This window comes from Triticum aestivum, chromosome 3B (genome assembly GCF_018294505.1).
Source record: "Triticum aestivum cultivar Chinese Spring chromosome 3B, IWGSC CS RefSeq v2.1, whole genome shotgun sequence".
NCBI classification, from domain to species: domain Eukaryota; kingdom Viridiplantae; phylum Streptophyta; class Magnoliopsida; order Poales; family Poaceae; genus Triticum; species Triticum aestivum.
In genome coordinates this window covers 842,800,994-842,944,236 of record NC_057801.1, presented here as the reverse complement: position 1 = coordinate 842,944,236, position 143,243 = coordinate 842,800,994, and the positions used below count along the sequence as shown (strand labels likewise).

General features: G+C 44.0%; 3 protein-coding genes, 1 long non-coding RNA gene, 20 other non-coding genes and 1 pseudogene across 25 annotated transcripts; 16 read left to right on the top strand and 9 right to left on the bottom strand.

Moving 5' to 3' along the window:
- Positions 1–1,048: 1,048 nt before the first annotated feature.
- Positions 1,049–1,718, bottom strand: LOC123068116 (uncharacterized; annotated as a pseudogene).
- Positions 1,719–26,803: 25,085 nt separating this feature from the next.
- On the top strand, positions 26,804–29,065 carry LOC123067032 (11S globulin seed storage protein 2). The gene is made up of 2 exons (XM_044489992.1): positions 26,804–27,809; positions 28,707–29,065. Exons 1-2 carry the CDS (start codon positions 26,848–26,850, stop codon positions 28,855–28,857), a joined length of 1,113 nt encoding a protein of 370 aa, XP_044345927.1. The 5' UTR covers positions 26,804–26,847; the 3' UTR covers positions 28,858–29,065.
- A 3,366-nt stretch (positions 29,066–32,431) lies between these two features.
- TRNAI-AAU (transfer RNA isoleucine (anticodon AAU)) lies at positions 32,432–32,505 on the top strand. The gene has a single exon. It is a non-coding gene; the product is annotated as a tRNA-Ile (tRNA).
- A 641-nt stretch (positions 32,506–33,146) lies between these two features.
- LOC123067031 (vacuolar protein sorting-associated protein 25) lies at positions 33,147–37,032 on the bottom strand. Its single transcript, XM_044489991.1, has 7 exons — positions 36,793–37,032; positions 36,236–36,469; positions 35,077–35,216; positions 34,772–34,825; positions 34,538–34,626; positions 34,373–34,442; positions 33,147–33,413 (listed from the first exon to the last, which is right to left on the bottom strand). The coding sequence occupies exons 2-7, from the start codon at positions 36,292–36,294 to the stop codon at positions 33,292–33,294; spliced, it is 534 nt and encodes a 177-aa protein (XP_044345926.1). The 5' UTR covers positions 36,295–36,469; positions 36,793–37,032; the 3' UTR covers positions 33,147–33,291.
- Positions 37,033–44,648: 7,616 nt separating this feature from the next.
- Positions 44,649–44,722, top strand: TRNAI-AAU (transfer RNA isoleucine (anticodon AAU)). The gene has a single exon. It is a non-coding gene; the product is annotated as a tRNA-Ile (tRNA).
- A 56-nt stretch (positions 44,723–44,778) lies between these two features.
- On the bottom strand, positions 44,779–44,852 carry TRNAV-AAC (transfer RNA valine (anticodon AAC)). Its single transcript has one exon. It is a non-coding gene; the product is annotated as a tRNA-Val (tRNA).
- A 2,281-nt stretch (positions 44,853–47,133) lies between these two features.
- On the bottom strand, positions 47,134–47,782 carry LOC123072858 (metallothionein-like protein 2C). Its single transcript, XM_044496524.1, has 2 exons — positions 47,522–47,782; positions 47,134–47,428 (listed from the first exon to the last, which is right to left on the bottom strand). The coding sequence occupies exons 1-2, from the start codon at positions 47,752–47,754 to the stop codon at positions 47,329–47,331; spliced, it is 333 nt and encodes a 110-aa protein (XP_044352459.1). The 5' UTR covers positions 47,755–47,782; the 3' UTR covers positions 47,134–47,328.
- Positions 47,783–59,325: 11,543 nt separating this feature from the next.
- LOC123067030 (uncharacterized) lies at positions 59,326–62,029 on the bottom strand. 2 transcript variants are annotated; one of them, XR_006431501.1, is made up of 4 exons: positions 61,388–62,029; positions 60,359–60,474; positions 59,970–60,031; positions 59,326–59,679 (listed from the first exon to the last, which is right to left on the bottom strand). It is a non-coding gene; the product is annotated as an uncharacterized lncRNA (long non-coding RNA). The 2 variants fall into 2 exon arrangements; XR_006431500.1 differs by having other exon boundaries at positions 61,756–62,029.
- A 746-nt stretch (positions 62,030–62,775) lies between these two features.
- On the top strand, positions 62,776–62,849 carry TRNAI-AAU (transfer RNA isoleucine (anticodon AAU)). Its single transcript has one exon. It is a non-coding gene; the product is annotated as a tRNA-Ile (tRNA).
- Positions 62,850–64,115: 1,266 nt separating this feature from the next.
- TRNAI-AAU (transfer RNA isoleucine (anticodon AAU)) lies at positions 64,116–64,189 on the top strand. The gene has a single exon. It is a non-coding gene; the product is annotated as a tRNA-Ile (tRNA).
- A 1,064-nt stretch (positions 64,190–65,253) lies between these two features.
- Positions 65,254–65,327, top strand: TRNAI-AAU (transfer RNA isoleucine (anticodon AAU)). Its single transcript has one exon. It is a non-coding gene; the product is annotated as a tRNA-Ile (tRNA).
- Positions 65,328–66,594: 1,267 nt separating this feature from the next.
- TRNAI-AAU (transfer RNA isoleucine (anticodon AAU)) lies at positions 66,595–66,668 on the top strand. The gene has a single exon. It is a non-coding gene; the product is annotated as a tRNA-Ile (tRNA).
- Positions 66,669–67,936: 1,268 nt separating this feature from the next.
- Positions 67,937–68,010, top strand: TRNAI-AAU (transfer RNA isoleucine (anticodon AAU)). The gene has a single exon. It is a non-coding gene; the product is annotated as a tRNA-Ile (tRNA).
- A 1,266-nt stretch (positions 68,011–69,276) lies between these two features.
- Positions 69,277–69,350, top strand: TRNAI-AAU (transfer RNA isoleucine (anticodon AAU)). Its single transcript has one exon. It is a non-coding gene; the product is annotated as a tRNA-Ile (tRNA).
- Positions 69,351–73,832: 4,482 nt separating this feature from the next.
- TRNAI-AAU (transfer RNA isoleucine (anticodon AAU)) lies at positions 73,833–73,906 on the top strand. Its single transcript has one exon. It is a non-coding gene; the product is annotated as a tRNA-Ile (tRNA).
- A 66-nt stretch (positions 73,907–73,972) lies between these two features.
- TRNAV-AAC (transfer RNA valine (anticodon AAC)) lies at positions 73,973–74,046 on the bottom strand. The gene has a single exon. It is a non-coding gene; the product is annotated as a tRNA-Val (tRNA).
- Positions 74,047–93,888: 19,842 nt separating this feature from the next.
- TRNAM-CAU (transfer RNA methionine (anticodon CAU)) lies at positions 93,889–93,979 on the top strand. The gene is given in 2 exon segments: positions 93,889–93,926; positions 93,944–93,979. It is a non-coding gene; the product is annotated as a tRNA-Met (tRNA).
- A 1,043-nt stretch (positions 93,980–95,022) lies between these two features.
- TRNAI-AAU (transfer RNA isoleucine (anticodon AAU)) lies at positions 95,023–95,096 on the top strand. Its single transcript has one exon. It is a non-coding gene; the product is annotated as a tRNA-Ile (tRNA).
- An 85-nt stretch (positions 95,097–95,181) lies between these two features.
- TRNAV-AAC (transfer RNA valine (anticodon AAC)) lies at positions 95,182–95,255 on the bottom strand. Its single transcript has one exon. It is a non-coding gene; the product is annotated as a tRNA-Val (tRNA).
- Positions 95,256–111,057: 15,802 nt separating this feature from the next.
- Positions 111,058–111,131, top strand: TRNAI-AAU (transfer RNA isoleucine (anticodon AAU)). Its single transcript has one exon. It is a non-coding gene; the product is annotated as a tRNA-Ile (tRNA).
- A 59-nt stretch (positions 111,132–111,190) lies between these two features.
- On the bottom strand, positions 111,191–111,264 carry TRNAV-AAC (transfer RNA valine (anticodon AAC)). The gene has a single exon. It is a non-coding gene; the product is annotated as a tRNA-Val (tRNA).
- A 13,994-nt stretch (positions 111,265–125,258) lies between these two features.
- Positions 125,259–125,349, top strand: TRNAM-CAU (transfer RNA methionine (anticodon CAU)). Its single transcript is given in 2 exon segments — positions 125,259–125,296; positions 125,314–125,349. It is a non-coding gene; the product is annotated as a tRNA-Met (tRNA).
- A 1,044-nt stretch (positions 125,350–126,393) lies between these two features.
- Positions 126,394–126,467, top strand: TRNAI-AAU (transfer RNA isoleucine (anticodon AAU)). Its single transcript has one exon. It is a non-coding gene; the product is annotated as a tRNA-Ile (tRNA).
- Positions 126,468–126,552: 85 nt separating this feature from the next.
- TRNAV-AAC (transfer RNA valine (anticodon AAC)) lies at positions 126,553–126,626 on the bottom strand. Its single transcript has one exon. It is a non-coding gene; the product is annotated as a tRNA-Val (tRNA).
- A 4,300-nt stretch (positions 126,627–130,926) lies between these two features.
- On the top strand, positions 130,927–131,017 carry TRNAM-CAU (transfer RNA methionine (anticodon CAU)). The gene is given in 2 exon segments: positions 130,927–130,964; positions 130,982–131,017. It is a non-coding gene; the product is annotated as a tRNA-Met (tRNA).
- The last annotated feature ends 12,226 nt before the right edge of the window (positions 131,018–143,243 follow it).

Here is a 143,243-nt window from a genome sequence, read left to right as displayed (position 1 = left end):
CTGAAACTGAAAGCAACCGGCCAGGAATGAAACAAGATCTTTTCCCTTTTTTGCACGGCTCTCATGCATTACACACACATGAGGTGAGGTCATGGTCCTCTTCTCCTTTCAATGGTTTATGCTTCTAGAAGAAGCCACGCGTGCCATTCGCTAATATTTCTTGAAGTTCGGCAATCTTCTTTGTTTCTTTCTTTCACAGTGGCTGGAATCTTCTAAAATTTCCTCTTATAAAATCAATTGACTACAATTATTGAGGAGCTGCATGGAGAGTGCTAGTAGAAAAATCGGGCTTGCAATATAGGCTCGATCAAAACTGAAACTGAAATCGGCCTTGCAATCTAGGCTCCTCCACCTTTCACAGCGGTGGAGCAGACTGAAACTGAAATCGGCCTTGCAATCTACTACAAACCCTCTACAAAATTTGTATTGAAACTTTTTTTAAACAGCCTCTATAAGACCGTAAACTGGCATACGAAAACAATGCGCTCAGGATACTAACTTTCGGGACAACAAACTAAAACGATGGCTGCTCTCAAACCATACATCCAAACGACGCAAATAAATACTCTACCGAAAGCTTGGAACTTGCTTTACAAATTTCATATAGAGGCAACTCGAAATTCTGAGAATAACTAACTCGTTTTTCACCTAGAAGCTGGCTGTCCAGATTTGACAGTGCAGTTTTTAACTGAACCAGATTCTTATCTGACAGAAGTAGCACCCAACAAAATGCAGATAGACATGTAACTAAATTATGCAACTGAACTTTTAGCAGGAAGCAAGCACTCACCAAAATTCAGACAGGCATGTAACTAACTTCTGTAATAACTGAATTTAGCAGCAGGCGAGCACCCAACAAAATTCAGATAGGCATGTAACTAAATTCTGCAACTGAATTTCTAGCAACAAGGAAGCACCCAACATAATTCAGATAGGCATTATATTAGATTCTGCAATGCAATGTTTATCTTACTCAGAAGCAGAGCAGGTATCCACCAAAATTTAGTCTGACAGCTACAGTAAGCAAGCAACCAAATCAATTGGGTCATCAGTGAGTCACCTGCAGCATGACGGAGTTGATGACATCGGCGTATCTGACAGCGAGGTTGAGCGACATACAGCGGGCGGGGGCCATGGCGTAGCACCTGGTGCGGCCCCTCTCGGCCTTGCCGAGCTTGTCGAGGTTGAGCACGACGACCATGGTGAGCATGGCGGCCACGCCGGCGCCGAGGGAGTGGCCCGTGAAGGTGAGCGTGTAGGCGTGGTACCGGTCGAGGAGGTCCCGGAGCAGGTCGCACTCCCTGTCGAGCACCCAGCCGGCGGCGTGGAGGAGGCCGTTGTGGACGTAGCCGTCGTCGAAGCAGCGCTTGCCGAGGCGGTTGTCGAGGAGCGTGCGCGTGGTCGAGGTAGACGAGATAGGGCGTGACCCGGCCCCCTGTGTCGGCGTAGGTGCGGCGGCGCATGACGTTTGAGGGGTCGAGGAGGAGGGGCGCCGCGGCGAGGAGGTCGGGCGGGGCGTAGTTGGCCATGACGAGGCGGCACATCCTGGGCACGGGCGCGAAGTCGGCGGCGGCGGCGTGGCCCCAGGTGGCGCTGTCATGGTGGCCGGAGTGGACGCACCGCTTCCACGTCCTGCGGCGGGGCGTTGAGGAGAGGAGGTAGGAGCGGAGACGGGATTGGGGATCTGGATCAGGCGCTGAGTGTTTTTTTTGAGACATGGCGTGGGATGGTTGGTGGGGTGGGAGCAGATGCAGGTGGTAGCGTGGGGTTTATAACCCGCGCTACAACTATCGACTTAGTAGTAGCGTGGGTTTATAACCCACGCTACTACTACGGCTGGTCCCGGGAGGCACAGTGGAAATAACTTAGTAGTAGCGAGGGGTAAAAACCCGCGCTACTACTATCATGTTATTAGTAGCGCAGTTTTCTCAAGCTCGCTACTGCTAATTAGCAGTAGCGTTTGTTTTTAAACCGCACTGCTGCTAAGATTCTGTGTATAAGGTTTTCCCTAGTAGTGACGGAGGGGATCTTGCTATGGGTTTGGCCCAGATGTTGCTCCAAAGTGTTCCTATGGGCTAACCTAACACAACCGGGTGGAGAGGTCCACTGGTCAAAGCCCGCCCGTGCAAAGTCAAAGGGCTAGATCCCGTGGTCAAACGCTACAGGGTTAGGCGGGACAGGGGCCTTGGGGGGTAGCAATGCCACCGGAGCGTCGCATCGGGACCTCATACATGCGGGGTGTTGTGTTGGCATGTCCAAAGAGGCGGCACGAGTCTCCGGGGTGTGCCCCCCCTCACGGATGGCGCCGCCACTGGCACCTAGAGGGGGGAAACAGACGCATCGGGTCTACACGGAGGGGATCTTGCTGTGGGTTTGGCCCGGATGTTGCTCCAAAGTGTTCCTATGGGCTGACCTAACACTGAAGGAAATATGCCCTAGAGGCAATAATAAAGTTATTATTTATTTCCTCATATCATGATAAATGTTTATTATTCATGCTAGAATTGTATTAACCGGAAACATGATACATGTGTGAATACATAGACAAACATATAGTCACTAGTATGCCTCTACTTGACTAGCTCATTAATCAAAGATGGTTATGTTTCCTAACCATTGACATGTGTTGTCATTTGATTAATGGTATCACATCATTAGGAGAATGAGGTGATTGACATGACCCATCCCGTTAGCTTAGCACTTGATCGTTTAGTATTCTGCTATTGCTTCCTTCATGACTTATACATGTTCTTGTAACTATGAGAATTGTGTAACTCCCGTTTACCGGAGGAACACTTTGGGTACTACCAAACGTCACAACGTAACTGGGTGATTATAAAGGAGTACTACAGGTGTCTCCGAAGGTACATGTTGAGTTAGCATAATTCGAGATTAGGTTTTGTCACTCCGATTGTCGGAGAGGTATCTCTGGGCCCTCTTGGCAATGCTCATCACCTAAGCCTTGCAAGCATGTAACTAATGAGTTAGTTATAAGATGAAGTATTACAGAACGAGTAAAGAGACTTGTCGATAACGAGATTGAACTAGGTATTGGATACAGACGATCGAATCTCGGACAAGTAACATACCGATGACAAAGGGAACAACGTATGTTGTTATGCGGTTTGACCGATAAAGATCTTCGTAGAATATGTAGGAACCAATATGGGCATCCAGGTCCCGCTATTGGTTATTGACCAGAGATGTGTCTCAGTCATGTCTACATCGTTCTCGAACCGTAGGGTCCGCACGCTTAAGGTTTTGATGACAGTTATATTATGACTTTATGTATTTTGATGTACCGAAGGTTGTTCGGAGTCCCGGATATGATTACGGACATGACGAGGAGTCTCGAAATGGTCGAGACATAAAGATTGATATATTGGACGGATATATTTGGACACCGGAAAGGTTCCGGAGAAGTTTGGAGCCCCGGGAGGTTACCGGAACCCCCCGGGAGGTATATGGGCCTTATTGGGCCCATGTAGGAGGAAGAGAGAAGGAGCAAGGGAAGGGGGCGCGCCCCCCCAAGCCCAATCCGAATTGGGGAGGGGGGCCGGCCCCCCCTTTCCTTTCTCCTTCCCCCTCTTCCTATTACTACTACTAGTACTACTTCCTAATACTAGTACTCTTTCCTTCCCCCTCCAAATAAGATAAGGAAAAGAGAGGGAAACCTACTTGGAGTAGGTTTCCCCCTCCTCATGGCGCGCCCCCCTAGGGCCGGCCACCTCCTCCCTCCCTCCTTTATATACGGGGGTAGGGGGGCACCCTAGAACACACAAGTTGATCATTGATCGTTCCTTAGCCGTGTGCGGTGCCCCCCTCCACGATATTACACCTCGGTCATATTGTAGCGGTGCTTAGGCGAAGCCCTGCTACAGGAGAACATCAAGATCGTCACCACGCCGTCGTGCTGACGGAACTCCCCCTCGGCGCCTCTGCTGGATCGGAGATCGAGGGTGCGTCATCGAGCTGTACGCGTGTCAAGAACTCGGAGGTGCCGGAGTAACGGTACTTGGATCGGTTGAACCGGAGGACGTACGACTACTTCCTCTACGTTGCATCAACGCTTCCGCTTCGGTCTACGAGGGTACGTAGACAACACTCTCCCCTCGTTGCTATATCATCACCATGATCTTGCGTGTGCGTAGGAAATTTTTGAAATTACTACGTTCCCCAACAGTGGCATCCGAGCCTAGGTTTTATGCGTTGATGTTATATGCACGAGTAGAACACAAGTGAGTTGTGGACGATATAAGTCATACTGCCTACCAGCATGTCATACTTTGGTTCAGCGGTATTGTGAGATGAAGCGGCCCGGACCGACATTACGCGTACGCTTACGCGAGACTGGTTTCACCGTTACGAGCACTCGTGCTTAAAGGTGACTGGCGGGTGTCTGTCTCTCTCACTTTAGTTGAACCGAGTGTGGCTACGCCCGGTCCTTGTGAAGGTTAAAACGGAGTCTATTTGACAAACTATCGTTGTGGTTTTGATGCGTAGGTGAGATTGGTTCTTGCTTAAGCCCGTAGCAGCCACGTAAAATTTGCAACAACAAAGTAGAGGACGTCTAACTTGTTTTTGCAGGGCATGTTGTGATGTGATATGGCCAAGACATGATGCTATATTTTATTGTATGAGATGATCATGTTTTGTAACCGAAGTTATCGGCAACTGGCAGGAGCCATATGGTTGTCGCTTTATTGTATGAAATGCAAACGCCCTGTAATTGCTTTACTTTATCACTAAGCGGTAGCGATAGTCGTAGAAGCAATAGATGGCGTAACGACAACGATGCTACGATGGAGATCAAGGTGTCGCGCCGGTGACGATGGTGATCACGACGGTGCTTCGAAGATGGAGATCACAAGCACAAGATGATGATGGCCATATCATATCACTTATATTGATTGCATGTGATGTTTATCCTTTATGCATCTTATCTTGCTTTGATTGACGGTAGCATTTTAAGATGATCTCTCACTAATTATCAAGAAGTGTTCTCCCTGAGTATGCACCGTTGCGAAAGTTCTTCGTGCTGAGACACCACGTGATGATCGGGTGTGATAGGCTCTACGTTCAAATACAACGGGTGCAAAACAGTTGCACACGCGGAATACTCAGGTTATACTTGACGAGCCTAGCATATACAGATATGGCCTCGGAACACGGGGACCGAAAGGTCGAGCGTGAATCATATAGTAGATATGATCAACATAGAGATGTTCACCATTGAAACTACTCCATCTCACGTGATGATCGGACATGGTTTAGTTGATTTGGATCACGTAATCACTTAGATGACTAGAGAGATGTCTGTCTAAGTGGGAGTTCTTTAGTAATATGATTAATTGAACTTAAATTTATCATGAACTTAGTACCTGATAGTATTTTGCTTGTCTATGTTTGTTTGTAGATAGATGGCTCGTGCTGTTGTTCCGTTGAATTTTAATGCGTTCCTTGAGAAAGCAAAGTTGAAAGATGATGGTAGCAATTACACGGACTGGGTCCGTAACCTGAGGATTATCCTCATTGCTGCACAGAAGAGTTACATCCTGGAAGCACCGCTGGGTGCCAGGCCTGCTGCTGATGCAACTGACGATGTTAAGAACGTCTGGCAGAGCAAAGCTGATGACTACTCTATAGTTCAGTGTGCCATGCTTTACGGCTTAGAACCGGGTCTTCAACGACGTTTTGAACGTCATGGGGCATATGAGATGTTCCAGGAGTTGAAGTTAATATTTCAAGCAAATGCCCGGATTGAGAGATATGAAGTCTCCAATAAGTTCTACAGCTGCAAGATGGAGGAGAACAGTTCTGTCAGTGAGCATATACTCAAAATGTCTGGGTATAATAATCACTTGATTCAACTGGGAGTTAATCTTCCGGATGATAGCGTCATTGACAGAATTCTCCAATCACTGCCACCAAGCTACAAGAGCTTTGTGATGAACTATAATATGCAAGGGATGAACAAGACTATTCCCGAGCTCTTCGCGATGCTGAAAGCCGCGGAGGTAGAAATCAAAAAGGAGCATCAAGTGTTGATGGTCAACAAGACCACTGGTTTCAAGAAAAGGGGCAAAGGGAAGAAGAAGGGGAACTTCAAAAGGAACGGCAAACAAGTTGCTGCTCAAGTGAAGAAACCCAAGTCTGGACCTAAGCCTGAAACTGAGTGCTTCTACTGCAAGCAGACTGGACACTGGAAGCGGAACTGCCCCAAGTATTTGGCGGATAAGAAGGATGGCAAAGTGAACAAAGGTATATGTGATATACATGTTATTGATGTGTACCTTACTAATGCTCGCAGTAGCACCTGGGTATTTGATACTGGTTCTGTTGCTAACATTTGCAACTCGAAACAGGGACTACGGATTAAGCAAAGATTAGCTAAGGACGAGGTGACGATGCGCGTGGGAAATGGTTCCAAAGTCGATGTGATCGCGGTCGGCACGCTACCTCTACATCTACCATCGGGATTAGTTTTAGACCTGAATAATTGTTATTTGGTGCCTGCGTTGAGCATGAACATTATATCTGGATCTTGTTTGATGCGAGACGGTTATTCATTTAAATCAGAGAATAATGGTTGTTCTATTTATATGAGTAATATCTTTTATGGTCATGCACCCTTGAAGAGTGGTCTATTTTTATTAAATCTCGATAGTAGTGATACACATATTCATAATGTTGAAGCCAAAAGATGCAGAGTTGATAATGATAGTGCAACATATTTGTGGCACTGCCGTTTAGGTCATATCGGTGTAAAACGCATGAAGAAACTCCATACTGATGGACTTCTGGAATCACTTGATTATGAATCACTTGGTACTTGCGAACCGTGCCTCATGGGCAAGATGACCAAAACACCGTTCTCCGGATCTATGGAGAGAGCAACAGATTTGTTGGAAATCATACATACAGATGTATGTGGTCCGATGAATGTTGAGGCTCGTGGCGGATATCGTTATTTCCTCACCTTCACAGATGATTTGAGCAGATATGGGTATATCTACTTGATGAAGCACAAGTCTGAAACATTTGAAAAGTTCAAAGAATTTCAGAGTGAAGTAGAAAATCATCGTAACAAGAAAATAAAGTTTCTACGATCTGATCGTGGAGGAGAATATTTGAGTTACGAGTTTGGTTTACATTTGAAACAATGTGGAATAGTTTCGCAACTCACGCCACCTGGAACACCACAGCGAAATGGTGTGTCCGAACGTCGTAATCGTACTTTACTTGATATGGTGCGATCTATGATGTCTCTTACCGATTTACCGCTATCGTTTTGGGGTTATGCTTTAGAGACGGCCGCATTCACGTTAAATAGGGCACCATCAAAATCCGTTGAGACGACGCCTTATGAACTGTGGTTTGGCAAGAAACCAAAGTTGTCGTTTCTCAAAGTTTGGGGCTGCGATGCTTATGTGAAGAAACTTCAACCAGATAAGCTCGAACCCAAATCGGAGAAATGTGTCTTCATAGGATACCCAAAGGAGACAATTGGGTACACCTTCTATCACAGATCTGAAGGCAAGATTTTCGTTGCTAAAATCGGATCCTTTCTAGAGAAGGAGTTTCTCTCGAAAGAAGTGAGTGGGAGGAAAGTAGAACTTGATGAGATAACTGTATCTACTCCCTTATTGGAAAGTAGTTCATCACAAGAACCGGTTCCTGTGACAACTACACCAATTAGTGAGGAAGCTAATGATATTGATCATGAAACTTCAGATCAAGTTTCTACTGAACCTCGTAGGTCTACCAGAGTAAGATCCGCACCAGAGTGGTACGGAAATCCTATTCTGGAAGTCATGTTACTAGACCATGATGAACCTACGAACTATGAGGAAGCGATGATGAGCCCAGATTCCGCAAAATGGCTAGAGGCCATGAAATCTGAGATAGGATCCATGTATGAAAACAAAGTATGGACTTTGGTTGACTTGCCCGATGATCGGCAAGCCATTGAGAATAAATGGATCTTTAAGAAGAAGACTGACGCTGATGGTAATGTTACTGTCTACAAAGCTCGACTTGTTGCAAAAGGTTTTCGACAAGTTCAAGGGGTTGACTACGATGAGACTTTCTCACCCGTAGCGATGCTTAAGTCTGTCCGAATCATGTTGGCTATTGCTGCATTTCATGATTATGAAATTTGGCAAATGGATGTCAAGACTGCATTCTTGAATAGATTTCTAGAAGAAGAGTTGTATATGATGCAACCTGAAGGTTTTGTTGATCCAAAAGGTGCTGACAAAGTGTGCAAGCTCCAACGTTCCATTTATGGACTGGTGCAAGCATCTCGGAGTTGGAATAAACGTTTTGATAGTGTGATCAAAGCATATGGCTTTATACAGACTTTTGGAGAAGACTGTATTTACAAGAAAGTGAGTGGGAGCTCTGTAGCATTTCTAGTTTTATATGTTGATGACATATTATTAATTGGAAATGATATAGAATTTCTGGATAGCATAAAGGGATACTTGAATAAAAGTTTTTCTATGAAAGACCTCGGTGAAGCTGCTTACATATTGGGCATTAAGATCTATAGAGATAGATCAAGACACTTAATAGGACTTTCACAAAGTACATACCTTGACAAAATTTTGAAAAAGTTCAAAATGGATCAGGCAAAGAAAGGATTCCTGCCTGTGCTACAAGGTGTGAAGTTGAGTCAAACTCAATGCCCGACCACAGCAGAAGATAGAGAGAAAATGAAAGATGTTCCCTATGCTTCAGCCATAGGCTCTATCATGTATGCAATGCTGTGTACCAGACCTGACGTATGCTTAGCAATAAGCTTGGCAGGTAGGTACCAAAGTAATCCAGGAGTGGATCACTGGACAGCGGTCAAGAACATCCTGAAATACCTGAAAAGGACTAAGGATATGTTTCTCGTATATGGAGGTGACAAAGAGCTAGTCGTAAATGGTTACGTCGATGCAAGCTTTGACACTGATCCGGGCGATTCTAAATCGCAGACCGGATACGTGTTTTTATTAAACGGTGGAGCTGTAAGTTGGTGCAGTTCTAAACAAAGCGTCGTGGCGGGATCTACATGTGAAGCGGAGTACATAGCTGCTTCTGAAGCAGCAAATGAAGGAGTCTGGATGAAGGAGTTCATTTCCGATCTAGGTGTCATACCTAGTGCATCGGGACCAATGAAGATCTTCTGTGACAATACTGGTGCAATTGCCTTGGCAAAGGAATCCAGATTTCACAAGAGGACCAAGCACATCAAGAGACGCTTCAATTCCATTCGGGACCAAGTCCAAGTGGGAGACATAGAGATTTGCAAGATACATACGGATCTGAATGTTGCAGACCCGTTGACTAAGCCTCTCTCACGAGCAAAACATGATCAGCACCAAGACTCCATGGGTGTTAGAATCATTACTATGTAATCTAGATTATTGACTCTAGTGCAAGTGGGAGACTGAAGGAAATATGCCCTAGAGGCAATAATAAAGTTATTATTTATTTCCTCATATCATGATAAATGTTTATTATTCATGCTAGAATTGTATTAACCGGAAACATGATACATGTGTGAATACATAGACAAACATATAGTCACTAGTATGTCTCTACTTGACTAGCTCATTAATCAAAGATGGTTATGTTTCCTAACCATTGATATGTGTTGTCATTTGATTAATGGGATCACATCATTAGGAGAATGAGGTGATTGACATGACCCATCCCGTTAGCTTAGCACTTGATCGTTTAGTATTCTGCTATTGCTTCCTTCATGACTTATACATGTTCCTGTAACTATGAGAATTGTGTAACTCCCGTTTACCGGAGGAACACTTTGGGTACTACCAAACGTCACAATGTAACTGGGTGATTATAAAGGAGTACTACAGGTGTCTCCAAAGGTACATGTTGAGTTAGCATAATTCGAGATTAGGTTTTGTCACTCCGATTGTCGGAGAGGTATCTCTGGGCCCTCTCGGCAATGCTCATCACCTAAGCCTTGCAAGCATGTAACTAATGAGTTAGTTATAAGATGAAGTATTACAGAACGAGTAAAGAGACTTGTCGATAACGAGATTGAACTAGGTATTGGATACCGACGATCGAATCTCGGACAAGTAACATACCGATGACAAAGGGAACAACGTATGTTGTTATGCGGTTTGACCGATAAAGATCTTCATAGAATATGTAGGAACCAATATGGGCATCCAGGTCCCGCTATTGGTTATTGACCAGAGATGTGTCTCAGTCCTGTCTACATCGTTCTCGAACCGTAGGGTCCGCACGCTTAAGGTTTCGATGACAGTTATATTATGAGTTTATGTATTTTGATGTACCGAAGGTTGTTCGGAGTCCCGGATATGATTACGGACATGACGAGGAGTCTCGAAATGGTCGAGACATAAAGATTGATATATTGGACGGATATATTTGGACACCGAAAAGGTTCCGGAGAAGTATGGAGCCCCGGGAGGTTACCGGAACCCCCCGGGAGGTATATGGGCCTTATTGGGCCCATGTAGGAGGAAGAGAGAAGGAGCAAGGGAAGGGGGCGCGCCCCCCAAGCCCAATCCGAATTGGGGAGGGGGGCCGGCCCCCCCTTTCCTTTCTCCTTCCCCCTCTTCCTATTACTACTACTAGTACTACTTCCTAATACTAGTACTCTTTCCTTCCCCCTCCAAATAGGATAAGGAAAAGAGAGGGAAACCTACTTGGAGTAGGTTTCCCCCTCCTCATGACGCGCCCCCCTAGGGCCGGCCACCTCCTCCCTCCCTCCTTTATATACGGGGGTAGGGGGGCACCCTAGAACACACAAGTTGATCATTGATCGTTCCTTAGCCATGTGCGGTGCCCCCCTCCACGATATTACACCTCGGTCATATTGTAGCGGTGCTTAGGCGAAGCCCTGCAACAGGAGAACATCAAGATAGTCACCACGCCGTCGTGCTGACGGAACTCCCCCTCGGCGCCTCTGCTGGATCGGAGATCGAGGGTGCGTCATCGAGCTGTACGCGTGTCAAGAACTCGGAGGTGCCGGAGTAACGGTACTTGGATCGGTTGAACCGGAGGACGTACGACTACTTCATCTACGTTGCGTCAACGCTTCCGCTTCGGTCTACGAGGGTACGTAGACAACACTCTCCCCTCGTTGCTATATCATCACCATGACCTTGCGTGTGCGTAGGAAAATTTTTGAAATTACTACGTTCCCCAACAAACACAACCGGGTGGAGAGGTCCACTCCTCAAAGCCCGTCCGTGCAAAGTCAAAGGGCTAGATCCTGTGGTCAAACGCTACAAGGTTAGGCGGGACGGGGGCCCTGGGGGGTTAGCAATGCCACTGGAGCGTCGCACCATGACCTCATACATGCGGGCTGTTGTGGTGGCATGTCCGAAGATGCGGCACGCATCTCCGGGGTGTGCCCCCCTCACGGACGGCTCCGCCGCCGGCACCTGGAGGGGGGAAACGGACACGTCGGGTCTACACGGAGGGGATCTTGCCGTGGGTCTGGCCTGAATGTTGCTCCAAAGTGTTCCTATGGGCTGACCTAACACAACCGGATGGAGAGGTCCACTGGTCAAAGCCCGTCCATGCAAAGTCAAAAGGCTAGATCCCATGGTCAAACGCTACAGGGTTAGGCGGGACGGGGCCCTTGGGGGTAGCAATGCCACCGGAGCGTCGCACCGGGACCTCATACATGCGGGGTGTTGTGGTGGCATGTCCGAAGAGGCGGCACGCGTCTCCGGGGTATGCCTCCCCTCATGGACGGCCCCACGGCCGGCACCTGGAGGGGGGAAACAGACACGTCGTGTATACACGGAGGGGATATTGCTGTGGGTTTGGCCCGGATGTTGCTCCAAAGTGTTCCTATGGGCTGACCTAACACAACCTGGTGGAGAGGTCCACTGGTCAAAGCCGTTCATGAAAAGTCAAAGGGCTAGATCTCGTGGTCAAACGCTACAGGGTTAGGCGGGACGGGGGCCCTGGGGAGGGGGGTAGCAATGCCACCGGAGCGTCGCACCGGGACCTCATACATGCGGGGTGTTGTGGTGGCATGTCCGAAGATGCGGCACGCGTCTCCGGGTGTGCCCCCCCCCCCTCCCCTCACAGACAGCGCCGCCGCCGGCACCTGGAGGGGGGAAACGGACGCGTCGGGTCTACACGGAGGGGATCTTGCTATGGGTCTGGCCCGGATGTTCCTCCAAAGTGTTCCTACGTGCTGACCTAACACAACCGGGTGGAGAGGTCCATTGGTGAAAGCCCGTCCGTGCAAAGTCAAAGGGCCAGATCATGTGGTCAAACGCTACAGGGTTAGGCGGGACGGGGGCCCTAGGGGGTAGCAATGCCACCGGAGCGTCGCACCGGGACCTCATACATGTCGTACGGTGTGGTGGCATGTCCGAAGAGGCGGCACGCGTCTCCGGGGTGTGGCCCCCCTCACGGACGGAGATGACACGGTAGTAGACGTTCTGTGGTAATGATGCAGCATGAATATTATTGAATACTCGGAGCGCGATAAAATCATGAGTTTTTTACACGACGTGGGCACATGTGATGTCGGACAGATGGTAACTTTTCATAATTTTTGGTGATGGAGAAGTATCTGAACACTTCCCTCTACGCGGATTCCTTTCTGCGTGTCTACGACTGTGGCCGGCGGCCTCCGGGGGCTCGCATGCCGCCAAAACTTGCGTAGGCGGCCTCTCACAAGTCTGGAAGTGTTGTGGCAGTTGCAAAAGCACGACACGCGTCCCTGGGGTGCGGCCCCCCTCATGGACGGCGCCGCCGCCGGCCGTGAGGGGGGAAACGGACGCGTCGGGTCTACACGGAGGGGATCTTGCTGTGGCTTTGGCCCGGATGTTGCTCTAAAGTGTTCTATGTGCTGACCTAACACAACCGGGTGGAGAGGTCCACTGGTCAAAGCCCGTCCGTGCAAAGTCAAAGGGCTAGATCCCGTGGTCAAACGCTACAGGGTTAGACGGGATGGGGGCTCTGGGGGGTTGGCAATGCCACCGGAGCGTCGCACCGAGACCTCATACATGCGGGGTGTTGTGGTGGCCTGTCCAAAGAGGCGGCACGCGTCTCCGGGGTGTGCCCACTATCAGTGTCAAAACCGGCGGATCTCGGGTAGGGGGTCCCGAACTGTGCGTCTAGGCGGATGGTAACAGGAGACGAGGGACACGATGTTTTACCCAGGTTCGGGCCCTCTTGATGGAGGTAAAACCCTACGTCCTGCTTGATTAATATTGATGATGTGTGTTACAAGAGTAGATCTACCACGAGATCAAGGAGGCTAAACCCTAGAAGCTAGCCTATGGTATGATTGTTGTTCTTCCTACGGACTAAAGCCATCCGGTTTATATAGACACAGGAGAGGGCTAGGGTTACACAGAGTCGGTTACAATGGTAGGAGATCTACATATCCGTATCGCCAAGCTTGCCTTCCACGCCAAGGAAAGTCCCATCCGGACACGGGACGAAGTCTTCAATCTTGTATCTTCATAGTCTTGGAGTCCGGGGTGTTATTATCTCCGGTGCCGGAATCTTCATTCTTGCTATGGCGGGATTTAGAGCGGCGCTGCTGGCGCCGGCGCTTGGGCTGTTTCTTGGAGGGGTCATCCTCCGCTGCCCCTTCGCCATTCCCATCCTTTGGGATATCCACCATGTATATATCATATGACGAGGTGGCTTTCCAGTGCCCGGTAGGCGCTGGTTCTTGGTCGTTTCCGGCATCGTCGTCCATACCGTCGATGTCTTCGGAGTTGTAGTCTAGCATGTCAGTTAGATCATCGACAGTGGCTACCAAGTGGCTAGTGGGTGGGTTTTGAATTTCTTCGTCATCCGCATCCCAACCATCCTGGCTATAGTCCGGCCAGGGCTCTCCTGATAATGAGAGATACCTTAGCGAACTCAGGATGTCGCCAAAAGGTGAGTGTTGAAGGATGTCCGAGACAGTAAACTCCATGATCGGCGCCCAACCGGATTCGATTGGTGGGGGCGCGGGAGGTTCGGAGTTCGGCACCTCGGAGTCACGAGCCTCGTGAGGGTCAAGATCAGTGTCCGGCTCTATCGCCGTAGAGGTTGCAGCCACCGAGGCGGTGTCTAGCCATCCGTCCTCGATCTGCGCAGCCGGCTCCGAATTGAAGATCGGAGCAGGCTCGAGTGCGGCCTCCAGGGTACTGTCCGGCTGCAGAGCTAAATCATGCCTGTCGTGACAGTGCGGCGCGCTTGTCTGTGGCTCGAATCCATCAAAGATCAAGTCCCCGCGGATGTCAGTCGTGAAGTTCAAACTTCCAAATCTGACCTGACGGCCAGGGGCGTAACTTTCGATCTGCTCTAGATGGCCAAGCGAATTGGCCCGCAGTGCAAAGCCGCCGAATACGAAGATCTGTCCGGGGAGGAAGGTCTCACCCTAGACTACGTCGTTGATGATGATCGGAGAAGCCATCGAGCCTATCGGTGACGGCGCAGAGGAACTCTCTATGAAAGCACCAATGTCGGTGTCAAAACCGGCGGATCTCGGGTAGGGGGTCCCGAACTGTGTGTCTAGGCGGATGGTAACAGGAGACGAGGGACACGATGTTTTACCCAGGTTCGGGCCCTCTTGATGGAGGTAAAACCCTATGTCCTGCTTGATTAATATTGATGATGTGTGTTACAAGAGTAGATCTACCACGAGATCAAGGAGGCTAAACCCTAGAAGCTAGCCTATGGTATGATTGTTGTTCGTCCTACGGACTAAAGCCATCCGGTTTATATAGACACCGGAGAGGGCTAGGGTTACACAGAGTCGGTTACAATGGTAGGAGATCTACATATCCGTATCGCCAAGCTTGCCTTCCACGCCAAGGAAAGTCCCATCCGGACACGGGACGAAGTCTTCAATCTTGTATCTTCATAGTCTTGGAGTCCGGCCGATGATGATAGTTCGGCTATCCGGACACCCCCTAGTCCGGGACTCCCTCAGTAGCCCCTGAACCAGGCTTCAATGACGACGAGTCCGGCGCGCATATTGTCTTCGGCATTGCAAGGAGGGTTCCTCCTCCGAATAATTTATAGAATATTGTGAACACCAGGATAGTGTCCGGCTCTGCAAAAATAATTTCCACATACCACCGTAGAGAGAATAATATTTACACAAGTTCAATCTGCTGACGTATTTCGTGGCATGACGTCACACCACTACTAAGCCTTCACTCGAATTGTTTTTATTATACCACCTCAGCGCATTTAGTGAAGCGGTTTCCTTGGAACGTCTTGTAGAAGCAGAGATTGTGTTCCCCTTATTCCGGGATTCCCATCAATACGGACGTGGGTAACCCAACCGTGCCATTGATTGCGGCGCTTGGGAGATAAGCGAGTTTTATCGGTCCGGTGGGGACGCATGTTTTTGTCCGCCCATATAAGGGGATAGAGATCCAACCCTATTACCTGCGCCTTCTTCCTCCTTGGCTTATCCATCTCTGCGAACCCGAGCTCCAACGCCCAAGCCCGCACATCTCACCTCCACCTTCTCCAACCATGTCCGGAGCAGGAGGCAAGTGGATGGCCTCCTCCGTCACGGAGGGGCAGATCCAGAAGCTGCGCAGCGCCGGATACCTGTCCAGCGACATCGTGCACCGGCTCCCCATCGAGGGAGAGCTCGTTCCCACCCCCAAGCCCCATGAGAGGGTAGTATTCCTTCCCCATTTCCTCCGCGGACTGGGCTTCCCACTTCATCCCTTTGTCCGGGGGCTCATGTTCTACTACGGCCTGGATTTCCATGATTTGGCCCCGAATTTCATCCTCAACATCTCGGCGTTTATCGTCATGTGCAAGGCCTTCCTCTGCATCCAGCCCCACTTCGGCTTATGGCTTAAGACCTTCAGTGTCAAACCGAAGGTTGTGAAGGGCGGTCAAGCGGAGTGCGGAGGCGCCATGGTGGGCAGGATGTCCCATGTTACCTGGCTCGAGGGCACTTTCGTGGAAACCATCAAGGGGTGGCAATCGGGGTGGTTCTATATCACCGAGCCGTGTGACCCTGAATGGGCAGCGGCCCCCGAATTCAGATCCGGCATCCCCACACGGCTCACCTCCTGGAAAGAGAGCGGCTGGACATGGGGTGATTCGGAGGAGCTGACCGGACTCCAAGCTTGCATCCAAAAGCTAGTGGACAAGAAGCTCAAGCTTGTCAACATAATCCAGGTCATGCTCATCCGCCAGATTCTCCCGTGCCAACGACGGGGCTTCAACATGTGGGAGTTCGATCCGGCGCAGCACCAGACTTTGAATGGGCTCTTCGACACTACGTACGAAGATGTCTGGAAGGTGCTGTTCAAAGGCGCCGAGGCTCCCGCATCCGCTACCGAAGATCGCGGATTCAGCTCGGAGCGTCCAGCTGACTAGGTAAGTGATTTTGCCCTTTAAGGAATGCTTGTTTTCCATAGTTTGACTCTATGCGGGATCTAAACTCCCTTTCCTTTGATAGGACTGGCTGAAGAAGGCCGCACAGGCTATCTGTCTGGCCCCATTGCCAGAGGACCTAGCGGACGCCCGTTTGACGGGGCTGCTGGCTCCGGCGCCCATGTGGTGCGGGAGAAGAAGGCCAAGAAGAAGGCCACGGGGACTCGGAAGAGTTCCCGTTTTCAGGTGCTATCGGATGACGACTCCGAAGCCGACTCCTCTCACCAAGGTGAGGAGGAGAAGAAGAAAGCCTCTCCCCCAGCGGGGGGAGAGAAGAAAAGGAAGGCCTCCCCAACGAGGGAGGCCGAAGGGTCCAAGAAGGGAAAAACTCTTCCCCCGGACTGCTCTGCCAACGCCAGTGACGACGACGAGGACTGGCATCCAAGGGCCAAGCCCCTGGCGAGATCGTGAGTATCCGGACTCCCGAATAGCTTCATGGTTTATCTTTTTTTGCCATGCAATGTCTTTCTAATGCCGCATACAAACCTGCAGTCCGCCCAAGGACGATCTCCCCGCTTCGTCGAGCGGGTCCTTAGGTGCGTAGGATATGGATTCTCTTCCGACCGCCTCCACCCCCCGTGACATGGACGATGCCGAGGTGGGATCCCGAGAAGGGGCCCGCCAGGAGGAGGAGGCCCCGGAGGTGTCACAGGGCAACCTCCCGGACTTTGCACCGGCGGCTCCAGATCCCATAGTGGCTCCGGAGTCCGGCGGGCGGCCCCTTCGTAAGAAGGGCAAGACCATGACACCGGCAGCCCCCGTCCAACCGGAGACGCCGGATAGCTTGCTGGAGGCGCTCAATGGCGCCTCCATTGAAGAGGAACACCGCACTGTTATGAGTGCGGTGATTCAAAAGGTGCAGCTTGCCAAGAGCGGGCTGATCGAAGCCTACAGTAGCCTTCTAACAGGCTTTGAGGTAAGAATTTTGATATATGTAAAATAGTACCGCATAGACAGTAGCCCCTGATGCTCGGTTCGGTGTTCGGAAAGAAAAACCGGACTGAGGATCTATGAAGATATACGCAGGAGTCATAAAAAATATGTCGATATGGGATTGCAGGCTGCGCTGCTGACCTCTGCCGCACTGACTGCGGAGGTCAATGATTTGAAGAAAAACCTCGAGCGGTCCGAGAACGAGCTCGGCCGTGCCAAGAAGCAGCTCGAGGACAAGGAAGGTGAGTAACACCTTATTAAAATTGCACCTTACAGAAAAGGATTTTGGTTGCAAAAGGAATGACAAGGATAACGTGGATATTGCAGGGGCCACTAACGAGGTGGCGACCCTAAAAGAGGCGGTGGCCGCGGCCGAACGTGATGCGGCTGCGGAGCGCACCGAGCGAGAGAAGCAGGAGGCGCGGGTGGCGGAGGTACAGCAAGAGCTCCAGGATCTCGTGCAGAAACATGAGAGCCTGGAGCGTGACTCGAAGACTCGAGAGTCTGAGCTTCCAACGGCTCTTGAGAGTGCCAAAGCCGCTAAGGCCGAAGCCTACAAGGCCCTCCAGGAAATCGAGGCGTTGAAGAAAATAGCAGCGGGTAAGGCATTTTTCATGCAAAGTAAGCATGTGAGTGTTATTTACCTGTTGCTTACCCGGATTCGGAGCTCTCCAGGAGCGTTTGCAGATCTTCCTCGCAGCGTGTCCGATGCTGCCGCGTTCTACCGGGCCGAGGAGGGGAGCTCGACGGAGAAGGTCTTCTGGTCTCAGTATGCTGAGGCCGGACATCTGGTGCCCCTTAGCGACTAGCTAAAGCAGTTGGTCGAGCTCCACAAGGCGGCCGAACAGGCCATGAAGGGCCTTATAGTTCGGATGTGGCCTAAGGAGGCCATGCCTGGGAGCTACTTCGGCCTGGTGCAGCGGCTGGTGGATGTGTGCCCGTGGGTTGAAGTCATCAAGCACTCCGCCTGTATTGAAGGTGGCCGTCGGGCCCTCGCCCGCGCAAAGGTGCACTGGGGCAAGATGGATGCCCAGAAGCTTGTGACGGACCCACCACCGGAAGGCAAGGAGCATCGCACGCCCGAGATGTATTATAAGAGTGTGCTGAAGGGTGCCCGCACTATTGCGGGTGAGTGCTCCAAAGATGTAATATTTGAGTAGACTCGCATTTTGTTATCTTGTGCGCTGAAAACTTAGTTCATTTGCGCTAAGCAACACATTTTAATTTAAAATTTTACCTTCTGTGCGGCTGTTATCAAATCTGAGAGATGGCAAGTCGTCGGCTTCAGCCCCCATGCCACGAGTGCTGGGGTGTTCGGGATAAATTTGAGCACTCTTGTTCCCATATTTGGGTCCATCTAGGGAGGCGCTCAACACAACGAACAAGGCAACCGGACTTATAATGCTTGAACACTCTCACTTAGCCATAGAATTCTATAATTTTAAATTTCGGCGAAGCCCCTAGTCTTCGGAAGGCCGAATTTGGGGCGCTATCCACGCCTGGGCCGGATAAAAACTGGCTCCTCGCTCTAAGCGGCATAAGTCTTTAGGGACTCGCAAAAACCTCTCGAACAGCGACCAGCTCTCGCCTCATCATGACGGTCAGTTTTAGCTTTCTCCACTGAGGCGTTAACCCAGCTCAACTGGGGCGCAATCACAGTGGTTCTCCCAGTGCTACCTTAGCCGATACAACGGAACGTAAGGTACCAAAACATGGGAGCCGGGCAAACCCAACTATTGACCCAAGACATGATTCGGAGCTGATGCATATAGTGCTATAAGTTCGGGGTGCCGCACTTGTGAAAGTGTTCGGACTTATCACACCATGATGCGGGAAACATAAGCCCCTGGTGTATTTAGCCGTACCGAAACGTACAGATGCGTAATGTCATAAATGATCATATGTATAAAAGAGAAATGCAATTAGAAGCAAAAAAGGTGTTGCATTACTTATTCAAGAAAAACTGCTATAAGTGCAGGACGATACAAATGGTGCGATAGGCAAGGGATGGGACTGTTAAACATGTCCCCTTCCAGGGGTAGGCTGCGGAATGGTGCATAAAACAGATTTAATGCTCATAATGGAGACCACCTGGATATTCGCTGTAGCCTTTCTTCTAAATAGAAAGGAAAAAAGAAGAAGAAAAAAGAACGACACACTTGAGATCCCCTGGTGTGGTTGATCCACAGTTTGGGCCTATCGTGGTCGTGCCCCTCTCCCCATGCCCATGGTATCTTCAGAGCGTAATGGTGTACGCGAAGGACCTGTCTTGATGTTTTACAGGGGCTGGGGTTGGGGCCGCACTGCTACGCGTGCTCGGCACGTGCCAGGTGGTCTTGTTGTAGGTTACTCCGGGCGCGCTTAGCTGTGTCCGGCCGCTTAACGGCCGGACTCGAGAATTGCCTTAAGAGGCTGCATTGTACTTCTGCCGCGAGAGCCGCTGTATGTTCCTCCGTGCGGAGAGAACATTCAGTGTTTCCATTGACCATGATGACTCCTCGAGGGCCTGGCATCTTGAGCTTGAGGTATGCATAGTGCGGCACCGCGTTGAACTTTGCGAACGCGTATGTCCAAGCAGAGCATGATAGCCGCTGCGGAACGAAACTATGTCGAAGATTAACTCCTCGCTCCGGAAGTTATCCGGGATCCGAAGACCACTTCCAGTGTAACTGAGCCTGTACAATTGGCTTCTACACCTGGTATGACGCCTTTAAAGGTCGTCTTGGTAGGTTTAATCCTTGAGGGGTCTATACCCATTTTGCGCACTGTGTCCTGATAAAGCAGGTTCAGGCTGCTGCCGCCGTCCATCAGGACTCTGGTGAGGTGAAATCCATCGACGATTGGGTCTAGAACCAATGCAGCGAATCCGCCATGGCGGATGCTGGTGGGGTGGTCCCTCCGGTCAAAAGTGATCGGGCAGGAGGACCATGGATTGAACTTCGGGGCAACTGGCTCCATGGCGTATACGTCCCTGAGTGCACACTTGCGCTCCCTTTTGGGTATGTGCGTTGCGTATATCATGTTCACCGTCCGCACCTGTGGGGGGAAACCCTTCTGTCCTCTATTGTTCGGCGGCCGGGTCTCTTCCTCGTCATCGCTATGCAGCCCCTTGTCATTGTTTTTGGCAATTAGCTTGCCTGCCTGTTTGAATACCCAACAGTCCCTGTTGGTGTGGTTAGCTGGCTTTTCGGGGGAGTCATGTATCTGGCACAAGCGGTCGAGTATTCGGTCCAAATTGGACGGACCCGGAGTAGTTCTTTTGAATGGCTTTTTCCGCTGACCGGGTTTAGAGCCTCTGAATCCGGCATTGACTGCCGTATCCTCACTGTTGTCGCCGTTAATGCGGCGTTTGTTTTTGTTACGACGCGACCTGCCATTACGGTCCTTGATATCCAGACTGCCAGAATTTTTGCTGAGGCTGTTGCTGCGCGCTAGCCAGCTGTCCTCACCTGCGCAGAAGCGGGTCATGAGTGATGTGAGGGCTGCCATGGATTTTGGCTTTTCCTGTCCCAGCTGCCGGGCAAGCCACTCGTCGCGGATATTGTGCTTGAAGGCCGCTAGGGCCTCCGCGTCCGGATAGTCAACGATTTGGTTTTTCTTGGTTAAGAACCATGTCCAGAATTGTCTGGCCGATTCGTCTGGCTGCTGAATTATGTGGCTGAGGTCATCAGCGTTTGGTGGTCGCACATACGTCCCTTGGAAGTTATCGGGGAATGCGGCTTCCAGGTCTTCCCAACTCCCAATTGACTCTGCTGGCAAGCTGTTAAGCCAATGCCAGGCTGGTCCTTTAAGCTTGAGGGGGAGATATTTGATGGCGTGAAGATCGTCACCGCGGGCCATGTGGATGTGAAGGAGATTGTCTTCGATCCAAACCGCGGGGTCTGTTGTGCCATCGTACGATTCAATATTCACGGGTTTAAACCCTTCGGGGATTTGATGATCCATTACTTCATCTGTGAAGCACAATGGGTGTGCGGCGCCTCTGTACTGGGCGATATCACGACGGAGCTCAAAAGAGCTTTGTCTGTTTTGTTCGGCCCGGCCGGACTTACTATGTCCGGTGCGACGGTTGTCGTCACGTATCATGGGGCGCCCACGCGATCCATAGATCGATCTTGATTGTCTTGCCCTATCCTCCAATATATCTCGCAAGTCCGAAGCGTTCCCCTGTGGCCCTGTGCTTTTCGAGCGATGCCGGGGTACGGGTCTAGTGAAGGGCCTAGAGGCCTCTCTGTCGCGACCACGGGGTGGTCCAGCCGTAGTGTCTCCTGGTGATGCGGGTTCATATGCCTCCTCCTCTAATCGGGGGAGCAGCTTACGTTTAGGGTAGCTTTTGGAGGGGCGTTCGAGCTCATGCTCTTCGGCCGCGAGGACTTCAGTCCACCTGTCGACTAGCAGATCTTGATTACCTCTAAGCTGTTGCTGCTTTTTCTTGAGGTTGTTCGATGTGTCCATAAGCCTGCGTTTGAAATACTCCTGTTCGGCGGGATCCTCTGGCACGACGAATTCATTGTCGTCGAGGCTTGCCTCGTCTTCGGAGGGAGGCATATAATCCTCTACCTCTTCTTCTGCCGCTCTCTCATGAGGGCTGGCGTCCCCGTCCTCCTGCGCTGGATCTTGCTGGAGTGGGTTGTCTTCGGCACTATCCGGGGTGTTATTATCTCCGGTGCCGGAATCTTCATTCTTGCTATGGCGGGATTTAAAGCGGCGCCGCTGACGCCGGCGCTTGGGCTGTTTCTTGGAGGGGTCATCCTCCGCAGCCCCTTCGCCATTCCCATCCTTTGGGATATCCACCATGTATATATCGTATGACGAGGTGGCTTTCCAGTGCCCGGTAGGCGCTGGTTCTTGGTCGTTTCCGGCATCGTCGTCCATACCGTCGATGTCTTCAGAGTCGTAGTCTAGCATGTCGGTTAGATCATCGATAGTGGCTACCAAGTGGGTGGTGGGTGGGTTTTGAATTTCTTCGTCGTCCGCATCCCAACCATCCTGGCCGCAGTCCGGCCAGGGCTCTCCTGATAATGAGAGATACCTTAGCGAACTCAGGATGTCGCCAAAAGGTGAGTGTTGAAAGATGTCCGAGGCAGTAAACTCCATGATCGGCGCCCAACCGGATTCGATTGGTGGGGGCGCGGGAGGTTCGGAGTCCGGCACCTCGGAGTCACGAGCCTCGTGAGGGTCAAGATCAGTGTTCGGCTCTATCGCCGTAGAGGTTGCAGCCACCGAGGCGGTGTCTAGCCATCCGTCCTCGATCTGCACAGCCGGCTCCGAATTGAAGATCGGAGCGGGCTCGAGTGCGGCCTCCAGGGTACTGTCCAGCTGCAGAGCTAAATCATGCCCGTCGTGACAGTGCGGCGCGCTTGGCTGTGGCTCGAATCCATCAAAGATCAAGTCCCCGCGGATGTCAGCCGTGAAGTTCAAACTTCCAAATCTGACCTGACGGCCAGGGGCGTAACATTCGATCTGCTCTAGATGGCCAAGCGAATTGGCCCGCGGTGCAAAGCCGCCGAATACGAAGATCTGTCCAGGGAGGAAGGTCTCACCCTGGACTGCGTTGTTGATGATGATCGGAGAAGCCATCGAGCCTATCGGTGACGGCGCAGAGGAACTCTCAATGAAAGCACCAATGTCGGTGTCAAAACCGGCGGATCTCGGGTAGGGGGTCCCAAACTGTGCGTCTAGGCGGATGGTAACAGGAGACGAGGGACACGATGTTTTATCCAGGTTCGGGCCCTCTTGATGGAGGTAAAACCCTACGTCCTGCTTGATTAATATTGATGATGTGTGTTACAAGAGTAGATCTACCACGAGATCAAGGAGGCTAAGCCCTAGAAGCTAGCCTATGGTATGATTGTTGTTCGTCCTAGGGACTAATGCCATCCGGTTTATATAGATACCGGAGAGGGCTAGGGTTACACAGAGTCGGTTACAATGGTAGGAGATCTACATATCCGTATCGCCAAGCTTGCCTTCCACGCCAAGGAAAGTCCCATCCGGACACGGGACGAAGTCTTAAATCTTGTATCTTCATAGCCTTGGAGTCCGGCCGATGATGATAGTTCGGCTATCCGGACACCCCCTAGTCCGGGACTCCCTCACCCACCCTCACGGACGGCGCCGCCGCCGGCACCTAGAGGGGGGAAACGGACGCTTCGGGTCTACACGGAGGGGATCTTGCTGTGGGTCTGACACGGATGTTGCTCCAAAGTGTTCCTATGGGCTGACCTAACACAACCGGGTGGAGAGGTCCACTCGTCAAAGCCAGTCCGTGCAAAGTCAAAGGGCTAGATCCCGTGGTCAAGCGCTACAGGGTTAGGCGGGACGTGGGGCCTTGGGGGGTAGCAATGGCACCGGAGCGTCGCACCGGGACCTCATACATGGGGGGTGTCGTGGTGGCATGTCCGAAGAGGCGGACGCGTCTCCGGGGTGTGCCCCCCCCCCCTCACGGACGGTGCCGCCGCCGGCACATGGAGGGGGGAAACCGAGTGTCGGGTCTACACAGAGGGGATCTTGCTGTGGGCCTAGCCCGGATGTTGCTCCAAAGTGTTTCTATGGGCTGACCTAACACAACCAGGTGGAGAGGTCCACTGGTCAAAGCCCGTCCATGCAAAGTCAAAGGGCTAGATCCCGTGGTCAAACGCTACAGGGTTAGGCGAGACGGGGGCCCTGGGAAGTAGCAATGCCACCAAAGCGTCGCACCGGGACCTCATACATGTCGTACGGTGTGGTGGCATGTCCGAAGAGGCGGCACGCGTCTCCGGGGTGTGGCCCCCCTCACGGACGGCGTTGACACGGTAGTAGACGTTCTGCGGTAACGATGCGGCGTGAATATTATTGAATACTCGGAGCGCGATAAGATCATGAGTTTTTTACACGATGTGGGCACATGTGATGTAGGACAGATGGTAATTTTTCATAATTTTTGGTGATGGAGAAGTATCTGAACACTTCCCTCTACGCGGATCGCTCTCCGCGTGTCTACGACTGTGGCCGGCGACCTCCGGGGGCTCGCATGCCGCCAAATCTTTCGTAGACGGCCTCTCACAAGTCTGGAAGTGTTGTGGCAGTTACAAACGGCCAGCACGCGTCTCCGGGGTGTGCCCCCCCTCACGGACGGCGCCGCCGCCGGCACACAGCGGCAGCGACGCCCGTGAGGGGGGCACTCCCTAGAGCAGCGTGTCGGGTGCCAACGCCTGCCACCATGCGCCCACAACCGTAGGAGGGCCCACCGCAACACCTGGCGGCATTGCTACCCCCAGGTACCTCGTCCCGTCTAACCCTGACACATACGACCGCCGGGTCTAGCCCTTTGACTTTCGCCAGACGGGGTTTGACTGGTGGACCTTTTCACCTGGTTGTCATAGCCCAGCCCATAGCTAGACCCACCAACACCGTCCCGGCCCAACCCACCCCAAGATTCCCTCCGTGTTGGCCCGACGTGGCCGTTTCCCCCCTCCGTGACACGGTGGCAGTGACGCCCGTGAGGGGGGCACACCCCGGATCCGCGTGTCGGATGCCTGAGCCTGCCACATGGCTTCCACAATCATAGGAGGGCCCACCGCGACACCTGGCGGCATTGCTACCCCCCCCCCCAGGCACACCGTCCCGTCTAACCCTGACACAGACGACCGCTGGGTCTAGCCCTTTGACTTTCGCCGGACGGGGTTTGACCGGTGGACCTTTTCACCTGGTTGTCATAGCCCAGCCCATAGCTACACCCCCAACACAGTCCCGGCCCAACCCACCCCAAGATTCCCTCCGTGTCGGCCCGACGTTGCCGTTTCCCCCCTCCGGGACACGGCGGCAACGACGCCCGTGAGGGGAGGGGTACACGCCGGAGCCGTGTGCCGGGTGCCTGCGCCTGCCACCACGCTTCCACAACCGTAGGAGGGCCCACCGCAACACCTGGCGGCATTGCTATCCCCAAGGTACCCCGTCCCATCTCCCCTCTCCGTAACACGACGGAAGCGACGCCCATGAGGGGGCAATCGAGATATGTTTTATGTACATAAGGCACATTTAAGTTAATCGAATTATTTTGGAAAAAATAAAAAGGAGAAAAGAGAAAATAAATAAAATATGAAAAAAATATTAGAAATCTATGCCTATGGCTATGTCGTCGGCATAGCTACAGCCACGGAAGGGTAGAGCCCTGGATCGATGATGTGGCGTATGGCGTGGATCGATGACGTAGCACCGTCCATGGGCCAGACCTATGCCGACGGCATAGATATGCCACCCCACGGACCGGTGAGCGTTTCAGATCGTTGACGTGGCGGATCACGCGGATCGATGACGTCGGCATAGCTATGCCGACGGCCTTGCTGTTGACATAGCTATGCCGACGGCCATCGTTAGGCCCCGTCGGCTTAGGCTTCATGCCGTCAAAGGATGTCGCCGCCCGGGTAGCCGGGCCCACAGATACGCCGACGACCGCCTCTATGCTGACGGCTGCCGTAGGCATATTGACTGGGATGCCGACGGCAGATCTATGCCGACGGCAGATCTATGCCGACGGCCCCCGTCGGCATAGGTTAGTGTATGCCGACGGCTTTTCTGCGCCAACGACCTGACCTGGGTCGTTGGGATACATCCATCTATGCCGAAGGGGGCCGTCGGCATAGATTTGGCCGTCGGCAATTGGGTAAATTCTGGTAGTGTAAAATAGGATAAAATCAGCCACATGATCTGTAGCGGCCGCCAATTTTAATTATTTTTGGTGTTCTTTGTACGACCATGGCAGTGGATGAATAGATTGGAAGTTTTCTGAAAAAACAATCAATTGGTTTCTAACTAAATTATTTAATTGACTTTCAGTTAAACCTGGGCAAACGTCGGGCCGGGCCGGATTTCGGGTCGGGCTTGTAAAAGCCCGAACTTCATTTCTTAAGCCCGAGCCCGGCCCGAAGCCCGAAATACTCCCTGATTTCAAGCCCGAGCCCAACCCGAAGCCAAGCCCGAAGCCCGAAAACCCGGCCCGAACGCTATTTTTTAATACGTGTACGTGCAAGCCCGGCCCGAAGCCCGAAAGCCCGGCCAGAAAAATAGAAAAAGAGAAGCCCGAGCCCAGCCCGAACTATCTTTCGGGCTGCAAAACAAAGCCCGAGCCCGGCCCGAGTGTCAAGCCCGGCCCGGCCCAGCCCGGGTTTTTCGGGCCGGGCTCGGGCCAGGCTGCCCATGCCCGGGTTTACTTTCAGTGGTGCAACGTGCATGCTCCAGCCCATTCATGCGCACCGACCGGGTCTGCAAAATGAAAACCACAGTAGATAATTCGTTCATCATCCGTTCCTGCATGCTTGCATATCCAGCCCGCAAGAAACTCATCGTTATCCATCAGGATCGATCGATCAGTTAGCTCCAACAACTAATCGTTATCAATCTAACCCTCGACTATAAATATGCACCATGCGGCGTCCACTTCCTCCATCCCATCCATATCATCGATCTCTCTCCTTCTCTCCCACGTAGTACAATCTCATCCTGACAATGGTGCAGCGCACTTCCAACGCCGAGGTCATGTCCATGGACCTGTCGCCCAAGAAGCCCGCCAAGGCCTACGCCAGCGACGGCGGCGCCTACTACGACTGGTCGCCCGCCGACCTGCCCATGCTCGGCGCGGCCTCCATCGGCGCAGCCAAGCTGCACCTCTCCGCCGGCGGCCTCGCGCTCCCCAGCTACTCCGACTCCGCCAAGATCGCCTACGTGCTCCAGGGCGCCGGCGCCTGCGGCCTCGTGCTCCCCGAGGCGGCCAAGGAAAAGGTAATCCCCGTCAAGGAGGGCGACACCCTCGCGCTCCCCTTCGGCGCCGTCACCTGGTGGCACAACGCCGCCGACAGCGCCTCCGCGGAGGAGCTGGTGGTGCTCTTCCTCGGCGACACCTCCAAGGGCCACACTCCCGGCCGCTTCACCAACTTCCAGCTCACCGGCGCCGCCGGCATCTTCACGGGCTTCTCCACCGAGTTCGTCGCGCGCGCCTGGGACCTCGACCACGACGCCGCCGCCAAGATCGTCTCCACCCAGCCTGGCTCAGGCATCGTCAAGATCGCCGCGGGGCACCGGATGCCGGAGCCTCGCGCAGAGGACCGCCAGGGCGTGGTGCTCAACTGCCTGGAGGCGCCGCTGGACGTGGACATCCCGGGCGGCGGCCGCGTCGTGGTGCTCAACACGGCCAACCTGCCGCCGGTGAAGGACGTTGGTCTGGGCTCTGACCTGGTGAGGATCGACGGTAAGTCCATGTGCTCGCCGGGATTCTCCTGCGACTCGGCCTACCAGGTCACCTACATAGTGCGCGGCGGCGGCCGCGTCCAGGTCGTCGGCATCGACGGCACCCGTGTGCTGGAGACCCGCGCCGAGGCGGGCTGCCTCTTCATCGTGCCCAGGTTCTTCGTCGTCTCCAAGATCGCCGACGACACCGGCATGGAATGGTTCTCCATCATCACCACCCCAAAGTACGTACCACTAGTTTTATTCTCCTTCAAATTTCAATCCGCTGTATATTTTCTTGTACGTACGTCAATCACTATTCTAGTAGTTAGACCAACTATTCAGAACTTTTGATATGCATGTGTATATCCGGATTTACTCTTTCGCGATCGGCGGCTCCAGCGCTCGATTCGAACCAGCGCACAAGGCAAAACCGACAGGATTTCTAGGTAGGGCCCACCACGTGTGACAACCAGCCAACAAGGGATGGTGTGGTGCGCATCCACACGAAGGCACCATCGTGAAGGCCCACCCAGAATCAACACTAATCCCCCCCCTGATTTTCGGGGGGTCCACCTTAATTAATCCCCTAATCTTCAAAGAAAACAACTGTCTACTTTCCAAATCGGGAGCTGTCCGAAACCGAGCGCTCCAACGAGCGCGCGCGAGTTAGACTCTCCCATATATATCAGATCTCATAGCATTATTTTTGTTCGGTATCATATGTTTCAATTTTGCAAAATTCAAGTATATATAGCCCTAATTAGTTGCACATTTTTTTGGCATTCTTTGCCTTTTCTGAAATTAAACTTTCCTGCTACGTATTAAACTTTCCTTTCTGCATTTTGGTAGTAAAAATATATAGCATGTGTATATTTTGTTCGGTATATTCTGTTTCAGTATTGCAACATTCAAGCATGAACTTATTTCTAGCTACAACTACGGAAGTTTCTTACAAACTGGATTACTCCCGTATGTTTAACATTCTTGTATATACCCTTATTAGCTGCACAATATTATGGCATGTTTTAAGTTTTCTCAAAATAAAAGTTGCCTACATATTCAAGTTTAATCAATAATTTTGCACTTATATAGTTATCCCTTTGACCAACTAATGTTTGTGTTGTGCAAAACAAATGCAGCCCGATCTTTAGCCACTTGGCTGGTAGGACGTCGGTGTGGAAGGCGATATCGCCGGAGGTGCTAGAGACGGCCTTCAACACCACGCCAGAGATGGAAAAGATGTTCCGCTCCAAGAGGCTTGACTCCGAGATCTTCTTTGCTCCCAACTAGATCATCCACGGATTGCCCATCTCTGGCTAGGCAACACCTTAGATTCTGTTTCAATTAGGGTCTCCAAGAGTTAGTTAAATTGAAGTTTGTCACATTCGATGGATTATGTAATAATAAGCCTGAAATGGATTTGTCACACTCGCTAGGTTTTTATTGAACTCTTTGAGATTAGTTAATGTTCGATCAATGCAAGTGGTGTATCGGTACATTCCTGCAGTGGCAATTTCTCATTGTTGTGTGCGCGTGTGCGCCCACCCCAGGGTGGGCACAGCTAACTATTAAAGATAATTCGATCAATAATTTTTCACAAAAAAATGGAAGTTTGATGAACTTTCACTCTTTCAAACAAACTTGAGCGTACAGAATATGGAATGTAATGCATGACATACTCATGAGTGTTGTTTGACTGTCCTGATCAGTGTGATTCAAGTATCTATCTGATTTCAAGTCTCATGAAAACTTTTCAAATGGAAGGGCTTTAAAGTCGGCCTACGAAAACATATGGTGGGATTTTCATAAATTTTATTTCACAGGTTGTATCAACTTGATTTAAGTTTATGCACCATTGCATTAGTTTTATGTCCTTGTCCAGTCAACTAAGAAAATGAGTAGTGACTTTTTGTTTCATACTGAATATATCCCATTGCATAAGTAAACACAATTATGCAAACAACTTTTGCTAAGCCACGCAAATAAAACCAATTCGAGTTACGTGTTGGGTGGTTACACCAATGCGCCGAGCTTATAAGATTGCTTAAATTTGAGTACACATCGACAAAATACAGGATAATCACACGCATGGTCAAACATTGTCTTAAATGTACCAAAATTCGCATGGAATCTGATAACGTTGAAGCAAGAAATTGTATGAAGGTAGCACACACATACAATGAACGAAGCAAAAGAATATTACACAAAAATATGGAAGAAATTAAAGGAGGAAGCGTAGCTTCATTTTTTCACACCATATATAAGACACACTGGAAGCACCCAAATTTGACTGCTAGCATGATTAGGACATACAGTTAATTAATATGTAAAACCTTAGCTAATATGAACATATGATATTGTGAATATAACCATAAACATGAACAAGAATAAACTATTTCTGAATTGAGGATAACCCATTCTTGCCACCAATATGTGAGTGCAAAAAGATCTAGCACAAAAATTCATGAAAACTAATTGTTGTTTTGGTAAGGCACACACGATTCAGTGTAAGACAACATCGTTGAACCAAAGTGCTGCATATCGACTCTTGAGTATACAATCGGTTTCAGCATGTTCATTGATGTGTGTCAAACTATGGGAATTGAAGGAATAAACTGAGGCATGAAGATGTTCGCTAAAAATAGGTGTACGGAAGCAAGGCATTGGAATTAAGTTGCTTATCCTATATACCTAAATAGTTTAGTAAACACAGTATGGCAATTCATAGGAAGCATGGAAATATGACAGCTCAACATTATTCGTCTTGGTAGGAAGCATAGAAATTGATAATGGAAACAACTTAGATTTCCGCCAATATGAGGATGCATGTTTTGCACTCCCTACATACAAATTTGATCAATGGACGTAATTTTCTTGCCCAACGAAGCTTGAGAAAGTGTGATGGTACGAATGTATTGTTACTTGGAAGCATTGAAAACTGAATAAAATGGCACAAATTCTAGTATTGATGTCAACCAAGGAGGCATATTTGTGTGATCCACCTACCTAATTCCAAAAAAATGTGGATGGTTTTGTGGTCCACTACATACTGGACAACTCAAATACATACCCACAAGCATGTCATAAACCAAGGTATTGGCATGTAGATGTATCAAAAAAATTCAGAAAAACATTAAGTTAGGAATCAACTAGCACTTCAGGATTAAAAAGAACCAAGAGGGAATGACTCAAACCCTAGGTCAGATGAAGATTAGGTAGGTCAATCCTACGATACTCCATTCTCTCTTGATTCCTTACTGTATGTTGGTGGTGATAAGGCCCTCAACTTGCTTCCCTATGAAGTGTAATTAGTGCTCTGATCCTTTGTGGCTTATAACCCTACTATTTTTCTCTTCTTCCCTTCTCTTAATAACTAGGCCACAATACTAAGATGCAAAAAAATACACAAAATAATTTAATTGGGGGGGGGGGGGGAGATAGTGGCGGAAGGAGACGTGCGGCAAGGGCACCGGCGAGGTCTGGCGGGGGCGGTTGGGTCAGGAGAAATTAGTTCGGGGTGATCAAAACTGATGACGAGAGATTACGGTGGCGTGTGCTTAAAATCCGGTCAGTTTGGAGACAGGGATCTCAGCCGTGAGATGAAAGAAAATCAACATATCACAAGCGGTCTGATGATGGGTCACCTTCAGAATATGGATAGGAAGTGTTTCCCAAGCAGGAAGGGGTATTGTATGCTTCCCTATGAAGTGTAATTAGTGCTCTTGATCCTTTGTGGCTTATAACCCTACTATTTTTCTCTTCTTTCTTTCTCTTAATAACTATGCCACAATACTAAGATGCAAAAAAATACCCAGACTAATTTAATGTAATGTAATTTATATACGACACTAAGAAACACTGCATTGAACTGGTTGTCTCTAAAAGACGGTTGCTACAATTGAGGACGCATTAAGACCCATGGAGGTGCAAAGGATCATGGCCCCACGCCGTCGGGAGGGAACCGTTCTCGTTCTTATTAGATTCGGCGTCTTGGTTGGGGTTACGTGGGGCAGCGATGGCCCTTAGTACGAATAATGTCTCCCACATTCTATCCTCGTCCCGATGGTGCATCTAGCATCGTCGAAGGGCGTGTGGAGGTGTGTCTCGGTCGGACCTCGTGAGATTCGGCCGGTGCTGGTCTTTGATCGGTGGATCTGTTTAGGTTCGGTCTTTGTTCGTATTTGTTTGAGAGGCTATAGGTTTGATCCTACTGATCTACGACCTTATTTATCGGCGATGGTTGCTGCTCTGGTGCGCTGGTCCTATGGGACCTTAGCACGACAACTTCCCGACTGTCTACTACAACAATGTTTGCTCGGCTCCAGTGAGGAAGAGGCAATGACGGTGGCGCGCCTTCGGCTCACTCCAGTGCTTGTAGTTGTCGCTAGGTGGTCCATAGACATGGTTATAATTTTTATTACCTCTGTTGGTCCTTGTACTGCCAGAATTAAATATGAATAGATTGGAAGTTCTCGCAAAAAAAACAATACATTGGGTGTGCGGTACTCGCATTTTATAACATTTACAACAAATATATGTAATGTGAAAATATAATCAATGACGAATCAAATAGTATTGGTTTGGTATTGCATATGTTAATAATTATCTTATAAACTCGATCTGCAAAGTTTAACCTTAGGCAAAACTAATACGTAAAGTAAACAAAAACGTAGGGGGTACTAGTAAAGATACGATTGACGGGTGTGAAATCCGCCATGATCAATTGCCCTAGTAATTATTGATGTTCAGTAGTATAAGTAATGACCAAAAAAAGCCTCCGGTGATCTTACTCTTTTCCTCTCACCACAAGGGACATACTCAGTTCTTTCTAACATATTATAAAAATAATGTCTTATTTAAACAAGGCCTATTAGCTCAGCTGGTTAGAGCGTCGTGCTAATAACGCGAAGGTCACAGGTTCGAGACCTGTATGGGCCATCATCATCTTTTTTTTCTTCTTCTTTTTTCTTTTTTTTTCTGCACAATGGACAAAAAAAAACAATTTAAATGGCTTCGCCCGGGTTCGAACCGGAGACCTTCAGTGTGTTAGAAGGTCTTGATAACCAACTACACCACGAAACCTTTGGTGTCAGAATAATTTCGTTTCCTTACAAGAGACATAAAGCTGATATATTACATAATAGCCCATCATGCATATGAACTCGGTTTCTGTCAGGCGGATACATATGAAGTAATTTTCAACGAATAGCTTCTTTTTCTTCAAAAGCCCACGCATAAATGCATGCAGAGAAGCCAAACTCTACATTCCACCGTCCACAACCAACAGATTTATTCATTGCAGCATCAATACAATGTGTTATTCTCAAGTTACGGAACGGTCAGATTGAAGTGAGATTCTTCCACATATGAATCATGCTTTCTTGATAAGTTTTGGTTTTTTGTTCAAATTCGAACAAGCCCTAATATATCAAACATCGCTTGGTTCTGAATACATCTGAAATTTGATTAGAATTGGCGGCACTAGTTGAGCCTCCTTATGGGACACAAAACATACGACTTTATAGGTATATATGCTGCTCAGCAGATGAATCAAATGCTGGCTAATAACCACAGTCCGGGACGGCAAATAAAATACTGACTGGCATTTGAACGATTCCGACCAGAAGGATGTCATCAGTGTATGTACATACGGGTAAGAGAGGATGTATCATGTTAAAAGGACACCCACCAAGATTATTATCCATCTGTCAGTTTGCACAACGTTTAAACAGAAAATTTGACGCCTTCATCGTCCGCTGAAGTGCCCTTAAAGATGACCGCCTTTCCCTTTTGTTCCAACAGCCTCAAAGCTCGCATCAGGACACCGCGATCAATTCCCGCAAGTTCTGAAACACATGCCAAAGGATAAAATGAGGATTCAAACTAGCCACAACTAATAATACCATAAGACACCTTTTATTTATTATTTATTATGAGCGAGGGGCATGCATGGCCCATGCTATGTACTCCCTCCGTTCCTAAATTTAAGTATTTGTAGAGATTTCATTATGAACCACATACGGATGTATATAGATGCATTTTAGAGTATAGATTCACTCATTTTGCTCCGTATGTAGACCATAGTGAAATCTCTATAAAGACTTATATTTAGGAACGGAGGGAGTATTACTTTTCTTTTTTGCAAGTTATGGTTGGCCTATACATTACTGATGAGGCGCTGCCGCCAACTTATGTCATGGCATATACTTCGGTTGCATTGTGGCGTGATACAAGCAGGAATATTATTTTCGGAGGATAACCTCTGGTTTATTCATTCTTTGTATAACAAAGATTATCCCTAGCTTTATAGAACAGTCATCCCTAAAAGTAAAAATGTAACTGCATAATTCAAATAGATTCTTGTCCAAATTACTAACCAGGAAATCAGAAAAAGTAACTTATCACTAAGACTAGGCTTAGCTAGACGGCTCCTTCTGAGGCTGGTGGCGGCTACAAATGGTTTTCGAGTCGCGCAACTAGTTGCGACTAGTCGTCGACTAGTCGATGAGTCGCAAAAAAATGTCGACTCGAGTCGCGAGTCACGTCGCAACTACAGGCTCGACTTTTTCCGAGTCGCTACCCCAGAGCGACTCGGATGAGTCGCGACTCGAAAACCCTACAACAATGCTCAATCCACATGACTAGTTCGGTAAACATGAAAATATTTATCCAACCGGTAAGTCTAAATTCTATATGTATATTACCATTTCTACCGCAAATTGCTTTCATCAAGCAAAAAAATAAGAATTACATAAATATTGAAATGGTAAATCTAATCTCATCGCCATCAAGTTTGTATACTTACCGGTCCCATGTGTTTCAATTCCAGAACGTATATCTTCAATAGTTGTTACTTCCAACCCAGTTTCCTTAACCTACAAGCATAACACAGAGACAAATATTAAGTCACCGCCACTATTCATTGATAAACTGATAGCTTCGAAAGGAACATGTTTAATAGAAGTCTTACAAAGTCTAATATGTAGTTAGCCCAATCTTGAATCCGCAGCCAAAGGATGAGACACTTCTTGTGACCTTTGTCAATCCACTCTGCACGACCTGCAGTTTGAACTTGGCTTTAAGTAGTTTCACAACACAAAACTAAACACAGGCCAGGGGTAATAAAAGCATCCATCATCTAGAAAAACAAAACTACACACAGGTAAAACAATAACCAAAAGATTTCATGTTGTGCAGAATAAACCTTCACTAACAAGAGCTGCAAGGAACGCTTCCTTTGCTTCATAGCTAAGAGATCCTGAATAATATAAGCATGAAGTTTCAGTGCAACATCAATAGAAATGTCCAAATGAATACTAGTCGAGTAAATAAAATTTTCATGTACACACTAGTCCGCCATGCTCAAAAGGCTCCATGGTAGGCCCTAGGAACACATTACCATCATACCAGATCACCATGACATAACATTTTCAACACAGTAAGACATATTTTTGCTGAACTGCAGAAGAGTAGTAGTCAAAACACAAGGTTCAGATAAATACGACTTACTCTCAATCTTTGGATTGGAGAACAACTGAAAATCTTCTTCCAGGGAGATTATATACATCTTTTGACTTCTACAGTAATCAAGTATCAGCTCTTTCCATAGCTGCACTTGCTTTTCACGTGTTTCTCTCACAGGCTGCAAGCTGGGAACAAATGTTGTCATGATATTATTATCAGTCCGTGTACATATCAAAATAAGTGTTTAACGGAAGTTTTCAGAGTTGGTTTTAAGATGACATACACAAAAGATTCCTTACATTACTCAACCAAATGTAAGAATTAGTAAAGCAAGGAAATGCTTCAACTGTTACCCATACTGTTGGGATATGAAAGAAAGATGCCAGGTTTCAGACACTCTGAACCAGATACTGTGTTATAATAGGATGCTTTAAAGTAGAGATTTGTGAAGAGAGACATTTGAGTTTTAAGAAAGGCAGATTTTGAAGAAACAAGTGCTTAAGCAGGGACGGAGCCAGTGTGGGGCGAGTTGGGGCCATGTCTCCCCCGTATGGTAACCTTTTTTTCTTCTTCTGAAAACAGCCTTAGATTGTTAGTTCAAAGTGCTTTAAATTTATATGTTTGGCCCCGCTCAACATTTTATATCTTCCATTGGCCCCCTTTAGTAAAATTGCTGGCTCCGTCCCTGTGCTTAAGCTTACTAGCATAATTCCTTTAGGGACCCTGATGTACAAATCCTTCATACATATTCAGTTCTTCACTTATAAAATAACATTAACCACCCCATGTTTTTCATTTTGAATCTATAAAATGCTATTTTATGCCTTATTGACAAGCTACCTCAGAATTAAACAAGGGAATAAGAGATTAAAGAAAATTTAAATGATTTAGGATGTACTCACATGATTATATTGATATATCCGAAGTAGTAATATATAAATTTAACTAACAAAAGGGCAAGAATATACCAAAACCACGAACCACTTTATTGTACAATTTGTCCAGTAAACTCAATGCCAAACAAACAATTCACTGAAAGTAATTTCATTACTAGCATAGTACTTGGAGCAGAAGTTAACTGCCCAACTTTGCCACTGGGCACTGATTAAGAATCTCCTACTCCTATATGGCTAGAGATACTGCAGAACCGCAAATCATGCAAAATGTTCAAACATGTGACACTACTTGGAGGAGGAGAGATTACGTAAAGTAGGGTGGGTAGTTGAAAAAGTGGGGGAGCTTGAAATCAGCCGGCCTCTGCATCTCCGCTGAAGCGCGGGCTTGCAGAGCTGTCGGATGGACGGCGATGCGAAGGAGAAGCTGTGAGTGCGTAGTGGAGCTGCCGGCCTGCCTGCCTCTGTGCCTCACTGCTGACTGCTGGCTCAACCTGCTGCTTGAGACAGCGGCGGATCTAGGAATTTAAAACAGGGTGGGTCACCTGAAAAAGATGACAACAAATATGACATGTGAAGGTTCTAATTAATTTACCAATAGCACATATAAATAAATCAATATGTTCTTATGGACACATTAAAATTCTCAGTTAAGTCACGGTTTTAAATAAAAGAAGTACATACTGATTCTTCAACAATTCCACAAGAAAAAAAATCTAGCAGTCACTGCGTTCTATCAAGTGTCAATCATAGTTGAACAACAGAAAATGAATCGATCGGTTGAATCAGAATTGGGAAAATTGGGGGATAGGGATAACCGTAAATGTGTGTACTGTGTTTGGTCGTGGGACGGTTGGAGCAGGGCTACCTGCTGTAGTGAAGGGCAGGGTCACCGACGGCCCCCGGGCTGGACTGGTCTGCGGACTGGGCGGCTGGCCGCGGTGGGCGGGGCGAGGCACGGATCCAGGCGGGAGGCGTCGACGGCGATTAACCGGCGAGGCACGGAGCACGGAGGCAGGCGGGAGGCGGCCGGCGGCGAGTTCAGATCGGGAGGGGTCGAGGAGCTAGGGGAATGGACTGGGACACGGCGAGTGCTTGTGGGCCAGGACGCCTTGGCAGCTTGCTTGTGGGCCGGGACGACATGCTGTTTTTTATTTTCACCTCCAGCCCATCTACTATTCTTCTTTTTTACGGGTGCATCTACTCTTCTAGTAGAGCGGTTGCAGCTCTATGCCGCGACAGCAACGGCATTTATCTGGGAGCTTCGGCGGTTGTTTACCAGGGCATCACCGATCCGATGGTTCTTTTTTGTTTAACATGATACAGACGCAAGCGCTCATATACACGATCCAATGATTCTTGAAACACGATCCGATGATTCTTGAAACATATGCTTGTAGAGAAGCACTTTCTTTGACGGACGACCTTGCTATTTGTAATATCATGGTGACCTCGGACTACCAAGGAGTCGTTAAGGACATCAACATGAGGACATGAGGGCCTCATGCAGCTATCATACATGAAATAATAGCTCGTAGCTTTAGTTTCTTTTTTGTAATTTTGTGCATGAGCATAGGAACTACAATTTCGAGCCTCACAATCCCGCCAAGTTTGCTTGTAACTTAGATATAGATAGACATGTTTGGTTGGGCATCCCTAATGACCCAAAGCTTGCACCTATGGATATCACTTTGAATCAATAAAGTCAGCGAGATTTCTCAAAAAAAAAAAGATCTACTCTTCTAGTAGACTATATAGAAGTGTCTTTCTGCTCCCGAGCTCATTTGAGCTTGGTGAATAGTAAAATCGAAAAAAATCAAAAAAAATCTCAGAGAAACATTGACAAAAGTTCAAAGTGCTTGCAAAAATTCATCATGAAATCACATTTCTGTAAGGTGTGGCAAAAAAAAGACAAATTCAGCCTCCAAAATGCTTTTGAAAGTAGCATTTTCAGAGTACCGAATTTTTTTTTTTTTTGCCACGCCTTCTAAAAATGTGATTTCATGACGAATTTTTGCAAGCACTTAAAACTTTTGTCAATGTTTCTACCAAAAAAAATTGGAATTTTTCGAAAAAATTTCAATTTTTTTTCGATTTTACTGTTCACCCGAGCTCATATGAGCTCGGGTGCAGAAACTCCACGTCCGAGCCGTAAGAGCTATATTCGCTCAAGCGCGATGCAAGCAAGCTTCGCCGAACGGATTTCCAGCGAGCTACACCAGCCAATATTCCTGCATTCCTTGCTCGCTTGCCAGTGGTATGCTTTTCGCCTCGGTTTACTCTTGCTATTGTTTTTTCTTTTTCGTTTCTTTTAGTTCCCTGTTTCTTTCTTGCTTTTCTGCTTTTTTTTCCTTTCTCTCCTTTTTCTTCACCTTCTTTGTTTCTTTCTCTATTTTCAATGGTTTTTTCTTTTGTTTCCCATTTTCTTTATTTTTCTACCATTTCCTTTGTTTCTTTCTTGGTTTCATTGGGTTCCTACATTTCTCTTTGTGTTTTTAGGGTTTTTGCAGTTTTCATTCTTTTGCAATGGTTTTCATTGGTTTTTATTTTGTTGATTATTATTGGTTTTTATTTGTATTTCTATTTAAAATAGGAAAATATTTTATACAAGTTAAAAAAACCAGTTACAGAAAAAAAATCATATACATCTGAAAAAGTTTTCCTGTACACGTTTAACTTTTTTGAAATACATGATTAGCCTTGTTTCAAACATATATTTTGAAAACATTTTAAACACACATTCAACATTTTTCGTACACATCACGAACATTTTTATATACAAGATTAACATTTTCCAAATAAATGTCCATCATTTTTGAAAAATTATAATTCTTTATGTCTGTCTTTTTCCATAAACATTGTACCATTTTTTGTATGTCAGGAACATTTTTTATATAAACCTACAGCATTTTCTAAATACATGATTAAGATTTTTGAAAACATGTATTTTTTATACTTTTTCCATACAGATTGTATATTTTTTATATGTCCAGAATATTTTTTTATACACATTTAATATTTCCAAATACATGATCAACATTTTCTATATTAATTTTTGACAGGAATATATTTTATATACCCATATAAATTTTCCAAATATAACATGTATTTTTTGATGTCTACTTTTTCCATGCACATTATGTTTTTAGTGTGCATCGGGAAAATATATACCCATTTAACATTTTTCAAATACATAATTATCAGCTTTTAACACATATATTTATTTATGTGAACTTTTTCCATAAATATTCTATATATTTTGTATAAATCATGAACATTTTTATACACATGTTTGTTATTTTCCAAATACATGATTAACATTGTTTTCATATATGTTTTTTTATGTCTATTATTTTTATAAACATACAATTTTCTTATATTTTAGAAACATTTTTCTATACCTGTTTACATTTTCTATGTGCGATTAACATTTTTTAACTTTTTCTATATGAAGTTATTTTATAATAGATGTATTTTGAATATTTTGAAATATAAACAAAAGTAACAAAATAAAAATACCAAAATGCAAAAGAAAAATGTAATTAAAAAAACATTGAAGGCCTGTCTGTGCTGGGCCGACCCAATCAGGTGCCTGCATGAAGTGGGACGTCCTACTTTCTCACGTCTGGCGGGACATAGGTGCGCCCATATAGAACTACCAAAAAGTCAAGGGTGGGTCGCGGCCTATCATGTCTACCCTGGAGATCTGCCCCTAGGTTGTCACAACCAGAGGGCTAAGAGTGGAGTCGGGGAATGAAGGAGGAACCGAGGAAGGAAAGGAGCAACCTAAGAAGCTCACTGCCGGCCTACTATCTCGGGTCAAAGGCGAGCTCGAGGAGCGGAGCAGAGGGAACAACGGTGGTCTGGTGGAGGCCGACGGAGGGGAGCGTCGCGATTGTGGTCTGATGGAGGCCGAAGGAGGAGAGTGGCGGTGCGGTGGTCTGGTGGAGGCTGGCAAAGGGGCGCACTGCGACGGTGGTCTGGTGGAGGTCAGAGTGAGTCTAGGAGATGGCTCATGGCGGCGCAGTCGAAGATGGAAGGACGACGGTGTTTTCTGCGTGGCGCGGTGGGATGGCTACAATTACTACTAGTAAGGGCGCTCGAAAACGGGCACCTCCGGGCGTACCCAAATGTCACATTCTAGTGGACACCGTGGAACACGGGTATCAGATGCTCGGTGCCTAGGGTTGCTTAGTAAAATGGGCTGGGCCATACAAAAAATGTATCAAAGAGGTATCCGTCATGCATCTCTAATAAAAAGAGTTCTTTTTTTCATTTGATCGCTGATACTATTTGTATATGTATTGAAGCGTGTCAGATCCAAATCAGTATCAAATACAGTATCCTATACGAACAAGCAGGGTTTGAGAGGGACATATCCATTTATTCAGATGATATATTCAAAGTAGAAATAAAAATAAGTTTAACTAACAAAAAGACAGGTATATACTATCCTGAACCACATTATTGTACAATTTGTCCAGTAAATCATTGTCAAACAAACAAATTACCAGAAAGTCATTTCTAACATAGTACCTGGAGAAGAAGTATACTACCCAACTTTGTCACATTAAGAATCTCCTACTACTCCTATACGGCTATACATATTGTAGAATCGCAAAATTATGCAAAATGTTCAAACATGTGACACTACTCTAGTAGCGCTGGCTAGTAGTGCAAAAAGTGGGGGAGGAGATACAACTCTTAGCTAATTTATCTATGCAGTATAACTAATACAATATTACTTAGCTACTCCCCCTCTTCCGTTTATAGGTCACGGACCTATCCCTAAATTGTTAATTTTAGTTCGGAAAATATAATATTTGAAGTTTCTATCGGTATATATTTTTGTGATATATAACTCATATTATGATGGTTACATTGTTGACTTAGGGATATGCGTGAGCCTTTTAAACCACAGAGGAGGTAGTGTGACACAAATAAACAATGTATTGGATTGACATAATAGTAATCCTATAGTAGTAAGCTAGAGAATCATACAAGTTTATAAGCTAAAATGTACTGACATAAGTTAATAGCCGACCGTGATAACCAATATAAGCATGGTGACCTACTTCTCCTCTACCGCCAACATCACCGCTCCAGCTCCCCCCCCCCCCCCCCCCCCCCCTCCTTTGCCAGCAAGGCCATCATCCTTTCTTGCCATCTTAGTACAATTTTAGTACAGACCAACTCACCCGTCCATGGGGCTTTGTTTAAATGGAACGCATCTTAACACGCATGATGTGATGATTCGTTTTGCGGCTTTTCTCGAAGCTGGAGAAGGCAGTTTTTGAATCTTGCAAAATATATAAAAAGTGCACTTTGCTCATGCATGTCCTATTCGTTGTGTATATATCGATTTGTTCATCAGTTGTTGTGCTACATAAAAAAGAATGCAAATCGCATAAAGAAGGGATGAGAGGGAACCAAGTTGTGATGCCAATATATCCTTTGTCACCCTGCCTATGGAAATCTCCATCTATAACTATGCACTTCTTGACTTGTTTTTTTTACAGAAGCGGACTATATGGTCGACTTGTTTCTTAAGTAGGTATATTTTAAATATCACCGATATTTTGTCTTGGGCCTCCGGTGCTCCACGTTAGCGGTATTGATTACATTATGCTATATTTTTTTGCATTTATGCAATAATTACATAATTAACATATCCTCGCTCAAAATAATAAATAATATTCTGTAGTGTTGAGACCAGGTTTTGATTGGCTTGGAGCTTCTTCTGCTTGTTGCTTGCTGGCTTGCGGAATAATGGCGAATGTCGAGGGCTATTTACAGGCAAGCAAGTAGGAGGAAGGAGCGATGAGATCACACACACTGGCAAAAGGATGGACACGAGCAACCAAGGGATCACTGTTTAGGGAAGAGGATAAGGATAGGTCCGCCTCCTCCATCATTTGATTTCCCTCTGTCTCTAGCTAGTTATCTTTTTTACAATAAGTAACTAAAGCCAATATTCATTTGTTGTTGGAATTTATTTATACTCGGTAATTACAATTACTGCTATCTCAGGCGAGGAAAAGGATCTTGGTGATTTGTTATGCTTAAAGAATTGTTGGCTAGCTGTTGGAAATAATGGTGTTAATTGGTTAAATTTTAATATATATGCATTAAGTTAAGTTCGAACTATTTTTTAAAACAAAACCTTAGAATTCTTTTAAGTAACTGCATTCTGTACATCAGTCGGTAACCCTCAACCTTTTATGAGGACAAAATGTATTACTCCCAGCCCGAGGTCACTGAAAGTCTCTTTGAGCACCTGCAATGTTTAAACTCGAGTCCCTCTCCCCTCGCCCCTCGCGTCGTCCCCGCGGGCGACCCAAGGGGAACCCTAGCCGCCGCCCCTCGCACTTCCCTCCGCCCCTCTCCCTCCTCGCCGCCGTCCGCAACGCCGCCGGGCGAAGCCTGGCCGGCTGGGCGGCGGCGGGGCTCCTTTCCCATCCATCTCGTTCTGGCTGGCGCGGGATAGTGGGGACGAGGGGAGCGCCGGGCTAACGTGGGGTTCGGCGGCGCGGCGGCGGGTCTCCCGGCGATGTCGTGTGGCGCCGTGGTGGCGGTCTGCGAGTTGCGAGGTGGTGGCTGCGTTGGTACTGCCCGGTGGTCGCGGGTGTCGCCGGATCCGGATCGGATCCATCTGGATCCTGGCTTCGGACTCCGTCGGCCGCCGCGGGGTGAGGTTGGTCGTCACTGGCAACGTCGGACTGCTGGTTTTGGCGTCTGGAGATCTACAACGGGGTCTTCTCGATCCTCCTTTCCGGTGGGTCGAGCACCATGGATCTTCCATCTTCGCAAGGTTTTGGATCATGGCTTGTCGCCGGATCCGGAGCAGGCGGAGGATTGGTGGCATAGGATGGGGACCGGAGGAAACTTTGGTCGGCTAGGCCGGCCCGGCATCGGCGACGTCGCTCAACGCCGCTATCCTCTGTGGAGGCGAAACCGAGGTCTCTCCTATCCACCGCCGAACACATCCCGGACGAAAGTCCAAAATTCATTCTGGATTGGGCGGCGGCGGCGTCCTACACGTCGTATCCTCCATGGAGGCGCCATCTTGGGAGGACCAGCTGTTCGGGGGAGAGATGATGTGGATGGTGGGCTCCGAGTACCTCCAGCAGTGGCGACGGTGCGGAGGTTGCCTGGTGGTGCGGCGTTGTATCTTCCGCGTCGATGACGATGATTTTGGCGGCATGGTGCGGCTACATATCGTTCATGTATGCGGCTGGATGGACGAGCGCAGGGCGGTGGAGCTGTCTGGTGCCATGGTGGCGTCGACGGCAGCGAGACCGGGCAAGGTGTATGCAGCAGTATAGCTCTGAAGATGGATTGGTGGCAGGTGGCTGTGGCGGCCTCATACCTGGCGGGCGGCCGGGTTGAGGAGCATGCCGGACTGGTGGGTGCCCATACCCGGCAGGCGTCCAGGTTGGGACCTCAGGTCTTAGATGTTAGGTTTGGCTGCGAGGTCTGTTTGGTATTAGGCCCAGACCATCAGCGCCCCTTCATCAGTTAGATAGGAGTAGCGACAGAGGTTGCGAAGATGGTGGCTTTGGTCTTACTGTTGTACGACTTTGTAAGGTTTTGTGCTAATAATTAATAAAGTGGCCGTATGCATCGACCAGATGCAGAGGCCGGGGGTTTTCCTCCTTTTCGAAAAAAAACCTCTTTGGTTAGAAGGTCTAGCAACTTTTTTTTTCTGTTTTAGTACTACATGCTGGATCTTGGAAACATTTTCTTCTCTGTTCTAGGTATTTCAATAACTATCACACTTTCACTATTTTTGAATAATTCGGGCTACTCATGTTTTTGAGTTTTCAAAAACACAGGAACCACAAAAATTAAAGTAAGTACCGATGTCATGGGGCGTTGAATACTTGAGAGTTGAAAATATAGGAATGTGTAATATAGATGTTGATTTGTTGCACCCCAAGAAAAACACAAGAATATTCTTAAGCATTAGGTAGAAGCACAAAGTTTCATCGAACCAATGACTTTTTTCCCACAAGATCTGATTCAATAGATTTGTTTTTTGAATTCATGCAAAGTAGGCCACATGAATCATTTTTGTGGTTTCTAGATCTATACGATCAAAGAAGTCCCATGTAATTTTTTTTGAATATGACGGGTCTGAATATGCGCCTTGAGCAAGCATATATACTTTGCTGTTACTCGCCCACTTGCATGTATGGCTTTATCACTATGAAGCTATTGCAAGATGATTTGCGTGCCCATCACATCACAGGAACAATGACAAAACGGCCCAAACAACCACGAATACATAGAAACGTGGATAGTGAAATGGAATTCTAGATAGCCACGGACCAAGAATTGTTGCTGCATTTTGCAGATGCCTCCAACGAGCAAAGATGAGGTTTTTATTGTGATTCATAATATCAGCTCAGCGGTCAAAAAGGCTCTAGTGATCTTCTTACTCTTTTCTTCTCACCACAAGGGAGGTGGTCTACAGGTCTTATTAAGTACTCCCTCCGTTCCTAAATATTTGTCTTTCTAGACATTTCAAATGACTACTATATACGGATGTATGTAGACATATTTTAGAGTATAGATTCACTCATTTTGCTCCGTATGTAGTCACTTATTGAAATGCCTAGAAAGACAAGTATTTAGGAACGGAGGGAGTAATATAATAGATATATTTCATCAAAAAACAGTTTTGATAAATATATAATGGCAAAAACAAATTACAAGCAACGATGTCTATTAGCTCAGCTGGTTAGAGCGTCGTGCTAATAACGCGAAGGTCACAGGTTCGAGACCTGTATGGGCCATCATCATCTTTTTTTTCTTTTTTTTCTGCACAATGGACAAAAAAAAACAATTTAAATGGCTTCGCCCGGGTTCGAACCGGAGACCTTCAGTGTGTTAGACTGACGTGATAACCAACTACACCACGAAACCTTATTGAAAACTTTGTCCCAAGTTTTTAGAAAAACAGATAGTTCCACTAATGTTGCAAAAAAGGAAAAGCTGTAGAAGCCGGAAAATTTTACCATCCTAGCTCTGCGAAGAATCTCAGCGACAATAATCCAATGCTTGTTCTTGCTCAACGGCCTAGAAGGATCCAGCCTAACCTGGAGAGACATTGATCCAGCCATTCTGAAAAAGGGTCTTTGGAGAAGAAAATGGTTGTACTCTATGTCATCTTACACCTTTCAATGATGAATGAAACACAGGACAAAACGACGCAAACTCGTTAATCTATTCGACTGTATGTTTGCAATACACTTTTTATATTCACAATCACACAAGCTTCTTTATAAAACTGCTCAAGTTGTTAGAATAATTCCGAGTGTCGCGGCGGAAAGGGAGAGGCGATGGAGACGGCTGTTGGCGGGCGCCCGCACGCGGGTTTTATAGACCGCGCTGGACACCGCGCGTCAAAATTGCCCCGCACATTGCTGCTTTTTCGCGCGCGCGCAGTTTTTTAACGTGCTGGACTTTCGCGCGCCTTCTGGAGCATGCAAACTGGGCTCGCGCGTGCAAAAACGACATTTTTTTCTCGCACGCGCCCGTTGGAGATGCTCTAATCTTTAATCGTGGCAGTACGACAAATATACGAAAAAATTTATATCTAGATCCATATACCACCTAGCGGCGACTACAAGCGCTGAAGCGAGCCGAAAACGGGCCGCCTTCATCGCCCCTCCCTCGCGGGAGACGGGCAAAACTTGTTGTAGTTGATAGCCGAGAAGTTGTCATGCTAAGACCCCATAGGACCAGCACACCTGAACATCAACCGCCGCCAATAAAGAGAGGTGTAGATCGGAAGGATCCAACCTGAAGACAACGAACATAGACGAACAAAGACCAGATATGAGCAGATCCACCAACGGCAACCACCGACCAAATCCTACGAAATCCATTGGAGACACACCTCCGCATGCTCTCTGATAATGTTAGACGCACCACTGGGACAATGGCGGGGAGAACCTTTTACATCTCTGGGGAGCCGCCAATGTCTCGTCTTCCTGAGTATGGCACAAACCCTACCAAAATTCAAAGAAACATTTAAACATGGAGCCTTCCTGTCGACAAGGGTCGGGATCCATCGCGCCTCCATGGTCCTAAAGACACAGGAGACGAGGCAGATCGACGGCGCCGCCGATGGGAGGCAGGAACCCTAGCCACATTTTCTCTTGGGATAAGAGATGGAGGAGAGAGACGTGCACATTCAAGTCTAAAATTCATTATTCATAAAGATTCATTGGTGCATAGTAAGGAGAATAAAGAGGACATACATGGTAGGGTCTGTCCTATACCTAGCTTCATCCAAGTCAAAATGAGCAAAAAAAAATGGTGCAGTTGCTCGAATTATGTTGCCTTCATACGAATAATACGTGGCAAAAGGGCAAGTGCGGGGATGGGAAAAGAAGAAAAGTGAGCCCCAAGATCATAGCAAGGTGATTGCAAGCTCTTGGACCTGTAGCGAACATCTGGATGGATATAATTCAGTGTCCCCAAGAAAATGACACCCCCCCCCCCCCACCCCCACCCCCAGACAGACACACACATGTTTTGTGCCATGAAGAAAAAGAAAAAGGAAGTAACAATTTTCTTATGTGGGAATATAAGTCGGGCATAGGAATTTAGGTCGTCAATTTAAACTTGCGAAACATGTAATTTTTTTAAGAAAGGGCATTTTTATTAACTCACTGGCCCCCTTTTGTTTTGCAGGTCTCGAGGGATTGTATGGCACGTGAGCACCCCCTTGTTGTTCAACTCAGTTTCTAGCTAATATGTGTTTTGGCGGTGGACAAAAAGGGAAATATCTTGCCAATATTGTTGTGCCAGATCTGGTGCAAACTGCAATATTATCGTGTGGGAACCTGTGCAAAGTGAAAAATTCTTGCAAAACCAACATGGTGTGCAGTTTAATCAATTCGAAGCTAGAAACTTGATCTTCTCGTAAGATTAAGTATGGTAAAGCGGCATCCTTTTTATTTTCCAGCATCAGCATGCATGGTAAGCTGCATCCACTGATATTTTCCGTTCAGGTACGTCTTCAACATTTACTAGATATTTATTTTCTTGAGCGAAAAGTCACAACATCCTTAAATCTTTTGCTTATGATCATTTCTAGTAATATACTCAGCGCTCTCAACTCTTAGGCAGTGTTTTTTGTGCCATGAGGAAGAAGAAAAAGAAGGTGATGATATATGCATACCACAGACGACACATGTATAGTTAATCAGGGGAGATTTTATTTAGGGGGGCCTGTTTACAATCATGGCATGGCACCTGACTGCTGATGCAGGTCAGGTGCGTACATAAAGGCCCTCGATCAGGTTGCGGTTACATGGTAAGGTAGTAGTAGATCGATATGATCGATGATGCACGCACGGCACGGTGCATGCATGCATGGTCGATGATCGATCTAACAGCTGCAGCAGGAGCAGCCGCAGCTGGTGCCGCACTTGCACTGGGTGCAGCCGCAGCCGCCGTTCTCGGCCGCCATCTCCATGCCGCCGGAGCTCCTGCACGTACCCCGTCCATACCAAGATCAACATACAGTCATATTGTTACGATCGATCAGGTGCATGATGTATGAGGAAAGAGAAGGGACATACGCCTTGTGGGTGGCGGTGGCGGAGACGAGGAGGGTGGTGCCGGCGGCCTCGGCCTCGGGGTACATGTTGCAGCCGCCGCAGCCGTTGCCGCACTTGCAGGCGGTGCCGCAGCCGCAGTTTCCTCCGCAGCAAGACATCCTGGGTTGGGTTGGAGCTTCGGAGATGGAGAGGCTTTGGATGGCTATGAGCTTCTTGTGTGCTTCTTGCTGGCTTGAGGAATAATGGAGGGGCATGGAGGCCTATTTATAGGCAGGAGCAAGGAGGAGAAGAGATGCTGCACGCACGTATGGGTGCAGGCACTTTGGCAAAGGATGGAGGCGAGCAACCGAGGGACCACCGCCTAGGGAAGAGGAATAAGGATAGGGCCGCCTCATCACCCAATTTGATTCCCTCTGTCCATATCTCTACTACACTACCTTATTTCTTTCTTTCTTTCTTTCTTTCTTTCTTACAAGGAACTGTAACCAGAATTCATCTGTGGGAGTATAGTTAGCTATTTCAATGTAATTTTAGTCGTTCATGTTGTCGGTGGATATATCGATCTTGGACGATAACCCATGATGGCTATGCTTCAAGATTTAGAGATTATTGCAGGAACAATCTCATCTCTTGGTGAAATGTTACCAGTATGTGAGTCAAATTTGAACCAAATTCCAAAACTTCAGGAAGAAAATACTGTTTTTGAAAGAAAAAAATGCGAACGAGGGGCAAAAGGGCGTGGTAGCTAGTATCTCCAGCAGACCGTCCAAAATACTATGTCATATGTACTATCTATGTATGGTTTATCATGTAAAAAGATTCCACTTCTTAGCAGTGTTTTAAATAGCGGGCTTTGCTAAATAGCGGCGGACCTTCAAATCAGCTATAACAGAGCTATAGCGGGCTATTTATACATGAGACCATTTAGCGGCACCGTGCTGAAAAGGCTATAGCGGGGCTATAGCCGGCTATTTAAAACTATGCTTCTTAGTCATTTCCATCTCCATCGAACCGTCCAAATTCTCTCTTATATTTTTGATAATATCATATAACTACCAATTCTTTTTTTTGTAGGGAATATAACTACCAATTTGACTATGATTTCTAACCCAACTAAAAAAACAGTGATTTCTAGCAGCTATAACCACAACAGTTTTTGGTTTCACGGAATTAGCAGAAGCATTTTGAGTTGGCGCCCACCATCTGTTGCTCCACCATTTACCATGCTCGGAAAACTATGATCCAATTCCAAGAGGCAGCTCGCAGCAAGAAAATCCAATAGAAACAACACCAAGAAGCCGCAAATATAGCAGCAAGCATCATATCTCTTCCATTTATCAACTTCTCACCTTGACGGTCCCACATTTATTCTCCTCACCGCACCGACGCCTCCAAAGGCCCCTCCTGATGCCCATTTCTTCTCACTGAGCCCACCATTTCCTTGTCGGCGCAGACTTTCTCTTCTCTCCCACAGCCGGAGTCAGCTCAGTATCATTGGGTTCAAGTGAACCCAATGAAATTTGCTATATCCCTTATAACATCACAGACTAAGCAAAGAACCGAACCCATTGTTTAGCAGAGCTGAACCTAATGGTTTATATTTCTACCTTGAGAATACAGTTTTTGAATCTTCCATAAAAAAAAGTGCGCGTGCCCATCCATGTCCCATTCGTTACGTGTATATATTTATTTGTTCACCAGCGTGTTCTACAAAAAAAAAAAAGCAAATCGCATAAAGGTGAGAAGGAACCGAGTAAGTGGTGCCAATATATCCTTGTCACCCTGCCTGTGGAAAGCTCCAGCTATGGCTATGCACTTCTCTTGACTTGTTTCTTACAGAAGTGGACTACATGATGACTTGTTTCTTATGTGGGGATATTTTAAATATCACTGATATTTTGCATAGGTCCTCCAGTGCTCCACGTCAGTGGTACTGATCACACTATGTTTTTTTTTCATTTTCATGCACAAATTACATAATTAACATGTTGTCGCTGAAAACAACAAATAATATTCGGTAGTGATGCAGATCAGGCTTTGATTGGCTAGGAGGTTCTTGTGCTTCTTGGTTAATGGTTTTAGGAAGAATGGTGAGGCAGCGAGGGCGAGGAAGCAGGAGGAAGAAGGAGAGATGAGATGAGAGATGCTGCACGTACACACACACCTTGGCAAAAGGATGGACGCGAGCAACCGAGGGATCGCCGTATAGGGAAGAGGAATAAGGATAGGGTCCTCCCATCATTAGATTCACTTTGTCTCTAGCTAGCTTCTTGCTTATAATAAGCTTCTAGAGCCAATATTCATTTGTTGTTGGAATTGATTTATACTCTGTAATTATTATTATTATTTGCTAATTGTAATTACAGTTCATGTTATTACAGGAGAGGAAGGAAATTAGCGATGTTGGAAATAACAGTATTAGTAAACCTTGAATATGCATTAAGTTAATTTTGAACTAATAATTTCCAAAACCTTAGCAAAAACTAAAAAACTCTATTCCATACATTGGCTGATGACCCTCGGCCTTTTTCGATTTTCATGAGGCAAAAAATGTTTTCCTCTTAGCCTGAGGTCACCGAAAGTCTTGCTATACCTCTTCGTTAGAATAAGTCTGGCATTTTTCTTCTTCAGTATTACATGATGAATTTTACAAACATTTTTCTCTATTCCATAGGTATATCTATAACTGTCACACTTCCACTATTTTTGAATAATCCGGTCCTCTTTCCTTCCGGGTTTCGAAGAACACATGCATAAACCGGAAATATTAATGTAGGAACTTGATGTCTTGGTGTATTGAATCCTATGAGAATTGAAAACATAGAACATACAGTATATAAATGTTTGTGTTGTTGCACCATGAGAAAATTACAAGAATCTCCCTAAGCATTAGGTGCAAACAAAGTTATCACTGAACCAAGGAACCCGAAGGTCTGACTCGGCGGAAATTATCTTCCAAGTTCATGCAAAGGAGGCCACATGAATATATTTTTATGTCTCGCACAAAAAAAGAATGTTTTTATGCTTTCCATCCCTACAAGATCAAACAAGTCGCATAGAAAAGATTTCTAAAAAATATAAACGCCCAAAATTTCTATATGATTCCTTTGAACTAAAACATCTTAACCGATAAATTATTCAAGGCTTCGGTACTGATAAATTGCAGCAGATCGCAGCCGATTAGCCTCGCTGTTTTTTTTCTATTTGCCATGCTTCTGGGAAAGCTCAAAACCAATCTTAATGTACATGAATGGGTATTTATGTATGCTTGTAGACATTTATGATTTTGTGTTAAAGAAATTTAGGATTTTCATGCCATGTGCAGTCAAATAGAAATAAATATGTTCATATTTTTTTAAAGGAGGATATACCCCTGGCCTCTGCATGAGATTGTGCACACAGTCAAATTATTAATTATTAAAATACTGTCAAGGAAAGCTAAGCACCTAGGCCCATCAAATCAAGGAACAAAATATAAATTACATAGACATGACGGGTCGATAGAGATGCGCCTTGAGCACTATTCGCCCGTCTGCATATATGGCTTTTTTTTAGGATCATATATGGCTTTATTATCATGTAGCTGTTGCAGGGTGATTTGCGCACACATCACATCAAAGGAAAGTCAGAAACAATGACAAAAAAGGATTCCAACAGCGACGATTACTTACTAGCATGGACAACGAGATGGGAACTAGCAAGATCTATTGATGGTTTTTTCTTTCTTTGATTCATTCTCTTATTACCTTTTTCTTCTAATAATCATTCACCCAGGCTCGCCGATCTAAGATTTATTGTGGCTAAGCTTAGTTAGGGCCAAAGTGGGTATGACTCCCCAGCGAAATTTATTGCCTTAAGATTATTACTAGCAAAAGAGCCCGTGCGTTGCAACGGGATAGAAAAAATACACGCTCTTTAACCCAATGACCATGACTCGAGACCCTGATAGCTAGACATTCTTTATTTAAAATGGCATCACATTTGTGTTCCCGGCGGTGGTCTCACTGCTCACACAACGAAAATGCATTTGAATATGGCCAGTCCTAAGGCGTCTCTCACACACACACGCGCGCGCTCGCACGCACATAATCGCTCAGAATAAGATGAAAAAGTGTTGTTTTTTTCCGCGAGGTTTTTCAGAGTTGTGTATGCGTGGTTATCAATGTTTTTTCCCGCTCAATCTAGTTTTAATATGTGTTTATTTGCAATTTGGATCGCCGCCGGTGCGAAAGAAAAATGGACCGTGCACTATAGATTAAGTTTGCACCCAAATTAATAGTTTATAAATATTTAACAGCTAAAAGTAACATCATATTTAGATTCTACACATTTTTCTAATCAAATTTCATATATAATATGTTAAAATCGGAGTTACGGTTTAAAAGGTATGAATAATTTTGTTTTAGATAAACTGCGGATTGATTAACCGAAAGGTTAGGGGGTTTTCTGTTGAAATACAAAAAAACGATTCGTATGACTTAAATATGGACGGCGGGTTGATTACCTGAAATCTCAGGGTCTTTTTTAAAAAAGTTAAAAAACGGTTCGTTATGACTTATAGATGGACCGCGGGTTGATTTCAACAAAATGTAGGGAGTTTTTTGCAAATAGGGATGACTGACGACGGAAATCCACCGCGCTTTATTAGTATTATATTATATATAATATGCCCGTGCGTTGCAACGGGAGAATACAGTAATGTGTAGCGCAACGTTACTGAGAAAATGTTAGAGTCCAAGTAAAACGTATAATTATATTCCATTTTCACTTGGTCATGTAATATCAAAAGAAAAGCCATCTGCTTAGGAAAAAAATCAGAAGTGTGTGCTTTTGTGGATATGCTTGAACAAAGTATCACATTTGATTACACTAATAGAATATCTCAAGTCGGTTCAAAGATGTAGCAAAAAGTATCATATTGAAACACGAAGTTTCTGAACATTGAACATTGAACAATAGTTGAACCTGAAGTTGCTGGACAGCAATTTGTGGCTCCAATTTAACCATCCGAGCTACTATATGAGAGATCATGAGTTTGTCTAATAGAAAATCTTTTCTGGCGTAACATTATTCCCTGATTGCTTTGGTTGTTGGAGGTTGCCTCTACCATCAACCAATCCAAAGAGACGCGAGGCTGGATTTTTTGGCAACACAATTGGTCAGGCAACTGGGATGTAGGCGTGTAGCACCATCTCTGGCTCTATAATTTCGCAAACGATAAAGATAATCTGAAAGGCAAGACTCTATCTGCGGCTTTGATGTTGGACACAAAGTTTGATGGTGCTGACTTAACAGAAGTTGTCATGTTCAAGGCCTATGCTGTTGGTGCAATTCAAAGGTAACAAAAACATAACTACAGACCTTGATTTGTTCTATACAGCACTTCTTTGTTCGTTGTCTCATTGCTTTCAAATACTGACCCTTTCATATATCCTTTGCAGTCCATGCGTTGCAACAGAAGAAAAGAAAATAATGTGCTTCACTGGGAAGCAAAATACCAATTATCATTAATCAAGCTGGCAGGTGCAGAATAAATTTAAAATAATGATTTGATTAACTACAAAATTCTTTCGGGTGCTAGTTTGAAATATGGGACATGAATCCTAGTCAGTTAACCGAGTGAACAATTTTATCTTTAGACAACGTACCGATAATAAAAATATTGCACACGCAATGCTTATTTTAAGCTACCATCAGACAATAAAAATGTGGTATACTTTGTTTGGATGTAGATCAACTAAAGACTCGTTTGCCATGACATGTAATTGTCTGTGTTTTGACACCAATAATGAGACAAGTTATTTTTTATTTACTTTCTAACACATGTGTGACGAATCCAGACCGCACCTTTATATTAATTCATAAAAAACAAAGAAACAACTGGCCATGTGTGCCACGCTATGACGCTAGCTACGTAACAACACGTCGGCTGGCTAGAAGAATCCAGCGCGCCTCGCTGGCGCTCGTATGGACTCGCTCGTAGGCTCGTAGCCTTCCTCCGTTTTCTCTACCACGAGGCTCTGCTCAGTTATCCGTATCCCCCGACCTCCTCCCACCAGCATACCAGGACCTTCCCTTGGTTGCGACGCCGCTGCCGTCTGCGCCCACCGCCGCCGGGATCCTGCCCCATCCCATCCCCTCCCCCACAAAGCTCCGCCACCCGCCGGGATCCCCCCTCCCCTCCCCGGCTCCCCCCGAACGGGAGGTTCTGGCCCGTGGTGGTGCCCCCCCCCCTCTCCTTCCTGGTGGGTGGCTGGTGGCGACGGCGGTTGCGGGGCGGGTGTTCAGTGGCTCCGTTGCTCGACAGATCTGGGGCCGGCCAGCACGCGCGGGGCTAGCTGGGCCTGTGGCGGAGGGAGGCGGTCTGGTGGTGCTGCTGCTTGCCTGCTTGTTTGCCGGTGACGCAAGCAAGGATTCTAGGGCGGCTTGGATCGTGGCCCATCATGGCTGCATGAATTTCTTCTGTATCTTAAGATTGGCTCCCACCGCCGGTGAGCTACCTCCTCCCTCATCCCCTTCTACCACCGGTGTACTACCTCTCCTCACCCTCTCTCTTACCTCTCGAACAGGAAGCAGCAGCTCCACCGCACAACAATGGCTCATGGTCCCCGCGCCCATCTACCTGTGCAGCGCGGCCGCTAACATGGGCAGCTCGATGAGGAACGCCGGCGGTGCCCGCGTGCACTCGTGGGTGGCCAGGCTCAGCCGGCCGCGGCGGTGCCCGAAGAGCGTCACCGCCGGTGCATGGTCCGCGAGGAGGGCCCTGCTGCCGTTGTGCTGCCCGAGCAGCGCGCCCATCTTGAGCGCCACGACGGCTCGCCCCATTCCTGGGCTCAGGCGGCGCGGACGCCCGCCGCGACGCATCACCCCTTCCTTGGCTCCTGCGGCGTGGACGCCGGCGGCAAGCCGCGACGCGTGCCCGGCGGTGGAGAACGCAAATGGATAAGCGGCGGTGGTTCCTGGTGGTGAATTAGTTTAATTAAGTATCGTGGGGTAGATTTCTAACTAATGGAAGGTTTTTTTTGCAAAACGAAGCGTTTCCTCATGTTAAAATAGGACTGCGGGTTGATTTCTTACAAACCGAGGGGCTCTTTTGCAAAATCGCTAGCGACGACGGACGAAGGAAACCCAATTTGCTTTATTATTAACTAGCAAAAGAGCTCGTGCGTTGCAACGGGAGAGAAAACATAACACACACTCTTAACTCAACAACCATCACTCAAGATCACAATAGGTCCATCTTCTTTATTTTTGTGAGGCATCATATTTGTGTTGCCGCTTATCCTCTTTCTCACCCTCGTCGGCGATGGCCTCGGTGTTCACACAAAACAACAAACAACGTGTGTTGAATATGGTTTATCCTAAGGCGTCTCTCTCTCCCTCTCTCCTCCCTCTCCCTCTCTCTCTCTCCGTCTCCCTCTCTCTCTCGCGCGATGAGAAATCTGTTGTTTTCCCTTGCGACATTTTTCAGAGGTATGCACGTGTAGTTATCGATGTTTTCTTTTCCGTATATGGTTATAGTGGAGTGTTTATTTGCAATCGGGATCGCCGCCGGTATGAAAAAACGGATCTTGCGCTATAAATTATAATTTTGCTTCCATAACAATATTTTAAAAATATTTAACAGGTAAAATTAACATCATATTTAGATTCCACACATTTTTCTAATAAAATTTCATATATAATATGTTAAAACCAAAGTTACGGTTTAAAAGATACAGATAATTTAGAAAATCATTTGATTTGACTCAAATATATTCCAAAATAATATTTAAAGATACTTAAAAGGTAAAAATAATCTCATATTCATATTCTACATATTTTTCTAATCAAATTTTATATATAACATGTTCAAATCGGAGTTACGGTTTAAAAGATATGGATGATTTTAAAAAACATTTGTTTGACTTAAATATGATCCCGGATGAATTATCTAAAACATCAGGGAGGTTTTCAAAAAATGTAAAATAACGCTTCGGGTGTGACTTAAATCCGGACGGCGGTTTGATTTCAAAAAAAGACAGGGACTTTTCTGTAAAATACGAAAATAATGATTCGTTTTAACTTAAAACAGGACTGCAGGTTGAATTCTCTGAAATAGAGGGACTTTTCTGAAAAATGGCATAACGGACGAAAGAAACCCAATTTGTTTTATTATTAGGTAAAGATATACAAATTATATTAGTTAAAACATTTCGATCATTCAACCAATAAATTGGATATATCATCTCTTTGTCTGAATGTCCATGCATCGTTACGGAGAAAACGTATGAAAAATACTGTTTTTTAGAACCGTATTAAAATTACTTGTGGTGTGAGACATATACTACATTTAAATTTTAGAAAATTGGGCACTTTCTCAAATTAAACAGAGAACAAAAAGTGTGGTTCAAAACGGGCTAAGAGAGTGCCTGATTTGTTTGTTTCACGACAATTCTCTGAGGCTGTCAATTGCAACAAGAGTAGTGGTGCATTGAAGTGTGATTGTTTATATATAACTTTTTATTAATGTTTGAAAAAAATAAGTTTTTACTATGTTGTTTTAGAAAATGTTGGTTGTTTGGCTTGCAAGATTAAATTTCTTTTCTTTCTTTTTGAACTGGGCCCAAACACAAGCATTTTACGCAGACGGTAGGCTCTTTTTCTAGAAAAACACGCGCACTTATTAAAAAAAAGCACGCACACTTTTGAGCGATGCACACGCATTCTTCCATTTGTTGGCCTAAAAAAATTATATTTGTGGGATAACCACATACGGAGAACGACAGAGGCAGTAGCCAGCGTGAACCAGCTCCTCCTCGTGCTCTCCGCCTGTCTCTCTCCAAGCTTTCCTCTTCCTCCGTTCCCCTCCCCTCTCCCTCTGGCCTCCCTTGTAGGTAGTCAGTAGTTAGCAAGAGGCGCTCGCCGGCTGGAGGCGCGTCTGCAGCCTAGATTCTCTCCCCGCTGCTCCATGCTTGTCCCGGTTCTTGGTGTCCTCTTTGGAGTTGCTGCATGGTTTGCTGGTGGATTTGTTTCTCTTCTTTTTTCTTAATAAATCCCTCTGTTTTTTCTGTGCTTGATCTATACTCACCTGTTTGCGTCTTCATCTTCTTCTTCTTATCTCCGTTGAATAGCAGAGTCTCCCCCGCCGCTCATGTTCCCTTTCCCTTGCAGGAGCTCACCGAGCAACCATGGCGCCACCCCGAACTCTGGATCCGGCGCCCCCAAACCTCGACGGCCTCCCCGCGCGCCTCCCTGACCCTCCTCCATCTGGATCCGTCCGGTGGCAGCCGGATTGTCGCCGTTCTCTGGAGTCAAACCCATGCCGCCGCGTCCCTCAGTCGTCTCGCGCAAGAGGACGACGAGTAGACCCCTGTCACGGGATCTCGCGGGCTCCTCAGCCTCGGCTGGATCCAACACGCGCTGATTATGCCGCTGCCCCGCCTCCCGCGCGTCCTCCTCCTCCCAGTCGTGGCCCATGGCGGCGAGGAGCGTGTTGAGCAGCCCGATCGTTGTCGGCGGCGTGCGCTGCAGCCGGCCGGCGCGGGCCTGGAGCGCTGCGGCCTGGGCCTCGCTGTCGGCGAACCGCGTGCGGCGAAGAGGAGGCAGGCCGTGGTGTGGGGAGGAGGGCGCGGCGGAGAGGAGGTAGGCCGGCGCGCGGGGATGGCATCGCGGATGATGCGGACCGGCGGCGGGGAGGCGGAGGATCCAGATCGGGGTGGGAGGCGTGGTCGCTCGACTCTGGTTTTTTATTTGGCAAACCGCACACGCGTCCACGGATGGATTAGAAATACGAAACATTTTTTTTCACATATTTACTGGACTGCGGGTTTATTTTCATAAAAGTCAAGGGGTTTTCTGTAAAAATGCCGATGACGGACGACCAGAAGCATTAGCTGGTTTATTAGTAGGTAAGTAAAGAGTAAAGATTAGGTAAAGACTAGGAAAAGAGCCCGTGCGTTGCAACGGGAGAAAAAATAACACATGCTCTTAACCCAATAATCATGATTCAAGACTCTAATAGGTCCATGTCCTTTATTTTCACATGGCATCACATTTGTGTTGGCGATGTGCTGACACAACAAAAACGTGTTTGAATGTGAAGAGTCCTAAGGTGTCTCTTTCTCGTGCGCACGCACACTCGCTCAGAATAAGATGAGAAATATATTGTTTTACCCGCGAGATTTTTCATAGGTGTGCATGCGTGGTTATCAATGTTTTCTTTTCTTTTAATCTGGTTTTCATGGGTGTTTACTTGCAAGTCGGATCATCGCTGGTACGAAAGAAAAACGGATCGTGCACTATATATTATATTTACATTAAAAATAGTATTTTAGAAATATTTAACAGCTAAACTAATATCATATTTAGATTCTATGCATTTTTCTAGCAAAAAGGCTTGTGCGTTGCAAAGGGAGAAAATAAATGACATCCCAATCCAATATGCATAGCGATGGGAATGTGTGTTCAGGAATAACATGAAGGAGAATTGTGATTTCAGCTAGCCAATCTTTGCAAAACGGCTTAGAAATGAATGTGTTCTTCGATTTGCCGATTAAGTTAAGATATAAGCATTTCTGATCAGATGGTTTTTGTAAAAATCAAGCATAAGAATAAAAATACATATAGAACATTAAAAAATAAAATCAAAACTGAAACATAATTTCTTCTGCCAAAGAAAGATGACATTCCTCACCTTCATTTCATTATCAGAAGAGTCAAATTTAGGATTTAATATAGCTTTCAATAGTAATAATGTGTGGTATAAACTTATAATCAAGCATGGGCTAGGTTTAGTACCTATAGTTAGGTCTATAGTGTACTTATATTTCAACAATCAAATGAAACCAAATATAAGAGCACAAAATATGGATTGACAACCATTAGCCTTCTATGAGAATATGGCACGCGTTTCACGTGCTCTAAAAAAACATTATAGAACCCTGAAGATTATAATTTTATTATACATTGAGGTTGAAGATATATAATTTTATTATACAATGAGAGTTACCCCGCAAAATAATTATACAGTGAGAGTTGAAGATTTATAATATATTATATACAATGAGGATTGAAGATTTTTTGAATGTCTGTAAGACAGAAATCGTTTAGCTTGGAAGGCAGTTCCTTCTCCAAGTAATGTACGCATTATGAGTAGAAATGAGTTTAAATGTGTAAGTAACTAATAGCAGTTTTGTGGCCATGACAATACAAAGGAAAAATAGGAAACCTTAATCCATGAACCCATCCGTGTGAAAATAACAAAGCTCGTAATAATTTTGTTCAAATCACGTTATTCGCTACATAACTGAGACATTCGTCGGAGCATGTGGCAGGCAATGTAGTAAGTGGCAGCATTGCACATCAAAAAACATGTTATAAAGTAGAGAAGCACAACTTCCAGCAAGATATGAATGTTTTTGTATGTTAAGTATAACTGTAGCACCAATCATGATGTATGAAAGTGACACTCTCAATAATTTAAGTCTTGGAAAAGCTAGTCTCAATGGGTTTGAATTTGCTTTACAGTATGATTCAGTCTTTGTTTGAATGGAGGCATGCACATCCACTTTTCTCACATACCAATAAAAAGGAAACAATGGACTTATATTCACTGAGAGTTATGACGCTAACAAAACCAGGATAACCCTACAAGGATGGAAAGAGAGAAACTTAGACTACAGAATCCTAGAGAATTGTCAATTGGAATATTTACATTACTTGCCAAACCATCAACAAATTGTACAGATCCTTACATTCATGTGTACAGATAAAGCAAGATCTACTGAAATTAACTATGAAAAGAAGCCTACTTAAAGAAATTCATCAAAACCTTTTGGGGGCAATTCATCAAACAACTGAATCCCATATGCTTAAGGAAATTCGGCAAACACATAATTGACATGGATGTTTCCTGATGATCAAGCCTTCATAATTACTCGCATAGCTTTAACCACATGAGACATGAGGTACTAAGGAAGCGAGCCAAATCTACAGCCTGAAGCACTCACCTACTATGCATTAATCTGCTACCAAGGATTGGAGAAGGCAGCGATGGCTACAGCGGTGCCGTTACAGCCTACATACCTATGTGAATTTGGAATTGCAAGGACTAATAAGTTGAACAGCTCGAGGAAATTGGTCGCGCTAGCCTCCCTCTTGCCGGTCGCCTCCACCTCGGTCACATCGGCGCCGGTGGCCTCAGACAGAGCAGAGATAGAATCAAGCACTAACAGATAAAGAAATAAGAAATGTTCCAAGCAAAAATTCATTTCAAAGGAGAGGGTAATGAATATTTTTATGAAGTTGGTTGCCGGTTATAATGTATTTGGCCCAAAATCTACCACTCCCCGATCCATACACACATACTCGTGGTCTCCATATCATCTCTCTTTCTCTCCAATAATCATCCAAACAGAGGAGCACAGTTCAGTAAAAAAACAGAGGGACACAGCTAGCAAAGAAGGCTAAACAGAAACATATTTCTCACCTTGGAGGTGTTGCTTCTGCACTGAATTGTCTGAACAACTCTTTCTCTACCTCTTCTGAAACCTGAAATATGCATATGTTAGAAGGCTTCTAATTTTTATGTGATGATATTAAGAGAAGGGAAAAGGAGTATCAAGAACAGATTCATATGTTTGGCCATTAGCCATTACAAACTTCAATATATCAATCTCTGTATGTCGCAAACAATCACAAATGAATAATAGCATCTTCATTTAACTTGTTCCATGGAACAATTTCTCTGAATATTTTTGTTTCAAAGTTGTCAGCAGTTCTAGCGTTGACAAGGACACGTACTAAAAGTTCTCACAAATAACCAAAAGTGAAAAGGCATATCAAGACTGGAAGATGTTTGTTTAACCAAGTAATTACCGCTCTCTGGACCATATTGCTAAAACTTGACAGTAACATGGTTATGAACTCGTCCCCAATGATCTCTCTTGAAATCAATCGCTCCCTGAACTATGGTCGTCGTCCTGCTCACCAGCCTGCCACTCAAGAAAATATGAGACCTTCAAATCAGCTCAGGATCACATATAAAGAAGATAAGTTGACCAGCTATTGTCTTGAAATATATCACTATGTCAAAAATTAGAAAATTAGATTGGCACAGACTTTAGAGATAATTGTGTCAGAAAATTTTAAGCTCTCTGAAGCAAAACTAAAAAGTGAAAGAATTAGTAAATGTGGTAGAAGAAAAACCAGTCCTCCTTTGGTTTATTATAGGTAGAAAGAATATCTTCATAGGCAAGTAAAACTTTTGAAATGTAGATTATTGAGGTTCTATTAAGAGAATAAAACGTTGAATTGCTAGAAAAAATATGCACGCGCATGGGTGCCTCCACAGCTCAACAAGTGTATGCGCTGCCACCACTCGTTTGTTGCAGCTTTCCGGCGTTGTTCAGTTTGTCGCTCGGCCATCTTGTTCTTTCTCCATCAAATGACACGACGGTCAAAGTTCTAGAGGGAACGGTCATGTGCTGGTGAGTGGTGACTTATGGTGTTTGCAGCAGATCATATCTGAACGGAAAATGCTGGATAATTTGCATAAGCTAGGTGAATAATTAGTATTGGCATGTGAAATTGACACTTTGTACTGCTTTCCACTAAAAGCAACACGAAGATGTCAGAGCACATAAATGCAATTTGCTTGTTTAGGGACCTTTGCTTTTGATGACAATCAGGATGATCTCATAAGACAAAGTGTATTTCTTCACGATCTGGAGTAAGACAACTGCAGTCAGTATTATTTTTGAACACTTATAAATCAAAATCATCTAGATAAAGCTCATGTTATGAATTTGATGTGTCGCTGAGCACATCCTTATACAAAAAGAAGTATAAAACACACATCTCTTTGAGGTGACTTAAGAAACAAAAGTTTTGACACCTTTTTTTTACCTAGCAGGAACTTGCTTGGCTTCACTCACAGCGCTCGCGCTTTTAGTGCCAATATTGTGTACCAGTTACAATAAACTTCCAAATTAATTTGCCTTTCAGCACATACATGTTGAAGTATCCTCTCTTCAGTTCATGCTAAGCTCCAATTTAAAATCTGGCAAGTAAACTGATACAAAGTGAAATACATAAGACATATGTTGTAGCATAAGATTGCAGTGAAGAAATTGTAAGGCATGTGTTGTAGCACGACAATTGCAGAATTTCTATTGTTCCAAGACAAAAAGGACTAAATATTTTTGCATGAAAGTGTTCTTGCTAGGTTGAGACTTGAGACTGTACGTCCAACCAATAATTCTGAAATAGCATACCTACTGTCAAGTAATCCAGCATCCTCAACAGCGACCACCATAGTAGTCCTCCATTCCTATTTCAGAATTGATCAGAACAAGATCATCATGCAGCCATCCCCTTTCGCCGTTGGGCCGTTGCCGCTGTTGTAGCCGATCTATACTGTCGCCATGCGCCGAGCTCTCGTGCTTTAGAATGGCGCCCTCCTCACTCCCCAGGCCACCGGAGGGCAGCTGCTCACCCCCACCACCACAGCTGGAGCCTGCGGGAGAAGGGGTGAGAAGGAACAGGGAGGAAGAGCGGTACGGGGAGAGAAGAGGGCGGCTATAGCCCTGGCTGTAGTAGGAGGGATGGGAGGGAACAGGGAGGAAGAGGGCGGCCAGAGCGCCGGCGTGCTCCAACTCCACCAGCAACAGCGTGCATCCGGGGGGGGGGGCTCGAGGAAGTCCCGTTCCGGCCATGGGGATGTGGATCCAGGCGGAGGAGATCCTCCAACGGTGGAGCTTCGCAGGGGCGGCGGCGCTGGGAGGTGCAGCCGAATGGGAAGGTGAGGGGCGGCCGGATCCGCGGGTGCTGGCGACGAACGGCGGCTCAGCGGCGCACGGTGAGGCGGGGCGGGGCAGGAGGTGGCAACGCGCGGAGGAGATGGGATTGGGAGGCAGGGTTGTGCGGGTGGCCGGGCTAGTTTTTTTTTCCGCCGTACCGGTTCGGGCTGAGTTATGATGAGGACTATGGATTTGTTTATCAAAAATCACAGGGGCTTTTCTGTAAAAACGCTAATGACGTACGACCAGAAACAGTAGCTGCTTTATTATTAGGGAAAGATAAGTCTAACATTTAACACTATTTAGGCCAAAACTGACATAATACACTATGTTAACCCCTTCATGCCTGGCCAAGGCTCATCTACCACCCTCTCAAATCTTGGTGGAGGGCCTGCACTGCACATGTATTGATCGATCGCGTTTCACTTTTTTTTTTGAAGAATCACGTTTCACGAGTTGCTATACTTCTGCGGCTAATAAAGTAATTACCCAAGAGGCCTATTAGCTCAGCTGGTTAGAGCGTCGTGCTAATAACGCGAAAGTAACAGGTTCGAGACCTGTATGGGCCACTATTTTTTTTCTACTTTGTGAAAAACCTCGTTAACAAGGCCCAGACCGCAGGCCGAGGGGTTCGCTCGTTCTGCTCGGGTTATCTTTTTCTTTTTTACCATTTTATTTTGTTTTTTCACCAGTATTCTTTGAATTTTATTTTCTCTTTCACTATAATTTTTTTGCTTTGTGTTTCCACTGGTTTTCTTTGTTTTTTTTCATTGTTTTTCCTACTTTTTTGTTCTCTTTCTTTCTTTCTTGGTTTTCTTCGTATTCTCCGGTTTTCTTTGCTTTTTAATTCTTTGTCTGTATTTATTGGTTTGTGTTTTCAACACATGTCTACATTTTCTGAATACATAATCTATATTCATAGCACACATGTGAACATTTTTCTGCTACACTTTGGACATTTTTCAAAGACCTGGTATACATTTTCTAAAACGCATGTTTTGAATACTTTTTTGAAAACATGTTAGCATTTTCTTTTCTTTCTTTCTTGGTTTTCTTCGTATTCTCCGGTTTTCTTTGCTTTTTAATTCTTTGTATGTATTTATTGGTTTGTGTTTTCAACACATGTCTACATTTTCTGAATACATAATCTATATTCATAGCACACATGTGAAACATTTTTCTGCTACACTTTGGACATTTTTCAAAGACCTGGTATACATTTTCTAAAACGCATGTTTTGAATACTTTTTTGAAAACATGTTAGCATTTTTTCAAATACACGTCGTACTTTTTTCATGAAATTGAACATTATTTTAAACTACAGGGACATTTGTTTTACACTGCATAAACATTTTTCAAATTTTCACTGGTTTTTTGACACTTCTGAATATGTCTTTACAATGTCATGTACATTTTGGTAATGGAAATAAACATTTTATTGACCTACGGGAACATATTTTGCCATTGTATCATCATTTTTAAAAATGTCATGAACATATTTTTGAACCTTTGATTTTTTTGCCACGTATATTTTTAATGGTATGAAACATTTTTTAGTATTGTAGAAACAATTTTTAGATTGCATATACTTTTTTCAAAAATTGTCTCGAACACATTTCGAAACTCGTGAACATTATTTACATGTATATATTGTAGTACCTAAGATTGTATATTTTTTGAATGTACGAAACATTTGTTTGATTTACATGGATAGCTTTTCTTACATTGTATAAACATTTCTTAAAGGTTAGGTACATTTTTTTAGACACGTGACATTTTGCAGATGTCATAATATTTTTTGTAAATATCACAACATTATCTTTTTTTACCCAAGAGGCCTATTAGCTCAGCTGGTTAGAGCGTCGTGCTAATAACGCGAAAGTAACAGGTTCGAGACCTGTATGGGCCACTATTTTTTTCTACTTTGTGAAAAACCTCGTTAACAAGGCCCAGACCGCAGGCCGAGGGGTTCGCTCGTTCTGCTCGGGTTATCTTTTTCTTTTTACCATTTTATTTTGTTTTTTCACCAGTATTCTTTGAATTTTATTTTCTCTTTCACTATAATTTTTTTGCTTTGTGTTTCCACTGGTTTTCTTTGTTTTTTTTCATTGTTTTTCCTACTTTTTTGTTCTCTTTTCTTTCTTTCTTGGTTTTCTTCGTATTCTCCGGTTTTCTTTGCTTTTTAATTCTTTGTCTGTATTTATTGGTTTGTGTTTTCAACACATTTCTACATTTTCTGAATACATAATCTATATTCATAGCACACATGTGAAACATTTTTCTGCTACACTTTGGACATTTTTCAAAGACCTGGTATACATTTTCTAAAACGCATGTTTTGAATACTTTTTTGAAAACATGTTAGCATTTTCTTTTCTTTCTTTCTTGGTTTTCTTTGTATTCTCCGGTTTTCTTTGCTTTTTAATTCTTTGTATGTATTTATTGGTTTGTGTTTTCAACACATGTCTACATTTTCTGAATACATAATCTATATTCATAGCACACATGTGAAACATTTTTCTGCTACACTTTGGACATTTTTCAAAGACCTGGTATACATTTTCTAAAACGCATGTTTTGAATACTTTTTTGAAAACATGTTAGCATTTTTTCAAATACACGTCGTACTTTTTTCATGAAATTGAACATTATTTTAAACTACAGGGACATTTGTTTTACACTGCATAAACATTTTTCAAATTTTCACTGGTTTTTTGACACTTCTGAATATGTCTTTACAATGTCATGTACATTTTGGTAATGGAAATAAACATTTTATTGACCTACGGGAACATATTTTGCCATTGTATCATCATTTTAAAAAATGTCATGAACATATTTTTGAACCGTTGATTTTTTTGCCACGTATATTTTTAATGGTATGAAACATTTTTTAGTATTGTAGAAACAATTTTTAGATTGCATATACTTTTTCAAAAATTATACTTTTTGAACGAGGTTTTTTACCCAAGAGGCCTATTAGCTCAGCTGGTTAGAGCGTCGTGCTAATAACGCGAAAGTAACAGGTTCGAGACCTGTATGGGCCACTATTTTTTTTCTACTTTGTGAAAAACCTCGTTAACAAGGCCCAGACCGCAGGCCGGGGGGTTCGCTCGTTCTGCTCGGGTTATCTTTTTCTTTTTTACCATTTTATTTTGTTTTTTCACCAGTATTCTTTGAATTTTATTTTCTCTTTCACTATAATTTTTTTGCTTTGTGTTTCCACTGGTTTTCTTTGTTTTTTTCATTGTTTTCCTACTTTTTTGTTCTCTTTTCTTTCTTTCTTGGTTTTCTTCGTATTCTCCGGTTTTCTTTGCTTTTTAATTCTTTGTCTGTATTTATTGGTTTGTGTTTTCAACACATGTCTACATTTTCTGAATACATAATCTATATTCATAGCACACATGTGAAACATTTTTCTGCTACACTTTGGACATTTTTCAAAGACCTGGTATACATTTTCTAAAAGGCATGTTTTGAATACTTTTTTGAAAACATGTTAGCATTTTCTTTTCTTTCTTTCTTGGTTTTCTTCGTATTCTCCGGTTTTCTTTGCTTTTTAATTCTTTGTATGTATTTATTGGTTTGTGTTTTCAACACATGTCTACATTTTCTGAATACATAATCTATATTCATAGCACACATGTGAAACATTTTTCTGCTACACTTTGGACATTTTTCAAAGACCTGGTATACATTTTCTAAAATGCATGTTTTGAATACTTTTTTGAAAACATGTTAGCATTTTTTCAAATACACGTCGTACTTTTTTCATGAAATTGAACATTATTTTAAACTACAGGGACATTTGTTTTACACTGCATAAACATTTTTCAAATTTTCACTGGTTTTTTGACACTTCTGAATATGTCTTTACAATGTCATGTACATTTTGGTAATGGAAATAAACATTTTATTGACGTACGGGAACATATTTTGCCATTGTATCATCATTTTTAAAAATGTCATGAACATATTTTTGAACCGTTGATTTTTTTGCCACGTATATTTTTAATGGTATGAAACATTTTTTAGTATTGTAGAAACAATTTTTAGATTGCATATACTTTTTCAAAAATTGTCTCGAACACATTTTGAAACTCGTGAACATTATTTACATGTATATATTGTAGTACCTAAGATTGTATATTTTTTGAATGTACGAAACATTTGTTTGATTTACATGGATAGCTTTTCTTACATTGTATAAACATTTCTTAAAGGTTAGGTACATTTTTTTAGACACGTGACATTTTGCAGATGTCATAATATTTTTTTGTAAATGTCACAACATTATCTTTTTTTTACCCAAGAGGCCTATTAGCTCAGCTGGTTAGAGCGTCGTGCTAATAACGCGAAAGTAACAGGTTCGAGACCTGTATGGGCCACTATTTTTTTTCTACTTTGTGAAAAACCTCGTTAACAAGGCCCAGACCGCAGGCCGAGGGGTTCGCTCGTTCTGCTCGGGTTATCTTTTTCTTTTTTACCATTTTATTTTGTTTTTTCACCAGTATTCTTTGAATTTTATTTTCTCTTTCACTATAATTTTTTTGCTTTGTGTTTCCACTGGTTTTCTTTGTTTTTTTTCATTGTTTTTCCTACTTTTTGTTCTCTTTTCTTTCTTTCTTGGTTTTCTTCGTATTCTCCGGTTTTCTTTGCTTTTTAATTCTTTGTCTGTATTTATTGGTTTGTGTTTTCAACACATGTCTACATTTTCTGAATACATAATCTATATTCATAGCACACATGTGAAACATTTTTCTGCTACACTTTGGACATTTTTCAAAGACCTGGTATACATTTTCTAAAACGCATGTTTTGAATACTTTTTTGAAGACATGTTAGCATTTTCTTTTCTTTCTTTCTTGGTTTTCTTCGTATTCTCCGGTTTTCTTTGCTTTTTAATTCTTTGTATGTATTTATTGGTTTGTGTTTTCAACACATGTCTACATTTTCTGAATACATAATCTATATTCATAGCACACATGTGAAACATTTTTCTGCTACACTTTGGACATTTTTCAAAGACCTGGTATACATTTTCTAAAACGCATGTTTTGAATACTTTTTTGAAAACATGTTAGCATTTTTTCAAATACACGTCGTACTTTTTTCATGAAATTGAACATTATTTTAAACTACAGGGACATTTGTTTTACACTGCATAAACATTTTTCAAATTTTCACTGGTTTTTTGACACTTCTGAATATGTCTTTACAATGTCATGTACATTTTGGTAATGGAAATAAACATTTTATTGACGTACGGGAACATATTTTGCCATTGTATCATCATTTTTAAAAATGTCATGAACATATTTTTGAACCGTTGATTTTTTTGCCACGTATATTTTTAATGGTATGAAACATTTTTTAGTATTGTAGAAACAATTTTTAGATTGCATATACTTTTTCAAAAATTGTCTCGAACACATTTCGAAACTCGTGAACATTATTTACATGTATATATTGTAGTACCTAAGATTGTATATTTTTTGAATGTACGAAACATTTGTTTGATTTACATGGATAGCTTTTCTTACATTGTATAAACATTTCTTAAAGGTTAGGTACATTTTTTTAGACACGTGACATTTTGCAGATGTCATAATATTTTTTTGTAAATGTCACAACATTATCTTTTTTTTACCCAAGAGGCCTATTAGCTCAGCTGGTTAGAGCGTCGTGCTAATAACGCGAAAGTAACAGGTTCGAGACCTGTATGGGCCACTATTTTTTTCTACTTTGTGAAAAACCTCGTTAACAAGGCCCAGACCGCAGGCCGAGGGGTTCGCTCGTTCTGCTCGGGTTATCTTTTTCTTTTTTACCATTTTATTTTGTTTTTTCACCAGTATTCTTTGAATTTTATTTTCTCTTTCACTATAATTTTTTGCTTTGTGTTTCCACTGGTTTTCTTTGTTTTTTTTCATTGTTTTTCCTACTTTTTGTTCTCTTTTCTTTCTTTCTTGGTTTTCTTCGTATTCTCCGGTTTTCTTTGCTTTTTAATTCTTTGTCTGTATTTATTGGTTTGTGTTTTCAACACATGTCTACATTTTCTGAATACATAATCTATATTCATAGCACACATGTGAAACATTTTTCTGCTACACTTTGGACATTTTTCAAAGACCTGGTATACATTTTCTAAAACGCATGTTTTGAATACTTTTTTGAAGACATGTTAGCATTTTCTTTTCTTTCTTTCTTGGTTTTCTTCGTATTCTCCGGTTTTCTTTGCTTTTTAATTCTTTGTATGTATTTATTGGTTTGTGTTTTCAACACATGTCTACATTTTCTGAATACATAATCTATATTCATAGCACACATGTGAAACATTTTTCTGCTACACTTTGGACATTTTTCAAAGACCTGGTATACATTTTCTAAAACGCATGTTTTGAATACTTTTTTGAAAACATGTTAGCATTTTTTCAAATACACGTCGTACTTTTTTCATGAAATTGAACATTATTTTAAACTACAGGGACATTTGTTTTACACTGCATAAACATTTTTCAAATTTTCACTGGTTTTTTGACACTTCTGAATATGTCTTTACAATGTCATGTACATTTTGGTAATGGAAATAAACATTTTATTGACGTACGGGAACATATTTTGCCATTGTATCATCATTTTTAAAAATGTCATGAACATATTTTTGAACCGTTGATTTTTTTGCCACGTATATTTTTAATGGTATGAAACATTTTTTAGTATTGTAGAAACAATTTTTAGATTGCATATACTTTTTCAAAAATTGTCTCGAACACATTTCGAAACTCGTGAACATTATTTACATGTATATATTGTAGTACCTAAGATTGTATATTTTTTGAATGTACGAAACATTTGTTTGATTTACATGGATAGCTTTTCTTACATTGTATAAACATTTCTTAAAGGTTAGGTACATTTTTTTAGACACGTGACATTTTGCAGATGTCATAATATTTTTTTGTAAATGTCACAACATTATCTTTTTTTTACCCAAGAGGCCTATTAGCTCAGCTGGTTAGAGCGTCGTGCTAATAACGCGAAAGTAACAGGTTCGAGACCTGTATGGGCCACTATTTTTTTTCTACTTTGTGAAAAACCTCGTTAACAAGGCCCAGACCGCAGGCCGAGGGGTTCGCTCGTTCTGCTCGGGTTATCTTTTTCTTTTTTACCATTTTATTTTGTTTTTTCACCAGTATTCTTTGAATTTTATTTTCTCTTTCACTATAATTTTTTTGCTTTGTGTTTCCACTGGTTTTCTTTGTTTTTTTCCATTGTTTTTCCTACTTTTTTGTTCTCTTTTCTTTCTTTCTTGGTTTTCTTCGTATTCTCCGGTTTTCTTTGCTTTTTAATTCTTTGTCTGTATTTATTGGTTTGTGTTTTCAACACATGTCTACATTTTCTGAATACATAATCTATATTCATAGCACACATGTGAAACATTTTTCTGCTACACTTTGGACATTTTTCAAAGACCTGGTATACATTTTCTAAAACGCATGTTTTGAATACTTTTTTGAAAACATGTTAGCATTTTCTTTTCTTTCTTTCTTGGTTTTCTTCGTATTCTCCGGTTTTCTTTGCTATTTAATTCTTTGTATGTATTTATTGGTTTGTGTTTTCAACACATGTCTACATTTTCTGAATACATAATCTATATTCATAGCACACATGTGAAACATTTTTCTGCTACACTTTGGACATTTTTCAAAGACCTGGTATACATTTTCTAAAACGCATGTTTTGAATACTTTTTTGAAAACATGTTAGCATTTTTTCAAATACACGTCGTACTTTTTTCATGAAATTGAACATTATTTTAAACTACAGGGACATTTGTTTTACACTGCATAAACAATTTCAAATTTTCACTGGTTTTTTGACACTTCTGAATATGTCTTTACAATGTCATGTACATTTTGGTAATGGAAATAAACATTTTATTGACCTACGGGAACATATTTTGCCATTGTATCATCATTTTTAAAAATGTCATGAACATATTTTGAACCGTTGATTTTTTTGCCACGTATATTTTTAATGGTATGAAACATTTTTTAGTATTGTAGAAACAATTTTTAGATTGCATATACTTTTTCAAAAATTGTCTCGAACACATTTCGAAACTCGTGAAAATTATTTACATGTATATATTGTAGTACCTAAGATTGTATATTTTTTGAATGTACGAAACATTTGTTTGATTTACATGGATAGCTTTTCTTACATTGTATAAACATTTCTTAAAGGTTAGGTACATTTTTTTAGACACGTGACATTTTGCAGATGTCATAATATTTTTTTGTAAATGTCACAACATTATCTTTTTTTTTGTTCACATTTAAAATTTTCAAATGCCTGATTAACATTTTTTTAAATGTCACAAGCATTAATGTTTAATTCATTGAGGCCATGCAGATGGGAGGGGCTACGTATTTGGTAGCAATTGTTCACAACTGCAGAATTTTATCAATGGAGTTTGTAGGGATATCTTATGAAATCTACCAAAGAGATGCCAACCAAGTTGTTCGCGAGCTTGCTAAAACATTATTCTTTTGCCGTAAAAAACTTTTGAGCTATTCATCAACTCTAAATGCAATACAGAGAACACCACAAGTAACAGAAATTATGTCCATCTTCACAACAATATTTCATGTAACTAGGGCAATGATCCCTCAAATGAGATACATCATTTTCTTTGTAAACGATGTGATTATTTTGTATAAGCAATACGGCTAACCGATGACATTCGTTGAGAAAAGCATTAAACATGGCCATATGTTTTTTTGGAAGGAAACATAGAATATCATTTTCTTTTATCAATAATCAAAGTGGATCACAAGTTTTTCGTCTAAGCTACCGGCCTCGAGCTACTTAGCATGAGATTGCTACTGGCCGTCGGATTAGTTCGATATGATAAAACCCTTTAGCGCAAGCTCTATTAACTAATCTTTTGATTTGAGAGAAAGCATAATGGGGCGGTGGCGTTGGCTAGCGCGTAGGTCTCATAGCTAAATTATGCGAGCGATCCTGAGGTCCAGAGTTCGAGCCTCTCTCGCCCCATATTTTTGTTTTGCTTCAATTTTTCTACTACTAAAAAGAAAGTGTAACAGGTCTGAACTTGACCTTCAGGTCTCGAGGATCAGGCACGCATGAAAACCGAACCAAGCAGCATCCGTTTCTCCAATTGTTAACTTTTTTTAAAGGAGGATATATCCCCCGCCTCTGCATCTGGACGCAGATAGGCGTACAACGTATGGCACAAACGCAACAGGCGTGAACATGATGCCGGGAGCAGAGAGAGATATTTTTGTTTTGCTTCAATTTTTCTACTACTAAAAAGAAAGTGTAACAGGTCTGAACTTGACCTTTAGGTCTCGAGGATCAGGCAGGCATGAAAACCGAACCAAGCAGCATCCGTTTCTCCAATTGTTAACTTTTTTTTAAAGGAGGATATATCCCCCGCCTCTCGCCCCATATTTTTGTTTTGCTTCAATTTTTCTACTACTAAAAAGAAAGTGTAACAGGTCTGAACTTGACCTTCAGGTCTCGAGGATCAGGCAGGCATGAAAACCGAACCAAGCAGCATCCGTTTCTCCAATTGTTAACTTTTTTTAAAGGAGGATATATCCCCCGCCTCTGCATCTGGACGCAGATAGGCGTACAACGTATGGCACAAACGCAACAGGCGTGAACATGATGCCGGGAGCAGAGAGAGATATTTTTGTTTTGCTTCAATTTTTCTACTACTAAAAAGAAAGTGTAACAGGTCTGAACTTGACCTTTAGGTCTCGAGGATCAGGCAGGCATGAAAACCGAACCAAGCAGCATCCGTTTCTCCAATTGTTAACTTTTTTTTAAAGGAGGATATATCCCCCGCCTCTGCATCTGGACGCAGATAGGCGTACAACGTATGGCACAAACGCAAACAGGCGTGAACATGATGCCGGGAGCAGAGAGACAAGGGATGATCGGCCTGAATGAAAAATACAACACAACTAAACCAACCAAGCCCGAACCAAGGGCGGCAATGTCGAACCAACAAGAGCAGCAACATCTCCAGAACAAAAATAGGGGACACCGCGAGCGAACAAAGATAGCGCCTTCAAGAAGGAGGATGCCGCCGAGACGCTGTCGCCATCCGGTCCGGAGGAACCGGACTTAGGGTTTCCCCTGAGCTCGAAGAGGGGCGGACCGTGAGCCTTGACAATGCCTCCAAGAAGGAAACACCATCCGCAGACGTCGTCGCTGCCAGCATCGGCAAGCCGAGCATGGATTTGTCCCTGGCCTGAGACTGAGCAATCCCATAGCCATCGTCTCTGGAAACGAAGATGAGGAAGCCAATGCTGGTTGAAGCCACCATGTCAGAGAGGGGTTGGCGGGCTGCATCTACCGTCAGAGGGTTGCACCTCCTCTGAACCCACGAGCGTTGGATCTGGCAAAAGGGGGGTTTTGAGGCATACAAGGCAGGGCAGGTGGAGGCAAACCACGAGGGGGTTGGGCGATCGTGAATAGTAATGCCAGCAAGCTAGGACTGGAGGGACACATATCCTAGTTGTCGTGGCCATAGCCGTCGGGGAGCCACACGAGCTGGAAGGAACACAATTGCTGGGTCACTGAGGCCGGAGCCGCCCGACAGAGGACGCCAACAGCCATGGACACCGAAGGACGCGGTTCCAAGGTCGCCAGGGCCGGAGCAGCGCCAGCAAGTACCCCGCCTTGCGAGACTTCATGACTGCCACTACCACTGTAGTCTCGTCGCCAACCACCTGAGCCGTCACCGTGGCACAGGGAGAGGAAGGGCTGCCGGTGACGAAGGGGGTTGCCTGCAGGAAGACAGGCCGCGAGCACCTCCGCCGCCGGTCACAGTACCCGCAACCATCCCAGGGCCAGAAGCACCAGACAGAGCTGGGCTATGCGCGGAGGGGGAAGGGGGGCTGCTGGGGACGGCACTCAGTGGCCGTGGTCGGAACGCTGCGCCCGCCCCCAGATCGGCAGAGACCTGCAGCAGCTGAGAAGGGGCGCCCGCGCAGGAGCTCGAGGACGCGGGGACGGCCGGCGGGGGGGGGGGGGGGGGGGGGGTGGCAGGTCCTGCTTTATCACTATCTACCTGTTGCAAAATGTTGCACATATGGCATAGTCTGCAAATTTGCCTAGCTACTACTCCTTCCGTTCCAAATTACTTGTCGCTGAAATGGATGTATCTAGAACTAAAATACATCTAGATACATCCATATGTGCGACAAATAATTCGGAACTGAGGCAATACTTGCCCGCTTGCACATATGATTTTATCACTATGTAGCTGTTGGAAGATGATTTGCGTACCCAATCAAAGGCTCCAGTGGCTACCTATAGTTACAAACGGGGACAGTTAAATGGGAATCTAGATAGCAAGGACCAAGATTGGAATATAGTGTCCGAGCAAAGGCGGCATTTCTTGTGAATCACACGATCAGCACATAAGGACCAAAAGACGCTCCTGTGATATTATTGCTATTTTGTTCCTGTCATTATGGGATGATAAGTAAGCTAAAAAGGTACAAACCCGCAAAGGCCTATTAGCTCAGCTGGTTAGAGCGTCGTGCTAATAACGCGAAGGTCACAGGTTCGAGACCTGTATGGGCCATTTCTCTCTTTTTCTTTTTCTATCTGTTTGTTTTACACAGTAAAAAAATTAAAAGAAAAACGGAGATGGCTTCGCCCGGGTTGGAACCGGAGACCTTCAGAGTGTTAGACTGACGTGATAACCAACTACGCCACGAAACCTCTATGTCTTTTAAATTACATCGTATTAATAAGATAATGTCCAGCATTCTCAATTTCTCATACAGTGTCCTTTAACTATGATCCACTATTTTTACAAGACAAGTGTCCTTTAAGTATGGATTTTCATGGAGATAAGTCCCAGCATTGTATTCCAAGATTTATGGAGATGAACCCGCAATAAATTATATTCGCCCAAAAAAAACCCGCAATAAATTATATATATAGACCAAGAAAGGACCTTGGACGGAAAAAAAACACTACAGTGCCATCCACCGCTAGCAATCCCAGGAATAGAAACTTAAAACATGACCTGCCACATTATCACATCAAAGTTATGGTCATAACCTGAAGTTGATGCCCTTTTTGTGTGATTATCAGGCTGTGGCTGCATTAACATTCTGCAGTAGGAGAAAACTCTTTAATTTGGCATCTAATTCTATGATTTCTCAGATAAACGAAGAGTGGGGAGCGGTAGCTGATCTTGAGATGTGGAGCAATGGTATGATGCAGCAGTGGTCTGAACCAGAGTGTCCGGTGTATCAATTCTGATGCCTCGCTTGTGGGTTTCTTCGTTTTTGTTGGAGGAACATCATCTGGTTGTTGGCATCTGTAAACAGGGGAGAGACGAATTTGTATTTGAAGTTCAGCGTATAGCGTGATTGTAATTCCATTCTATAACGACGGCCACACATCAGGATTTGTAGGCGCAAACCTTCCGGCTGAAAAGATTTAATGTTCAAATTTATATAATACTAGATGACACCCTGCCCGGTGCTATGAGAATTGGTTGATGAACATTTGGGCTTATAACATGAGAACCAAAATTAAAAGGAACTACATATGACCTACAACCACCACAGAACTTGCATCCTACTTGTCGTTTTTGTGCCTCCCAAAAAGTTGTCATAAATAACAAATGTTGAACAGATTATGAATTGGATTTTTGTAGTTTGGTAGACGCATCGTGTATTAATGTATACTAGCAAACATGCCTGTGCGTTGCAACGGGAGTAAAAGAACATGCTCGTAGACCAATAAACATGAACTCTCAAACAATTTTTTGCGCATACGAGTCAAACAACTTTGCAAGTAGCAATACAATAGTTTGAAATTACTCAAAAGTAGCAAGATCCATTATTGGAAGCAATCCATTATCAGATAGAACAGTGTCCAGTCCTCTCCTACTACAGCATCACATGGAATATAAAATCAGATTTGTCAAGTTCTTGGTTTAGAAAATTTTAGTTCATAAAGTACATGTCTACAACTAACTCGCTGTCTTGATTATAGATTCAACTTTCAGTAAAACGATCAATGGAAGTGATCGTCATATGCATATATTTTTTATTTCCTCCATCCAAATATCATTAATGAAACAATGTAACAAAAAATACATCATAAACAGGTGTATTTCGAGCGGACATTTTTTTGTATTTACATAGAAATGTATGACCGCACCGAATTACTAAATTACCTCGTGAAGTTTCAGGGTGTCTGCACCATTTTTGTGTGGAACGTCTTCACCACTCGCAAGTTCCAACTGAACTGCACTGTTATATACACATCTGTACTGCTGGAACTCTAAATTTCATTATGTACATTTGTTCAAACCTTTCAGCTGCTCTTTGTAAGCGGTTGCTTGTTCCAGAGGCACGGCGAGCCTCATCAAGCTACTATTTCACGAGGAAGCATCAGCAGCAACATGCGTTTTTTGATGGTGTCTTGCATGCATGCAATGCTTCTTCACAAAGTACGGAAAAATGATAGAAACAGAGATAGTACAATGGTTACACACCTCAAGATCAATAGCACTTGTTCATCGCGCTTCAAGTTTCAAAGCTTAAAGAAGAATGTCGATATGTTCAGAATTCAAGGGAAATAAAAGATTCTTTTTACATGTAGTATCAGGAATAGGTGTTTTTTCAAATGTTGGTACAGAAGTGCCAAATCCATTGATTAGAAGAAAGCATGGTACAAGCAAAAACCCAATATGGGGGCGAATGAGCTAACAACAGCTAGTGCAAAAGGGAGAGAGAACAAAGGAGAAGAATAAAAGGAATGTATCACACGGGTGGAAAATTCAGCCAGGATCCAAATGGGATAGAGGTTCCAACCAGATTCCACAAGGCAATCTCATCTTTTAGGCGCTGCGGGAAGCTCGTGGCATTCATCTCCCCTCTATGGAAAGTGTGTCTGTTTCTTTCAGGCCAAATCTCCCATGAAGTCAGTTAGTAGTAGTATAATGATTATGTTCAGAAAGTAGGAGGTTGTCATCGTAGTAGCAGCAGAACCGGCCCTGGTATGACGTAGACGATGTTGCCGGTGTCGATCTGTGACAATCCCTAATCAGCATCCCACTGAATAAGGCTCAGTTAATTTCAGCGATAATTGGGTAATTAACGGTCAAGAGAAAACAGCTCAAAACAAACCGTTCATCCCAAACGGCACCGTTGCAGCTAGATGCATCATGCATGCATGCGCTACAAGAGCTGCCAGGTTGCAGTTGACCTTTGTCATTTCAATCACGACCAGATCCAGCAGGGCTTGTGTCACGGCACCGTGGAGGATGATGGCATCTTCGCCGTTGATGGCGGCATCTTCGCCGCGTGGTTTGCTGAGGCAGGGCGCTGGTTTTTGTTTGGCAACAATTATGGCGTCGAGAGGAGCTTGGGTCGCGGCGTGGTCTTCGGTAGTCGGTTCTTCCCGGCGCAAGTCCTGCATATTTCTCTTGTGTTCCTCGTCGTCAAAGTTGGAGCTGTGGTTGCTTGCACGTGGGGCCATCTGTTGGCATGTGCCGTCATGGTTTCTGTTTCATGTCGGTGGCCAGGTTGGCCGGTGGTGCCCATGTCATATGGGTTGTGTTGTATCGGTTTTAGCCCGGTTTTCCGTCAATTAACCGGGCAATTCTCTTCTTCTTAATCAATGAAAATGGCAAGTCTTTTGGCTCGTTTCAAAAAAAAAAAAAATCCTGATCATCACGAGCACCAAAAACAAATGAGATAAGGTAGCAGCTCCAACACGCACGAGGTAGCTTCCGCCAGTGACCTAACCCACCGTAACTTCCTTTTCATCTAAAATACCAGGTCCGAACTCCGAAGGGAGACTGATTAAGAAAGGGATTTTTCACGGTGAAGGATTCCATTCAGAGTTGTAAAGATTTTTTTTTCTTTTTTTCATCCAGCGAACGTACGTTAGTTTTTCCTTTTTCTCTCATCGAGCTGGACGTGTAGACTTTGTTTCCGTAGGTTTTTTTTTCGCTACACGTGCAGGGGTGGACGCACGTTGAGCCCAGTGGGGGCAAATGCCCCCCCCCCCCCCGGCGTACTCTTTGTGGGAGCTCCTATTTGACGCGTTCTGCATCAAATTAGAGTCGCGACGCATACAACAAGCCCAGAATGGGCCGGCCCATTATCGTGCTCGCGCGTTCACCCTACTCGAAAAGTGGCACAACGAAAAACAATCAAAAGTGCACGCAGCAACCAGTAGAAAACTCCCGAACCCCCACGATTATAGGATCGCAGGAGGCGATCAAGAAGGCGACCAGGTTTCCCTTGCGCGCCGCCGGTGATGACGTCGGTTCCCTCTCTCTCCGTCGGCCGCTCCGGCGGCGGGAGGGAGGGGGAACCTCGGGTCTGTTCGCTAGGTGGGTGTGTGGTAGGGTTAGGGTTGAGGGAGACGCTGCCGAGGCCGTTGCGGTGATGTCGCATCGGAATAAGTTTCTCCGGGCTCCGTTCACGGTCAGGCGAGGCTTTTGCCTGCGTCTAGTAGCCAGCGGGGTTGGGGATCCCCGGATCTCGTCGAGGTCACGGGCTATGGTGGCTGGAGGTCCATCGGCACTGGCCATTTGGGTTCTCAGATGGGCGATGGATGCAGCAAGACGAAGACCTTTCTTCTTCCTTGTTGGTATGATTTGTTGTTGCTGTTCTTCTTCTTCCTCTGCGCTGATGCTGATGGGAGATCCTGCTTTGCCCGGAAGGATGGCCCGGCCGCGGTGCTGGGCCGGTCGGATGGCTCGAGTTCTCTTCCTTTCGGAAGGGACACTTTTCGCGGTACTCAAAGCCAAAGATGGCGATGGCTGTTGCAGGTGTGTTGGATCGATGTCCATGCCCTCTCAGCGCTTGTGTCAAGAAAGGAGGAAGCATGTGGCGGCACTTGTATTGTGCTCGAAGATGATGACCTGTTCGCGATTGGTTGCAGATCCTTCTGCTGCAGGGGTTTTCTCTCAAGATTCAGGGATGATGACATTGGGCTCCGGAGATCTTCTTGTGTTATGGTTGTCTTAGGGTACTCTAGGTGTTCATGGTCCTTTGTGTTTGTGTTTCAGTGTGCTTGTAAGGGTCAACTACTTTGTACTGATTCGTGATATGAATGAAAAATTCTCTCAAAAAAAAAAACGCACGCAACAGGAATCGAACCGCAGACCACTGGAACCGCTGTCGCTAACCAAAGCCCTGGACGATAATACATTGGTAAAATGCAGCGCTAAAGTTTAAGAACTAACCACAACGCTAGATATTAACACCCTTTCAAAAAATTGAACGATTTTCTTGCAAAGTGTAAAGAAAATATTAAAATGCAAGTAGTGTTTGAAAGTCTGAACATTTTGTGAAAGATATGAACAAATTCTGCAATTCTAAAGTTTTATGAAATGCGATTTTCTGAAAATATGTACATATTACTTAACAACGCGAACAAATAGTGAAATTTCAAACTTCATCCAGAAAGGGCGAACAATTTTTTTAGGAAGTGATCATTTTTTGAAACTATGAATTTTTTGAAAATTTTGAAGAATTTGGAAACTTCTGACGATTTTTTGATATACTCAAACATTTTTTGAGTTTGTGAACAAAAATTGAGAAACATGAATGATTTTCGAAATCTGGAAAATTCAAAAAACGATCATTTTTTCAATTCTCAAACATTTGTTTCATTTGAGAACAAAAATCAGAAAAACAGGAACAATTTTTATACCTCTGAACAATTTTTGAAGACATGAAGAACTTTTTAAAATCCTGAACACTTTTTGAAGTTGTGAACAAATTTGGAAAACAGGAATGTTCTTGAAAATTGTGAACATATTATTTAACAATGCAAACAAATAGTAAAATTTCAAACTTCATCCAAAAAGGGCGAATATTTTTTGTAGAAAGTGATCATTTTTTGAAACTGTGATTTTTTTTCGAAATTCTAAACATATTTGGAAACTTCTGGCCATTTTTTGATATAGTCAAACATTTTTTGAGTTTGTGAAAAAAAATTGAGTAACAAGAATGATTTTCAAAATCCGAAAAATTCAAAAAAATGATCATTTTTTTAATTTTCAAGCATTTGTTTCATTTGTGAACAAAAATCAGGAAAACAAGAACAATTTTTATACCTCTGAACAACTTTTGAAGACATTAAGAACTTTTTAAAATCCTTAACACTTTTTCAAGTTGTGAACAAATTTGGAAAACAGGAACGTTTTTGAAAATTCTGAACATATTATTTAACAATGCAAACAAATAGTGAAATTTCAAACTTCATCCAAAATGGGTGAACAATTTTTGTAGAAAGTGATCATTTTTTGAAACTGTGATTTTTTGGAAATTCTGAACAAATTTGGAAACTTCTGACCATTTTTCGATATACTCAAACATTTTTTGAGTTTGTGAACAAAATTTGAGAAACAGGAATGATTTTCAAAATCCGAAAAATTCAAAAAATGATCATTTTTTCAATTCTCAAGCATTTGTTTCATTTGTGAACAAAAAATTCAGAAAAACAGGAACAATTTTTATACCTCTGAACAATTTTTGAAGACATGAAGAACTTTTTAAAATCCTTAACACTTTTTGAAGTTGTGAACAAATTTGGAAAACAGGAACATTTTTTAAAATTGTGAACATATTATTTAACAATGCAAACAAATTGTGAAATTTCAAACTTCATCCAAAAAGGGCGAACAATTTTTTAGAAAGTGATCATTCTTTGAAACTGTTATTTTTTGGAAATTCTGAACAAATTTGGAAAGTTCTGACCATTTTTTGATATACTCAAACATTTTTTGAGTTTGTGAACGAAATTTGAGAAATAGGAATGATTTTCAAAATCCAAAAATACAAAAAATGATCATTTTTTCAATTCTCAAGCATTTGTTTCATTTGTGAACAAAAATCAGAAATACAGGAACAATTTTTATACCTCTGAACAATTTTTGGAGACATGAAGAAGTTTTTAAAATCCTTAACACTTTTTCAAGTTGTGAACAAATTTGGAAAACAGGAACGTTTTTGAAAATTGTGAACATATTATTTAAAAATGCAAACAAATAGTGAAATTTCAAACTTCATCCAAAAAGGGCGAACATTTTTTGTAGAAAGTGATCATTTTTTGAAACTGTGACTTTTTTGGAAATTCTGAACAAATTTGGAAAGTTCTGACCATTTTTTGATATACTCAAACATTTACTGAGTTTGTGAACAAAATTTGAGAAACAGGAATGATGTTCAAAATCCGAAAAATTCAAAAAATGATTATTTTTCAATTCTCAAGCATTTGTTTCATTTGTGAACAAAAATCACAAAAACAGGAACAATTTTCATACATCTGAACAATTTTTGAAGACATGAAGAACTTTTTTAAAATCCTTAACACTTTTTGAAGTTTTGAACAAATTTGGAAAACAGGAACGTTTTTGAAAATTGTGAACATATTATTTAACAATGCAAACAAATAGTGAAATTTCAAGCTTCATCCAAAAAAGGCAAACAACTTTTGTAGAAAGTGATCATTTTTTGAAACTGTGATTTTTTTGGAAATTCTGAACAAATTTGGAAACTTCTGACCATTTTTTGATATACTCAAACATTTTTTGAGTTTGTGAACAAAATTTGAGAAATAAGAATGATTTTCAAAATCCGAAAAATTCAAAAAACGATCATTTTTTCAATTCTCAATCCGAAAAACGCACGAGCCTTTTTGCTATTAGATTGTAAACGTGAAGTACAAGGCAGTTCGTTGTTGTAACCGGACAAAATACAAGAGAGAGAGAGAGAAAGGAGATCGGGATAGAGAGAGTTGTAATAGGACAGGAGATCTATATCCCTAGACATTCAGGTGTGAGGCGCAAGACAGGAACCCTTGACGCCTCCACATTAACATGTTTAACACCGTCCCTTAATCTGAACTGTGCAGGTTTAAATTACGCTTAAACTCCTCAAACGGCCTTGTAGCCAGCGCCTTTGTAAACCCGTCAGCAACTTGATCCTCCAAGTGAACAAATCGAATGTCTAACTCCTTGTTAGCAACCGTTTCCCTCACAAAGTGATAATCGATATCAATGTGTTTAGTACGTGCATGAAACACATGATTAGCTGACAAGTAGGTCGCACCAAGATTGTCACACCAAAGACAAGGTGTCTGAGTGTTATATAGGCCAAGTTCCTTAAGCATAGACTTCACCCAAATAATTTCAGCTATTGCATTGACAAGTGCTTTGTATTCTGCCTTAGTACTAGATCTGGAAACCATGGCATGTTTCTTTGCACACCAAGAGATCAAGTTGGGACCAAAGAACACTGCAAAGCCACCAGTTAATCTTCTATCATCCAAGCAACCTGCCCAATCAGAATCAGAAAAGGCACTAACAAGAGTGGATGATGACTTACTGAAGGTTATACCAACACTTAGAGTGTTTTTCACATATCTCAGTATAGGTTTGGCTGTCGTCCAATGAGCAGTGGTTGGTGCATGAAGATACTGACAAACCTTGTTTACTACGAAGGAGATATCAGGCCTGGTGAGAGTCAAGTACTGAAGCGCCCCACCAGACTTCTGTATTTGGTGCCATCACTACTAGGAAAAGGCCTACTAATGGCGCACCGGTTTTGCCTACTAATGGCGCACTACCGGTGCGCCATTAGTAGCACGCCATTAGAATTTTTTACTAATGGCGCACCACTGGTGCACCATTAGTATCTGGTATACTAATGGCGCACCTGGCAGTGCGCCATTAGTATGTAACTCCATCCGCCATTAGTGTGCCTCCCGGGGGGCCATATGTAACCATGTGCTTTGTCACACTAATGGCGCACTCTGCCTTGATGCGCCATTAGTATCCTTTGGCATACTAATGGCGCACTCTGCCTTGATGCGCCATTAGTATGAATATTGTGTTTTTTTTTGCTTTTCTGATTTTTGCACAGGTTACAAAATATATTATTGGACAGAATATAGACAGCAGCACACAGCAACATCAGATTCATCGAATACAATAGAAGATTAGTCTCCGAATACAATTCATCATATTAGTCTCCGAATTCAAAAGACCGAACAAAGATAAAACATTACAAGTCTCAAGACCGCGAGTATCGAGTTTGTCTTCACATTACAAGTCGATATCGATCATCTAAACTACCATCACATAAAAGAGAGTTGTGGTCATCACGATGAGCATCATCGCGATCAAACTGGTCCTCATCCGGTTCCTCCAACGCTCCCTCCTCTCTCCCGCTAGATAGCGGGCATATCTAGATTCGGCCTCCGCCCTAGTGGTGTACCCTTTGTAACTGTTACCGCTGAAACGGTGAACCTGTCTCCGACACTCCTCCCAGTCGTCGTAGACTCCGGGAACCTTACCCTTGTACTTGAGTGAATTCCTCCTTGACGGTGCGGAGCGCATTCGGACGCCGGTCCTTCCTTTGCTTCTTCGATTGGCTGCCATCTGTGTGTGCGCCGCCATCATCAGTGGTGGCATCCTCGGCGGCACCATCAGTGGTGTCATCCCCGACGCCACTAGGGGTTGTGTAATCAGGATCGGTGTCTTCCGCGGCGTCCTCATAGCGGTGAGGTTGTTCCTCCATCTCCTGGGACAGCTCCCAGAATTGCTTGCCGCCCGAACCACCGGCCTCATCGTTGTGGGCCATGTTTCGCTCTAAATAGGAAAAAAGTTTGGTCAAAAAGTTGGTTATTGTCAAGGAACAAGATCATGGTCTCATCATTTAGGGTTTGTCGACACCGAGGCACCCTAAAAGCCTAAGCTTTCATCATTTAGGGTTTGTCGACGCCGAGGCACCCTAAAAGCCTAAGCGTACATCATTTAGGTTCTCATCGACACCGAGGCATCCGGGGCAGCCAAGTTAAGTTTTCATCATTTAGGGTTTATCGATGCCGAGGCACCCTAGGTTGGGCCTAATCACTTGGCACTAATCACTTGGCTCTATTGCCACCTATGTTGGGTTTATCATCTAGGGTTTATCGATGCTAAGGAGAATTCTAAGTTGGGCCTAATCACTTGGCTCTATTGCCACCTATGGTTTAATGCAGCAAGAATGGCGGGGCAGTTGATCCTACTTAACTAAGTACTAAGATACCCCGGCCCATGCATTAGTCGCAAGTACCCCATATGTCCTATTTTTAGCAAAGTCATGCTAAAATTCACGGAAAATTTCAGCATGACCTTTGCTGAAAATAGGACATATGGAGTACCCGAATTTGCCGGAATGGAAGTTAATCAACATTCCGACAAACTCAAGGGCCTCTCGGGGTACCTGCAAATTCATCACGACACGATGGTCGGAGACATGACCTTTGCAAAATGGTCGGAGACACGATGGTCTTTCTCAATGTGATCAATTGATGGATCAACACATAAAACATGTCCAATAAGTATGATTTATAGAGTCAACATCAGTATGAATATATATAAAGTTTTTCTTCATCAGCCAGGCCCATGCAAGTAACTGCATCCAGCAACTATTTCTGCTACTCTATAACTAACTACACTCTGTATTTATAGATTCATTTCAGATGAGATCAGATTGAGCTCCAACTGTAGCTGTAGCTGAGGGATCCATGAGCCATCATGCCAGCCAGCCAGGAAATAAACTTTACTTTCCAAAGGAAATAAAAATACAATGCATACATACATACTTAAGCAGGTAGATAGATAGATAGATAGATAGATGAGCATGTTCAGTTTACAAGAATGAATATAAACAAGCAAAGAATGCATGCAAGTTTAAAGTAAAACGTTTCAGTTAATGCAAGTACTCCTCTTGCTCTCTACTTTCTCTCTTCTCTTCTTTAGTTAATTAACTGAATTTTACTGATGTTGTTGTTAACTGAATTTTAATCAGCTGCTGAAGAACACCTTCAGTTTCGTCAGATATAGGTGTAGTTTTCAGTCTCTGTCAGTTTCATCAGATATAGCATGGTTTGATCATTATAATACCACGTCTCCCCTCCTGGACGTTTCAGAAACAGGAGGGCCCACGTCTCCCCTCCAGAGTTTTCGAGGGCCCACGTCTCCCCTCCAAAGGGCAGGACGTTTGAGTTTTCGAGGCAACTCCCCACGTCTCCCCTCCACTGGCAACTCCCCACGACACAGAGGGGGTTTCTTCCCACATCCAGGTAACTCCCCTCCTATTCCATTGCCGCTCCATCTTCCTCCCTCTGCCTCCCTCCTCATTCCATTGCCACTCCATCTTCCTCCCTCTACCTCCCTCTGCCTCTAGCATCAAGCAACTCCCCTCTGCCTCCACCATCGCTGGCCAGGAGGGCAATGGCGGAGGAATCGTGGAGCAACTCCCCTCCGTCTGCCAAGAGAATGGCGGAGGCATCGTGGAGCAACTCCCCTCCGTCTGCCAAGCATCACCGTGGTGAGGCGTCTGGCAAGGAGCCGCTGGTGGTCGACGACGACGTTCCGGTCCCCGAGCAGAAGCGGGACTACACCGTGCCGCTCAAGGTTGATATCCACCTGAAGGAGCCGCTGGATGTCGTATGCACCAGCAATCCAGACGAAGCCGACAATATGATCCGCAAGATGAGGAGGAGGCTCGGCGGCATGCTTCCTCGGAATATCGGTGTTGATGTCGAGTATACCAGGGAAGACAAACCTCCGCAAATTGCTGCAGTTCTGCAGTTATGCGTGGAGGATCTCGTCCTGGTATACCACATCACCGCGGCAACCAAATGGTAAAAACATCCAGTTCTGAAGTTTCTGTCTAATTAGTAGTTTCTGAAGTAGATGCAATAGTTATGAAGTTCTGAAGTAGATGCAATACTAGTTCTGAAGTTCTGAAGTTTCTGTAGTTCTGAAGTTTCGTTCTAATTAGTAGTTTCTGAAGTTTCTGAAGTAGATGCAATAGTTCTAAAGTTCTGAAGTAGATGCAATACTAGTTCTGAAGTTATGAAGTTTCTGTCTAATTAGTAGTTTTTTGGTGATCATACAAAATGTTGTCTAGAAGTTTTTGTGATCATTTAGTAGCTGTTATGAATGTTATCTTGTAATGCAAAAGATTGCAAAAAAAATACATCATTGAGATGTTATGCTTGCTGTTTTGATCATACAGAATGTTGTCTTGTAGTTGTTGTGATCATTTAGTAGTTGTTGTGATCATACTGTTCTAACTGAATTTTGGTCAGAACTGAAGATGCTATTTTAACTGAATTTTGCTTCAACTGAACCCATTTTAATTCTGTAGTTTCTGAAGTTTTTGAAGTAGATGAATTTGATGCACCAGATTAATTTGATGCAGGCCCAAGGAACTCCGCCCGCTCCTGCAGGAGAAGAAGTTGTACACCTTTGTTGGCTTCTGCATTGGAGGCGACAAGGAGAAGCTGAAGTTGTCTGGTTTAGAGATCAACCCCGACAAGTACGTCGACTTGCAGCGCAAATGGAGAGTTCCAAACAATGTAAAGAAGTGGCAGTCTTTGGCTGAGTTTGCAGGCAGCCTCATCCACCCATCCTACAAGGAAATGAAGCAGAAGATCGACAGGAAATCGGACCACCTACTATGGGGGGACAGCCCACTGCCAAACAAGCTCATCGAGTACGCCGCGAAAGATGCGTACGTCACCTACGAGGCATGGAAGAAAATCGAAATCACCAAAGAAGGTTTGGAGCTCTGGCAAGAGGCGGAGGATCATTGGGATGACCCCTACTACTGGGGATATTGAGTTGTTTGTGGTATTGGGATGACCCCTACTACTGTGTCTCAGTTTGTAGTTATGTGGTTGAACAAGTTTGCTTTTGTTATGTTGAACAAGTTTTTTTTAACTTTTTGTAATGATGAACAAGTTTGCTTTGGTTGTCAGTTGACATCACTCATCGCTGAGCATGGTTTAGTTTTACCTTTATCTATTTATTATTTAGGCAGAGCTATTCAGGCATGGAAGATATAATCATCCTTATGGTGAGGATTGCAATGTTTTTAGCTTCCAAGTTTCTAATGACACATGATCTTTCCAACCACATAACTTAACTGCAAACATTTCCCCTGTAAATTGTAGTTACACATTCCAACCAATACCTGCAGGTTGTAATTTCATACTGAATGACCATCAATGACTAAGTGAAGCAAATAATTGCTATGCATTTCTTGGCACGCGAGAAGGAAGAGGGGAGAGGAGGCGGAGCTCACCGGGGAGGCGCAAGGAGGCCCTGCGACAGCTTAGTAGCAACAGAGGTGGCCAAAGTTGAGGAAGACAGCGGCGACCCGAGGAAGAAGAGGTGGAGGGGGGGGGGAGTGGATGGGTCGAGCGCCGTCGCGCCCTGGTTCCGCGGCTCGCCGGCCCGGTGTTGAAGCAGATTCTGCCCGCCGCCTTGCCTGTTGCCTCGTATGGTGGAGCTCGAGGGCTGGGAAGGCGAAGGAGGGGGTGGGTGGGTGCGGTGAAGGCGAGGGAGGGGGTGGATTGGGAGTGGACGGTGATGGGGGGCAGGGCAGGGGATGACTGGGGGCGGCGACGGAGATGGAGGCGCTGGGGCGGCGGCGGCGTGGGTCGGGGTAGCGCGCGGGTGGATCTGGTGGCGAGGGAGAGAGGGTCGAAGGGGATCTGGCGAGAGGGAGAGAGGATAGCTAGGGGGAGGGTTCTAATGGCGCACCGTCCAGTCGTGCGCCATAAGTATGACTATTCTAATGGCGCACCACCCCTGGGTGCGCCATTAGAATTTTGTTTTAATCTAGCCCACTAACCATATCTACAACCTAACCCTATCTACAACAGAACCCACCCACTAGCCTGACTGGTCAGCACGCAGCACACACACCAGGAGGTCCTGGGTTTGATTCCCAGGCTCCCCAATATTTATTTTATGTATTTTAAATGCTGTTTTTTATATTTATTCGTGTTTAAATATGTTCAAACTTGTTTAAATCATAACAGTAATATTTTTTTTATAGAAATAGTAATAATTTTTTAAAAAATATGTTCAAATTTCTTACTTGAAAATATCATCGGCGGCGGCGGTGGAGCGGGGGAGGGTGCGGGGATCGAGATCGAGATGGAGGGGGAATCGAGATCGAGATGGAGGGGGATCAAGATCAAGTGTCCTCATGAATTCAAAAAGTGCCCATGAAATTTAAAAATATTCATGATATCAAAAAGTGCTCATGAAATACAATCGAGAAATGAAGACTACGATTTAAATACAATCGATCTTAGCTAGCTATCTGTTCACAATCTTCTTGCCCTTCTTTTTCGCAAATGGAGTTCTTCTGTGGAACAGACGTCCTTTAGGTAGGGTGGTCCTGCTTCTTCTTGTGGTGTGTGCTGCTACTTCATCGTCGTCGTCATGTTCGATCTTCGGGTCGCCGTACTTGTCGAAGTCTTGCTCATTGGCTACTCCATCCATTCCGATGATCTTCGTTTTGACTCTCCTCACGACTGGGCTTTGGCGGGTCGGTAATGAAGAAGCATTGGTCCACTTGGGAAGCCAGTACCCATGGCTCATTTTTTGCGGTGACGTTTGCGCCCGCGGTCTTGGATTTGGCTTCGAGTATAAACACGACTGGGCTTTGGCATAGTGCGCCATTAGTAGGTTTGCAAAAAAGTAAAAAAAATAAATTATATACTAATGGCGCACTGTCTTGGTCGTGCGCCATTACTAGTTCTAACTAGTAATGGCGCACTTTGCCTTCCCTGCGCCATTAGTTTGTATGGAAAAATGGAAAAAGAAAAATCAATAGTAGTGGCGCACCGTGAGCACGATGCGCCATTAGTGTCTTCCACACTAATGACGCACGAGCAACCGGTGCGCCATTAGTATATAGTAGTGGCGCACTACTTACCTGGTGCGCCATTAGAATCAGTCCTATCTATAGCCCTTTTCCTAGTAGTGCATCCTCTTGATTCAAGAGTTCTCCTTCAGCAAGTGTAAGTTTCTATGAACTAGACAAAGGTGTTGGGGAAGGTTTGCAACCCTGCAACCCAACTCTCCTCAAAAGATCTGTAGCATACTTTTCCTGAGAAAGATGAAGACCACCTTCTTTGTTTCTCTTGACCTCAATGCCAAGGAAAAAAATGCAAGTCACCAAGATCCTCAAGAGCAAATTGTGAGTTCAAATCTGACAAGAGAGCTCTCACCGCTTAATTCAGTGGCAGAGCTAGGGGGGACCAACAGGGGCCCTGGCTCCCCCTATGGCTTTGAACAATACAAATGATTTTGTACTTAAGGCTAGTTTAGACATGATGTTTAGATAAAATTAGCTTTCTTGGCCCCTTCTAAGCGAGAATCACCATGTTCGGCTCTGTTTAAGCTCCAATCCCGCCTCCGCCCCTGGCTTCATTAGATGAGCTTGTGACAATAATGTCATCAACATAGAGAAGCACAAAAACTGAAGTGTTTGACTTACTGTAAATAAACAGTGATGTGTCAGATTTTGAAGGAGTGAAACCAAGTTGTTACAGTTTTGTACTCAACCTAGAGTACCATGCTTTGGGGGCTTGCTTCAGTCCATAGAGTGATCTGTCAAGCATGCATATGTGAGACGGTATGTTTTTTTCCTCAAACCCAGGAGGTTGCTTCATGTACACTTCCTCTATTAGAACACCATGAAGAAACGCATTCTGCATGTCTAGCTGTCTAAGACTCCACCCTCTTGACACATCAATGGATAGAACAAGACGAATGGTAGCAGCATTAACAACAGGATTGAAAGTATCCTCATAATCTATGTCATACCTCTGTTTAAAACCTTTTGCAACAAGCCTGACTTTATAATGATCAATCGTGCCATCAGACCTTCTTTTGATCCCAAACACCCACTTGTAGTCAATCACATTTTTACCTTGCCGTGAGGGAACTAAATGCCACGTGTTATTCTTCTGAAGAGCATGATATTCATCCTCCATAGCCTTTTTCCAACTAGGATTAGCAAGAGCTTCCTTTTATGTGTGGGGGTTCTCCTGTGGAAGCAGCCAAAACAAATTTATCTTTATAATTTGTAGGTTGAATCACACCTGCACGAAGACGTGTACCAGGTAGTGTAGCAACAACATGTGTTGGCACAGAATATCCAGACGCAACAGCATCAGTAGAATCGCCAATCTCCGCCTATCGAGGCTGGCGATCCCGAGGAACCAGACACATGATCTTCTACGGCCTGTTGAACCATAGGAGAAGACGGGATGGCCACAGAGGATCTGGGCGGGATGGAATCCAGCTGGGAGCGCGCGCCTGCTGCGGTTGCCAGAGAGGGGGCCCGCCGGGTGTAGACCCGAGGTTTTTTTTAACGAAAAAGTAGACCCGAGGTTCAGCCGGGAACCATGTTGGTTGGTGGAGCGCGCCCGCGGTGTCGGACCCAGGCGTAGACCGATGCGAGCTGGCACGAGATTGGGGCGGAGCAGGCGCGGGCGCAGGATGGGATGAAGGAGCGGATCCCGGCACATATCATGTCGACCCTGGCATGACTGGAAGCCCAGATCCCAAAGAAGATTGCAGCGGCTCCATTGTGACAATTTCAGCACATGCTTCACCTGTAGCAGCAGACTCAAATGACAGATTCGAAGAATTAGTCAAATTTACGTCAGTACAATCATCAATTTCCACAGGAGCAATACCAGATAGATGAGATGAGAGGAGAAGTATTTCCTTCCGAAGAAGGGCTCCGACATTTGGATGAAGTTTGGCAAACGGGAATTGAGTTTCATCAAACACAACATCACGGGACATGTACACACGACCGATGGGCACATCAAGACACTTGACACCTTTATGTTGTGCACTATACCAAGAAAGACACACTGTTGAGATCGAAACATAAGTTTTTGAGAGTTGTAGGGACGAAGGTTTGGCCAACAGGCACACCCGAAAATATGAAGTGTATTATAATCTGGTGTGACATGAAGAAGACGTTCAGTGTGGGTTTCATTGGTAATAGTACGACTAGGCTACATATTGATAAGATGTACTGTAGTGAGAAACGCTTCGTCCCAAAATTTTAAAGGCATAGAGGCAGAAGCTAGGAGGGCAAGACCTACTTCAACAAGTGTCGATGTTTCCGTTCAGCAGAGCCATTTTGCCGGTGAGCATGCGGGCAAGACACGTGATGAGAAATTCCTATCTTTCAAAAAAAGAATTAAGCTTCTCATATTCACCATCCCAGTCTGATTGCATGGTAAGGATTTTGCGATCAAACTTTCATTCAACAAGTGCTTGAAAGTTACAAAAAACTTGGAACGTGTCAGAGCATTTTTTAAGAAGATATATCCAGGTGTATTTGCTATAATCATCAATAAAACTCACATGTAAGAGTGTCTACCAATGGAGGTGGGTGCCGGACCCCAAACATCAGAGAAAATAAGTTGCAATGGCTGGGTAGACACACTAGTAGAAATAGGATAAGGCAACTGATGACTTTTTGCTCTTTGACAAGAATCAAAAATAGTTTCTAAATTTTTCTCACCAACAATTGGGAGTTTATTTTTACTAAAAATTTGATGTACAGTAGCAAAACGAGGGATGACCTAAACGACTGTGCCACCCTTCAGCAGAAAGCTTGATGTCACCATAGACTTGTTTGTTGAACTGACAATATTGAGGAAGCAGCTCATAGAGTCCTTGGACACATGTACCCCTATGGAGAACTCTCTTCGTGGCCTGATCCTTGATCAAAAATAAGAACGGGTGAAACTCAAGGAATACATTATTATCAAGAGTAATACGATGGACGGAAAGAAGAGTTTTGGAAGCATTGGGTACATGCAAGATATCTTTCAGAACTAGATTTTTATGTGGAGTTTTGATAATTGATTGACGAATATGACTAATCTTCATACCTACACCGTTTGCCGCAGTGTAAATTTGATCGTGGCCAATGTATTTTTCTTGCATCGTCACCTTGTCGAGTTCTCCGGTGATGTGATTTGTTGCACCCATGTCTAAGTACCAATTGGTATAGACACCATACGATGCATCAGCTACAACAGCAACTTTTTTCTTTTGGAATGTGTCATCAGCATAACACCAATCACAATCTTTGGCGAGATGGTTAGTTTTTTTTTTGCAAATTTGACAACGACCTTCATACCCTTCATACCCCTGAAAGTTGTTGCGCCCACTGTTGTTGCGTCGATGAGGCTAGCCGCCGCCGTTGTTTCCCTGATGATAATGGCCACCGCCACCACCACCACCGTAGTGGCCGCCGCCACCATTGTTGTTGTTGTAGCCGCTAGGGTAGTAGCCAGAATTGTTATAGTCGTCATCGCCGCCGTTGTTGTAGCTGCCACCGCTGCTACCTGGACGAGATCCACCACCGCTGCCACCCTTCTGCTGACCACGGGAACCCTTGTTGGATCCCTAGTTGTCGCGAGAAGCAAGGATGGCGGAGGACTTGAAGTTGTCGGCGCATGTCCCAAAGAACATCTCGACGCGCTCGTCGAAATTGGCTACCATGGCGAAGAGGTTCTCGACAGTGACTGGATCAGTATGTGCATCCAAGGCGGAGATGATGGGCTGATACTCCATGTCAAGCCCCGCGAGGATGAACGACGCCAGCTCATCCTCCCTGATCGGTTTGCCTACCACCGCAAGCTCATCAGAGAGAGCACACATGTGCCCGAAGTAGACTGCCGTCGGCTAGTTGCCCTTCTAGGCGTTGGTGACCGAGGCCCGAATGCTGTTGATGCAGGAGAGCGATACAACGCAGAACATGTTGCTCAGGGCCGTCCAAATCGCATGTGATGTTTCCATCGATGCAAATTGAACCAACACCTCCTTGGAGAGATTTCGAAGAAGATATGCGACCATCTGTTGATCTTGAATTAACCAGGGGGCATAGGCAGGGTTGGTGATCACCTGATCCTTGCCATCCTTGTCCTTGGTGGTGATGATCTTGGGAGGTTCTACCGTGGTTTGGTCGATGTAGCCGTACAGACCGGCGCCCTTTATCTGGGATCACGCCTGGGCTCGCCAGAGGACATAGTTCGTCCGGGTGAGCGGCTCGGAGACGTTGTAGTTGAGGCCGGAAGAGACCAGAGCAAGATGGGTTTTGGGAGATCGATGAGGAAAGGCTAAGCGTGGTGGAAGAAACCTGCTATGTATACCATGAAAGCCATAATGAAGTGTCTCAACCCCCTGATTGGGAGACCGCGATGTTTATATAGATTGTAAACGTGAAGTACAAGGAAGTCTGTTGTTGTAACCGGACAGAATACAAGAGAGAGAGAGGAGATCGGGATAGAGAGAGTTGTAACAGGACAGGAGATCTATATCCCTAGATATTCAGGTGTGAGGCGCAAGACATGAACCCTTGACGCCTCCACATTAACATGTTTAACAACATCGTCGCCTGAGGAGAGACATTGGTTTCAGCCATGGCGGCGCTAGCTTACTGGACACACTCTGAAGATGGTGAGGGAAGATCAGTGCTATACAATCAAGCGTCCCTATCTTGGGTAGTTAGCAGCAGTTTGGGATTTAGTGCCACAACTATGGGTGTCATTTTCATTGTTGGTTAGCTATGATTTTGATGTGTCATCCTGGTGGTGTCGATGTTTGTCACTTCTTGTTCTTGTAGTGTGTGTTTGACTTTGGATTAACCTTGCCACTGTAGACTGATAGTGTTTTTTTCGCCGGTTTTCTTTGTTAGCTGGGCAAGTGGTTTTTAAGGGAAAGCCATCATGGCTAAATATAGCTTTGTTTATATCATATAATAGTTACATCGTCCATGAGCTTGCTGACTAGAGAGTCTGTGGTTCATTCATCCAACTAGAAGATAATTTATTACAATAATTATAGTTTGCTAGGTGGATTGATTAAAATAACAAAAAACAATGCTTAAACGGACCTGCTTATTGTTGTAGCATCCCACCATCTTACAATACAAGAGCGAGACTTTCACGTTGCTTATCACTTTTTCTGACATGGAGATTTTTTAGAAGAATTTTGTTATAAGATAAAACATGTTCCGGTGGATGTTGTTTGCTAACAGGGCAACACATTTTTTTATGGAAGGCCATCATGGCTAGATATGACTAGCTTTATTATATCATATAATAGTTACATCGTCCATAGGAAGTGTCCGCCTCCTCAACCTAGCCACCACCAGCTCTCGGGTTTCCTGTGCCTCCTGTGGGTGTCGCCGTCGGTCTGCCTCGTTCTTTGTGGCCTTAGGGCCATGGAGGCCCAGTGGATCCCGGCCTTTGTCAATAGGAGAGCTTTGTTTTCTAATGTCTTTCTGAGTTTTGTTAGGGTTTGTGTCCTGCTCAGAGAGACGAGACGGCGTGATTGTCTTTAGACGGAATAAGGTTCTCCCTCCCTAGCCCTCATTCCGGCGCTGCTTCTTGTGTCCTTGGAGGGCGTGTGGAGGTTTTGTCTGCAACGGATCTTGCAGGATTATGTCGTATTTTGTCTTCGGTGGATCCACGTGGATACGGTCTTCGTTCGCCAGTGGTCATGTGTTTACATGTTTGATCCTTCTAATCTATGCATTTCTTCATCGATGGCGGTCATTAGGTGGTCTAGGGACATGTAATTTTTACTCGTTTTTTTTCATAAACAAAAGTGTGCATTACGTTAATTACAACACAGACAAGATAGACACAGTTTAAATAGGGTTAGATTTGATATACTAAGACAAGGGGGCGGTGGCGCAGTTGGCTAGCGCGTAGGTCTCATAGCTAAATTATGCGAGTGATCCTGAGGTCGAGAGTTCGAGCCTCTCTCGCCCCAATCTTTTTTTTCTTTTGCTTCTATTTCCTGTAACCATCCTTTCTTGTAGGTCACATGATTGACTCGCCTAGCCGTCGCCGTCGCCCAGATTGTTTACTCAAGGACTCTGACAACAACGAGGAACAATGGAATGATGGACAAACATCATCCATATGCACCTTTCTTTCCTCGCAAATCTGCACTTCTTTTTGTAAAGCACCCCGCTCTAGTTAAATCATCAGACATGCGATAATATACATATAGCACACACCGCCGCAGCTGCTTCTTTCACAAGGAAAGATTCTCGTGTTTTTCAACCGCAAAGGCATCATTAGTTAGAGGGGACAAAGAGGATGCATGACGGAAAGGGTTTTAACCATGCTGACTCGGATTCCCATACTTTTCCCAGGTCCGCTTAATCTTTTTAAATTCGGGTACTTTTATCATAGACGTGAATATTTTAGAAATTAGTGTATTTTTTTCAATTCTGCATACTTTTCTCAAGTTCATGTACTTTTTTTAATCCATGTACTTTTTAGAAATTCATGTAATTTTCGTAGCCGCGTATATTTTTTGGAAAGGGTTCATGAATTTGAAAATTTTATGCGGGCTTGAAAAAAGTACGCGGATTTAGATTTTTTTACGCAAATTAGAGAAAATATCTTGATTTGAAAAAATTATCTCAACTTGAATACGTGAATTTTAAAAAAGTTCATGGATTGAAAATTTTATGCGGGCTTGAAATAAGTACACGGATTTAGATTTTTTTTTATGCAAATTAGAAAAAAATATCTTGATTTTAAAAAATATCTCAACTTGAAATAAGTACACAAATATTAAATAGTTCACATATTTGAAGAAAGTATGTTTACTTTAAAAAAAATTACACGACCTTGAAATAACTACATGGATTCGAAAAGAGTATGTGAATTTCAAATTCACGGATATGAAAAAGAGCTCCGGTGATCTGCTTACTCTTTTCATCACATCACAAAGGTGGTACCGTGCAAGTCATATTCAGTTTCAACAAATAGATTGCCTGACAAAAAGAAAATTACGCAAAAGGCCTATTAGCTCAGCTGGTTAGAGCGTCGTGCTAATAACGCGAAGGTCACAGGTTCGAGACCTGTATGGGCCATTAACCTATTTTTTACTTTTTTTTACACAATGAAAAAATAGATAGAATAAAGAAGAAACGCGAAAAAAACATAAATAAAATAAAGTGGCTTCGCCCGGGTTCGAACCGGAGACCTTCAGTGTGTTAGACTGACGTGATAACCAACTACACCACGAAACCAGGTTGCAATATTGCTGGGTTTATGATTCTAAGCTAATAGCATTCTTCAAGACAAACATATCATCATGTACTGTTAGTCCACTATCTTCACAAGACGCGTGTTCTTTACGCTTTCCATTGCAAGAAGTGACAGCATTATATTCCAAGATTTGTGGAGATAAACCCACAATAAATTATAGATCGATGCCGATGAAAGCACATGGAATAGACACCCAAACACACCTGTCCAACATGAATACATGATGCTTTAGAGATCCCCTTCTACCATGACGTATCTGGGATAATAGTCATTAGTGAAAGACCAATAGTTATACAAACGAGTGAAGTGAGCCCATCTCCAATACTCCAAGGATTCTTATCATTAGATCATCCTAAGCGATTTATGAACATTACAACAAATATGATTACGACATTTATGGCTCCCACATAAATAAGATGTTGTGCGCCCCCTACAAAGTAGGAATTAAATAACAAAACGGAAAACAGATATATAAACAAGAACTGGTCCCAAGTTCCCAAAGAAAAGGCAGAATAACTAGGGTCGGTACATAATACTACTCGTAAACCCCCTAGTAGGAGAACAAATCCCCCAAATAGCATAAGAATCTCATCTATTGGTCCAGGTAAATCCATTATGGGTAATAAGAAATTAATAGTATTAAATTTTCATGTGCTCACTAAAACTAAAGGATTCAAGAGGAAAAATGGATTAGAGTAAATTTTCTGTGTATACAGTTAGAAATTATATTATATCACGAAAATCTAGTATGATTCGGACTAAGAAATAATTTCCAATAAGCGGTGGTTAGTTTTTTAGTTTAATAAATAATTATTAGTTTTTATAACAAAAAGGCAAAATCAAAGTTTAGTAATTAGTAATCTTACTTGAATTCAAGATTTTTCTTTGTTTATTTTAATTTCAGAAAAATTCTTAATTGTTTGAACTGTGTAATCTCCCAATATGGAGAGGTGAGACTAGGAACGTACTTTGCGTTTATGTTTCTACACATGCATATGAGTTTTTCTTGGAATCTCACATTCAAGAGCCATATCAATTCTAGCATAGAAATATGAATATGACTTACAAACGTGGAAATAAATAATAACATTTATTATTGCGTCTAGGGTATATTTCCAACACTAGTCGCGATGGAGACAACGCCTCATGGAGCAGCTAGAGCCCGGACTGGTGGGGCGACTTGCAAGGTATAAAGAGGGAGCAGCGCACCTGCTCGGTATTAGGAGGTCGTCGTGCGTCCGGTGATGACGTCTACCATGGCTTATATCTCCTGTTGGATTCTCCAAGAAGAAGAGGAGCAACAAAGGCAGGGGGAGTGGAGCAGTGGTGGCACCGGCGACGAAGAGGAGCAATTGTAGGTAGCCTATGAGACAGATTGGAGAGATAAGAGAGAGAGAGGGAGAGAGAGAGAGATAGAGAGAAATTTTGTTGTGCTAATCTATTATGTGATGCCACCTCATCGATCCAGACCCACCCCATTCCAACCAATCAGGACGAAGTGCCCACATTTTGTGTTTCTTCATTAGGTGGCTTTATCGAGTGTGAAAGTGCGTTATATCGACTAGAGGGGGGGGGGTGGATAGGCGATTTTTATGAATTCTTCACTGAGGAATTTGCTGGTGAGGAAATTCCTAAATGAAGAACTACTTGCAGCGGAATAAGTACTCAGAAAGGAACATAACAAAACAAAAGCATAGTCATCATGATGAAATGAAGACAAGCACAGAGTACAGAAAGCGTAAACACAGGATAACACAAGGAAGAAGACAGACAGACTGGAGAAATAGAACTGAGGAAATTGAGAAAGTCTTCAGTCAATGTCTTCAAAAAGATATGAACAGGCACACAACAACATACATGAGGAATTTAAAGAGTTGAGGAAATAGAACCAGTAGCTCGGTGAAGACAAAGATTTGGTAGACCAGTTCCAGCTGCTGTCTAAGTTGTACATCTGGTTGGAGCTGCTGAGTATTAAAACTCGAGGACACCCAGTCCCGGACACACAGTCCTCACCGTATTCTCCTTGAGCTAAAGTCACACAGACCTCGCCCAATCACTCGTGGTAAGTCTTCAGGTGACTTCTGAACCTTCACAAACTAGGTCACTCGGTGATCCACAATTCCTCTTGGATGCTCTAGACCTTGATGCCTAACCGTCTGGAAGAAGCACAGTCTTCAAAGGAAATAAGCGTCGGATCCATGCAGGATCAATCTCTTCAGTGATGCTCAATCACTTGGGGTTTTGTAGGTTTGAGTTTGGGATTTCCTCACTTGATGATTTTCACTCAAAGTCCTCGGAGGATGGGTTGCTGTCAAATGACAAGTGTCAGTTTCTCTCGGAGCAGCCAACCAACTAGTGGATGTAGGGGGCGGCTATTTATAGCCGGGGAGCAGCCCGACATGATAAGACATAAATGCCTTTGTCTGATATGACCGTTAGGTGGGTAGATATTTTGGGACAACTGGCGCGTAGCACGGTAACGGTCGGAATATTTGGGGTTCGAATTCCTCAGGGCTATCATGTTTCTCACTTGGTAGGCAATCCACACTGGCGAATTCCTAACTCTTCAGTCAGAACAAATTCCTCAGAGACTAGAAGAACTTCGTCTCTGTCACTGAAGAATATGACTGAACTGTGCGGGATTTCCAATGGCTTCACTCGAAGGGATTGGTAGGTGTAGGATTTTGAGTTGAGCATCACATGGAAACTTTTCCTTAGTATTTCCTCGACCCCCTTTAACAGTACGGTGTTTCATATGACTCAAGAAAGAGAAAATGAAACTACGAAAAAAAAGTCTTCATGATTCATGTTCCTCGAATGATTACCAAGTCTTCAAGGTCACACCAATTTCTTCACTTTCAAAGTCTTCAGAAATCCAAAGTCTTCAGTCGAAGAACTTCATTTTTAGGGGTCGACTTTCTCTGTAAATATCTAACTCCTCATAGACTTATAGACCTGTGTACACTCACAAACGCATCAGTCCCTTAACCTATAAGTCTTCAATACACCAAAATCACTAAGGGGCACTAGATGCACTTACAATCTCCCTTTTTGGTGATTGATGACAATATAGGTTATGTTTTCAACGGGGATAATCGTATGAAGTGTAAATACTGATATTGAGGAATTTGATTGCAAGATATAGAAGAACTCCCCCTGAAGATGTGCAACATGAGGAATTTTCTTTTGAAGCAATGCACACTTGAAGAGTATAATCATGGAGATCTCCCCCTATATCTTGTAATTCATACACGCATTTGACATATAATATGAGGAATTTGAAATGCATGATGAAATATGGTGACTGATGTAATTCAGCATGCGTGCATTAACATTAATGAGGAATAAGCATGCAGAAGAACACAACAAAAGTATCAAGCCACCATAGAGTTTAAGATTACAACTCGATCCAGCAAAGTCATCAGAAGAACGAGAGTTGTAATTTAGCAAAAAAAACGCCCATATATAGACCCGCTTGAAGACTAACTCAAATTTCTCCCTCTTTGTCATCGAATGACCAAAAGGGTTGAAACTGAGGACTAACGCCCCTGAAGAATATCATGATGATGGAGGAGCGCTAGTGTTGTCAGGGTCTTGAGTCGTTGTAGGGCCTGCTGCAGTGTCGTCCAAGTCTTCATGCTCGTCCGTGGCGCCTGATGAAGAATATGAGCTTGCGACCAGTGGAGGAACCTTGACCTTCTTGTATCTCTTCGGTGGAGGTGCAGACCACTCAAAGTCTTCCTTGAAGCCCATTTGCTTCAGATCTTCTTCACCATATAGATGTGACCGAATAGCCCAGGTGCGATCAAACACTTCATGGAGGTAGTAGTGGTTTTTCTTCACTGCATTATGTGTAGAGGTCATGTTGTGAAGAATAGAGCCAAACTGATGCTTAACCCATTTGTGATTCCGATCGAGCTTCTGGTGAAGACTTATAAGCAGTTCATGGTCTGTCATCACACGAGGAGCAGTAGCTTGAGGACTTGACTTTGGAGCATTGGCAGCAGAATCATGTGTGGCAGAGTCATCATTCGTGGAATAAGATGCAGCTTTGCGGAACTGACCATCCAATGGACGAATGCCTTCATCGATCACAGCTGGTGACTTTCCCTTCTCATCGGATGAGGAAATTGTTCGCTTGAGGACTTCAATTGGAGGCAAGTAGCTGCCATGGTTAAGAGTATCAGCCTTGTAGTTGAGTGAAGACCTTGATCTAAGGAATCTCATGATCCATGGAGCATAAGACTTCAGCTCAAATGGTGAAAGTGCAACATTCGCAAGAGTCCTCATGAAGAAATCATGGTAATTGATAGGGATACCACGCATGATGTTGAAGAGCATATTCTTCATCATCCCCATAATTTCTTCATCAGATGAATCATGACCTTTTATTGGACTCATGGTCTTCGTCAGAATGCGGTAGATGGTTCTCGGCACATACAACAAATCCTTCACGAGGAATTTGGTCCTTTGGGCTTGTCCAGGCTTTAGCGTATTCATGAGCACTTGCATATAGTGATCAGTAAGTTCAGGTTCATTATACAGATAGCGAGCGCCTTTTGGTGGAGGACTGATTGGCAAGGCACGAAGCAATTCAGAGGTTGGTGCCTTGTAGTGAGTGTTTTCAGTCATCCAGTCCAACACCCATGAGTTGACGTTAGCAGCATTGCCTGTGATATGCAAAGTTGCGTAGAACTGAAGAATAAGCTCTTCATTCCAATCAACGATGTCAGAGCAGAAATTCAGCAAGCCTGCATCGTGAAGCATACTTAGAACCAGCGTGAAGCAAGGCATAGATTCCATGTCCACATGAGGAATGTGCTCATGATCGAAGACTTTGTCCTTGTCAAAGAGAATTGAGGAATAGTAGTTTGCCTGGCTGGTAGTCCAGAAACGCTTCCTTCTAAGACGAGCATTGTCATAAGGGTTGAATTCAGTGAAGAATATGTGCTCGCCGAAGAAATCATCAGCCTTGAATTTTGGCTTCTTGGAGAAGGGATTCTTTGGCCTGGGCTGAGGCGTGTCAGTGATTTGTAGTACCACCTCAGGAATCGCAATCTCAGGTTCCTCATGCTAAGGAATTTCAGTTTCTTCTGCAGTTGCAGCCTGAGTCATTACTTCTTCATTCACATTTTCATCATCACTAGTGGCTGGAATTTCCTCATGGATGGACGAGGTTGCACGAGGTTCATCAGATTCCACTCGTACTTCTGTAGCGACTGGGGACTGAGGAACAGCTTGGAGAGGAGTGAACAATGGAGAATTGGGGTGCGGACTTTCCCAAAAGTCATCATTCAGCACTGGTGTGGTACATCCGATGTCCACATCCTCATCTTCAAGTTCTTGAACACCTGCCTCTTCAGCAGTGAACTGAGGCATAGGTGAGGAAATGACTGGAGTTGAAGGGATCTTATCCACTTCAATTTCTTCGTCCAACTGCTCTGTCGAAGGAGCAGATGGAGTTTCTTCATCAGATTCCGCGGGAATCTCATATTCTTCACCGTAAGGAACAAGGTCATTTGATGGCATTGATTAAACAGGAACGACATCAATTGGATTGTCAATTGAACTGATCAGAGTCTTCATCTTTTTCGGAACTGAAGAATTTGAAAAAGTTGATGCCTTCCTCTTTCTCATCGCTGCACGTTCTGCAGCCTTTGTCTTCTTCACATCTGATGCAGATGGAAGGATTGGAGTTGTTGTAGGTACAGGAGGTGAATTTTCTTCAGGAGCAAATGTTGCAGTTGCCCTGACTTGTTCACTTTCCTCAGGCGCATCACTAGTGGATGCCCTGGCAATATCATCAGCGGCAGGAATTGAGTCATCAGCCCTGGTACTGTCATTTTCTTCAGCAGCCCTACTGACATCAGCGGTGCTGGCATGTTCTTCAGTGGGCTGGGTAGATGCTTCAGCCTGAGGAATTTCAACATGCACCGGAGCAGAGGTAGTTGAAGAGAAAGTCTTCGTCAGATTGATGAACCGAACCTTTGCACCCTTCCAATCAGCATAGTAGCGGGCAAAGTCATCACTCAGTTGTTTGATTTCCTGTTGCAAGGCAAGGAGCTGATCTAGAGTGAGAGTGAGGACATTGTCCTTGAGGTAGTGCTGTTTCTTGTATTGCACTTTCTTCAATCTTCGTCCTTCTTCATACTTCCACTTCTCTTCCTCAAGCCGTGCCTTATTCCTCACCACAAGGCCATTTTCATCTTGCTTGTTGCGGTAGATCCATTTTGTGCCAATGATGTTGTGCTTGCGAGGATCTGGATGTTTGACCAGTTCCTAGACATTGTTGAGCTCGAACTGATGTAATTCTTCTTGCATAGCCTGAATCCACTCAGGCTCCAGAAATGCTTCATCAAAAAGGGTGAACAATTTTTTGTAGAAAGTGATCATTTTTTGAAACTGTGACTTTTTTGGAAATTCTGAACAAATTTGGAAACTCCTGACCATTTTTTGATATACTCAAACATTTTTTGAGTTTGTGAACAAAATTTGAGAAACAAGAATGATTTTCAAAATCCGAAAATACAAAAAATGATCATTTTTTCAATTCTCAAGCATTTGTTTCATTTGTGAACAAAAATCAGAAATACAGGAACAATTTTTATACCTCTGAACAATTTTTGGAGACATGAAGAACTTTTTAAAATCCTTAACACTTTTTCAAGTTGTGAACAAATTTGGAAAACAGGAACGTTTTTGAAAATTGTGAACATATTATTTAACAATGCAAACAAATAGTGAAATTTCAAACTTCATCCAAAAAGGGCGAACAATTTTTTAGAAAGTGATCATTTTTTGAAACTGTGATTTTTTTGGAAATTCTGAATAAATTTGGAAACTTCTGACCATTTTTTGATATACTCAAACATTTTTTGAGTTTGTGAACAAAATTTGAGAAACAGGAATGATGTCCAAAATCCCAAAAATTCAAAAAATGATCATTTTTTCAATTCTCAAGCATTTGTTTCATTTCTGAACAAAAATCACAAAAACAGGAACAATTTTCATACATCTGAACAATTTTTGAAGACATGAAGAACTTTTTTAAAATCCTTAACACTTTTTGAAGTTTTGAACAAATTTGGAAAACAGGAACGTTTTTGAAAATTGTGAACATATTATTTAACAATGCAAACAAACAGTGAAATTTCAAGCTTCATCCAGAAAGGGCAAACAACTTTTGTAGAAAGTGATCATTTTCTGAAACTGTGATTTTTTTGGAAATTCTGAACAAATTTGGAAACTTCTGACCATTTTTGATATACTCAAACATTTTTTGAGTTTGTGAACAAAATTTGAGAAATAAGAATGATTTTCAAAATCTGAAAAATTCAAAAAACGATCATTTTTTCAATTCTCAATCCGAAAAAATGCACGAGCCTTTTTGCTAGAAGATTGTAAATGTGAAGTACAAGGCAGTTCGTTGTTGTAACCGGACAGAATACAAGAGAGAGAGAGGAGATCGGGATAGAGAGAGTTGTAACAGGACATGAGATCTATATCCCTAGATATTCAGGTGTGAGGCGCAAGACAGGAACCCTTGACGCCTCCACATTAACATGTTTAACACCCTGCCTTAATCTGAACTGTGCAGGTTTAAATTACGCTTAAACTCCTCAAACGGCCTTGTAGCCAGCGCCTTTGTAAACCCGTCAGCAACTTGATCCTCCAAGTGAACAAATCGAATGTCTAACTCCTTGTTAGCAACCGTTTCCCTCACAAAGTGATAATCGATATCAATGTGTTTAGTATGTGCATGAAACACATGATTAGCTGACAAGTAGGTCGCACCAAGATTGTCACACCAAAGACAAGGTGTCTGAGTGTTATATATGCCAAGTTCCTTAAGCATAGACTTCACCCAAATAATTTCAGCTTTTGCTTTGGCAAGTGCTTTGTATTCTGCCTTAGTACTAGATCTGGAAACCATGGCATGTTTCTTTGCACACCAAGAGATCAAGTTGGGACCAAAGAACACTTCAAAGCCACCAGTTAATCTTCTATCATCCAAGCAACCTGCCCAGTCAGAATCAGAGAATGCACTAACAAGAGTGGATGATGACTTACTGAAGGTTATACCAACACTTAGAGTGTTTTTCACATATCTCAGTATAGGTTTGGCTGTCGTCCAATGAGCAGTGGTTGGTGCATGAAGATACTGACAAACCTTGTTTACTACGAAGGAGATATCAGGCCTGGTGAGAGTCAAGTACTGAAGCGCCACACCAGACTTCTGTATTTGGTGCCATCCTCTTGATTCAAGAGTTCTCCTTCAGCAAGTGTAAGTTTCTCTGAACTAGACAAAGGTGTTGGGGAAGGTTTGCAACCCTGCAACCCAACTCTCCTCAAAAGATCTGTAGCATACTTTTCCTGAGAAAGATGAAGACCACCTTCTTTGTTTCTCTTGACCTCAATGCCAAGGAAAAAAAATGCAAGTCACCAAGATCCTCAAGAGCAAATTGTGAGTTCAAATCTGACAAGAGAGCTCTCATCGCTTAATTCAGTGGCGGAGCTAGGGGGGACCAACAGGGTCCCTGGCTCCCCCTATGGCTTTGAACAATACAAATGATTTTGTACTTAAGGCTAGTTTAGACATGATGTTTAGATAAAATTAGCTTTCTTGGCCCCCTCTAAGTGAGAATCACCATGTTCGGCTCTGTTTAAGCTCCAATCCTGCCTCCACCCCTGGCTTCATTAGATGAGCTTGTGACAATAATGTCATCAACATAGAGAAGCACAAAAACTGAAGTGTTTGACTTACTATAAATAAACAGTGATGTGTCAGATTTTGAAGGAGTGAAACCAAGTTGTTACAGTTTTGTACTCAACCTAGAGTACCATGCTTTGGGGGCTTGCTTCAGTCCATAGAGTGATCTGTCAAGCATGCATATGTGAGACGGTCTGTTTTTTTCCTCAAACCCAGTAGGTTGCTTCATGTACACTTCCTCTATTAGAACACCATGAAGAAACGCATTCTGCATGTCTAGCTGTCTAAGACTCCACCCTCTTGACACATCAATGGATAGAACAAGACGAATGGTAGCAGCATTAACAACATGATTGAAAGTATCCTCATAATCTATGTCATACCTCTGTTTAAAACCTTTTGCAACAAGCCTGACTTTATAATGATCAATCGTGCCATCAGACCTTCTTTTGATCCCAAACACCCACTTGTAGTCAATCACATTTTTACCTTGCCGCGAGGGAACTAAATGCCACGTGTTATTCTTCTGAAGAGCATGATATTCATCCTCCATAGCCTTTTTCCAACTAGGATTAGCAAGAGCTTCCTTTTATGTGTGGGGGTTCTCCTGTGGAAGCAGCCAAAACAAATTTATCTTTATAATTTGTAGGTTGAATCACACCTGCACGAAGACGTGTACCAGGTAGTGTAGCAACAACATGTGTTGGCACAGAATATCCAGACGCAACAGCATCAGTAGAATCGCCAATCTCCGCCTATCGAGGCTGGCGATCCCGAGGAACCAGACACATGATCTTCTACGGCCTGTTGAACCATAGGAGAAGACGGGATGGCCACAGAGGATCTGGGCGGGATGGAATCCAGCTGGGAGCGCGCGCCTGCTGCGGTTGCCAGAGAGGGGGCCCGCCGGGTGTAGAACCGAGGTTTTTTTTAACGAAAAAGTAGACCCGAGGTTCAGCCGGGAACCATGTTGGTTGGTGGAGCGCGCCCGCGGTGTCGGACCCAGGCGTAGACCGATGCGAGCTGGCACGAGATTGGGGCGGAGCAGGCGCAGGCGCAGGATGGGATGAAGGAGCGGATCCCGGCACATATCATGTCGGCCCTGGCATGACTGGAAGCCCAAATCCCAAAGAAGAATGCAGCGGATCCATTGTGACAATTTCAGCACATGCTTCACCTGTAGCAGCAGACTCAAATGAAAGATTCGAAGAATTAGTCAAATTTACGTCAGTACAATCATCAATTTCCACAGGAGCAATACCAGATAGATGATATGGGAGGAGAAGTATTTCCTTCCGAAGGAGGGCTCCAGTATTTGGATGAAGTTTGGCAAACGGGAATTGAGTTTCATCAAACACAACATCGCGGGACATGTACACACGACCGGTGGGCACATCAAGACACTTGACACCTTTATGTTGTGCACTATACCAAGAAAGACACACTGTTGAGATTGAAACATAAGTTTTTGAGAGTTGTAGGGACGAAGGTTTGGCCAACAGGCACACCCGAAAATATGAAGTGTATTATAATCTGGTGTGACGTGAAGAAGACGTTCAGTGTGGGTTTCATTGGCAATAGTACGACTAGGCCACATATTGATAAGATGTACTATAGTGAGAAATGCTTCGTCCCAAAATTTTAAAGGCATAGAGTCAGAAGCTAGGAGGGAAAGACCTACTTCAACAAGTGTCGATGTTTCCGTTCAGCGGAGCCATTTTGCCGGTGAGCATGCGGGCAAGACACGTGATGAGAAATTCCTATCTTTCGAAAAAAGAATTAAGCTTCTCATATTCACCATCCCAGTCTGATTGCATGGTAAGGATTTTGCGGTCAAACTTTCGTTCAACAACTGCTTGAAAGTTACAAAAAACTTGGAACATGTCAGAGCATTTTTTAAGAAGATATATCCAGGTGTATTTGCTATAATCATCAATAAAACTCACATGTAAGAGTGTCTACCAATGGAGGTGGGTGCCGGACCCCAAACATCAGAGAAAATAAGTTGCAATGGTTGGGTAGACACACTAGTAGAAATAGGATAAGGCAACTGATGACTTTTTGCTCTTTGACAAGAATCAAAAATAGTTTCTAAATTTTTCTCACCAACAATTGGGAGTTTATTTTTACTAAAAATTTGATGTACAGTAGCAAAAAGAGGGATGACCTAAACGACTGTGCCACCCTTCAGCAGAAAGCTTGATGTCACCATAGACTTGTTTGTTGAACTGACAATATTGAGGAAGCAGCTCATAGAGTCCTTGCACACATGTACCCCTATGGAGAACTCTCTTCGTGGCCTGATTCTTGATCAAAAATAAGAACGGGTGAAACTCAAGGAATAGACACCATACAATTGGTATAGACACCGGTGATGTGATTTGTTGCACCCGTGTCTAAGTACCAATTGGTATAGACACCATACGATGCATCAGCTACAACAGCAACTTTTTTCTTTTGGAATGTGTCATCAGCATAACGCCAATCACAATCTTTGGCGAGATGGTTAGTTTTTTTTTTTGCAAATTTGACAACGACCTTCATACCCTTCATACCCCTGAAAGTTGTTGCGCCCACTGTTGTTGTGTCGATGAGGCTAGCCGCCGTCATTGTTTCCCTGATGATAATGGCCACCGCCACCACCACCACCGTAGTGGCCGCCGCCACCATTGTTGTTGTTGTAGCCACTAGGGTAGTAGCCAGAATTGTTGTAGCCGTCGTCGCCAGCGTTGTTGTAGCTGCCACCGCTGCTACCTGGACGAGATCCACCACCGCCGCCACCCTTCTGCTGACCACGGGAACCCTTGTTGGATCCCTAGTTGTCGCAAGAAGCAAGGATGGCGGAGGACTTGAAGTTGCCGGCGCATGTCCCAAGGAACATCTCGACGCGCTCGTCGAAATTGGCTACCATGGCGAAGAGGTTCTCGACAGTGACTGGATCAGTATGTGCATCCAAGGCGGAGATGATGGGCTGATACTCCATGTCAAGCCCCGCGAGGATGAACGACGCCAGCTCATCCTCCTCGATCGGTTTGCCTACCACCGCAAGCTCATCGGAGAGAGCACACATGTGCCCGAAGTAGATAGCCGTCGGCTAGTTGCCCTTCTAGGCGTTGGTGACCGAGGCCCGAATGTTGTTGATGTAGGAGAGCTATACAGCGCAGAACATGTTGCTCAGGGCCGTCCAAATCGCATGTGATGTTTCCATCGATGCAACTTGAACCAACACCTCCTTGGAGAGATTTCGAAGAAGATATGCGACCATCTGTTGATCTTGAATTAACCAGGGGGCATAGGCAGGGTTGGTGATCACCTGATCCTTGCCATCCTTGTCCTTGGTGGTGATGATCTTGGGAGGTTCTACCTTGGTTTGGTCGATGTAGCCGTACAGGCCGGCGCCCTTTATCTGGGATCATGCCTGGGCTCGCCAGAGGACATAGTTCATCCGGGTGAGCGGCTCAGAGACGTTGTAGTCGAGGCCGGAAGAGACCGGAGCGAGATGGGTTTTGGGAGATCGATGAGGAAAGGCTAGGCGTGGTGGAAGAAACCTGCTATGTATACCATGAAAGCGATAATGAAGTGTCTCAACCCCCTGATTGGGAGACCGCGATGTTTATATAGATTGTAAACGTGAAGTACAAGGCAGTCTATTGTTGTAACCGGATAGAATACAAGAGAGAGAGGAGATCGGGATAGAGAGAGTTGTAACAGGACAGGAGATCTATATCCCTAGATATTCAGGTGTGAGGCGCAAGATAGGAACCCTTGACGCCTCCACATTAACATGTTTAACAACATCGTCGCCTGAGGAGAGACATTGGTTTCAGCCATGGCGGCGCTAGCTTACTGGACGCACTCTGAAGATGGTGAGGGAAGATCAGTGCTATACAATCAAGTGTCCCTATCTTGGGTAGTTAGCAGCAGTTTGGGATTTAGTGCCACAACTATGGGTGTCATTTTCATTGTTGGTTAGCTATGATTTTGATGTGTCATCCTGGTGGTGTCGATGTTTGTCACTTCTTGTTCTTGTAGTGTGTGTTTGACTTTGGATTAACCTTGCCACTGTGGACTGGTAGTGTTTTTTCGCCGGTTTTCTTTGTTAGCTGGGCAAGTGGTTTTTAAGGGAAAGCCATCATGGCTAAATATAGCTTTGTTTATATCATATAATAGTTACATCGTCCATGAGCTTGCTGACTAGAGAGTCTGTGATTCATTCATCCAACTAGAAGATAATTTATTACAATAATTATAGTTTGCTAGGCGGATTGATTAAAATAACAAAAACAATGCTTAAACGGACCTGCTTATTGTTGTAGCATCCCACCATCTTACAATACAAGAGCGAGACTTTCACGTTGCTTATCACTTTTTCTGACATGGAGATTTTTTTTAGAAGAATTTTGTTATAAGATAAAACATGTTCCCGTGGATGTTGTTTGCTAACAGGGCAACACGTTTTTTTATGGAAGGCCATCATGGCTAGATATGACTAGCTTTATTATATCATATAATAGTTACATCGTCCATAGGAAGTGTCCGCCTCCTCAACCTAGCCACCACCAGCTCTCGGGTTTCCTGTGCCTCCTGTGGGTGTCGCCGTCGGTCTGCTTCGTTCTTTGTGGCCTTAGGGCCATGGAGGCCCAGTGGATCCCGGCCTTTGTCAATAGGAGAGCTTTGTTTTCTAATGTCTTTCTGAGTTTTGTTAGGGTTTGTGTCCTGCTCAGAGAGACGAGACGGCGCGATTGTCTTTAGACGGAATAAGGTTCTCCCTCCCTAGCCCTCATTCCGGCGCTGCTTCTTGTGTCCTTGGAGGGCGTGTGGAGGTTTTGTCTGCAACGGATCTTGCAGGATTATGTCGGATTTTGTCTTCGGTGGATCCACGTGGATACGGTCTTCGTTCGCCAGTGGTCATGTGTTTACATGTTTGATCCTTCTGATCTATGCATTTCTTCATCGATGGCGGTCATTAGGTGGTCTAGGGACATGTAATTTTTACTCGTATTTTTTCATAAACAAAAGTGTGCATTACGTTAATTACAACACAGACAAGAGAGACACAGTTTAAATAGGGTTAGATTTGATATACTAACACTAGGGGGCTGTGGCGCAGTTTGCTAGCGCGTAGGTCTCATAGCTAAATTATGCGAGTGATCCTGAGGTCGAGAGTTCGAGCCTCTCTCGCCCCAATCTTTTTTTTCTTTTGCTTCTATTTCCTGTAACCATCCTTTCTTGTAGGTCACATGATTGACTCGCCTAGCCGTCGCCGTCGCCCAGATTGTTTACTCAAGGACTCTGACAACAACGAGGAACAATGGAATGATGGACAAACATCATCCATATGTACCTTTCTTTCCTCGCAAATCTGCACTTCTTTTTGTAAAGCACCCCGCTCTAGTTAAATCATCAGACATGCGATAATATACATATAGCACACACCGCCGCAGCTGCTTCTTTCACAAGGAAAGATTCTCGTGTTTTTCAACCGCAAAGGCATCATTAGTTAGAGGGGACAAAGAGGATGCATGACGGAAATGGTTATGGCATTCCATCTTGGTACACACCCTTTTCTACAGAACCAAACCAAGCACAACAACATACACTAGAAAATTCTTCAAAACAGATGACACATCCATATTATCATCAAAAATCAACGTAAGAAAATTTGTAACAACTCTTATTCGTACATGATGCTACCTGGTTCGTTACCAGCATCCATCTTTCACCGATGAAAAAAATGGAACTGAAAAAGGATTTTGTGTATTTTTTCCCTTTTGTATAATAAATATAGCTTTATTATTATGTCCGTAAGTATTGCATGATGATTTGCGCACACATCACATCACATAAAGTCAACAACTGTGATAAAAAAGACCGAACAAAGACAAATATCTACAAGAGTGGACAGTGAAATGGGAAACTAGACAAGGGCGAAGATTTATTGCTGTATTGTGTAGATGGCTCCTTCGAGCAAAGATGGTTTCCTACTTGCTGTTGTGATGGTTTTTCTTATGATTCATCCTCTTCTTAATTTTTTCTTCTCATTATAAGATGGATATGTAACTTTTATCCCCGTGTATACTTCCATGGCTTCGCAAAGTAAATATTCACATGATGATGATCGATTAAGTGAGGTAGCCGGTATTTCATGTGGCGACTTGGGTGATCCATGCATGCCAGCCGTTATTTTCCTGTCCAGGTATAGAGAAGGGAGGGATACCATGGAAAAGTGAAAAGTTTATTTTTGGTCCCTCAATTTCCGATGAAGTCTAGATTTGATTCCTCAACTTTAAAACCAGACAACTTGCACCCTTAACTACTGAAACCGGGCAAGATTCATTCCTGGTCACGGTTTGACCGGTTTTGGTGCTATCCCACCCGGTTTTAACCATGCTGACTCGGATTCCCATACTTTTCCCAGGTCCGCTTAATCTTTTTAAATTCGGGTACTTTTATCATAGACGTGAATATTTTAGAAAATAGTGTATTTTTTCAATTCTGCATACTTTTTTCAAGTTCATGTACTTTTTTTAATCCATGTACTTTTTAGAAATTCATGTAGTTTTAGTAGCCGCGTATATTTTTTGGAAAGGGTTCATGAATTTGAAAATTTTATGCGGGCTTGAAAAAAGTACGCGGATTTAGATTTTTTTACGCAAATTAGAGAAAATATCTTGATTTGAAAAAATTATCTCAACTTGAAACAAGTACGTGAATTTTAAAAAAGTTCATGGATTGAAAATTTTATGCCGGCTTGAAATAAGTACACGGATTTAGATCTTTTTACGCAAATTAGAAAAAAATATCTTGATTTTAAAAAATATCTCAACTTGAAATAAGTACAGAAATATTAATTAGTTCACATATTTGAAGAAAGTATGTTTACTTTAAAAAAATTACACGACCTTGAAATAACTACATGGATTCGAAAAGAGTATGTGAATTTCAAATTCACGGATATGAAAAAGAGCTCCGGTGATCTGCTTACTCTTTTCATCACATCACAAAGGTGGTACCGTGCAAGTCATATTCAGTTTCGACAAATAGATTGCCTAACAAAAAAAAATTACGCAAAAGGCCTATTAGCTCAGCTGGTTAGAGCTTCGTGCTAATAACGCGAAGGTCACAGGTTCGAGACCTGTATGGGCCATTAACATTTTTTTTTTACTTTTTTTTTACACATGGAAAAAAATAAAACAAAAACTTAAATGGCTTCGCCCGGGTTCGAACCGGAGACCTTCAGTGTGTTAGACTGACGTGATAACCAACTACACCACGAAACCTGGTTATAATTTTGCTGGGTTTATGATTATAAGCTAACAGCATTCTTCAAGACAAACATATCATCATGTACTGTTAGTCCACTATCTTCACAAGACGTGTGTTCTTTACGTTTTCCATTGCCAGAAGTGACAACATTATATTCCAAGATTTGTGGAGATAAACCCACAATAAATTATAGATCGATGCCGATGAAAGCACATGGAATAGACACCCAAACACACCTGTCCAACATGAATACATGATGCTTTAGAAATCCCCTTCTACCATGACGTATCTGGGATAATAGTCATTAGTGAAAGACCAATAGTTATACAAACGAGTGAAGTGAGCCCATCTCCAATACTCCAAGGATTCTTATCATTAGATCATCCTAAGCGATTTATGAACATTACAACAAATATGATTACGACATTTATGGCTCCCACATAAATAAGATGTTGTGCGCCCCCTACAAAGTAGGAATTAAATAACAAAACGGAAAACAGATATATAAACAAGAACTGGTCCCAAGTTCCCAAAGAAAAGGCAGAATAACTAGGGTCGGTACATAATACTACTCGTAAACCCCCTAGTAGAAGAACAAATCCCCCAAATAGCATAAGAATCTCATCTATTGGTCCAGGTAAATCCATTATGGGTAATAAGAAATTAATAGTATTAAATTTTCATGTGCTCACTAAAACTAAAGGATTCAAGAGGAAAAATGGATTAGGGTAAATTTTCTGTGTATACATTGTATAGTTAGAAATTATATTATATCACAAAAATCTAGTATGATTCGGACTAAGAAATAATTTCCAATAAGCGGTAGTTAGTTTTTTAGTTTAATAAATAATTATTAGTTTTTATAACAAAAAGGCAAAATCAAAGTTTAGTAATTAGTAATCTTTCTTGAATTCAAGATCAGAAAAATTCTTAATTGTTTGAACTGTGTAATCTCCCAATATGGAGAGGCGAGACTAGGAACGTACTTTGCGTTTATGTTTCTACACATGCATATGACTTTTTCTTGGAATCTCACATTCAAGAGCCACATCAATTCTAGCAAAGAAATATGAATATGACTTACAAACGTGGAAATAAATAATAACATTTATTATTGCCTCTAGGGTATATTTCCAACACTAGTCGCGATGGAGACAACGCTCATGGAGCAGCTAGAGCCCGGACTGGTGGGGACGACTTGCAAGGTATAAAGAGGGAGCGACGCACCAGCTCGGTATTAGGAGGTCGTCGTGCGTCCGGTGATGACGTCTACCATGGCTTATATCTCCTGTTGGATTCTCCAAGAAGAAGAGGAGCAGCAAAGGTAGGGGGAGTGGAGCAGTGTTGGCACCAACGACGAAGAGGAGCAATTGTAGGTAGCCTATGAGACAGATTGGAACGATAAGAGAGAGAGAGAGGGAGAGAGAGAGAGAGAAATTTTGTTGTGCTAATCTATTATGTGATGCCAACTCATCGATCCAGACCCACCCCATTCCAACCAATCAGGACGAAGTGCCCACATTTTGTGTTTCTTCATTAGGTGGCTTTACCGAGTGTGAAAGTGCGTTATATCGACTAGAGGGGGGGGGGGGTGAATTGGCGATTTTTATGAATTCTTCACTCAGGAATTTGCTGGTGAGGAAATTCCTAAATGAAGAACTACTTGCAGCGGAATAAGTACTCAGAAAGGAACATAACAGAAAAAAGCATAGTCATCATGATGAAATGAAGACAAGCACAGAGTACAGAAAGCATAAACACAGGGTAACACAAGGAAGAAGACGGACAAACTGGAGAAATAGAACTGAGGAAATTGAGAAAGTCTTCAGTCAATGTCTTCAAAAAGATATGAACAGGCACACAACAACATACATGAGGAATTTAAAGAGTTGAGGAAATAGAACCAGTAGCTCGGTGAAGACAATAATTTGGTAGACCAGTTCCAGCTGCTGTCTCAGTTGTACATCTGGTTGGAGCGGCTGAGTATTAAAACTCGAGGACACCCAGTCCCGGACACACAGTCCTCACCGTATTCTCCTTGAGCTAAAGTCACACAGACCTCGCCCAATCACTCGTGGTAAGTCTTCAGGTGACATCTGAACCCTCACAAACTAGGTCACTCGGCGATCCACAATTCCTCTTGGATGCTCTAGACCTTGACGTCTAACCGTCTGGAAGAAGCACAATCTTCAAAGGAAACAAGCATCGGATCCACGCAGGATCAATCTCTTCAGTGATGCTCAATCACTTGGGGTTTTTTAGGTTTGGGTTTGGGATTTCCTCACTTGATGATTTTCACTCAAAGTCCTCGGAGGATGAGTTCCTCTCAAATGACAAGTGTCAGGTTCTCTCGGAGCAGCCAACCAACTAGTGGTTGTAGGGGGGGGGCTATTTATAGCCGGGGAGCAGCCCGACATGATAAGACATAAATGCCTTTGTCCGATATGACTGTTAGGTGGGTAGATATTTTGGGACAGCTGGCACGTAGCACATCAACGGGCGGAATATTTGGGGTTCGAATTCTCAGGGCTATCATGTTCCTCACTTGGTAGGCAATCCGCACTAGTGAATTCCTAACTCTTCAGTTAGAACAAATTCCTCAGAGACCAGAAGAACTTTGTCTCTGTCACTGAAGAATATGACTGAACTGTGCGAGATTTCCAATGGCTTCGCTCGAAGGGATTGGTAGGTGTAGGATTTTGAGTTGAGCATCACATGGAAACTTTTCCTTAATATTTCCTCAGCCCCCTTTAACAGTACGGTGTTTCCTATGACTCAAGAAAGAGAAAATGAAACTACAAAAAAAAGTCTTCATGCTTCATGTTCCTCGAATGATTACCAAGTCTTCAAGGTCACACCAATTTCTTCACTTTCAAAGTCTTCAGAAAGTCTTCAGAAATCCAAAGTCTTCAGTCGAAGAACTTCATTTTTAGGGGTCGACTTTCTCTATAAATATCAAACTCCTCATAGACTTATAGACCTGTGTACACTCACAAACGCATCAGTCCCTTAACCTATAAGTCTTCAATACACCAAAATCACTAAGGGGCACTAGATGCACTTACAATCTCCCTTTTTGGTGATTGATGACAATATAGGTTATGTTTTCAACGGGGATAATCGTATGAAGTGTAAATACTGATATTGAGGAATTTGATTGCAAGATATAGAAGAACTCCCCCTGAAGATGTGCAACATGAGGAATTTTCTTTTGAAGCAATGCACACTTGATGAGTATAATCATGGAGATCTCCCCCTATATCCTGTAATTCATACACGCATTTGACATATAATATGAGGAATTTGAAATGCATGATGAAATATGGTGACTGATGTAATTCAGCATGCGTGCATTAACATTAATGAGGAATAAGCATGCAGAAGAACACAACAAAAGTATCAAGCCACCATAGAGTTTAAGATTACAACTCGATCCAGCAAAGTCATCAGAAGAACGAGAGTTGTAATTTAGCAAAAAAACGCCCATATATAGATCCGCTTGAAGACTAACTCAAATTTCTCCCCCTTTGTCATCGAATGACCAAAAGGGTTGAAACTGAGGACTAACGCCCCTGAAGAATATCATGATGATGGAGGAGCGCTAGTGTTGTCAGGGTCTTGAGTCGTTGTAGGGCCTGCTGCAGTGTCGTCCAAGTCTTCATGCTCGTCCGTGGCGCCTGATGAAGAATATGAGCTTGCGACCAGTGGAGGAACCTTGACCTTCTTGTATCTCTTCGGTGGAGGTGCAGACCACTCAAAGTCTTCCTTGAAGCCCATTTGCTTCAGATCTTCTTCACCATATAGATGTGACCGAATAGCCCAGGTGCGATCAAACACTTCATGGAGGTAGTAGTGGTTTTTCTTCACTGCATTATGTGTAGAGGTCATGTTGTGAAGAATAGAGCCAAACTGATGCTTAACCCATTTGTGATTCCGATCGAGCTTCTGGTGAAGACTTATAAGCAGTTCATGGTCTGTCATCACACGAGGAGCAGTAGCTTGAGGACTTGACTTTGGAGCATTGGCAGCAGAATCATGTGTGGCAGAGTCATCATTCGTGGAATAAGATGCAGCTTTGCGGAACTGACCATCCAATGGACGAATGCCTTCATCGATCACAGCTGGTGACTTTCCCTTCTCATCGGATGAGGAAATTGTTCGCTTGAGGACTTCAATTGGAGGCAAGTAGCTGCCATGGTTAAGAGTATCAGCCTTGTAGTTGAGTGAAGACCTTGATCTAAGGAATCTCATGATCCATGGAGCATAAGACTTCAGCTCAAATGGTGAAAGTGCAACATTCGCAAGAGTCCTCATGAAGAAATCATGGTAATTGATAGGGATACCACGCATGATGTTGAAGAGCATATTCTTCATCATCCCCATAATTTCTTCATCAGATGAATCATGACCTTTTATTGGACTCATGGTCTTCGTCAGAATGCGGTAGATGGTTCTCGGCACATACAACAAATCCTTCACGAGGAATTTGGTCCTTTGGGCTTGTCCAGGCTTTAGCGTATTCATGAGCACTTGCATATAGTGATCAGTAAGTTCAGGTTCATCATACAGATAGCGAGCGCCTTCTGGTGGAGGACTGATTGGCAAGGCACGAAGCAATTCAGAGGCTGGTGCCTTGTAGTGAGTGTTTTCAGTCATCCAGTCCAACACCCATGAGTTGACGTTAGCAGCATTGCCTGTGATATGCAAAGTTGCGTAGAACTGAAGAATAAGCTCTTCATTCCAATCAACGATGTCAGAGCAGAAATTCAGCAAGCCTGCATCGTGAAGCATACTTAGAACCAGCGTGAAGCAAGGCATAGATTCCATGTCCACATGAGGAATGTGCTCATGATCGAAGACTTTGTCCTTGTCAAAGAGAATTGAGGAATAGAAGTTTGCCTGGCTGGTAGTCCAGAAACGCTTCCTTCTAAGACGAGCATTGTCATAAGGGTTGAATTCAGTGAAGAATATGTGCTCGCCGAAGAAATCATCAGCCTTGAATTTTGGCTTCTTGGAGAAGGGATTCTTTGGCCTGGGCTGAGGCATGTCAGTGATTTGTAGTACCACCTCAGGAATCGTAATCTCAGGTTCCTCATGCTGAGGAATTTCAGTTTCTTCTGCAGTTGCAGCCTGAGTCATTACTTCTTCATTCACATTTTCATCATCACTAGTGGCTGGAATTTCCTCATGGATGGACGAGGTTGCACGAGGTTCATCAGATTCCACTCGTACTTCTATAGCGACTGGGGACTGAGGAACAGCTTGGAGAGGAGTGAACAATGGAGAATTGGGGTGCGGACTTTCCCAAAAGTCATCATTCAGCACTGGTGTGGTACATCCGATGTCCACATCCTCATCTTCAAGTTCTTGAACACTTGCCTCTTCAGCAGTGAACTGAGGCATAGGTGAGGAAATGACTGGAGTTGAAGGGATCTTATCCACTTCAATTTCTTCGTCCAACTGCTCTGTCGAAGGAGCAGATGGAGTTTCTTCATCAGATTCCGCGGGAATCTCATATTCTTCACCGTAAGGAACAAGGTCATTTGATGGCATTGATTAAACAGGAACGACATCAATTGGATTGTCAATTGAACTGATCAGAGTCTTCATCTTTTTCGGAACTGAAGAATTTGAAAAAGTTGATGCCTTCCTCTTTCTCATCGCTGCACGTTCTGCAGCCTTTGTCTTCTTCACATCTGATGCAGATGGAAGGATTGGAGTTGTTGTAGGTACAGGAGGTGAATTTTCTTCAGGAGCAAATGTTGCAGTTGCCCTGACTTGTTCACTTTCCTCAGGCGCATCACTAGTGGATGCCCTGGCAATATCATCAGCGGCAGGAATTGAGTCATCAGCCCTGGTACTGTCATTTTCTTCAGCAGCCCTACTGACATCAGCGGTGCTGGCATGTTCTTCAGTGGGCTGGGTAGATGCTTCAGCCTGAGGAATTTCAACATGCACCGGAGCAGAGGTAGTTGAAGAGAAAGTCTTCGTCAGATTGATGAACCGAACCTTTGCACCCTTCCAATCAGCATAGTAGCGGGCAAAGTCATCACTCAGTTGTTTGATTTCCTGTTGCAAGGCAAGGAGCTGATCTAGAGTGAGAGTGAGGACATTGTCCTTGAGGTAGTGTTGTTTCTTGTATTGCACTTTCTTCAATCTTCGTCCTTCTTCATACTTCCACTTCTCTTCCTCAAGTCGTGCCTTATTCCTCACCACAAGGCCATTTTCATCTTGCTTGTTGCGGTAGATCCATTTTGTGCCAATGATGTTGTGCTTGCGAGGATCTGGACGTTTGACCAGTTCCTAGACATTGTTGAGCTCGAACTGATGTAATTCTTCTTGCATAGCCTGAATCCACTCAGGCTCCAGAAATGCTTCATCAAAAAGGGTGAACAATTTTTGTAGAAAGTGATCTTTTTTTGAAACTGTGACTTTTTTGGAAATTCTGAACAAATTTGGAAACTCCTGACCATTTTTTGATATACTCAAACATTTTTTGAGTTTGTGAACAAAATTTGAGAAACAAGAATGATTTTCAAAATCCGAAAATACAAAAAATGATCATGTTTTCAATTCTCAAGCATTTGTTTCATTTGTGAACAAAAATCAGAAATACAGGAACAATTTTTATACCTCTGGACAATTTTTGGAGACATGAAGAACTTTTTAAAATCCTTAACACTTTTTCAAGTTGTGAACAAATTTGGAAAACAGGAACGTTTTTGAAAATTGTGAACATATTATTTAACAATGCAAACAAATAGTGAAATTTCAAACTTCATCCAAAAAGGGCGAACAATTTTTTAGAAAGTGATCATTTTTTGAAACTGTGATTTTTTTGGAAATTCTGAATAAATTTGGAAACTTCTGACCATTTTTTGATATACTCAAACATTTTTTGAGTTTGTGAACAAAATTTGAGAAACAGGAATGATGTCCAAAATCCGAAAAATTCAAAAAATGATCATTTTTTCAATTCTCAAGCATTTGTTTCATTTGTGAACAAAAATCACAAAAACAGGAACAATTTTCATACATCTAAACAATTTTTGAAGACATGAAGAACTTTTTTAAAATCCTTAACACTTTTTCAAGTTTTGAACAAATTTGGAAAACAGGAACGTTTTTGAAAATTGTGAACATATTATTTAACAATGCAAACAAACAGTGAAATTTCAAGCTTCATCCAGAAAGGGCAAACAACTTTTGTAGAAAGTGATCATTTTCTGAAACTGTGATTTTTTTGGAAATTCTGAACAAATTTGGAAACTTCTGACCATTTTTTGATATACTCAAACATTTTTTGAGTTTGTGAACAAAATTTGAGAAATAAGAATGATTTTCAAAATCTGAAAAATTCAAAAAATGATCATTTTTTCAATTCTCAATCCGAAAAAATGCACGAGCCTTTTTGCTAGAAGATTGTAAATGTGAAGTACAAGGCAGTTCGTTGTTGTAACCGGACAGAATACAAGAGAGAGAGAGAGAGGAGATCGGGATAGAGAGAGTTGTAACAGGACATGAGATCTATATCCCTACATATTCAGGTGTGAGGTGCAAGACAGGAACCCTTGACGCCTCCACATTAACATGTTTAACACCCTCCCTTAATCTGAACTGTGCAGGTTTAAATTACGCTTAAACTCCTCAAACGGCCTTGTAGCCAGCGCCTTTGTAAACCCGTCAGCAACTTGATCCTCCAAGTGAACAAATCGAATGTCTAACTCCTTGTTAGCAACCGTTTCCCTCACAAAGTGATAATCGATATCAATGTGTTTAGTACGTGCATGAAACACATGATTAGCTGACAAGTAGGTCGCACCAAGATTGTCACACCAAAGACAAGGTGTCTGAGTGTTATATATGCCAAGTTCCTTAAGCATAGACTTCACCCAAATAATTTCAGCTTTTGCTTTGGCAAGTGCTTTGTATTCTGCCTTAGTACTAGATCTGGAAACCATGGCATGTTTCTTTGCACACCAAGAGATCAAGTTGGGACCAAAGAACACTTCAAAGCCACCAGTTAATCTTCTATCATCCAAGCAACCTGCCCAGTCAGAATCAGAGAATGCACTAACAAGAGTGGATGATGACTTACTGAAGGTTATACCAACACTTAGAGTGTTTTTCACATATCTCAGTATAGGTTTGGCTGTCGTCCAATGAGCAGTGGTTGGTGCATGAAGATACTGACAAACCTTGTTTACTACTACGAAGGAGATATCAGGCCTGGTGAGAGTCAAGTACTGAAGCGCACCCACCAGACTTCTGTATTTGGTGCCATCCTCTTGATTCAAGAGTTCTCCTTCAGCAAGTGTAAGTTTCTCTGAACTAGACCAAGGTGTTGGGGAAGGTTTGCAACCCTGCAACCCAACTCTCCTCAAAAGATCTGTAGCATACTTTTCCTGAGAAAGATGAAGACCACCTTCTTTGTTTCTCTTGACCTCAATGCCAAGGAAAAAAATGCAAGTCACCAAGATCCTCAAGAGCAAATTGTGAGTTCAAATCTGACAAGAGAGCTCTCACCGCTTAATTCAGTGGTGGAGCTAGGGGGGACCAACAGGGGCCCTGGCTCCCCCTATGGCTTTGAACAATACAAATGATTTTGTACTTAAGGCTAGTTTAGACATGATGTTTAGATAAAATTAGCTTTCTTGGCCCCCTCTAAGCGGGAATCACCATGTTCGGCTCTGTTTAAGCTCCAATCCTGCCTCCGCCCCTGGCTTCATTAGATGAGCTTGTGACAATAATGTCATCAACATAGAGAAGCACAAAAACTGAAGTGTTTGACTTATTGTAAATAAACAGTGATGTGTCAGATTTTGAAGGAGTGAAACCAAGTTGTTACAGTTTTGTACTCAACCTAGATTACCATGCTTTGGGGGCTTGCTTCAGTCAATAGAGTGATCTGTCAAGCATGCATATGTGAGACGGTCTGTTTTTTTCCTCAAACCCAGGAGGTTGCTTCATGTACACTTTCTCTATTAGAACACCATGAAGAAACGCATTCTGCATGTCTAGCTGTCTAAGACTCCACCCTCTTGACACATCAATGGATAGAACAAGACGAATGGTAGCAGCATTAACAACATGATTGAAAGTATCCTCATAATCTATGTCATACCTCTGTTTAAAACCTTTTGCAACAAGCCTGGCTTTATAATGATTAATCGTGCCATCAGACCTTCTTTTGATCCTGAACACCCACTTGTAGTCAATCACATTTTTACCTTGCCGTGAGGGAACTAAATGCCATGTGTTATTCTTCTGAAGAGCATGATATTCATCCTCCATAGCCTTTTTCCAACTAGGATTAGCAAGAGCTTCCTTTTATGTGTGGGGTTCTCCTGTGGAAGCAGCCAAAACAAATTTATCTTTATAATTTGTAGGTTGAATCACACCTACACGAAGACGTGTACGAGGTAGTGTAGCAACAACATGTGTTGGCGCAGAATATCCAGACGCAACAACATCAATAGAATTGCCAATCTCCCCCTATCGAGGCTGGCGATCCCGAGGAACCAGACACATGATCTTCTATGGCCTGTTACCATAGGAGAAGACGGGACGGCCACAGAGGATCCGGGCGGGATGGAATCCAGCTGGGAGCGCGCGCCTACTGCGGTTGCCAGAGAGGGGGCCCGCCGGGTGTAGACCCAAGGTTTTTTTTTACGAAAAAGTAGACCCGAGGTTCAGCCGGGAACCATGTTGGTTGGTGGAGCGCGCCCGCGGTGTCGGACCTAGGCATAGACCGATGCAAGCTGGCACGAGATTGGAGCGGAGCAGGCGCGGGCGCAGGATGGGACGAAGGAGCGGATCCCGGCACATATCATGTCGGCCCTGGCATGACTGGAAGCTCAGATCCCGAAGAAGATTGGAGCGGCTCCATCGTGACAATTTCAGCACATGCTTCACCTGTAGCAGCAGACTCAAATGACAGATTAGAAGAATTAGTCAAATTTAAGTCAGTACAATCATCAATTTCCACAGGAGCAATACCAGATAGATGAGATGGGAGGAGAAGTATTTCCTTCCGAAGGAGGGCTCCGGCATTTGGATGAAGTTTGGCGAACGGGAATTGAGTTTCATCAAACACAACATCACGGGACATGTACACACGACCGGTGGGCACATCAAGACACTTGACACCTTTATGTTGTGCATTATACCAAGAAAGACACACTGTTGAGATCAAAACATAAGTTTTTTAGAGTTGTAGGGACGAAGGTTTGGCCAACAGGCACACCCGAAAATATGAAGTGTATTATAATCTCGTGTGACGTGAAGAAGACGTTCAGTGTGGGTTTCATTGGCAATAGTACGACTAGGCCACATATTGATAAGATGTACTGTAGTGAGAAACGCTTTGTCCCAAAATTTTAAAGGCATAGAGTTAGAAGCTAGGAGGGCAAGACCTACTTCAACAAGTGTCGATGTTTCCGTTCAGCGGAGCCATTTTGCCGGTGAGCATGCGGGCAAGACACGTGATGAGAAATTCCTATCTTTCGAAAAAAGAATTAAGCTTCTCATATTCACCATCCCAGTTTGATTGCATGGTAAGGATTTTGCGATCAAACTTTCGTTCAACAAGTGCTTGAAAGTTACAAAAAACTTGAAACGTGTCAGAGCGTTTTTTAAGAAGATATATCCCGGTGTATTTGCTATAATCATCAATAAAACTCACATGTAAGAGTGTCTACCAATGGAGGTGGGTGCCGGACCCCAAACATCAGAGAAAATAAGTTGCAATGGCTGGGTAGACACACTAGTAGAAATAGGATAAGGCAACTGATGACTTTTTGCTCTTTGACAAGAATCAAAAATAGTTTCTAAATTTTTCTCACCAACAATTGGGAGTTTATTTTTACTAAAAATTTGATGTACAGTAGCAAAATGAGGGATGACCTAAACGACTGTGCCACCCTTCAGCAGAAAGCTTGATGTCACCATAGACTTGTTTGTTGAACTGACAATATTGAGGAAGCAGCTCATAGAGTCCTTGCACACATGTACCCCTATGGAGAACTCTCTTCGTGGCCTGATCCTTGATCAAAAATAAGAACGGGTGAAACTCAAGGAATACATTATTATCAAGAGTAATACAATGGACGGAAAGAAGAGTTTTGGAAGCATTGGGTACATGCAAGATATCTTTCAGAACTAGATTTTTATGTGGAGTTTTGATAATTGATTAACGAATATGACTAATCTTCATACCTACACCGTTTGCCGCGGTGTAAATTTGATCGTGGCCAAGGTATTTTTCTTGCATCGTCACCTTGTCGAGTTCTCCGGTGATGTGATTTGTTGCACCCGTGTCTAAGTACCAATTGGTATAGACACCATACGATGCATCAGCTACAACAGCAACTTTTTTCTTTTGGAATGTGTCATCAGCATAACGCCAATCACAATCTTTGGAGAGATGGTTAGTTTTTTTTTTTGCAAATTTGACAACGACCTTCATACCCCTGAAAGTTGTTGCGCCCACTGTTGTTGCGTCGATGAGGCTAGCCGCCACCATTGTTTCCCTGATGATAATGGCCACCGCCACCACCACCACCGTAATGGCCGCCGCCACCATTGTTGTTGTTGTAGCCGCTAGGGTAGTAGCCAGAATTGTTGTAGCCGTCGTCGCCGCCGTTGTTGTAGCTGCCACCGCTGCTACCTAGATGAGATCCGCCGCCGCCGCCACCCTTCTGCTGACCACGGGAACCCTTGTTGTTTCCCTAGTTGTCGCGAGAAGCAAGGATGGCGGAGGACTTGAAGTTGCCGGCGCATGTCCCAAGGAACATCTCGACGCGCTCGTCGAAATTGGCTACCATGGCGAAGAGGTTCTCGACAGTGACTGGATCAGTATGTGCATCCAAGGCGGAGATGATGGGCTGATACTCCATGTCAAGCCCCGCGAGGATGAACGACGCCAGCTCATCCTCCCCGATCGGTTTGCCTACCACCGCAAGCTCATCGGAGAGAGCACACATGGGCCCGAAGTAGATTGCCGTCGGCTAGTTGCCCTTCTAGGCGTTGGTGACCGAGGCCCGAATGCTGTTGATGCAGGAGAGCGATACAGCGCAGAACATGTTGCTCAGGGCCGTCCAAATCGCGTGTGATGTTTCCATCGATGCAACTTGAACCAACACCTCCTTGGAGAGATTTCGAAGAAGATATGCGACCATCTGTTGATCTTGAATTAACCAGGGGGCATAGGCAGGGTTGGTGATCACCTGATCCTTGCCATCCTTGTCCTTGGTGGTGATGATCTTGGAAGGTTCTACCTTGGTTTGGTCGACGTAGCCGTATAGGCCGGCGCCCTTTATTTGGGATCACGCCTGGTCTCGCCAGAGGACATAGTTCGTCTGGGTGAGCGGCTCAGAGACGTTGTAGTTGAGGCCGGAAGAGACCGGAGCGAGATGGGTTTTGGGAGATCGATGAGGAAAGGCTAGGCGTGGTGGAAGAAACCTGCTATGTATACCATGAAAGCGATAATGAAGTTTCTCAACCCCCTGATTGGGAGACCGCGATGTTTATATAGATTGTAAACGTGAAGTACAAGGCAGTCTGTTGTTGTAACCGGACAGAATACAAGAGAGAGAGGAGATCGGGATAGAGAGAGTTGTAACAGGACAGGAGATCTATATCCCTAGATATTCAGGTGTGAGGCGCAAGACAGGAACCCTTGACGCCTCCACATTAACATGTTTAACAACATCGTCGCCTGAGGAGAGACATTGGTTTCAGCCATGGCGGCGCTAGCTTACTGGACGCACTCTGAAGATGGTGAGGGAAGATCAGTGCTATACAATCAAGCGTCCCTATCTTGGGTAGTTAGCAGCAGTTTGGGATTTAGTGCCACAACTATGGGTGTCATTTTCATTGTTGGTTAGCTATGATTTTGATGTGTCATCCTGGTGGTGTCGATGTTTGTCACTTCTTGTTCTTGTAGTGTGTGTTTGACTTTGGATTAACCTTGCCACTGTGGACTGATAGTATTTTTTCGCCGGTTTTCTTTGTTAGCTGGGCAAGTGGTTTTTAAGGGAAAGCCATCATGGCTAAATATAGCTTTGTTTATATCATATAATAGTTACATCATCCATGAGCTTGCTGACTAGAGAGTCTGTGGTTCATTCATCCAACTAGAAGATAATTTATTACAATAATTATAGTTTGCTAGGCGGATTGATTAAAATAACAAAAACAATGCTTAAACGGACCTGCTTATTGTTGTAGCATCCCACCATCTTACAATACAAGAGCGAGACTTTCACGTTGCTTATCACTTTTTCTGACATGGAGATTTTTTAGAAGAATTTTGTTATAAGATAAAACATGTTCCGGTGGATGTTGTTTGCTAACAGGGCAACACATTTTTTTTATGGAAGGCCATCATGGCTAGATATGACTAGCTTTATTATATCATATAATAGTTACATCGTCCATAGGAAGTGTCCGCCTCCTCAACCTAGCCACCACCAGCTCTCGGGTTTCCTGTGCCTCCTGTGGGTGTCGCCGTCGGTCTGCCTCGTTCTTTGTGGCCTTAGGGCCATGGAGGCCCAGTGGATCCCGGCCTTTGTCAATAGGAGAGCTTTGTTTTCTAATGTCTTTCTGAGTTTTGTTAGGGTTTGTGTCCTGCTCAGAGAGACGAGACGGCGTGATTGTCTTTAGACGGAATAAGGTTCTCCCTCCCTAGCCCTCATTCCGGCGCTGCTTCTTGTGTCCTTGGAGGGCGTGTGGAGGTTTTGTCTGCAACGGATCTTGCAGGATTATGTCGGATTTTGTCTTCGGTGGATCCACGTGGATACGGTCTTCGTTCGCCAGTGGTCATGTGTTTACATGTTTGATCCTTCTAATCTATGCATTTCTTCATCGATGGCGGTCATTAGGTGGTCTAGGGACATGTAATTTTTACTCGTTTTTTTTCATAAACAAAAGTGTGCATTGCGTTAATTACAACACAGACAAGAGAGACACAGTTTAAATAGGGTTAGATTTGATATACTAACACAAGGGGGCGGTGGCGCAGTTGGCTAGCGCGTAGGTCTCATAGCTAAATTATGCGAGTGATCCTGAGGTCGAGAGTTCGAGCCTCTCTCGCCCCAATCTTTTTTTTTCTTTTGCTTCTATTTCCTGTAACCATCCTTTCTTGTAGGTCACATGATTGACTCGCCTAGCCGTCGCCGTCGCCCAGATTGTTTACTCAAGGACTCTGACAACAACGAGGAACAATGGAATGATGGACAAACATCATCCATATGCACCTTTCTTTCCTCGCAAATCTGCACTTCTTTTTGTAAAGCACCCCGCTCTAGTTAAATCATCAGACATGCGATAATATACATATAGCACACACCGCCGCAGCTGCTTCTTTCACAAGGAAAGATTCTCGTGTTTTTCAACCGCAAAGGCATCATTAGTTAGAGGGGACAAAGAGGATGCATGACGGAAAGGGTTTTAACCATGCTGACTCGGATTCCCATACTTTTCCCAGGTCCGCTTAATCTTTTTAAATTCGGGTACTTTTATCATAGACGTGAATATTTTAGAAATTAGTGTATTTTTTTCAATTCTGCATACTTTTCTCAAGTTCATGTACTTTTTTTAATCCATGTACTTTTTAGAAATTCATGTAATTTTCGTAGCCGCGTATATTTTTTGGAAAGGGTTCATGAATTTGAAAATTTTATGCGGGCTTGAAAAAAGTACGCGGATTTAGATTTTTTTACGCAAATTAGAGAAAATATCTTGATTTGAAAAAATTATCTCAACTTGAATACGTGAATTTTAAAAAAGTTCATGGATTGAAAATTTTATGCGGGCTTGAAATAAGTACACGGATTTAGATTTTTTTTTATGCAAATTAGAAAAAAATATCTTGATTTTAAAAAATATCTCAACTTGAAATAAGTACACAAATATTAAATAGTTCACATATTTGAAGAAAGTATGTTTACTTTAAAAAAAATTACACGACCTTGAAATAACTACATGGATTCGAAAAGAGTATGTGAATTTCAAATTCACGGATATGAAAAAGAGCTCCGGTGATCTGCTTACTCTTTTCATCACATCACAAAGGTGGTACCGTGCAAGTCATATTCAGTTTCAACAAATAGATTGCCTGACAAAAAGAAAATTACGCAAAAGGCCTATTAGCTCAGCTGGTTAGAGCGTCGTGCTAATAACGCGAAGGTCACAGGTTCGAGACCTGTATGGGCCATTAACCTATTTTTTACTTTTTTTTACACAATGAAAAAATAGATAGAATAAAGAAGAAACGCGAAAAAAACATAAATAAAATAAAGTGGCTTCGCCCGGGTTCGAACCGGAGACATTCAGTGTGTTAGACTGACGTGATAACCAACTACACCACGAAACCTGGTTGCAATTTTGCTGGGTTTATGATTCTAAGCTAATAGCATTCTTCAAGACAAACATATCATCATGTACTGTTAGTCCACTATCTTCACAAGACGCGTGTTCTTTACGCTTTCCATTGCAAGAAGTGACAGCATTATATTCCAAGATTTGTGGAGATAAACCCACAATAAATTATAGATCGATGCCGATGAAAGCACATGGAATAGACACCCAAACACACCTGTCCAACATGAATACATGATGCTTTAGAGATCCCCTTCTACCATGACGTATCTGGGATAATAGTCATTAGTGAAAGACCAATAGTTATACAAACGAGTGAAGTGAGCCCATCTCCAATACTCCAAGGATTCTTATCATTAGATCATCCTAAGCGATTTATGAACATTACAACAAATATGATTACGACATTTATGGCTCCCACATAAATAAGATGTTGTGCGCCCCCTACAAAGTAGGAATTAAATAACAAAACGGAAAACAGATATATAAACAAGAACTGGTCCCAAGTTCCCAAAGAAAAGGCAGAATAACTAGGGTCGGTACATAATACTACTCGTAAACCCCCTAGTAGAAGAACAAATCCCCCAAATAGCATAAGAATCTCATCTATTGGTCCAGGTAAATCCATTATGGGTAATAAGAAATTAATAGTATTAAATTTTCATGTGCTCACTAAAACTAAAGGATTCAAGAGGAAAAATGGATTAGAGTAAATTTTCTGTGTATACATTGTATAGTTAGAAATTATATTATATCACGAAAATCTAGTATGATTCAGACTAAGAAATAATTTCCAATAAGCGGTAGTTAGTTTTTTAGTTTAATAAATAATTATTAGTTTTTATAACAAAAAGGCAAAATCAAAGTTTAGTAATTAGTAATCTTACTTGAATTCAAGATTTTTCTTTGTTTATTTTAATTTCAGAAAAATTCTTAATTGTTTGAACTGTGTAATCTCCCAATATGGAGAGGCGAGACTAGGAACGTACTTTGCGTTTATGTTTCTACACATGCATATGAGTTTTTCTTGGAATCTCACATTCAAGAGCCATATCAATTCTAGCATAGAAATATGAATATGACTTACAAACGTGGAAATAAATAATAACATTTATTATTGCCTCTAGGGTATATTTCCAACACTAGTCGCGATGGAGACAACGCCTCATGGAGCAGCTAGAGCCCGGACTGGTGGGGCGACTTGCAAGGTATAAAGAGGGAGCAGCGCACCTGCTCGGTATTAGGAGGTCGTCGTGCGTCCGGTGATGACGTCTACCATGGCTTATATCTCCTGTTGGATTCTCCAAGAAGAAGAGGAGCAGCAAAGGCAGGGGGAGTGGAGCAGTGGTGGCACCGGTGACGAAGAGGGGCAATTGTAGGTAGCCTATGAGACAGATTGGAGAGATAAGAGAGAGAGAGGGAGAGAGAGAGAGATAGAGAGAAATTTTGTTGTGCTAATCTATTATGTGATGCCACCTCATCGATCCAGACCCACCCCATTCCAACCAATCAGGACGAAGTGCCCACATTTTGTGTTTCTTCATTAGGTGGCTTTACCGAGTGTGAAAGTGCGTTATATCGACTAGAGGGGGGGGGGGTGAATAGGCGATTTTTATGAATTCTTCACTGAGGAATTTGCTGGTGAGGAAATTCCTAAATGAAGAACTACTTGCAGCGGAATAAGTACTCAGAAAAGAATATAACAGAACAAAAGCATAGTCATCATGATGAAATGAAGACAAGCACAGAGTACAGAAAGCGTAAACACAGGATAACACAAGGAAGAAGATGGACAGACTGAAGAAATAGAACTGAGGAAATTGAGAAAGTCTTCAGTCAATGTCTTCAAACAGATATGAACATGCACACAACAACATACATGAGGAATTTAAAGAGTTGAGAAAATAGAACCAGTAGCTCGATGAAGACAATGATTTGGTAGACCAGTTCCATCTGCTGTCTGAGTTGTACATCTAGTTGGAGCGGCTGAGTATTAAAACTCGAGGACACCCAGTCCCGGACACACTGTCCTCATCGTATTCTCCTTGAGCTAAAGTCACACAGACCTCGCCCAATCACTCGTGGTAAGTCTTCAGGTGACTTCCGAACCTTCACAAACTCGGTCACTTGGCGATCCACAATTTCTCTTAGATGCTCTAGACCTTGACGCCTAACCGTCTGGAAGAAGCACAGTCTTCAAAGGAAACAAGCGTCGGATCCACGCAGGATCAATCTCTTCAGTGATGCTCAATCACTTGGGGTTTTGTAGGTTTGGGTTTGGGATTTCCTCACTTGATGATTTTCACTCAAAGTCCTCGGAGGATGGGTTGCTCTCAAATGACAAGTGTCAGTTTCTCTCGGAGCAGCCAACCAACTAGTGGTTGTAGGGGGCGGCTATTTATAGACGGGTAGCAGCCTGACATGATAAGACATAAATGCCCATGTCTGATATGATTGTTAGGTGGGTAGATATTTTGAGACAGCTGGCGCGTAGCACAGCAACGGTCGAAATATTTGGGATTCGAATTCCTCAGGGCTATCATGTTCCTCACTTGGTAGGCAATCCGCACTGGCGAATTCCTAACTCTTCAGTCAGAACAAATTCCTCAGAGACCAGAAGAACTTCGTCCTGTCACTGAAGAATATGACTGAACTGTGCGAGATTTCCAATGGCTTCACTTGAAGGGATTGGTAGGTGTAGGATTTTGAGTTGAGCATCACATGGAAACTTTTCCTTAGTATTTCCTCGACCCCCTTTAACAGTACGGTGTTTCCTATGACTCAAGAAAGAGAAAATGAAACTACGAAAACAAAAGTCTTCACGCTTCATGTTCCTCGAATGATTACCAAGTCTTCAAGGTCACACCAATTTCTTCACTTTCAAAGTCTTCAGAAATCCAAAGTCTTCAGTCGAAGAACTTCATTTTTAGGGGTTAACTTTCTCTGTAAATATCAAACTCCTCATAGACTTATAGACCTGTGTACACTCACAAACGCATCAGTCCGTTAACCTATAAGTCTTCAATACACCAAAATCACTAAGGTGCACCAGATGCACTTACAGAGTGTTAACACTCTACAATCATTAGTTTCATTCTCTTTTTCTTCATTTATTTTCTTTATTTTATTTTACTTAGCCTCTTCTATTTTCCCAAGTTTTTCACGCACTCTCTGTTAAAACTTGAATTATATACCATTTAAATGCACATAAGTGCAGTTAATGGCCTAAATATAGCAACCAAACCCGGAAAGATACCAAAATTTGGCATGGAATATGTGATGGTGCATGTTGGGTGTATAAAAAAAATCCAGGACAACCGACGAAGCAACCGACTCTTCGCCATAAAACCTGACCTATTCGCTCTTGAAACCAAGATTCTTTCAGTTTCTGAGTAGTGTATGTCACAACTTTTGTGAATACCTTCTAAATTTTTTTTGATCACCCTTTAGAGATGACATTATGACACCATGCCAGGTTTCATATTTTTTGACTTACTTTCCATTTTTTTATTATGAAATTGGGCAAGCTTCATGTTTCAGGCCGAGTCACCCCGAGGTTTGGAATTCCTTTTTTTTTGATAAGGCCTAAATATAGACCGCAGAGGATTACTAGTTATTCTATGCATGGTGTAGTTTGTAAGATCTTCCATACACTCAAATCATGTTTTGCCAAGGACATAAAAAAATATCAATCAGTGTTAGCAACTTATTCTTCCATGATCTTGTTTGCTTCAAGGTGAACACTATACTAATGATCATGCTTCATGCTTACCTTGATGATGCGAGTTGTGATGAGAATATCGTACATAAATCCATATATGGATTCTTATCACAGCCAGCCATTATCTGTTTTTATATCGGATATAGATTGGTTTGCTCGCACATGAACATGAATAAAAGAAGTGCAAGGGCTGGATCAGATGGTGGTCCATTTTTGGCCCCAAAGTACATTTTGATGGAATGATGGATCCAGAATGCACCTTCACAAGTAGGCTCCATATTTTCTTATCTTGAGAACCGTGGGGCCGTTGGAATCTTGAACTGATTGGTTGATAGTTATTATCATTGTGTCAGCCATGAAATGAACAAGATGAGCTTGCTTGCTGTTATTGCATCAGCGTTGAAATGTATGCATACCATTTGGAAATTGCATACGTGAAACTGGTGGTCGGAATGAAGATGAGTAGAATCAGGTCACTAACTTATACTTCTCAGCTGGGGTTTGGAGCAGACTGTTCTGCTGGCTTGAGAGATGATATTAATCATGAACATTGGATAAGAATAAAAAGCAATAAGGGGCGGTGGCGCAGTTGGCTAGCGCGTAGGTCTCATAGCTAAATTATGCGAGTGATCCTGAGGTCGAGAGTTCGAGCCTCTCTCGCCCCAATCTTTTTTTTTCTTTTGCTTCTATTTCCTGTAACCATCCTTTCTTGTAGGTCACATGATTGACTCGCCTAGCCGTCGCCGTCGCCCAGATTGTTTACTCAAGGACTCTGACAACAACGAGGAACAATGGAATGATGGACAAACATCATCCATATGCACCTTTCTTTCCTCGCAAATCTGCACTTCTTTTTGTAAAGCACCCCGCTCTAGTTAAATCATCAGACATGCGATAATATACATATAGCACACACCGCCGCAGCTGCTTCTTTCACAAGGAAAGATTCTCGTGTTTTTCAACCGCAAAGGCATCATTAGTTAGAGGGGACAAAGAGGATGCATGACGGAAAGGGTTGGGGCATTCCATCTTGGTACACTAGAAAATTCTTCAAAACAGATGGCACATCCATATTATCATCAAAAATAAACGTAAGGAAGAAATTTTGTAACAACTCTTATTCATACATGATGCTAGCTGGTTCGTTACCAGCATCCATCTTTCAAGAAAAAAAATGGAAATGAAAAAGGATTTTGTGACACTTTTCATATATCATCAGATCTCTTTCCTCCTCCACAAGAAGAGCACTTCTCCTCCCGTCGGCGCCGCCGCCGGTCCGTCCCATCTCCGATGGCCTCTAGGCCATGGAGATGCAGAAGATCTCGGCCCCCCGCCGGCGGGAGGGACCCCGTTCTCGTTCTTGTTAGAGTCAACATCTTGGTTGGAAATGTGTGGCGGCGGCGATGTCCCTTAGTAGGAATAATGTCTCCCACATTCTATCCTCGTCCTGATGGTGCATCTAGCATCGTCGGAGGACGTGTGGAGGTTTGTCTCTGTCGGATCTTGCGGGATTCGGTCGGTGCTGGTCTTCGGTGGATCAATTTGGATCCGGTCTTCGTTCGTCTTCGTTTAGGTGGTTACTGGTTTGATCTACCTGATCTACGACTTTCTTCATCGGTGATGGTTGCTACTCTGGTCCGCTTGTCCTATGGGGCCTTAATTAGCACGACGACTTTCCGACTGTCTACTACAACAAGGTTTGCCCGGCTCCAGTGAGGGAGGGGCGATGACGGCGGTGCGCCTTCACCTCGCTCCAGTGCTTGTAGTCATCACTAGGTGATCCACAGACATGGTTGCAATTTTTATTACCTCTGTTGTTCTTTGTACTGTCATGATTGAAGATGAATAGATTGAAAGTTTCTTGCAAAAAAGAAAAAGGATTTTGTGTATCTTTTCCTATTGTATAATAATAATATATGGCTTTATTATTATGTACGTAAGTGTTGCATGATGATTTGCGCACACATCACATCACATAAAGTCAAAAACAGTGACAAAAATGATCCAACAAAGACAATTTTTTTTTTTTGAGAATGACTACCCAAACAACACCAATTACAAGGTACATTCAGATAGCATGAGCGGGCGTAGATCTTCCGGTACATCCGCGATAATCAGCGAGTCTCCTTCTCGCCTTCCCCTGGCCGCGAGACCATGTGCCAGTTTGTTCTTGCTTCGTTTAACAGCTATGACTCTGACGCAGTTGAAAAGCCCAGCCGTGCTCTTTATATCACTGACAGTTGAGAAACTAGCAGACCTATTTTGGCTTCCCATCTCCAGCTCCTTTGCAATCAAGGCACAGTCCATTTCAATGATTAAACTGCCCCGATACATAGCTGATAGTGCGGTGATTCCCATCAGTATGGCCTGTCCCTCAGCTTCTTCCACTGTTTTGCACACATTCATCGCTCTGCCCGCCGAGAAAAGAACCCGACCCTGATGGTCGCGGGCAACAGCGCCCGCCCAGCACTGCCCAGTCTCCGGCAGGAATGCCGCATCTGTATTTAATTTAACCACCCCGTTTGCTGGCTTGTCCCACAAAGGAGAGCTTTCTACACTTGTTATATGTATATCTCGAGACTCAATTGCTTCAGAGGCAGATAAGGACCAGCTGTTTTTTCCTTTTGTCCCCTCTATCATCGTCAGGTTTCTTATCTCCTCCTCATACCCGAGCAGGAAACAAACCGATCTTGAAATTGATTCTTTGCCCTCATGATGCCCACAATCATCCCGTAGGAACCAGGAACGCCATAGCAAAAGAAGGATTTTAGCTCTCATCTCCGGTTCATGTTTGTCCAGCAGGACTTGGAGCCAGTCACTTCCGGTAATACCAGAATTCATGTTCATCTGGGATGCTCCACTCCTTTCTCATAGCAAAACGCAGCGCTCTGCTCTTCGTGCAAGCTAATACCGCATGGTATTCATCCTCATCCCCATGTCCACATATGTCACAAATGCTGTCATGAACAATTGTGCGTTTACATTTGTTCTTCTTCGTTGGTAGCGTTCCCGTGACGACTCTGCTGAAATCTGAGGTGGGCTCTAGGCCCATATTGCAATTTCTGAAAAATCTCTAAGGGCCCATGTGGGTTATATGGCACTAGGTGTGTGGGAAGTTTAGTCCCACCTTGGAAGTGGAAGGAGAATTGGAGTGGTTTATAAGGGACTCTCTTCCTCATGCTATTGGAGCTTGAGAAGAGAGTCTTTGACAGGTGGGGCCACGATCTGAGACGTCGGATCGTGGGCTACCGACTTGGACGTGGGTTCAGCCCACGTCTCTCCACGCGCGGCCGCACATATAGGCGCTGCCAACCCTAGCCGTCACGAAACAGAACGCATCTCCGCCTCCACGCCCACGTCGTTCCTCTGCTGCTGCTGCCGCCGGCGACTCCGTCCCGTTCACCGCGTACACGGTTGACGGGAGAGCAGGCCTCCGAAACCACGCCTCTCCGGATCCTGTACGGGGAGAGGGGCGATTAGGTTTTTGGGTAGCGACTACGCGACTGCTCGCTTCTGTTCATCTACGTCCGCATCACCTTCATCATCACCATGTCGACCGACACCGACCGTGCCGCCGCTGAGAAAGCCGAGGCCGACAAGAAGGCCGCCGAGGATGCCGCGGCTGCTGTCACCGCCACCGCCACCGCGTGGCCGATTGGAGGGTATACATCGCTTATCCCTCTCGTGTTTCTTTCTGTTGTAGCAGTACTATCGGTATGCGTAGATGTCTCTACTATATGCGTAGTACATGCTCTGTTAGATCATAATCAGTATGTTATCAATGCTGTCCATGTCATGCTCATGATTTATTCATGGATTAATTTAATCGAAAAACTGCCTATTTTCTCATCAATCCAAAAACCTAACATCTGTAGGAGTTTTTCGAATTCTGGTTTTGCTGCTGCACTGAAACCGTCCCCGTTTACGGGGACGTACTTTAAGCGTTGGCAGACTAAAACCACCTTATGGCTCACGGCCATGAACGTGTTCTGGGTCGCCGGTGTGACTCCTACAGGAACGATCGCTCCTGAACAGGAGAAGGCGTTTAAGGAGGCCACCTGGTGTTCCTCGGGGCAGTTCTGAGCGTGATTGGAGACAAGCTGGTTGATGCATATTTACATATGCGGTCTGCCAAGGACTTGTGGGAGGCGCTCGAATCTAAGTTCGGGGCTGCCGATGCAGGGAGCGAGATGTATATTATAGAGCAGTTCCACGATTACAAGATGGTTGAAAACCGTCCTGTATTGGAGCAGGCTCATGAGATAATATGCATTGTTAAGGAGCTTGAGCTTCTTAAGTGCGAGTTACCGGGCAAATTTGTCGCGGGCTGCATAATCGCTAAGCTCCCCAATTCCTGGAGGAACTTTGCCACCACTCTGAAACATCAGAGGCGTGAATTCTCTGTGGAGGATGTCATTGGCCATCTGAGTGTTGAGCAGAACTCAAGGGCAAAGGACTCGCACGGAAAAGGGGTCGAAGGAACTTCTGTGGCCAATATGGTGCATCAGAAGAACTCCAATTCCCACAAGCCCAGGGGAAAGAACGGTGTCCAACAGACTGCCGACTTCAAGAAGAAGGGTAAGAAGACCTTCAAGAAGAACAAGAAGGATGAGGGCTGCTTTACTTGTGGTTCGGCTGAACATTGGGCCAACAAGTGTCCAAACAAGTTTAAGAAGTCAGGACAGGACTCCAAGTCTGTCAACATGATTGTGAGCAACAATGAGAATGGTGCATCTGGGTACGGTAATTTATTTACTGTTTTTTCAGTGTTTCAGCCTACCGATTGGTGGGTGGACACAGGTGCAGGTGTTCATGTGTGTGCTGACATTTCATTGTTCTCTTCTTACCAGGTCACAGGCCACGGGTCCGTATTGATGGGGAATGGCGCGAGTGCTTCTGTTCATGGTGTTGGCACGGTCGATCTGAAGTTTACTTCGGGAAGGATCGTGCAGCTGAAGAACGTGCAGCATGTCCCCGCCATCAAGAAGAACCTCGTTAGTGGCTCCCTTCTATGTAGAGAAGGGTTTAAGTTGGTATTCGAGTCTAATAAATTAGTTGTTACTAAGTATGGACTATTTGTTGGAAAAGGTTATGAGAGCGGAGGGATGTTCCGCCTTTCCCTCGCAGATTTCTGTAATAAAGTCGTGAACCATATTCATTCGAGTATTAATGAATCTGAGGTTTGGCACTCACGTCTTTGTCACATAAGTTTCGGTGTTATGACGCGGCTAGCCAAGTTGGATTTGATCCCGAGTTTCACTTTAGCCAAAGGTTCTAAGTGCCTTTCATGTGTGCAAGCTAAGCAACCTCGCAAGCCTCATAAGGCCGCGGAGGAGAGACACCTGGCACCATTAGAACTCATACATTCTGATCTTTGCGAGATGAATGGTGTGTTGACTAAAGGTGGAAAGAGATACTTCATGACATTGATAGATGATTCCACTAGATATTGCTATGTGTATCTGTTAAATACTAAAGATGAGGCTCTACACTACTTTAAAATCTATAAGGCAGAAGTTGAAAATCAACTTGAAAAGAAAATTAAACGAGTCCGGTCAGATCGTGGTGGAGAGTACTTCTCGAGTGAGTTTGATTCCTTCTGTGCGGAACACGGCATTATTCATGAGAGGACGCCTCCCTATTCACCCCAGTCAAACGGGGTTGCCGAGCGGAAAAACCGTACTCTAACTGATTTGGTTAACGCCATGTTAGATACATCGGGTTTATCCAAGGCATGGTGGGGGGAGGCTATATTGACGGCATGTCATGTCCTGAATAAAGTTCCGACAAAGGATAGTGAGATCACTCCCTATGAGAAATGGGCAAAGAGAAGGACGACACTCTCGTACCTGCGCACTTGGGGCTGTTTGGCGAAAGTCAACGTGCCGATCCCCAAAAAGCGTAAGCTTGGACATAAGACCGTGGACTGCATTAATTTGGGCTACGCTAAGAACAGCGTTGGCTATAGATTTCTAGTAGTGAAATCTGAGGTACCTGACCAGAAGATCGGTACAATTATGGAGTCTAAGGATGCTACATTCTTTGAGGATATTTTTCCTATGAGAGATATGCAAAGCACTTCTAGACAGGAATCTGAGGAGACTCCTGAACCTGCCATCCCTATGGAATATTATGAACAAACACATGATGAAAATCCCGAGGAGGATGACGAGGAAACCCTTGGTAGGGGCAAGAGACAAAGGACTGCAAAGACCTTTGGTGATGATTTCTTCGTGTACCTCGTGGATGATACTCCCACTTCTATTTCAGAAGCGTATGCCTCTCCAGAAGCTGACTACTGGAAGGATGCGGTCCGTAGCGAGATGGATTCCATCATGGCTAACGGGACATGGGAGATCACTGACCGTCCCTATGGTTGCAAACCACTGGGATGTAAGTGGGTGTTCAAAAAGAAGCTTAGGCCCGATGGTACGATTGAAAAGTACAAGGCTAGGCTTGTGGCCAAGGGCTATGATCAGCAAGAAGAGGAAGATTTCTTTGATACTTATTCACCTGTGGCTAGACTGACCACCATTCGAGTATTACTCTCGTTGGCGGCCTCACATGGTCTTCTCGTCCATCAGATGGATGTTAAGACGGCTTTTCTAAATGGAGAGCTAAAGGAGGAAATCTACATGCAACAGCCTGATGGCTTTGTGATAGATGGTCAGGAAAGAAAGGTGTGTAGGTTGATAAAATCTTTATATGGCCTGAAACAAGCACCTAAGCAATGGCATGATAAGTTTAATACAACTCTGACATCTGTTGGCTTCGTTGTTAATGAGGCTGACAAATGTGTATACTATCGCCATGGTGGGGGCAAAGGAGTTATACTGTGCTTGTATGTTGATGACATACTGATATTCGGAACAAACCTCAAAGTCATTGAGGAGGTCAAATCATTTCTATCTCAGAACTTTGAGATGAAAGACCTTGGTGTGGCTGATGTTATCTTGAACATCAAGCTACTGAGAGATAATGAGGGTGGGATCACACTTCTGCAATCCCATTACGTTGAGAAGGTGTTGAGTCGTTTTGGATATTCGGACTGCACACCATCTCAAACACCATATGATCCTAGCGTATTGATTCGAAAGTCCAAAGGCATGGCTAAAGATCAATTGAGATACTCTCAAATCATTGGTTCACTGATGTACCTAGCGAGCGCAACGAGGCCTGACATCGCGTTTGCTGTGAGCAAACTGAGCCGGTTTGTTTCCAAACCGGGTGATGTACATTGGCATGCAGTTGAGAGAGTTATGCGCTATCTGAAAGGTACTATGAACTATGGACTTCACTATACCGGATACCCGTCGGTACTTGAAGGGTATAGTGATGCGAATTGGATCTCTGATGCTGATGAGATGAAGGCCACAACTGGGTATATGTTTACTCTTGGAGGTGGCGCTGTTTCCTGGAAGTCTTGCAAGCAAACGATCTTAACGAGATCGACAATGGAAGCAGAATTAACGGCATTAGACACATCTGGTGTTGAAGCGAGATGGCTTCGAGATCTTTTGATGGACTTGCCATTGGTTGATAAACCGGTTCCGGCTATCCTTATGAACTGTGACAATCAGACTGTCATCACCAAGGTGAAGAGTTCAAAGGACAACATGAAGTCCACCAAACACATAAGAATGAGATTAAAAGCTGTCAGAAAATTAAGAGACTCCGGAGTGATAGCGTTGGACTATGTCCATACGGCTAAGAATCTGGCAGATCCCTTTACGAAAGGGCTATCACGTGTAGTGATAGATAATGCATCGAGGGAGATGGGTATGAGACCCACATGAGTTACCATGGTGGTAATCCAACCTATGTGATCGGAGATCCCGTGAAGTAGGACCTGGGGAAACAAGCCAGTGGTGAACTGAGGAGAGTAACTTTACTAACCCACTCCGTTGGAGATGCAATACTCTCGGAAACTGTACGGAAGGATGACTATTGTCTTAATGTGTTCCAAGGCTTATATGTATAAGCAAGATGCTATCCTACAGAGCGATCTTTGGAGGAACACACCTATGTGAGCCCGACTGCTAGTCACAGTCTATGAGATTGGGGTGATCTCTAGTAAACTCATGAATAGGCCAGGAGTGTGACTTATATGCTCCACCCGAGGGGTCAGCCTTCGGCAGCCCAGTACTAGTAAGACATGTGGTGAAACTTCTTTACGCCAAACTGACAATTCAAGGCATAGTCCATTGTTCAGTTGTGAAGGAATGTAGCTACTTGCTCTAGGTGAAGCTCAACCTTAACAGGTCTTCACTGAAACACTAGTATATCAAAACAGTATTTGGAACAGAGGACACTATGGGCCCTCGAGATCTGGTGGGGGATTGCTGAAATCTGAGGTGGGCTCTAGGCCCATATTGCAATTTCTGAAAAATCTCTAAGGGCCCATGTGGGTTATATGGCACTAGGTGTGTGGGAAGTTTAGTCCCACCTTGGAAGTGGAAGGAGAGTTGGAGTGGTTTATAAGGGACTCTCTTCCTCATGCTATTGGAGCTTGAGAAGAGATGAGGCCCTCGCGCACTCCTCCTCCTCCGCTCGCCTCGCCACGCCATGCCTCGTCACGACGCGCCGCGGGTTGCGGGTTGCGGGATTGCGGGATCGAGCCGAGCTCACTCCTATGCGCTTTTTTTTGCCGGTCAGGAACGGAGAGTCTTTGACAGGTGGGGCCACGATCTGAGACGTCGGATCGTGGGCTACCGACTTGGACGTGGGTTCAGCCCACGTCTCTCCACGCGCGGCCGCACATATATATGTGGGGCGCTGCCAACCCTAGCCGTCACGAAACAGAACGCATCTCCGCCTCCACGCCCACGTCGTTCCTCTGCTGCTGCTGCCGCCGGCGACTCCGTCCCGTTCACCGCGTACACGGTTGACGGGAGAGCAGGCCTCCGAAACCACGCCTCTCCGGATCCTGTACGGGGAGAGGGGCGATTAGGTTTTTGGGTAGCGACTACGCGACTGCTCGCTTCTGTTCATCTACGTCCGCATCACCTTCATCATCACCATGTCGACCGACACCGACCGTGCCGCCGCTGAGAAAGCCGAGGCCGACAAGAAGGCCGCCGAGGATGCCGCGGCTGCTGTCACCGCCACCGCCACCGCGTGGCCGATTGGAGGGTATACATCGCTTATCCCTCTCGTGTTTCTTTCTGTTGTAGCAGTACTAGCGGTATGCGTAGATGTCTCTACTATATGCGTAGTACATGCTCTGTTAGATCATAATCAGTATGTTATCAATGCTGTCCATGTCATGCTCATGATTTATTCATGGATTAATTTAATCGAAAAACTGCCTATTTTCTCATCAGACTCTCCATCCGAAAATCTTAATTCTTTCCGGAATATTCATTTTCCAGATGACGTCCCAAATACTCCTATTCCCTGCTCCAGAGGCGGAGGGCGAGGCACCCGCGGTAGTGTTGGGTTCCAAGTTAGCCGCCAGTTTATACGCACTCCGGACAGTGAAAATGCCACTCTTCTCATAATGCCAGGCAACACAATCGTCCACTTCGGCTGAGGGGATATTTATCTTGAGGATTTCCTCCGCATCAAAAGGATGGAAAATATCACCAATCAGTTTTGAATTCCAGTTTTTTGTCTGCTGATCAATTAGTTGGTTAACCCAACGGAGTCTAGAACGCCTTCTAAAGCTCGTTGATCTCAAACCTTCATTCCGAGGAATCCACTGGTCCCGTTGAATCTGTATGCTTTTACCATTGCCTACTCTCCAGACTAGGCCCTTTTTCAGCAGCTCAAGACCATGCTTTATGCCCCTCCATACCGGGGAAGCGTCGGATGAGAACACGGTATCAAGCAGGTCACCCTTAGTGAAATATTTAGACTTGAGAACTCTTGCGCACAAGCTTTCTAGGTTTTGGATGAGCCTCCATGCTTGCCTCGCTAGCAATGCCAAATTGAAAAGGTGCATATCTCTGAAACCAATTCCTCCTGCTCTCTTCGGTTGAGTCATGCGTTCCCAAGACATCCAATGAACCTTCCTATGATCTTTCTCATCTCCCCACCAAAAATCTCTAATCATTCTTTCATATTTCTCACAAAAACCTTTCGAAAGAAGGAAAAACCCCATGATGAAGGTGGGAAGTGCTTGAACAACTGACTTGACATGTACCTCTTTGGCGGCATACGACATGAACCTCTCGTTCCAGTTGTTGCATCTTTTTCCAAGCTTATCCATGATAGGTCGAAAGTTTTCGTCCTTCATTCTCCCTTCCGGCGTCGGGAGCCCCAAGTATTTTCTCTCAAATGTGGAAGTTTCTACTTCCAGCACTGACTTGATGCCTTCTCTCACGTTTTCTGGACATACCTCACTGAATAACAGCGAACACTTACTCGAGCCGAGGAGTTGTCCAGTACATCTCTGAAAAATACTAAGCACTTTCTTTACTGATTTTGCTTGGTCTACTGTGGCCTTGAAGAATAGCAAGCTGTCGTCAGCGAAGAGCAAATTTGAAATGCCTGGGCTATTTCTTGCTACTTTGATTGGCGTGATATGCCCACCCACCACCTCCCAGTTCAGCAGATTAACCAAACCATCTGCAACAAATAAAAAGAGGTACGGGCTTAGTGGATCCCCTTGTCGAAGGCCCCTGGTCGGCGTGAAGAAATCTGACTGTTCCCCGTTGCATTTGACTGAAAATCTAACCGATGTGACGCACTCCATGATCCAATTAATCCACTGCAGGCAGAAACCAATTTTCCCTAGTACTTGCTCGAGATATCTCCAGTCCACCCGGTCATAGGCCTTAGCAAGGTCCAATTTGTATGCACAGTGGGTATCATGCTGGTTTCTACTATGTTGTATCTTGTGAAAGCATTCAAACGCAATGATTGCATTATTAGTGGTCATTCTTCCCGGGATGAAAGCACTTTGGGTCTCAGATATGATATCATTCAGTACTGGTCTCAACCGATTAACGAGGCATTTGGAGATGACCTTGTAAGTAATGTTGCATAAGCTGATGGGACGAAAGTCTTTCAGAGTCTGTGGGTTATTTCCTTTAGGTATTAGTACAATGACAGTATCGTTGATACCTTCTGGTAGAGTACCTTTCTCAAAGAAATGCAACACTGCAGTCACGACATCTTCTTTCAAAATAGCCCAATTTCTTTGGTAGAACCGGGCCGGGAAACCGTCTGGACCTGGTGCTTTTAGTGGGCCGATCTGGAAGAGTGCATCACTCACCTCCTCGATGGTAAACTTCCTTGTCAACTGAGCATTCAGATCATCCCCAACAGATTTTTGTGTCAATTCTATGAGTTTGTTAGGCACCACCCCCGAGTCACCAGTATACAGGTTCTTGAAAAATTGAGCAGCAAGTTCCTTGATCCCTTTACTATCCTCTACCCAATTTCCAAGGTCATCTCGCAGTTTTGTAATTGAATTCTTTTTCTTTCTCCATGTGGCCTTTCTCTGGAAATATTTCGTATTGCGATCTCCTTCTTTTAACTCTGTGACCCTCGATCTTTGTCGCCACATCATCTCTTCCCTCAGCAGCAGCTCGTCCAATTCCTTCGACGGTTTTTTGATACTGCTCTGTTTATGCATGGAAGGGGGCGCCATCCATAGCTCACTCAACTTCTTTCTGACTACTGCAGTTTCCTTCAGAATGGAACCAAAATCCTTAGTTGCCCATTGCCTTAAGTCTGACTGCATAGATCCTAGCTTCGCCCCCAACTCCTCCAGGGAAGTTGCCGTTCTCTCTTTCTTCCAAGACCCTGCAATGTGGTTACTCAATGATTCTGCTCTCTCCCACATATACTCATACCGAAAGGCAGGGGTCTTTTTCTCATTTCTTGGCCTCGATTCCAATCTGGGTCCGAATCTCACCAGAATTGGTAGATGATTTGATCTCGTAGAACATATATGTTCCACCGAAGCGTCCTGAAATATGTCACTCCATGACGAGGACACCACCCCTCTATCCAGCCGGGCTTTCACATTCCTCTTGCCTTCTTGTTTGTTGTCATATGTCCACGCCGGCCCTTTAAAACCGAGGTCATGAAGTTCACAATCGGAGAGCACTTCTCGAAAGTTTGCCATATTTCTCTCCGATCTGTAGCAGGAAGAGAAATGTTCAGATTGCCACATAGTCTCATTAAAATCACCTATAACCAACCATGGTGCATTGGAGGCATGTTTTATTCTTCTCAGGAGGTTCCACATATGGTGACGTTCATGCGCTTTTGCCTCTCCATACAAAAAAGTTGCACGCCATTGCTGGCCATGGGAGTTTAAATGAATCAACACATCAATGTATCTCAAACCCACGGCAAGTTTTATTACTTCCACGCTTTCATCATAATACAAAGCTATGCCGGCTCCTTTTCCTACGCCAGCATGGGTGGTGCAGTGTTTCAGGCCTAGTCTCCATCATAGGCTGCTTACATTTTTTTTTGCCGTGTCTCTGAAAGAAAAACGAGCTTTGGCTTGTAGGTGTGCACCAGACACACCAATTCTTGAACTGTCCAGGGCTGCCCGAGGCCCCGGCAGTTCCAGCTCAGAAGCGTCATGGCTTCTGGTGGACGCCGCCATTAGCGTCCACCAGGAGACCGGCAGCCCCTTGGCCGGTTGCTTCCCTTTCTTCCGCCTCACCCGTGTCCACCTTTTCCTCTTGGTCAGCTCCTTTCTGTTTCTTGCATGGATCAGTAGACAAAACATCCTGTTCAGAACCCGAGCCATTAGCAGCGACAGACCCTCTTTCTCCTTTCTTCCCCAAGATCGAACCTGAACCCTCAGTGGTCCTTTGATCTATCTGTAGGGAATGTAGCAGAAATCAAAAAAATTCTACGCATTACCAAGATCAATCAATGGATTTATCTAGCAACGAAGGGAAAAGGAGTGCATCTACATACCCT

What these genes read in the sequence shown, in the direction of transcription:
- LOC123067032 (XM_044489992.1), top strand. Translation starts at nt 26,848, where the DNA reads ATGGTGCAGCGCACTTCCAACGCCGAGGTCATGTCCATGGACCTGTCG. An exon ending in TCCATCATCACCACCCCAAA is followed by an intron (nt 27,810 to 28,706) that starts GTACGTACCACT and finishes AAACAAATGCAG; the next exon opens with CCCGATCTTTAGCCACTTGG.
- LOC123067031 (XM_044489991.1), bottom strand. Translation starts at nt 36,294, where the DNA reads ATGCAGAGGCCGGCTGATTTCAAGCTCCCCCACTTTTTCAACTACCCA. An exon ending in AACTACCCACCCTACTTTAC is followed by an intron (nt 35,217 to 36,235) that starts GTAATCTCTCCT and finishes ATTTGTTCCCAG; the next exon opens with CTTGCAGCCTGTGAGAGAAA. An exon ending in AATTGAAACACATGGGACCG is followed by an intron (nt 33,414 to 34,372) that starts GTAAGTATACAA and finishes CATGTGTTTCAG; the next exon opens with AACTTGCGGGAATTGATCGC.
- LOC123072858 (XM_044496524.1), bottom strand. Translation starts at nt 47,754, where the DNA reads ATGCCCCTCCATTATTCCTCAAGCCAGCAAGAAGCACACAAGAAGCTC. An exon ending in GCCACCGCCACCCACAAGGC is followed by an intron (nt 47,429 to 47,521) that starts GTATGTCCCTTC and finishes GGGTACGTGCAG; the next exon opens with GAGCTCCGGCGGCATGGAGA.